Genomic DNA, 144,179 nt, shown 5'->3' on the forward strand with positions numbered 1-144,179 from the left:
TATAAATACCCTGTTCTTCTACGGTTTTTAACCATTTACTTTTTCAGTCTTATACAAACTTTCGCGTCAATTACAACAGTATTGCACATATGCTGAATAGGTCGCTTAGTAAGACATCATCAGCTGGTGAATGAATGACTGTAATATTACAAGTTTTGGGATAACTCAGCATCAGCTATCAGATACATCGAGATTTACACATGAACAGAAGTTCTGTGGTACACACCTAAATGTCAGAGGCAGACGCCGAGGCAGTTATTTACGTAAGAGATAACTTCTGTTCATGTGTACACCTCGATGTATGTAATACCTAGTGACGAATTACCCCGAAACGCGTAATATTAAAGTCATTAATTCATTATCCGATGCCGTTTAACTAAGTGATCTGTTCACTATTTGTGCAGTACTAGTCCAGTTGTATAATATGATTGCATGGTTCTTGTACGATTTTTTGTCTCATCTCAAATTTCTAGTTGTTCATCATTGTGATCAATATTACGTCCTTCCCTTTGCATATGGAAGCCTAATGATGTTTTATTGCTGCTCTAGGTATGCTCGTTAAATTTAAAACAAATAACTTGCCTATCTTACAGCTATAGCTTTTATCGCATTCACGGCATGATATATTACAGATACGCAGATTTCTCATATTTATTATTCTTATGTGGCAGTTTATGACACGCCCGTCTGTACATGTACTTAATTTTTCATCTTTATATTCTTTATAATTTTGTTATGTATAGTGTTCACAAAGTCTGCGTCATATTTACTTGTATTTGCAAGTGCGACTTGTCTTAACATGCCTATCTCACACAATGTTAATGGTCACAAGCAGATGAGAAGTGGACATTTATCACCTGCCAAGAGAACGGGAAACTTATGTGAATAGAAATACATGGGTGATACCCATTTTTAGGCAGGAGTGCATTTGTTAGCTGGGAGGGGGTAAAAGGTGATTTCTAAAGGCTCTTTGGAGCACGACCATCTGTGGTACAAAACAGCGCAGCTGTTTCTTTCTGGAGTATGTACGTATATCTACAGCACAGAAGTGGTACTACTTCGTCAGAACCAGTATCCGAAGAAGTAATAGAAGACGTAACAATAATCATGCTTAAATATAGAATCCGACGAGCAAACGGTACCCATTATAATTTTATAAAATTTTCTTCTCAACCGTCAATAGAGAGTTCACGGAAGTAACCAGGAAGAAGCAGCGTAATGGAAACTTATACAATCTTATCACGGAAAAGTGGGTACTCGAAGAAAATGAGTATAAAGTTATAACAAATAGTACTGGGAGCTGGGTATGATTACAGACAATATCGAATTTTTAATTTAAAGTAATGCAGCCACATTTTATTGTAATTCAGCCACATATTGCATTTTAAAGCGTATTACCTCGTAGCTTATTGTAATATTTACCACTAGTCACCCCTTGTCCTGTTCCTCCCGCAAACAGAGCGAAGAAAATGAGGCTTTTTAAGTGCTTCAATACTAGCCACACTTGCTATCTTACCTTCGCGAAGTGTACGCTAGAATGGAATCATTCCGCAGTCAGCCGCAGTAATTTAAAATCGGTTTTTCGCTACGTGTTACGCGTAAATTACAGCAGGTTACAAGGAAGTTAGCAACCTCATATTAGTTGGTGATAATATCACGTGACTTGATTTGTAATGCTAGAAAGGTACGTGTGATACGCAATTCATTGCTACAAATTTGCAGTGTGTAATCTCTATTTGCCTATAATTTGAAAGTATGTCTAGAAACTACACGAACATTGCTAATACCGACGCCATGGATATTGTATACTGAAGCGCCAAAGAAACTGGTATTGGCATGTGTATTCAAATACAGAGATAAGCAAACAAGCAGAATACGGCGCTGCGGTCTGGAACGCCTATGCAAGACAAGTGTCTGACGCAGTTGTTAGATCGGTTACTGCTGCTAAAATGGTAGATGATCAAAGTTTAAGCGAGTTTAAATGTGGTGTTACAGTCAGCACACGAGTGATGGGACACAGCCTCTCCGACGTAGCAATGATGCGGAGATTTTCACGAGTGTACCGTGAATGTCAGGAATCGGGTAAAGCATCAAATCTCCGACATTGCTGCAGCCGGAAAAATATCCTGCAAGAACAGGACCAACGACGACTCAAGAGAATCCTTCAATGTGACAGAAGTGCAACCTTTGCGCAAATTGCTACATATGTCAATGCTGTGGCGTCAACAAGTATCAGCGTGCGAACCATTCAACGAAACATCATCAATATGGGATTTCGGGGCCGAAATCCTATTGATGACTGCACGACACAAAGCTTTACGCCTCACCTGGGCTCATCAACACGAAACCTGGACAGTTGATAACTGGAAACATGTTGCCTGCTGGGACGAGCCTCGTTTCAAATTGTGTCGAGCGAATGGACGTGAACGGCTATGGAGACAATCTCATGAATCCAAGGGTGCTGCATGTCAGCAGGGGACTGTTGAAGCTGGCTGAGGCTCCTTACTGGTGTGAGGAGTGTACACTTGGATTGATATGGGATCCCTGATGCGTATAGATACGATTCTGACAGGTGACACGTACGTAAGCATCGTGTCTGATCACCTGTATCCATTCATGTCCATTGTGCATTCCGACGGACTTCGGCAATGCGACACCCCACACGTCCAAAGCTACAGAGTGGTTCCACGCGCTCTCTTCTGAGTTTAAACACTCCTGCTGGCCACCAAACTCCCCAGACATGAACATTATTGAGCATATCAGGGATGCGTTGCAATGCGCTGTTCAGAAGAGGTCTCCACCCTCCCGTACTGTAAAGGATTTATGGACAGCACTGCAAGACTCATGGTATCAATTCCCTCCAGCAATATATCAGACATTAGTCGAGTCCATGCCATGTCGTGCTGTGGCACTTCTGCGTGCTCTCGGAAGCCGCACACGACGTTAGGCAGGTGTACTAGTTTCTTTGGCTCTTAAGTGTACATAGGTGCCATATTTCAGTTGGAGAAACATTTTTCCCTCAATTCAGAATCTTATTAAGGTGCAATAACAAAAATCAAAATTTTATATAAAATGGGTAAATATCCCACTTGCTTTTTAGGGGCGATAGATTAAAAAGTCGCAACACTCTTCTGTGGCCAATGCAAAATAGTTCACTTGAAAATGTGTTTGGAGTTTTGAGCATGAATGGCGTATTTCTTTAATTTCGGTGGTAGCAACATCAGGGAAGGTGCTTTTCGTCATCTTCCCAGAACAGAGTCACAGCTATATGTGAGGTCTACCCGACAGTTCGACAACAATACTTACAGATCCCCACAAAGTCGTAGGAATCTTTCATGGGCTAATTGTACTCACCTAAGCTCAAAGCTATAGGGCCGGGCGAGGCCGCTGAGATTGTCTCTACTCCGATAGGTCCTCAGAGACGGGCGGAAACGTCAGGACTTTACTTTTTGGTAGGTCGATGCTGGTGCTTACGTTGAAGACCTGTATCTTCTGCCGTAAATTCCAATTAATGATAATCTGCTGAAGCTATCTAACGTGCGATAACCAATGCAACGATGGAACACCTCGCCAAAGCCGAAACCGGCGGTCAGCACTGCATCCTCAGAATGCTGTGTTCAGAGCGTCCGAATGGAGATTAGAAGAAACACCAACCAACCTACAAATCAAGGAACCTGTCAAAACTACACTCCTTACCGGACAGCAGCGGCAAGACGAGGAAACGTACACTGCCGTTACATACACTAACCTCCAGAGCAGGTCGCTGGGGCGTTAGCGGCCGCCAGGCAGGATAAATACCACTGGTTCAACTTAACAAATAGTAACACATAGAATGCAGCAATTAGTAACAGGAGGTCGAGGAAAGGTAATTAGATCCGCCTTCCCCAAGCACCGCACTCCCTGCTCTTCGTCTCGGCGACACTGCGAGCAACAACACGAACCCAAGTCACTGGAGTATCGAGAGATCACACATGACGGAGGTTTCACTGCTAGGATTAAAATACACTCAATTTAATGCTTGTTCGATTCGGTTGACGACTAGGTCGTGTTCCCTCGCAACCACAGCCCTTCCATCTGGCAGTGCATGTGTGCCACCAGTGGTCCCGGCGTATTCTAGCACTGCCCTCTTGGCTGCTCTGATGCCCCCAACCGAACTGCTCACTCACGCGACCCGGATGAACCACCGTCACACCAAAGATAGGGCCACAGTTACTACATATCGATAACGCCACTGCTGCCACGAGTGGATAGGCAACGCTTGCGGAACCAGTGGTGCCAGTCAACACAAGAAGAATACAAACAACCGCAACCATGTCAACTAAACGATACAGTCTGGCCTCCAACAGAGGACGGAAACCTACAACAGCACCAACGCGACTCTCAGCACGGCTCAATATATATATGTATGTATACAGCGTGGTCCATTGATCGTGACCGGGCCAAATACCTCACGAAATAAGCCTCAAACGAAAAAACTACAAAGAACGAAACTCGTCTAGCTTGAAGGGGGAAACCAGATGCCGCTATGGCTGGCCCGCTATATGGCGCTGCCATAGGTCAAACGGATATCAAATGCGTTTTTAAAATAGGAACCCACATTTTTATTACACATTCGTGTAGTACGTAAAGAAATATGAATGTTTTAGTTGGACCCCTTTTTTTCGCTTTGTAATAGATGGCGCTGTAATAGTCACAAACATATGGCTCACAATTTTAGACGAACAGTTGGTAACAGGTAGGTATTTTAAATTAAAATACAGAACGTAGGTACGTTAGAACATTTTATTTCGATTGTTCCAATGTGATTCACGTACCTTTGTAAACTTACCATTTCTGAGAACGCATGTTGTTACAGCGTGATTACCTGTAAATACCACATTAATGCAATAAATGCTCAAAAAGTGTCCGTCAACCTCAATGCATTTGGCAATAGGTGTAACTACATTCCTCTCAACAGCGAATAGTTCGCCTTCCGTAATGTTCGCACATGCATTGACAATGCGCTGACGCATGTTGTCAGGCGTTGTCGGTGGATCACGATGGCAAATATCCTTCAACTTTCCCCACAGAAAGAAATCCGGTGAAAGTGCGGGGCATGGTATGGTGCTTCGACGACAAATCCACCTGTCATGAAATATGCAATTCAATACCGATTCTACCGCACGCAAGCTATGTGCCGGACATCCATCTTGTCAGAAGTACATCGCCATTCTGTCAAGCACTGAAACATCTTGTAGTAATATCGGTAGAACATTACGTAGGAAATCAGCATACATTGCGCAATTTAGATTGCCATCGATAAAATTGGGGCCCATTATACTTCCTCCCACAACGCTGCACAATATGTTAACCCACCAAGGTCGCTGACGTTCCACTTGTCGCAGCCATCGTGGATTTTCCGTTGCCCAATAGTGCATATTATACCGGTTTACGTTACCGCTGTTGGTGAATGACGCTTCGTCGCTAGATAGATCGCGTGCAAAAAATCTGTCATCGTCCCGTAACTTTTCTTGTGCCCAGTGGCAGAACTGTACACGAAGTTCAAGGTCGTCGTCATGCAACTCCTGGTGCATAGAAATGTGGTACGGGTGCAATCGATGTTGATGTAGCACTCTCAACACCGACGTGTTTGAGATTCCCGATTCTCGCGCAGTTTGTCTGCTACTGATGTGCAGATTAGCCGCGACAGCAGCTAAAACACCTACTTGGGCATCATCATTTGTTGCAGGTCGTGGTTGACGTTTCACATGTGGCTGAACGCTTCCTGTTTCCTTAAACAACGTAACTATCCGGCGAACGTCCGGACACTCGGATGATATCGTCCAGGATAACGAGCAGCATACAAAGCACACGCCCTTTGGGTAATTTGATCACAATAGGCGTACATCAACACGATATCGACCTTTCCCGCAATTGGTAAACGGTCCATTTAAACACGGGCAATGAATGTATCACGAAACAAATACCATCCGCACTGGCGGAATGTTACGTGATACCACGTAATTATACATTTGTGACTACTACAGCGCCATCTATTATAAAGCGAAAAAAGTGGTCCAACTAAAACATTCATATTTCTTTACGTACTACACGAAAATGTAATAAAAAATTGGGGCTCATATTTAAAAAAACGTAGTTGATATCCGTTTGACCTATCGCAGTGCCATCTAGCGGGCCATCCTTAGCGCCATCTGTTTTCCCCTTCAAGCTAGACGAGTTTGTTCTTTGTAGGTTTTTCGTTTGATGCTTATTTCGTGAGATATTTGGCCCGGTCACTATCAATTGACCACCATATATATATATATATATATATATATATATATATATATATATATATATATATATATATATATATATATATATATGCAGGGTGTCAAAAAAACGCCACCAAACCATAGAAACCTTAGGAACAAGTTCCTTACACTAAAACAGGAAAAAAGTCTTGTAAACAAGGGTTTTAAGGAGCTACCTTAAGAGATATGCGCACTCGTTTTTGTGTGATACTACGTAACATACCTCCTCTAAGGCAGCCACTTTGCTTTTCAAATTTTGGAGGAGGTAGTCTGGACTAAAAAAAGAAAAAATGGTCTGGAAATCATGCGCTCTAGAATACATATCTTAAGAGCTAAGAGCATCTGTTTGGCAAAAGAGAGGTATGTCACACGTGACAATTCTAGTGTTCAGTGACAAAAATTTGCGTATGCAGCAGTAATAATGCAGTCTGAATGTATTCACATCTGTTGGACGAATGTTATGAAAACAAGCACTCCTAACCGACATCTCACTTAAGTCACATGCAACGAAAATCTGTAACGCAACCATCTGTGTATGGCGTGCTTATAATTATGTATTACCCAACTCAACAGGTTTACTCCCCGCGCACTCTAACGTTCCACCTAATGAAACTAATGGGGATTGACAGACCTGGAGTGGATGTTTCGGCTGTATGCCTGTCCATGATCGGTAAATGTGCCTTCACCGTTAAAGAAGATTCATGATACATCTGGAGTATCCTGTCTTAATACCCAAGCACGGAAGGTAACACGAATCTCATAAAAGTTTCCATGCAGTTCTTGATGGAGAGATGTGAAAGGGATGGAATCTGTGTCGATGTAGAATGCGAGACACACTAGCCTGAATCAAGCGACGTCATCGTCCGATTGGGCTGGAGCTAACGTGCGATTCAGCTGCAACAGCAGGGACGTTAATTTCCATCTCTTCTGTCGTCGGTTGCTTCCTTCTGCTAGGATGTCTAACAAGGGGAGGCCGCCAATTGTGAAATTCAGATTCGATTCATACTGCGCATAATAAAAGCTCATGGCCAGAGGTGTAATGTGGCAAAGCACCAAGATGCACTTCTCAGCCGTTGTCGAGAAAATCGACAGTTAATAGAAACCGTTGCGGTGAAATGCTCTCTACGATGTATATCTTCCTATAGCGTCGTGGTGCAGCGGGAAGTGCTTGGGCTCGTAAGTCAGAGATCGCCGGATCGAATCTCGCGCCATGCAATTCTTTTTTCAGTATTTGTTTTTTGTAATTCAAATATATATATATATATATATATATATATATATATATATATATATATATATATATAAATTCCCGGCAATCAGTTGCAACAATTATGCATATAATAAGTTGTTGAAAGTCGTTTGTCGTGGAAGAACTGGCGACTTAATATATATATATATATATATATATATATATATATATATATATATATATATATATATTAATTACAAATAACAAATCTTAAAAAAAAGTTGCATGGCGCGAGATTCGATCCGGCGACCTTCGGAATACGAACACGAGCGCTTACCGCTGCGCCACGACGCTGTAGGAAGTTACGAATCGTAGAGAGTATTTCACCTCAACGGTTTCTTTTAACTGTCGATTTTCTCGACAACGGCTGAGAAGTGCATCTTGGTGCTTTGCCACATTACACCTCTGGCTATGAGCTTTTATTATGCGGAATATTAATCGAATCTGAATTTCACAATTGGCGGCCTCCCCTTGTAAGTGTTACGCTACAGCATACACGTAACTGACAGAAGAGATTGATAAATAATTGCAGAGATGGTTGATGTCTATTGGGATATATTGCCGCATACACCGTAAAAGAACGAACTGCACTCTCCATACACCATGTGAGTCGCGGCGGGGTTGCTGGCGTCGCCTTTCGAATCCCTGTCGCCACTAGCTAGATCTATTGTGTGATGTCACCTTGATTAGAGGCCAATAGGATCTTCGCTAGCGTCTTGGGCACGGAGTCCGGCGACTGGTTGCAAGGTATATTTGTGGGCTAATTTGAATCCGTGGCTGACTCATGCGCAGCCTGGCCGGCCGGATGTTAATGGTTGGCGTCCGTTGCCACATCGTTGCTCTGCAGCTTGCCCTTTTTATTCCGCACGATTTGTTGAATTGGTTTGATCGGAGAATATTAAAACAGTGTGCGGAGTCGTTGATGCAAAGACATATACACACTTACTGACTGAAGACCATTCATTTATGTTGAAAAGATTAGTCTGGTGTCGCGCCACAGGTCTGCTGCTGGAATCTGGTTTTCCACGACAGAGCGGATCAGGTTGTGGAAAGAGGTGAAGGTCAATTACTGTTAGTTATACAAGAAGCCACAACTTCAATGCTCGAACCAATGCACAGTTTTCTCTTTAAAACCCATCAATTCACGGCTGAGGGCCCAAGTAACTTGTCCAGATAAAGTTGAATGACTGCTTTTAAAACTCCAGGATTTAAAATTACGGCTGAAGGCTTTCCTTAAGAAAAATTAAAATATCTTCTCGGCTAAAGGCCAAAACAATAATTCACATTAGCTAAGGAATTCTTTAAAAGCCAAGCATTTACATATTCCTGCCAAAGGCCAGATTAAGGGATATTCAAGTTAATTCTTATGCTGAAGGCACAAAAATTTTCTTTACATAATAAAAGAGAGGCTTTAAAGATAAGATTTAACACAGTACAACAGAAAAATATCTTAAGAAAACCTGAGGTATCTTGTCGGCTGAAGGCCCAAACAATTACGCGAGAATAATTAAAGACAATCCTAAGATAAACCTTTACAGACCACGGTTGAAGGTCGTTTCAAGAATTCAAGATAATTAAAGGGAAACCTTACAGACAAGGATATACATATTAAATCCTCAGATTCTGAAACAAATTCGGCTGAAGGACTAAATACAGAGCAACAAGAATTTTAAATGAAACACGGCTGAAGGCCTAATCAGAAAGCTGTTATGAAGATCGGTTGAAGGCCATATACAAAACACGAAACAGACAATATTAATACACGGCTGAAGGCCTGGCACAGTACCTGCGGCCAAACAAAATGACAATCACAAACAACAAACAGTGGTGCTCAGAAGTGTTCCAAGGGTCGGCCTGGGGAGGAAACTCTAACAACAGTTTAGATGAGACAGGCAGCCAACGTAACACTAAACAACCGGGTAGCAACACGACCTAGGGACGGCTGAAGAACCAACCAGCCGCCTAATCAATTCCCTTCCACCCGACACACTTGCTGCTCTATTTCAACCGACTGTCTACTCCAGTACGCAGACAGCATTGATCTGCTCAGTGGAAATCACAGAAGCTGCACACGGTTCTACGTAACAAACTTGCACAAGAACTCGAACAATCGTAAAAGCAGTCGCTGTGGAACAACTAGAACGAATAAGTTCGACACACAGAGAGTTTCCACAAGCGGTCGGCAACCAAATACACGTCGTCCGACGAGACTACCGAGCGAACGACCAACCCACGTCGTTGCCACTCATGTTACGTGTGTCGGAAACGGTCAGGCGAGTCTTGGCTGTCCGAAGCTGATTGCAGCTCCAACCCAACTCAACTCGATGTCCTTTCGGAATTCGGAGACACGGTGACCCGGGCCCACGGCGTTGGACCCAACCGTGCAGAGGTAACTCTTACCTATTAGCCACGACATCTCTGCAGAAGGAAGGAACCGGCCCACGTCGGGCAAGATGACCAACTGACGAGGCCCAAAAACGGCCAAAGCACCAAATACACGTCGCCCAATGAGACAACCAACCGAACGACCAACCAGCGGTCGTTCACTCTCCAATCTCCTCCATCGGACAGTTCATGTGTGTGGCCAGCCGTCGGCAAGTACTGGCTGTGCGCGCCTCACTGGCGCTCCGTCCCCACTTCACTGCAGCTACGTTCCGACTTAACTCCCAACTGAACTCCGGCCAGACGACGACCCGGAAAGACTAGCGGTCGCTCTACAGATAGTACGAGAGTGCACTTACCGATTAGCGCTGCTGCTGCCACTGACGGGCAAGCAAACCAGCAACCCAGTGGCGCAAGTAAATCGAATTAAAGAAGAAAATGGGGTGACAGAACCACCAAAACAAGATGACGATCAATAAACGGCATGAGCGCGAGACGCGCACGGCTCAACTACTAACTGTTTTAGTGCAACGTCATCGCCGTAGTTTGTGGAAGTTTTCGGTAGACGCCCTCCGGTCGGCGAAATTGTGAGTAGTGTGCTGTTTGCATTTGTTGCATCGTTGCTGTTACTGCAGGCTCCTTGGCTTTGCTGTTTTGGAGTGTGTTCACTTTAGAATTGTTGCCGGCCGAAGTGGCCGTGCGGTTAAGGCGCTGCAGTCTGGAACCGCAAGACCGCTACGGTCGCAGGTTCGAATCCTGCCTCGGGCATGGATGTTTGTGATGTCCTTAGGTTAGTTAGGTTTAACTAGTTCTAAGTTCTAGGGGACTAATGACCTCAGCAGTTGAGTCCCATAGTGCTCAGAGCCACTTTAGAATTGAGGTATCGGAAAGAGGTGCTACTGCTTGCGCAGCGATCAAAACGAATTCTGTGGAAGCACATGGGCAGAAGACGCTACAAATTAACTACGAACAGGTGGGGCTTGTGCACATCAGCAGGCGCGGAACATCGTCAATATTGCCTGTGTCTGGTGCCACGTCCTAACACGGAGTGCAGCCCACGACAGTTGTTCCGCCGTTATTCGGAGTCTGGCTTTAGGCTAATAGCAAGCCGTGGCTCGCTCATTCTCTCTCACTCTTGTGTTCATTGCTGTAGATAGTACTTTAGATCCTTGTTCAGACTTTTTTTTTTTTTTTTTTTTGGCGTACGGAGAGAAAAGCGGAGGGTTGCGCCATTACCTTGAGTGCTTGTGATAGAATTACACGCCGTACGTATCCTCTCGAAATATACCAGGAAGTGTGTTTGCCACTGTTTCAGTGTCAGTATGGAATTGATTTGTAATGTCATAAACCCCAGTTGGCGCTGCCTTTCGACACTGTTTGCCACTGTTGTGTTTAAATTAAATTAAAAGTACGAGTGTAAGAAATTTTCTTGCATCCAATAGCACTGCCCCCCAATTCTAAGTTACACTGAGTGTACCAGGCTCCCTTAGGATAGTATACTGATTAGTCGCCTAGCTTAAGTGGTGTCGATGCAGATTTAGCGCTGTTAAGCTGGTTTACCTCAGAATGTATCTATCATAATGCGTGCTAAACTATTTAAGCTCCATCGCACGCGAAGTAACTAGTTTGGGCTGACGATTTGGCATATTGAGAGCATAGCGAGTAGTGGTGTACGTTTGAAGCGGTGCATTGGGCACTAATTGTCATACCAGGAAGTGTGTTTGCCACTGTTTCAGTGTGAGTAAGGAATTGATTTGTAATTTCATAAACCCCAGTTGGCGCTGCCTTTCGACACTGTTTGCCACTGTTGTGTTTAAATTAAATTTGGCATATTGAGAGCATAGCGAGTAATGGTGTACCTTTGAAGCGGTGCATTGGGCAATAATTGTCATGTGTTGTGTTGTCCTGTGGTGATTGGTGACTAGAGGTTCATTACATGTTAGATGCTGTGTAAATTGTGTGCGGTAGTTCTCATCGACGAGAATTAATTGATCAAAATTGAATTCACTTGTCCTTGTGTGTTTTAAGACGAAAACATGTGGGAACAAAAGCCAAGTTCTGATATTAAAAATTAAATTGCTAATGAATTATCACATGAATAACCTTTCGAGCAAGGAGGGCTTGCCTATTTAGCATTTCGTAATTTTGCTCAGCTGAAGCTGCTACCGTTGAAGGCCTGTCTTTTGTCTCTATTTGGTATTTTTACTTAAATTAAGCTGCTATTACTGAAGGTCTTCCTGGTTTGTATTTTGTAATTTTACCTAACTGAAGCTGTTGTTATTGAGGGTCTATCTGTTTTATATTTGGTAATTTTATTTAACTGAAGCTTTGTTATTAAAGGCTGAAATCGTTCAAATGGCTCTGAGTACTATGGGTCTTAACATCTTAGGTCATCAGTCCCCTAGAACTTAGAACTACTTAAACCTAACTAACCTAAGGACATCACACACATCCATGCCCGAGGCAGGATTCGAACCTGCGACCGTAGCAGTCCCGTGGTTCCGGACTGCAGCGCCTAGAACCGCACGGCCACCGCGGCCGGCTGTTATTGAAGGTATATGGTTATTTTGTGTCGTTGAAGTCCTGCCTTTTCCCTTTTTAATTAAATTAAGAGCTGTTTCACAGTTAGCGTTAGCTGAAACTCCTATTAATCAATACCTATCTGTCTGTATTCCCCCGTTATTGAAATCTGATATGTTACTTAGTCTGTGCCTTAATTAACTGAAACTGTGATTCCCAAAGGCTTACCTGTTTCAGAGGTATTATGTCGACAAATATGGCTCTGAGCACTATGGGACTTAACTTCTGAGGTCATCAGTTCCATAGAACTTAGAACTACTTAAACCTAACTAACCTAAGGACATCACACACATCCATGCCCAAGGCAGGATTCGAACCTGCGACCGTAGCGGTCGCGCGATTCCAGACTGTAGCTCCTAGAACCGCTCGGCCACTCCGGCCGGCATTATGTCGACAAAGGTAGTATCACGAAATGACACATGATGGTACATGGGCCCCAACTTTTGGCCTTACATCCCTTTATCTATAATTGTATGTTTCACCATGAGCATGTCTGCTTTCTCTGCACTGATAAATCTCACGTTTATCCACGGTCTAATGCTTGGAGTGTCACACAATGACTGACTACAAAGTTGTAGTGCAATCGAGGAACATACAAGCGCACTGTAAGTAAACATAACAACATCGTACCTAACCACTACGCATGTTGAATGTCACAAACAAGTGTTGGTGTAGTGAAAACTTCTCAAAATACGATATCTTGTACTCAACTCGCACTAGAATCGTTCTACAAACGCCACTGACATTCTGATATACAGTACTCTTAGTTCTTAATATCTTTAGACATTGTTCAATTCAAAAAAAGTGTATGTTCGCATAGAAAATACACTTTTTAAGTATCATTGCAATCTGGTCATTGGCTAACAATACGAGCCCCTGACTATCAGACCTTCTGTGAAAACCACACATCAGTATCACTTTCCATTCCCGCAAATTTTGCGGTACAAATTTTAGGAGATTCACAAAACAATCACAAACGCGCGAAAGCGTAATAGGATATTCACAATAAAGGCAGGTATGCTGCTTGAAGCAGTGCTGGGTGAGTGTAGCGAACTGCAGATGATCGGTGATGTATGGTTGACTAAGCATGTAAATATTTGTTGAATAATGTGCAAAGTCGAAACAGTTTATTTTTAAGATAAATCACCGTTTTCATTTCTTACATTAATGAGGAGACCAGCAGATTCCCTGATACAGAAGAACGTCACTAGGGACATTATGTCAGGGTGACAACGTGTCATCCCTATTGCACTGATTTTCGCCTAATGTGCAGAGATAGGCCTTACCTGGAGCCCAGTGTAGTGTCCGACCTTTGTTCTAGTTAATTAGTGAAATAATCATCATCATCATCATGATCATCAATGTTCTGCCAAAGGCAGGTTTTCACGTGGTAGTTCCCCAGGCTGTCCGGTCTTCTGCCATCCTCATCAGGTCTGCATAATTTCGTCTTCCCTTTATATCGTCTATTATCTTGTATCTCTTTCCTTTCAGCCGGCCGCGGTGGTCTAGCGGTTCTGGCGCTGCAGTCCGGAACCGCGGGACTGCTACGGTCGCAGGTTCGAATCCTGCCTCGGGCATGGGTGTGTGTGATGTCCTTAGGTTAGTTAGGTTTAAGTAGTTCTAAGTTCTAGGGGACTTATGACCTAAGATGTTGAGTCCCATAGTGCTCAGAGCCATTTGAACCATTTTTTTCTTTCCTCTCAGTCTTCCCAGCCGATGTTGCAGAGCGATTCTAGGCGCTTCAGTCTAGAACATCGCGACCGCTACGGTCGCAGGTTCGAATCCTGCCTCGGGCATGGATGTGTGTGATGTCCTTAGGTTAAGTAGTTCTAAGTTCTAGAGGACTGATGACCTCAGATGTTAAGTCCCATAGTGCTCAGAGCCATTTGAACCTCTCAGTCTTCTCCCAGAAACCAAACCTTCTAAAGCATCTGCTAGCAAGTACTCTCTTTGAAACGTCCCCTTTGAACAATTATACATGACTGTGTTTGAACTGAAACACAATAATTTTAGCGCAACGCAATCTGACTTTCAAAAATCCGTACAAAAGATTGGCCCTCACTAACATTAACTTATACGTTTCACAAATCACTTACCTCACAAAAATCTTCGTTACTCGAACTACTGCAATACGGCGAGCGCCACTACTGCCAGCTAAATAAAAGATTCAAACTACTGAAGGCACTAACTACTGATAGGCATAGTTAGCAAATGAAAGATTTTGATAGAGAACAAACAATGTATTTACCTTAATAGTGTTCAAAAGTCATAATATATATATCAGTCCATGAATGCAATGTTACAAATTTAACTTTTTCTGCTGGACACACGTTCAGATCGTCCACTTTCAAAATTCCGCCATCTGTCTCCCCACATCTACCACTGCTGGCGGCTCACCTCCAACTGCGCAACGCCACGCGCTGTTAACATCCAGCTGCCCAACACTACAATGGCAGACAACAATGCAAACTAGCCACAGACTGCACACAGCACAGTCAGTGATTTTCGTACAGAGCGCTACGTGGCGTTACCAATAAGAAAACCTAAACAGCCTACTTACACCTTCTCAATGAATTTCCCAACCAGTTCTTCCCCAGGCGTATCAAGGCCGTTATAACGGCCAGAGGTGGTTGTTGTGGGTACTGATTTCTCAGGATCTATGCACCCAAATTGCGTGAAAATGTAATCACATGTCAGTTCTTGTATAATATATCTGTCCAATGAATATTCGTTTATCATCTGCACTTCTTCTTGGTGTAGCAATTTTAATGGCCAGTAGTGTGCCACAGCACAGCTATCACCCGAAAGGGGGTTGGATTGGAAATCCTATACAGGAAAAAGCGTAAAGGAATGAAGCAGGTAACAGGAAGAGCCAATGATAATATCGCATAGTCATCTTTTCCGCTTATGAACAGAGCGTCATTGTATCTTTCCGGGTCGCGTAGGCGGGCGTCTGAGCAGAGGAACGCGACATTGCCCGTTCGCGAACGCCGGCTGTGGGCGGCAGCGACTGAGCCACTCGAGGGGAAACGAACGACGTAGCGGCGCCCATCTGCGAGCCCAGAGGCGAGCGAGCGAGATTTGATGGCGGCGGGGGTGGGGGTGGGGGACTACGAGCGGGGAAATATGCGCGCGCGAATACGCCGCGAGGAAGTCGTACGGCGGCCGATACCTCCAGCTGCGCCGCCGCGCTCGCAGAGGTCTCAGTGATGGGGCGGAAGAGATCAGACGGCGCGGGGGAGGCGCCGCACGTCCCCTAGGCGGGCGGCGGGGGGCGGCATCAGACGCCGAGAGAGCTGCCTCCTGAGGCACGAGTCGCCGACGCGGACGCTCGCAGCACGCAAGCACGGAGGCGGTGTCGACACACCGCTACCCACAACCACTGCAGCTCACTTCCCAAATGAAACTGCCGAGGCGATCTAACAACAAATTGACGGCAAAGAATGAATGGAACAGAAATTAGCAGTTCAGGATGAAACAGTCTCTCATATGATACTGTGATTTATGAGGTAACACAACTGAAGAGTTTTAACGAATTTTTTTTATTGATTTGAAAGGTGCTTTGAACCGCCTAAAATACACTACTGGCCATTAAAATTGCTACACCAAGAAGAAATGCAAATGATAAACGGGTATTCATTAGCCAAATATATTATACTAGAACAGACATGTGATTAAATTTTCACGCAATTTGGGTGCATAGATCCTGAGAAATCAGTACCCAGAACAACCACCTCTGGCCGTAATAACGGCCTTGACACGCCTGGGCATTGAGTCAAACAGAGCTTGCATAGCGTGTACAGGTACAGCTGCCCATGCAGCTTCAACACCATACCACAGTTCATCAAGATTAGTGACTGACATACTGTGACGAGCCAGTTACTCGGCCACCATCGACCAGACGTTTTCAATTGGAGAGATAACGGGGCAATGTGGTGGCCAGGGCAGCAGTCGAACATTTTCTGCATCCAGAAAGGCTCGTACAGGACCTGCAACATGCGGTAGTGCATTATCCTGCTGAAATGTAGGGTCTAACAGGGATCGAATGAAGGGTAGAGCCACGGGTCGTAACACATCTGAAATGTAACGTCCACTGTTCGAAGCGCGGCCAATGCGAACCAGAGGTGACCGAGACGTGTAACCAATGGCACCCCATACCATCACGCCGGGTGATACGACAGTATGCCGATGACGAATACACGCTTCCAATGTGCGCTCACCACGATGTCGCCAAACACGGATGCGACCATTATGATGCTGTAAACAGAAACATCCGAAAAAATGATGTTTTGCCATTCGTGCACCCAGGTTCGTCGTTGAGTACACCTTCGCTGGCGCTCCTGTCTGTGATGCAGCGTCAAGGGTAACCGCAGTCATGGTCACCGAGCTGACAGTCCATGCTGCTGCAAACGTCGTCCAACTGTTCGTGCAGATGGTTGTTGTCATGCAAACGTCACCATCTGTTGACTCAGGCATCGAGACGTGGCTGCACGATCCGTTACAGCCATGCGGATAAGATGTCTGTCATCTCGACTGCTAGTGATACGAGACCGTTGGGATCCAGCACGGCGTTCCGTATTATCCTCCTGAACCCACCAGTTCCATATTCTGCTAACAGTCACTGGATCTCGACGAACGCGAGCAGCAATGTCGCGATACAATAAACCGCAATCGCGATAGTCTACCATCCGACCTCTATCAAAGTCGGAAACGTGATGGCACGCATTTTTCCTCCTTACACGAGGCATCACAATAACGTTTCACCAGGCAACGCCGGTCAACTGCTGTTTGTGTACGAGAAATCGGTTGGAAACTTTCCTCATGTCAGCACGTTGTAGGTGTCGCCACCGGCGACAACCTTGTGTGAATGGTCTGAAAAGCTAATCATTTGCCTATCACAGCATCTTCTTCCTGCCGATTAAATTTCGCGTCTGTAGCACATCATCTTCGTGGTGTAGCAATTTTAATGGCCAGTAGTGTACAAAGCAAAAAATGAAAGTTGTTCTATGGATGAACCACGTAATCTTACCCTCCAACACATCACTATTAAATTTTTCTTAGTGTCTTCATTAGTTCCAAAGGCTTTCAGAGGCCTATGACAGTGCTGGTAAACGTCTACGTTATTTGATTTTCAAACTCTCTTTACTTATTCTGATGAACAGTAAACTGACACACAATATATTTTTTCAGCGCAACGCAGTCTCACTTTCAATAATCCCTACAACAGAATGCCCCTGACTAACATTAACCTGTATCTTTCATCAATCACTTACCTCACAAAAATCTTCGTTACTCGAACTACTGCAATACAGCGAGCGCCAATACTGCCAGCTAAATAAAAGATTCTGACTGCTGAAGGCACTAACTACTGACAGGCATAGCTAGCGAATGAAAGATTTTGAAAGAGAACCAACAATGTACTTACCTTAATAATGTTCAAAAGTCCAGTTCATGATATAGAATATTACAAATTTACTCTTTCTGATGGACACCCGTCCAGATCGTCCGCTCTCAAAATTCTGCCACCTCTCTCCCCACATCCACTACTGCTGGCGGCTCATCTACAACTGCACAACGCTACGCGCTGTTCACATCAAAATGCCCAACACAGCAATAGCAAATATTCCAACAATGCAAACCAGCCGCAGACTGTACACGGCACAGTCAGTGACATTCATACAGAGCGCTACGTGGCGTTACCAACATAAAAACCTTAACAGCCTACTTACAGATATACAAAGAAAAAAGTAATCTTCATTTTCTCTTGTTGTTGATGGCTCCAGCTCTTCCGCCTAGGGGTACATTCTTGCGTCTCAAATTTTGACTTACTGGCTTCCAGATGACTTAATATCTGATGGAGTACAATTTGTTATTATGATTTTCTTTTATTTTATCCCATTCTTCTATATCACACTGACTTCAGAATTTCCATTTTAAAATAAAAGAAATTTAAATAAAAAAATAAAAAAATGTCACTGTCGTAGACAATTTTCGAAAAAATCGTGTTTTTCCATCAGAGGCATGCTCACTACTGCTACATTCTACGGTACTCACAGTATTCCAAAGAGTTTACAAAGCAAAAGACTTTACAAACGTTCTTGTCGAAAGAAGAATCTTCGCTAAAGTAAATCACTATTTTATAAATGATCCCAGAAATAAATTTAATAATTTGCGTCAGATTTTGTAACTACTAATATTAGTTTTAAGTACGCCAGACATTTAGAAATTTCAAATATTTCTAAAAGAAGAGTAAATTTGACTATACATATGGAGTACTAAAAAATTAATTTCTTTTTATACATTTTAGACTGAAATATAGTAAATCGTAAACAAAATCAAATGAAATTCTTTTAGTGAAACAAATGGTTCAACTGACTCTGAGCACTATGGGACTTAACAGCTGAAGTCATCAGCCCCCTAGAACTTAGAACTACTTACACCTAACTAACGTAAGCACATTACACACATCCATGCCCGAGGCAGGATTCGAACCTGCGGCCGTAGTGGTCTCGCGGTTCCAGACCAAAGCGCCTAGAGCCGCTCGGCCATACCGGCCGGCTTTAGTGAAACATCTGAGATAAATTTAACCTATACAAGATTCAAAATACTTTTTGGTATCGCATTTTTCTATAAAACTTATCGATTCGAGAACGGTAACGATGCTATTTAAATACGAGATCTGTTCAAAAACTTCCGTAACATTATCCACAAAATTTTTTGCGCTTACGTTTCACTTATTGCACGTGGTCTCCTTCGAAATACTCTCCTCCACAATGGCTACATCTCTCCCAGCGCCGTTTCCACTTCAGAAAGCAGTCTGGTACGCCTCGTGCTGGATAGTGCGAAGCGCCATCTGTGAATTTTCTTTCATCTCGTCTATGGTTGCAGATCTTATCCTTTCGACGAGGTTTTCCAATTTCGAAGTAAAACAATAGTCCGCAGGGGTCAGGTCTAGAGAGTACGCAGGATGAAGCAGCAGAGGTGATTTTTTTGTGCAATAGTCACGCAGCAACAGGGATGAATGTGCGAGTTCGATATCACGATGCAAGAGCCATGAATTGTCTCGCCACATTTCAGGACGTTTCCTTCTCACATTTTCTCGCAGGCGTCGCAACACACCCCGATAGTACCATCGCTTAATAGTTTGTCCCTGTGGCCCTAATTCGTGATGAAATTCAGTCAAATGAAACTCTCAGCATGGTTTTGACATTTGACCTGACCCGACGAGCTTTTTTTGGTCTCGCAGAAACTTTCCCAACCAAGACGGGATGGTGGTCTCAAGATTATAACCATAGACCCATGTCTCATGACCATTTATGATTGTCTTCATGAACGTCTCGTTTTTACCTGCGCGATCCGAAAGCTCTTCACTGATTGCGAGACGAAAGTCTTTCTGGTTTTGCCTCATGAGTCGTGAGACTAACTTGGCGGCCACACGATGCATTCCAAGACGCTGTTTCAGGAATTCGTGATATGATCCAACTGGAATGATGAATAACTCTGCAATCTCTCGGAATTTCAGTTTTGGATTGGCATGGTCGATTTCGTTGACCTTCCTGACATGAGCATTATTGGTAGACGCCGAAGGGCGTCCTTAACGAGGGTCACCTTTAACTTCCGTCAAGCTGTTTTTAAACCATGTGACCATTCGTACAAGGACTACGGCTTCTTGCCTCATTTGGTACGTCTCTGCAACGGTTTTATTGAGTTTTACGCAAAATTTAATGCAGACACGTTGCCATCTCGAAATCCACAAACTGTAGGATACAACTAGACATTCGTCAATGAAATTTCTGGCACTTACACGTTAAACTCAGGAGTGTGCACGGATGCCAAACGCATTTCGCTCCGACGCAACATTGGCGCCAAATTACGTATGTTCCGGAATTTTTTGGACACACCTTCTGCGTAAGAGTCACCCAGTATGTTCTATGGAGTTCTGAGCTCCTCCTCAAGCGCCTCGCATGACCTGAAGCGGTCTACCTGCGGCATCTCGATACCCCGTGTATTGTCCGCGTATAGTGAGAAACTTCTTCTTTTTTCAGTCATCAGCCTTTAACTGGTTTCATGCGGCCCGTCACGAATTCTTCTCCTGTGCCAACCACTTCATCTCAGAGTAGCACTTGCGACCTAGTTCTCAATTATTTGCTGGATGTATTCCAGTTTCTGCCTTCCTCTACAGTTGTTGCCCTCTGCAGCTCCGTCTACTAATATGGAAGACAATCCCTTATGGATCAACAGGTCCTATCATCCTGTCCCTTCTCCTTATCATTGTTGTCCACATATGCTTTCCCACTCTCATTCTGCTTAGAACCTCCTCATCCCTTGCCTTATATGTCCACCTAATTTTCAGCCTTCGTCTGTACCACCACATCTCCAATGCTACGATTTCTTCTGTCAGGATTTTCCCAAGGTCCATGTCTCACTACCATACAATGCTGTGCTCCAAACGTAAATTATCAGGAAGTTGTTCCTAAAATTAAGGCCCATGTTTGATACTAGCAGACTACTCTTGACCATCGTACAATATGCGTTAGATGAGTATGTGCCAAGCAAAATCGTAAGAGATGAAAAAGAGCCACCGTGGTGCAACAACCGAGTTAGAAAACTGCTGCGGAAGCAAAGGGAACTTCACAGCAAACATAAACATAGCCAAAGCCTTGCAGACAAACAAAAATTACGCGAAGCGAAATGTAGTGTGAGGAGGGCTATGGAGAGGCGCTCAGTGGATTCGAAAGTAAAGTTCTATGTACTGACTTGGCAGAAAATCCTAAGAAATTTTGAACTTATGTCAAAGCGGTAGGTGGATAAAAACAAAATGTCCAGACACTCTGTGACCAAAATGGTACTGAAACAGATGATGACAGACTAAAGGCCGAAATACTAAATGTCTTTTTCCAAAGCTGTTTCACAGAGGAAGACTGCACTGTAGTTCCTTCTCTAGATTGTCGCACAGATGACAAAATGGTAGATATCGAAATAGACGACAGAGGGATAAAGAAACAATTAAAATCACTCAAAAGAGGAAAGGCTGCTTGACTTGATGGGATACCAGTTCGATTTTACACAGAGTACGAGAAGGAACTGCCCCCCTTCTTGCAGCGGCGTACCGTAGGTCTCTAGATGAGCGTAGCCTTCCAAAGGATTGAAAAAGGGCACAGGTCATCCCCGTTCTCAAGAAGGGGCGTCAAACAAATGTGCAGAACTATAGACCTATATCTCTAACGTCTCGCAGAACCTTTCCCAACCCATTGTGAAGACGGGATGGTGGTCTCAAGATTATAACCATAGACCCATGTCTCATGACCAGTTATGATTGTCTGTAGGAATCAGCATGGGTTTCGAAAAAGACGGTCGTGTGAAACACAGCTTGCGCTATTCGTCCACGAGACTCAGAGGGCCATAGACACGGGTTCACAGGTAGATGCGGTGTTTCTTTACTTCCGCAAGGCGTTCGATACAGTTCCCCACAGTCGTTTAATGAACAAAGTAAGGGCATATGGACTATTAGACCAATTGTGTGATTGGATTGAAGAGTTCCTACATAACAGAATGCAGCATGTCATTCTCAATGGAGAGAAGTCTTCCGAAGTAAGAGTGATTTCAGGTGTGCCGGAGGGGAGTGTCATAGGACCGTTGCTATTCACAATATACATAAATGACCTTGTGGATGACATCGGAAGTTCACTGAGGCTTTTTGCAGATGATGCTGTGGTGTATAGAGAGGTTGTAACAATGGAAAATTGTACCGAAATGCAGGAGGATCTGCAGCGAATTGACGCATGGTGCACGGAATGGCAATTCAATCTCAAAGTAGACAAGTGTAAAGTGCTGCGAATACATAGAAAGAAAGATCCCTTATCATTTAGCTACAAAATAGCAGGTCAGCAACTGGAAGCAGATAATTCCATAAATTATCTGCGAGTACGCATTAGGAGTGATTTAAAATGGAATGATAATATAAAGTTGATCGTCGGTGAAGCAGTTGCCAGACTGAGATACATTGGAAGAATCCTAAGGAAATGCAATCCGAAAACAAAGGAAGTAGGTTATGTTGTGTCTAGACCATACAGCCTAGACACAATGCTGTAGCCGATAGGGCACGCAATGCTAACGCAGACGGGCGTGAAGTCTGGAACATGAGACTTATAAATGAATAAGAAGAAAAGTACGTAGATGCTTGTTACTTAACTTTTAATTAGTCCTTGGAATACATCTCTCTTGAATATTAGTAAGTTATAGGCACTGATACAAATGGCGCCTTGCTAGGTGGCCGCCAGTTAACTTAGCAGAGGGCTATTCTACTGTCTATCTCTCGGCAAATGAGAGCAAGGCTTAGCACGTCCAATCGCTAGCTATGTTGTCCGTACAACTGGGACGAGGTCTCCTCAGTCTCTCGAGACCTGCCATGTGGTGGCGCTAGGTTTGCGATCACACAGTGGCGACACGCGGGTCCGACATGTACTACAGGACCGCGGCCGATTTAAGTTACCACCTAGTAAGTGTGGTGTCTAGCGGTGACACCACATTCCTCCCCCGCAAATCGGCGAACGGTCGTGAGATAAGGCTTCCGCCCGCCGTGGGGAGGACCGCAAGTTGACGTATGCGATGAGGTGGGGAGCCTAACAACAGGCGAGGCCGTGCCACCCGCACCCGGCCATTCGGTCCGAGGGGAGCTAGGAAACGCCTGAAAACCTAGTCCAGGGTGCACGTCAACATGCGGTGTATGCGCACGTAATGAGACAGGAGGGGCCGACGGGTCGACCTCCACTGCGTCGGGGAATCCGACGCGCGATGACGACATCTGGTCCGGAGCGGGCAAGAGGTCCATGGCGGAGGACGGCTGGTCACGGGAAGCGAGCGGCGGCGCGTGACCCTGGGAGGCGCCGGGCGGTTGCAGCGAAGCGTCCACTGCGGGCGGCGCCGGCGGCGGCTGCGGCGGCGGCGCGACGCCATGAGGCAAAAGGGAAGGCAGCGTCGGTAACACCTGGGGATGAGACGAGCCAGTAGATGGGTCCCCAAGGCGCTGACCGGACGGCTCCGTCGCTGAAAGCAGACGGGGAGCGGCAGAACCCAGGCGACGACAGAGGCGCAGCTGATTGAGATGCCGACGCACCTCACCAGAGGCCCCCAAAACCAAATACATCGCGCGGCCGAGGCAGCGAAGAATGCGCCCTGCGAGCCAACGCCGTGAACCGCGATAGGTGCGATAATAGACAACGTCGCCAGGAGCAAAAGCAGGAGTCTGCCGCTGCACAGGAACCTGATGTGGCGGATGCAGCAAAGACATCAAGGTGCGATGAGAACGACCATGGAGCAATTCAGCCGGCGAGCGACCATCGCGGGGCTGAGAGCGATACGAAGACAAAAAGAGCAACAAAGCGTCCTCCCGAGAATGCGACTCTTTCAATTTCAACATCTGTGACTTGAAAGTACGGACCAATCGTTCAACGGCACCGTTTGACTGAGGCGAAAACGGCGCGGATGTCAGATGTTGAATACCATTGGCCTCGCAGAAGGACTGAAATTCTGCGGACATGAATTGTGGGCCATTGTCGGAAACAATAGTCTGCGGAAGACCTTCAATGCAAAAGATAGCAGACAAGGCTTGGATTGTGGCAGAAGACGTCGTGGAAGACATCCGGACAACAAAAGGAAAATTACTGAAAGCATCGACCACAACCAACCATCGAGCAGTCCAGAATGGACCAGCAAAATCGATGTGCAAGCGTTGCCAAGGGGAAGTGGCTTTCGGCCATGCAAAGAATTTCCGCGGCGGTGCGGATTGTTGTTCGGCACATGCCACGCAAGAAGAGCACATATTCGTAATCGCCGCATCGATTCCGAACCAAGTACAGTGCTGACGAGCAAGTTGTTTCGTACGCACTATACCCCAATGTCCTTGGTGAAGAAGCTTTAAGACAGAGGACTGTAACGAACGTGGGACCACGACTCTGGACTGATCATTATCGGAACGCAACAACAAAACACCACGTCGGACAAAAAGTCTCTCCTTGTGAGCAAAAAAACGACGAACCAAAGGATCCTGGATCCGTGACTTTGACAAGGGCCATTGCGTAGCAACAAAACGCAAAACAGTAGCAAGGACAGGGTCAGCAGCTGTGGCTGTAGCTACACGACGAAAATCAATCGGAAACGATTCGACCACGTCATCGGTTTCCGAATCAATGAACATGCAAGCAAGTTCGGAAGAATCGAATGCTTTATCCTCAGCAACAGGCAAACGGGACAACGCATCAGCGTTTCCGTGCTTAGCAGTGGACCGATACAAGATATCGTAGCGGTACTGCGAGAGAAAAAGTGACCAGCGAATGAATTTCTGCGCTGTACGTGGAGGTACAGGATTGGTCGGATGAAAAAGCGATGTCAACGGTTTGTGGTCCGTGATGATTGTAAAGTGACGATCATACAAGAAATCGTGAAACTTTGTAACACCAAACACGAGAGCTAAAGCTTCTTTCTCTATCTGGGAATAATTTCTTTGCGCAGATGAGAGCAATTTGGACGCAAAGGCAATAGGGCGATCATGCGAGCCATCCTTGTGCGCAAGCACAGCACCGATCCCGAAATCCGATGCATCCACCATCAACAAAAGGGGTTTCTGGGGATCGAATGGCGTAAGGCACGTATTTGAAAGTAACGCCGATTTCAACTGGCGAAAGGCGCGTTCGCATTCCGTCGTCCAGACGAACGGAACACCTTTACGGCGTAAGCGATGAAGCGGAGCTGAAATGGAAGAAGCATTGCGCACAAACTTTGCATAATAATTAATTTTACCCAGCACACTCTGTAGTTGTTTAACATCCCGTGGCGAAGGCAACTCCTGTATGGCACGGAGGTGCTCTGGACTCGGATGTATACCTTGGGCATTTATGACATGCCCCAGGTAGGGTAAGTCCCGAGCAAAAAACACACATTTGTCCTTCCTCAAGCGAAGACCATTCTGACGCAAGACCTGAAATAATGTTCGGAGATTTTGCAAATGTTCGGCTTCTGTCTTTCCTGAGATCACAATATCGTCCAGATAGTTCGCAGCAGTAGGGACCGACGCACAAACAGTTTGTAAATATTGCTGAAACAAAGCAGGGGCGGATGCACACCCGAATGGCAGTCTTTTGAAGCGATACAAGCCAAGATGCGTGTTTACCACCAAGACGCGCTGGGATTCTGCGTCCACAGGTATTTGCAAGTACGCATCTGCTAGGTCCAATTTTGAAAAATATTTTCCCGGGCACAGTTTGTCAAAAAGATCTTCCGGGCGGGGCAAAGGAAAAGTGGCAGTCACAAGTTGTGGATTCACTGTTGCCTTGAAGTCCACACAAAGTCTCAGTTTACCGGAAGGTTTTGGCAAAATTACTAAGGGTGAGGCCCAGAGAGAAGCCTGCACACGTTCAATTACACCTTGAGATTCTAAATCGGCTAATGTTCTGGCGACCTCATCACGCAATGCGCGGGGAACATTGCGCGCTCTGAAAAAATTCGGTTGCGCGTTTTCTTGCAGTTCCAAATGCGCTTCATAGTTCTTAGCGCAACCAAGGCCCGGTGCAAAAATGTCTGCAAATTCTTCACAAAGACTAGAAACACTGGCGGAAGGCACAGTCTGATTCACTGATAGGACCTGATTTACTATAGACATATTAAACAATTGAAATAAATCTAAACCAAACAAGTTCACTGCAGAAGTAGAACGAAGAACGTAAAATGATACAAGTTTTGTCTGTCCCATGTATGTGGCAAGAAGGCTGCACTGTCCTAACACAGGTATATGCTGTCCAGAGTAACTATGTAACTTAACATTTGCGGCACGCAATGGCGGTTTGCCCAGTTGTTGGTACGTGTCGTGATTGAGCAATGAAACTGCAGCTCCGGTATCGAGCTGGAATGGTATCACTTTGCCGTCAAAGTTTAAGTCCACAAAAAGTTTATTGTCCTGCTGACGACAAGAGCGACTGTCACGTGCAATTTGAACTGATACAGGTACAGAAGCACTTGCGACTTCACGGGATTTTCGGCGACGTCGACGCACACTGTTTGTGGGACGAACACAGTCACCGTTAGCTAAAGTGTCACTGGACGGGTGGGAATGAACTACATGAACGTCCATGGGCGAAGGTCCACGAGCCTGATTGTCCTGGGTTCGATTCCGGCGCGAAGCAAAGGGCCTGGAAGTATTGTGATTGTCGGATCTTAACTTTGTCTGGCAAACACTTTGAACATGTCCTTTCTTTTGACAGTAAAAGCAAATAGCTTGGCGTGACGGGCAATTTTCACGCGAATGTCTAGTTGCACACCGCGGGCATGATTTCACTGCAGTTGCTTGCTTACGCGGCGCACGTGTTGGCAAGGTAGGCTGCCGCTGCTGTGACGGGCGCGAGGGCCGCGTAGCGTCCCGTGCAGCGGGCCCGGCGGGCCGGTTAATGTGACACACTGCTGGCGAAGTTTCAAATGAGTCCTGAGCAGAGTCAAGTGTGTCTTGCCTATCCAATATGTCTATCACTTGTTGAAGGGAGGGATTTACTAGTTTCAAAATCTGTTCCCGTATGCGAACATCAGAAACGTTCTGTGCAATTGCATCACGCACCATAGTATCTGAATAAGGGAGGCCACATTCACATTCAAACGCACACTCCCTAGTAAGTCCTTGCAATGTCGCAACCCACTCCCTATAAGTCTGACCGGCCGTACGTTTTGTACGAAAGAACGTATACCGTTTTGCAATGACATTCACTGTTTCTTTGAAATAGGCATCTAAAGCAGACAAAATTTCTTCGTAGGTCAGAGTTGCTACGTCGCGTCGGGGAAACAATTTCACTATCACACGGTAGGTAGACACACCGACACAAGAAAGCAAAAACGGCTGCCGCTCGTTACCTTGAATTCTGTAGGCTGTTAGATGAAACTGGAACTGGCGGGACCATTCTTGCCATGTTTCTTCGGCCGCCACGTATGGCCTAAAGGGAGGTGCAGCAGCGTTTTGTGGCAGCGGTAGCGAAGAAGCGGCGGCTGCCGCATCGGGTTGCAGCGCACGTTGACCCTGGACGAGCTGTCCAAGTGCATCCAATAACGCCTGCGTCTGCTGATTCTGCAAGCGATAAAATTCGGACAGTACATCCGGAGAATGTGGCGAAGCCATGACACAAACGAATTAATACAAACTCTTTTTTTCTCGTCGCCAATAATGTTGTGTCTAGACCATACAGCCTAGACACAATGCTGTAGCCGATAGGGCACGCAATGCTAACGCAGACGGGCGTGAAGTCTGGAACATGAGACTTATAAATGAATAAGAAGAAAAGTACGTAGATGCTTGTTACTTAACTTTTAATTAGTCCTTGGAATACATCTCTCTTGAATATTAGTAAGTTATAGGCACTGATACAAATGGCGCCTTGCTAGGTGGCCGCCAGTTAACTTAGCAGAGGGCTATTCTACTGTCTATCTCTCGGCAAATGAGAGCAAGGCTTAGCACGTCCAATCGCTAGCTATGTTGTCCGTACAACTGGGACGAGGTCTCCTCAGTCTCTCGAGACCTGCCATGTGGTGGCGCTAGGTTTGCGATCACACAGTGGCGACACGCGGGTCCGACATGTACTACAGGACCGCGGCCGATTTAAGTTACCACCTAGTAAGTGTAGTGTCTAGCGGTGACGCCACAGGTTACAGTACGCTTGTTCGCCCACTGCTTCAATACTGCTCAGCAGTGTGGGTCCGTACCAGATAGGGTTGATAGAAGAGATAGAGAAGATCCAACGGAGAGCAGCGCGCTTCGTTACAGTATCATTTAGTATTCGCGAAAGCCTTACGGAGATGATAGATAAACTTCAGTGGAGGACTCTGCAGGAGAGACGCTCAGTAGCTCGGTACGGGCTTTTGTTAAAGTTTCGAGAACATACCTTCACCAAAGAGTCAAGCAGTATATTGCTCCCTCCTACCTATATCTCGCGAAGAGACCATGAGGATAAAATCAGAGAGATTAGAGCCCACACAGAAGCATACCGACAATCCTTCTTTCCACGAATAATACGAGACTGGAATAGAAGGGAGAACCGATAGAGGTACTCAGGGTACCCTCCGCCACACACCGTCAGGTGGCTTGCGGAGTATGGATGTAGATGTAGATGTAGAATGTCCATTTTTCCAGTGCTAGTCTGCTCTTGATGTCCTCCTGGCTCCGACCCTCATAGGTTATTTTACTGCCTACGTAGCACAATTCCTTAACTTTATCTACTTTGTGACTTGCTATCCTGCCGTTAAGTTTCTTGTTGTTACCATTTCTGCTATATCTCATTACTTTCGTCTTTCTTCAAATTACTCTGAATCCATATTCTGTACTCAGTAGACAGCTTACTCCATTCAGGCGATCCTGTAATTCTTTTTCACTTTCACTGAGAATACCAAAGTCATCAGCGAATCGTATCATTGATGTCCTTATACCTTGAATTTTAATTCCATCATTGTTTCTTCGATGTATAGATTGAGCAGTAAGGGTGAAAGATCACGTCCCTGTCTTACACCTCTTTTAATCAGATCACTTAGTTCATGGTCGTCCACTCATATTATTCCGTCTTGGCTCTTGTACATATTGTCTCTCCCTATAGCTTACCCCTGTTTTTTTCAGAATTTCGAACGTCTTGCACCATATGAGATTGTCGACCGCTTTGTCCAGGTCGATAAATCCTGTGAACGTACTTTGATTTTTCTTTAGTCTTGCTTCCATTTTCAGTCGCAACGCCAGAATTGCCTCTCTGGTGCCTTTACCTTTCGTAAGGCCAAAGTGATCGTCTTCTAACACATTGTCAATTTTCTTTTCCATTCATCTGTATATTATTCTTATCAGTAACTTTGATGCATGAGCTGTTAAGCCGATTGAACGAAAATTCTTTCACTTGTCAACTCTTGCAGTCTTCGGAATCATGTGGATGATATTTTTCCGAAAGTTAGATGACATGTCGTCAGACTTATACATTCTACACAGCAATATGATAGTCGTTTTATACTATTTATCCCAACGATTGTAGAAATTCTGATTGAGTGTTGTCTATCCCATCTGTCATAAGCTCTCTTAAATTCTACTACTGGGTCCCCTATCTTTTCTAAATCGACTCCCGTTCCTTGTTTTATCACATCAGACAAACTTTCCCCATCATAGAGGCTTTCAGTGTACTCTTTCCACCTAAACGCTCACTTCTCTGCATTTAGCAGTGGAATTCCCGTTGCACTGTTAATGTTACCACCCTAGCTTTTAATTTCACCGAAGGTTTCTTTGACTTTCGTGTATGCTGAATCAGTCTTTCCGACAATCATTTCTTTTTCGATTTCTTCACATTTATCATGCAGCCATTCCGTCTTAGCTTCCTTGCACTTCCTATTTATTTCTTTCCTCAGAGACTTGTATTTCTGTATTCCTGAATTTCCCTGAACATTTTTGTACTTTCTTCTTTCATCGACCAGCTGAAGTATTTCTTCTATTACCCATGGTTTCTTCGCATTTATCTTCTTTGTATCTATGTTTTTCTTTCTAACGTCTGTGATTACCCTTTTCAGAGACGTCCATTCCTCTTCAACTGTACTGCCTATTGAGCTGTTCCTCATTGCCGTGTCTATAGCCTTAGAGAACTTCAAGCGTATCTCGTTCTTTCTTAGTTGTTCCGCATCCCAATTTTTTGCATATTGATTCTTCCTGACTAATATCTTAAACGTCAGCATACTCTTATAGCTACTACACTGCGATCTGAGTCTCTATCCGCTCATGGGTACGCTTTACAATCAAGTACCTTATTTCGGAATCTCTGTCTGACCTTGATGTAATCTAACTCAAGTCTTCCCGTATCACCCAGCCTTTTCCCTTACCTCCTCCTCTGGTGATTCTCGAACAGAGTATTCACTATTAGCAGCTGAAATTTATTGCCGAAGTCAATTAGCCTTTCTCCTTTCTCATTCTTTGTCCTAAGCCCATATCCTCCCGTAACTTTTTAATCTGCTACCGCCCCAATAACTGGATTCCAGTCTCTCTTGACTATTAGTTTTCATCTCCTTTTACGTACTGTTTTACCCTTTCAATATCCTCATATACTTTCTCTATCTCTTCATATTCAGCATGCGCCGTCTGCATGAATACGTCAATACGTGAACCATCGTTGTGGGCGTGTTTGCTGTGGATTCTGATAAAAACATTACTTTTCACAGTAACACCCTCTACTCTATTTTCGAATTCATAACGAATCTTACTCTCGTTATACCATTTCCTGATACTGTTGATATTACCTTATTGTGTATTGTGTAATGGTGCACAACCCCACAACAGGCCACAGCAGTCCACCCACCCCATCGCGGCCCCACACCGAACCCAGGGTTATTGTGCGGTTCGGCCCCCAGTGGATCCCCCCCACCACCTTCCTGCAATGTCTCATACCAGACGAGTGTACCCCAAAAGAAGTTTGCGAGGTAGAGTAATTATGTGTAAGCAATCATGGAGACAGTATTTGTGCAGCAATCACCGACATCGTGCAACTGAGGCGGAAGAGGGGGAACAAACCGTCATTCACCAGATGGAGAGCCGCCTTAAAAACAATCCACAGGCTGGCCGGCACACCGGACCTCGACACAAATCAACTTGGCTGATTCGGGCCGGGGTCCATCACGCCTTCCCGCTCGGGAAGCAGCGTGCTAGACATCGCGGCTAGCTGGGCTGGCATACTACCCTATACTCACCCGACCATAAATCCTTGTCTTCTTTCCATTTCACTTCACTGACCTCGTACTGTATCTAGATTGAGCTTTGCATTTCCCTTTTCAGATTTTCTAGCTTCCCAACCACGTTCAAGCTACTGATAGTCCATGCCCCAACTCGTACCACCTTATCCTTTCGGTAGTAATTAAGTCTTCTTCTCATGGTCCCCTCCCGGAGACCCGAATGGGGGAGTATTCCAGAAACATTTCACAAGAATAATACGTTAACTTGTCGTCAGCAAGCCTCAGTTTGTGTACTAGAAAAACAATTCTTTCGCTTCGAACCTTGATTTTTCTTGTTCAGTTTTGACTTTTGACATATGTTTGTGATCTTATACTACCCAGGTTTGGTTCTCAAGTTAAAATGACTAGTACGAAAGTGTACTCGGATAGAAAAGGTACGAAAACATAGTATGCAACGCGGCGTCGAAGCAGAATGTCATCAAACGTCCAAAGGATAGATATGAAGCTGAGTGGAGATCAGGAAATCTCGATTTTTCTCCTACGAAACGAGTCAGTGGCCACCATTTTGATGTGAATTACGAACTTATCTATAGGATTATAAATTTCTTGCCGTTTTCTCCGTTATTTCTCAACACGACAAATGTGAAAGATGCAATGCAGTCATCAAGTCGCAAGAAAGACGTCCACATGGTTTAGGCTTCACAATATTGCTTGCCCAAACCGCCCAGAATTTGTTACACCAAGTCCAAAGCTTCAGTGGAAGGCACATGAAATCAATCCTCGAATCGTCTGAGGAATGCGCCTGCTTGGAGTAGGGATAAACGGAATAGCAAAGTTTTTTGCTTTCATGGAATTGCCACGACCAATATTTCAGTCATTCTATAATCAGCGGATATGATTTCGATCGCAACGACAGCTGTACGACACGCCAATCCTGGGATAGCAGATTAATGGTAAGAGTTTTCTAAAGTAGAATTTTTTCATTTGATCATGTCTACCACACATTTCTAAACTTCAGTACGTTTTTCGAGGAATATGATGTTTCTCTATTTGTATTATTTGAAAATTTATCCTTTACTTCGAAATAAGATTTAAAAGTGAACCAAGTAGGGAATTTTGGCTTAGCTAATTTAAACAGTAGCTGTTAACAAATGACTTCTTTTTTGATGAAAATTGAACGACTTAATTCAAAGACACGGAAATTACACGGAAATCGATATGTCAAAAATCCCCTTCGTGGTCCACTGGCGACCCTCATTTATATTACGGAGACTTAGTTTTCTTTTTTCCAGATTCAAATTGGCAACAATTATAGTGCGTGCCACAGTTCGCCTCCAATTCAACCTGCTGCAGTGTCGCCGATTTAAAATATTTTTAATAATATGCTTCAGTATATGCTCAATAGCTACTAAAAGTATTTCTGCCTAAAGAAAATTATCAAGGAAATGCTTTTTTGGCGCCGTTACAGTGGTTTTACCACATAACACGAAGTAAGTATAGGCATTAAGAATGATTTCTTTATGTCTCCTGAAGTAGACTTGTACCAGAGATTGGACCCTAGGTGTAGAGCCGTAGTAAGTTAGTTTAAGTTAGATTAAGTAGTGTGCAAGCTTAGGGACCGATGACCTCAGCAGTTGGGTCCTATAAGACCTCACCACAAATTTCCAATTTATATGCCAGATTAAAAGCAAAAGGTAAATGAAATGGAGGAAAAAGTTCTTCGGTTGTCTTGGGAGCTCCGCCAGCCCAGTCTTCCAGGCCGAAGTAGAGTTACCGTCTAATCATATCGGAAGGGCTAGTAATGGGAGACTGACGTGTGTCTGACGCGGACTGTTATGTTTCAACTCTATAAAGTTTTAGTCAGATCGGAAGGGGTAGTCATGGGGTAAAGACGTGTTGCCTGACGAGACAGTTATAGCACCATTTTTTTATTTATTCAGTAAAATGCTAATCACAGAGGAAGTGGTAGCAAAGAGTCAGATGTGATGTCGAAAATAGACATTTATGTATACAAATGCACCCAAGTGATAACCAGTTTTGAAGAGATAATCATGATGGACAGATGTGTTGTCTGGTATAGTCGGTCAAATCTTAATTATGTGCAGGAATAATGAATTAGAACATTTTAGGAATCCGTAAGGTGTAATCAGTTACTGGTGTCGCAAGAAAAAGTATGTGAATATTTTAATAAAGTCAGACATGTTCAAAAGGCAATGGGTGAAGTTTTTAACTTGCAGTTTCTCGTGTTCTGCTTAAATGAATACGAGTGGCAACCCTAAAGAAAACAGCGAACGAATCAGATATTAAAACGACATACGTTCCTTGTTAGTAGTTCATTATGGCCTCAAGACAACGGTTCTACGACCTACGTGCTGCTGTCTGCTCAGGGTACATCTTCACAAGGCTGCAGGTTGATCAAAATTAGCAGAACTCTAAGCATTTCACACAGGGTGGTGAAAGGAGGTCGACACCTCTCGTGTAGTACATTCGCAGAAGAAATAAGATTGCGCGGGGTGGCACAGTGATTAGCACACTGGACTCGCATTCGGGAGGACGATGGTTCAAACCAGCGTCCGACCATCCTGATTTAGGTTTTCGGTGATTTTCTAAATCGCTTCAGGCAATTGCCGAGATTGTTCCTTCGAAAGGGCACGGCCGCCTTCCTTTCACATCCTTTACTAATCCGACGGGACCGATGATTTCGCTGTTTGGTCCCCTTCCCGTAAGCAACCGTCCAACCAGATCAAATGTGTTGATTAACACGTAATCTCTGGTAACATAGAGGAGGTTGTGATTTCAGTAATTCAACTGATCAAACTACTATTTTTACGCCATACCGTGCAGATTTGGCCAGCCTGATAGGGATGCAGGTCGATGACAGCTCAGAGAAACAACGTAAAGAGGCATACATTTTATTAGAACTACTGTATACGTAGCAGTTCTGCGAGATATCTTTACTCCCACTCAGCATGTCCCAAGGTCAGTGCGTGCTATAGTGAGGCGGTCCTCTGGCAGCCAGTAGGTCTATCGTGACGTCCGTGCTCAGGATTACTGACACACTGGAGCCTACTCAGAAACGAATGCCCCAGCTGGCGTGGCGTCCCAGCTCATCGTGCACTGCGTAGAAGACTGCCAGAATACTAGCAGGGAATGACGGTCTCCGAAAGTGGGACTCGCTCCTCCGATTTCTGCACTTGGCACCAGCGTCCCCACACCAATACAGGAGGGCGAGCATCTGTACTGCCTTGGTCCTGATTTTCTAGCCCTGAAGGCTGTAAGCAGGTGACTGCTGCAGTGCACCTTGAGTGGTCGGACAGCATGGAACACCAATTCCGGGAAGGTGGATTTGGTGTTAGAGGCTGGTGTGGTGGGAGTGAAATGTCCAAGCCCGTGACCACTGCTTGATGTACCTAGCGTAGCCCCCTGTTAGTTGTAGATGCTGACGAACTGCTGATGCCTCAGATTAAGTAGACAGTTATTTATACAGGTCGGCCACATTGGGAATAGTAAATCGGTGGGCCGTTGACGTAGTAACTGCGTATTCAATCCCGCAAGAGCCGATTCTTTCGGCAATGATGCAGATTTGCGGATCTTGGCCTGGCCCATCTTGCAATGTATAGATAGCCCTGTTGCTTCAGTTGGAATTCCGATACCTTGGCACCTACCAGCTGTGTGTGGTTTATGCAACTGAGCCGCCATTTCTGTAGTAAACCACAAATTTGCGGTGACGCTACACTATTATACACGAAAGTGGCGCTCGTGTGGAAAGTCTTAGTATTCTAACAGGTGATAATGCTTGCGATATTTAGCCTGCACCAGTGCTCGTTGCTACAAAAATTTAGTTTTTCTTTAGGCTGCAACATTCTTTCGGCTATCGGGTTTGGTTTCAGATACGTATTGAGTAAAATTCAAATTTATAACATCTCTGTGTTCGAGGCAAAAGATATTGACGACAGAAACAGTCAGTTGGCACATTTTGTTCATGGTGGACTGTAATGGTAAAAACAATACATGAAAGTCCTTGCCTCTAAAACAGACTGGCCAGCTACTTCATTCAATTTCACTTTATACGAGCCTCCCAAACTCTTCTTCAGAATGGTTCAAAACACCCTGAGCACTATGCACCTTAACAGCTGAGGTGATCAGTACCCTAGAACTTAGAACTACTTAAACCTAACTGACCTAAGGACATCACACACATCCATGCCCGAGGCAGGACTCGAACCTGCGACCGTAGGGAACTCTTCTGCACATTTGGTCAAAGCAGCCTCAGTGCAAGGTAAAAACTTACTACAGTGTCCAATAACCTTAACGTGATCACCTGTCAAAAGCCTGAATAGCCATCTTTCACGAAGCGGACCTCTGCGAGACTTGCAGGAAGGGAGTCACCGAGGATCTGGCAGGTGCCGGCAAGGAAGTGGAGACCTGCTGACACCAGTTCCCTGGCCACATGCGACAGATTTCTCGGTTGGGGATGCTTGGCACGAACCAGCCTGATCGAAGTGGCCACTGATTGTGTTTAACTCCATAGTTTGGTGGCCAGGGGAATGAGGTAAACTCAAGCCAGAGCACGTATATGGACGTGTACTGCACGGTATGTAACGCAATGCACAGTCCTTCTGGCAGGCGCCATCGAACTGAGGAAAAACAAGCTGTATGTAGGGTGTACACGATCCCCGAGGACCGACGAACTATCGTTCCATTTTGCCTCCCAGAATTATGAGATCATCAAGGGAACACCGTGAAAACATTCATGAGTCCATAATGCTCCCTCCTTAGCTTTCAGACGTTCACGCCGTACGCACTAACCATTTGTCCGATGAAACGTAAGACGGAAATCATCTGAAAAGGCCACCTGTCTCCACTCAGTGGACGTTAAGTGGCTGTAACGATGGGCAAGGTTCTGGATACAAGCAGAAGTCCGCATGGGTGCGCAAACGAGACGCCTCTTGTGAAGGCTCATACACAGCAACGTTTACTGATTGGTCGTTGAGGAGACACTGGTTACAGCCCTTTGTTACATTTGAGCGGTCAGTTCCTCAACTGTTGCACGTCTGTTCGCCCATACACATCTTCGCAGTCGACGTTCAGCACTGTCATCCATGGCCTGTAGTGCACCACACAACTGCATCTACGTCAGTTTTGGATAGCGCCATTTGTCCATGAGTGGTATGCTTTAATCATGGCAGCAAATGAACCATTTATAGTCTCAGCCGTCTCGGAAAGTCTTCCACCCATGGCCTAAAAGCCAATAACCATGCCCCTTTGGACATCAAGAGCTCCTTTAGCGCATTACAGCGACTGCACTGTTTTTCGCGTTCCCCCGACGCGTGTTATATACTTTCCACTGCTCGTGCTGCCACCTGCCGTCTCTAAGATGTTATTACACAATGACTACGAACATAGGCGGTGGTCACATAAATGCAACTGGGCTGTGTACATTGATACAGGGTGTTTCAAAAATGACCGGTATATTTGAAACGGCAATAAAAACGAAACGAGCAGCGATAGAAATACACCGTTTGTTGCAATATGCTTGGGACAACAGTACATTTACAGGCAGACAAACTTTCGAAATTACAGTAGTTACAATTTTCAACAACAGATGGCGCTGCAAGTGATGTGAAAGATATAGAAGACAACTCAGTCTGTCGGTGCGCCATTCTGTACGTCGTCTTTCTGCTGTAAGCGTGTGCTGTTCACAACGTGCAAGTGTGCTGTAGACAACATGGTTTATTCCTTAGAACAGAGGATTTTTCTGGTGTTGGAATTCCACCGCCTAGAACACAGTGTTGTTCTAACAAGACGAAGTTTTCAACGGAGGTTTAATGTAACCAAAGGACCGAAAAGCGATACAATAAAGGATCTGTTTGAAAAATTTCAACGGACTGGGAACGTGACGGATAAACGTGTTGGAAAGGTAGGGCGACCGCATACGGCAACCACAGAGGGCAACGCGCAGCTAGTGCAGCAGGTGATCCAACAGCGGCCTCGGGTTTCCGTTCGCCGTGTTGCAGCTGCGGTCCAAATGACGCCGACGTCCACGTATCGTGTCAGGCGCCAGAGTTTACACCTCTATCCATACAAAATTCAAACGCAGCAACCCCTCAGCGCCGCTACCATTGCTGCACGAGAGACATTCGCTAACGATATAGTGCACATGATTGATGACGGCGATATGCATGTGGGCAGCATTTGGTTTACTGACGAAGCTTATTTTTACCTGGACGGCTTCGTCAATAAACAGAACTGGCGCATATGGGGAACCGAAAAGCCCCATGTTGCAGTCCCATCGTCCCTGCATCCTCAAAAAGTACTGGTCTGGGCCGCCATTTCTTCCAAAGGAATCATTGGCCCATTTTTCAGATCCGAAACGATTACTGCATCACGCTATCTGGACATTCTTCGTGAATTTGTGGCGGTACAAACTGCCTTAGACGACACTGCGAACACCTCGTGGTTTATGCAAGATGGTGCCCGGCCGCATCGCATGGCCGACGTCTTTAATTTCCTGAATGAATATTTCGATGATCGTGTGATTGCTTTGGGCTATCCGAAACATACAGGAGGCGACGTGGATTGGCCTCCCTATTCGCCAGTCATGAACCCCTGTGACTTCTTTCTGTGGGGATACTTGAAAGACCAGGTGTACCGCCAGAATCCAGAAACAATTGAACAGCTGAAGCAGTACATCTCATCTGCATGTGAAGCCATTCAGCCAGACACGTTGTCAAAGGTTTCGGGTAATGTCATTCAGAGACTACGCCATATTATTGCTACGCATGGTAGATATGTGGAAAATATCGTACTATAGAGTTTCCCACACCGCAGCGCCATCTGTTGTTGACAATTGTAACTACTGTAATTTCGAAAGTTTGTCTGCCTGAAAATGTACTGTTGTCCCAAGCATATTGGAACAAACGGTGTATTTCTATCGCTGCACGTTTAATTTTTATTGCCGTTTCAAATATACCGGTCATTTTTGAAACACCCTGTATGACCGCACACGGCAATGTGCGATCTCAAAATTCCATGAAGCTGAGGTGTCTCTTATCTGCAAGTGGTAAGACTGGCGAGTGCTTACAACATCTTTCAAAAACGAAGCCTCTTTAATGTACATTATCTGCCACAAGAAGTGAAGCCCCCAGAACGTGCCGAAGAAACGAAATGAAACCTCACGGGTTGAGAGGGTGTGTGAAGTTATTCAATGATTGAAATATTGAGTCAAATGTACGGAAGCTTAGCAGTGGGAGCCCATTTATCAGTATGATATCGCACACCCTCTCTCCTGGTCGAATGCACTGTTTCGATAGAGAAGGATGTCAAAAACCGGGAGTATCCCGTCATGAACTGACCCACAACTGTCTTAACTGGCCATTGACATACTGGATGCTGGCACTGGGATGGAATAGACATGGTCAGTGATGTGGGACGGCGCAGAATGTTGCAGGGAGTCCATTACTTGTTCTCGGTTGGCAGGTGCTGAACTGAAGAGGTAACAAAGTGCTTGGTACAAATCACAGTCATCCTCGCCTGCAGTTATCAGACATGTTCGACCAGAAACTTGAACATGAGCGTGCCTGCCCTAATGTTTGCATACAGTCCACCACCTGCCTAGTGTCACAGCCGAACGCCCAACATCAGAAAGTTAATATCTGTCATTTTAATGTGGTAATTGTCGAGATCTTTGAGTACATAAGCGACTTATTAATATCAGACTTCATTTGAATCTCAGAACCATACAACTGATCCTGCTTAGGTGTTCCTCTAAAACGAAATACAGCCAGTTTTTCTGCATTTCCCATTGGTTACTTTCATGTGACGTTGTCGTACACGCAAACACTGTGTTCAATTGGCTAACTGCTGCATAACGAACATTGTACTTGCTCATCTAGTATGCTTTTCATGGTCTTTTAGTTAAAGTCAGATTGCATTCCACTTGCATCATACAGTAACAAATGATGCTTACATTTCGTGGTAACCCTGCCAGGAAGCTTGCTTACATTTCATGTACTACCCGGCGGTGTGGACGTGTACGAAGATACGTTGACATCTAACCATGTCTTCTGCCTAGTCTACGTTATTTTAAGCATGCGCCGTAATTTGTGACTTGTTTTTCTGCTTCTGGGTATGCCTTATAATCCATTCTCTTGTTTTAGAATCTCTGTACCAACATGACGGAATCAAGTTGGAGTACTCCTAAGCGTCTTGAGATTTTTTAATTTTGTATTCTCATTTACCGGGTACTAGATAAAAATTTATTGGAACTCAGTATTTCTCCTCGCCTATTTCTATCGCCACTCCCATTTTCCCCCTAACTCTTTCTTTAGTTAGTTTCCCTACATTACTGTTTGAATCACCCATTGTTGTATCGCTTCACATATCGAATTACTAACTTAATATCTTCATTTTTTTATTTTATGCTGGCGATGTGGTAATGTATATCTGCATTACTGTAGTTAGCGTTGATCTGATGTCATTTACAATGGGAATAATCCCTTAAAGGAACTCACCGCATTGTCCTTCTGTTCATGGCGATTCATAGACCGAGCGAGATGGCACAGTTGTTGGCACACTGGACTCGCATTCGGGAGGACGATGGTTCAAACCTGCGTCCACACTTCCTGATTCAAGTTTTCTGTGATTTCACTAAATCGCTTCAGGCAAATGCCAGGATGGTTTCTTTGAAAGGGAACGGCTAACTTTCTTACGCATCCTTCCCTCATCTAATGGGACCGATGACCTCTCTGTTTGGTTCCCCCCACCAAATCAACCAACCAACCGACGAATCATAGCTCGTTGCATCATTTTTTGCCATTGTTGAGACTGCTGCATACTCATCTAACCGGAAATCCTTATTTTATTTCCAGTTAACTTCATTGATCAATACAGTATCCAAACTGAGCCCTTGCATCTTCCTTCAAACTCTTTCCAGCTTCTCTACCACACTTAAACTTCTAACGTTTTCACTCTTTTTCTCATGATCACCTCCCCATTGCGACTCACCTCCAGAAAATACGATGGGGGCTGATCTAGAATCTTTTGTCAATGGAGTGACCATCATGATATTTTTCCAGTTATAGTCCGTATGTGCTGTGGATACATATTACTTCCTTAATTAAATAGTTTTCAGGGCCTTCTGCATCCTCTCACGGCTCTTTTTTCCGTCTTTTACGGGCAGTTTCACTAACCTTACACCACGGTGACCTTACGAAGATTCTAGGATAATTAAACAGGAGCTTTCAATGAAAACCCATTCAAAACTTAAGGGCATCTCACCAAAGATTGGAAAGCGTCAGAAATCGAACATTGGAGTGGAGCGAGCTGAAAATGAAATGGCTATACCCGGAGAAGAATGGATGGTAGACGGACGAAGTAAATACTTTACTGGAAATCAAGGGATAAAAGATTAAAAACGAGATCTAACAGGTTGTGGTTAGATGACACTGAAAATCTGTAGCAGGAACATGGAAGGGTGCATCGTAAAATAATGCATGGATTGGTCTGTAGTAGATTTTTATCCAACAGTGGGTTTTAAAATGGCTTCCGCTTTATTTCTTCTTTGGGCACCTTTAGGCGGCAGGAGGGGAAGGTTCTTATTAAGCACCCTACCCTTGCCACTGAAGTGGAATAGAAGAGTCCATATCGCCAGGGCAGAGAAGAACAGCCCTCCAATATATTTTATTTACTTATGACAATCGTACTCGAGGATAGTGATAGCTAACGTACATAACAGTATGTAAGGATGAAACAAAAGTTAATTTTTGATTTCCATCCGTTAGGAGCGAAATGAAATCGTTCTTTATTATGGTGAGCGAATCCTAGGCAGGATTCCTTTTTCAGCAACTTCAGTACTGTACATATTTATTCGTTGTTTGTAGTTTTCCCCGTTTTACCGCCGTGTTACTATGTGGCTTATAGATAACTACATAATGCGTTACTATCACAATATTGGGCGAACAAAGCTTTCTATAATTTCGAAGCTATATTAGAGAGATTAAATTAGTAACTTTTGTACAAATATTTAGGAAGCATCTTTTGTTTTTAATTTCAATGTTCTCGAAATGAAACTAAATGTATTATGTTATTATTCGCTGCTTTGGCATGACTAACAAAAGTTTGCGACAGCAGAAGTATTTATTATGATACAGGAAACAGACTTTTAGCTACAGCACGCTCTTATTCCGTTCCGATAGACAACTTTAAGTAGCTAACAATGTTCATTGTGGCGAATAAGCTGAAGATATATCTTGGGTTTTTGAGTTTCAATGGTAAAAATCAGGGTGGAAGAATGACTCCTATCGAAAGAACCAGAGGCTTAACGTTCACATCTGTGAAATGGTTGGTAATTAGTTTTCTGTTGCTTCATTACCTCACAATATGCTGCCATCAGACAGCATCGCAGCTCACTAACACGCAATCTGGCGATCTGGAATTAAGGAGGCCGCTACTTCGACCCGGTTGAATTCCAGCGAACTACATTCCTTAAGCCTCAGCGTCTCAGAATTTAGTAGCCTTAGTCACGGACCTCGGCCGTTACGTCGTTTTACGATATTGCATACTGTCTTCTATGTGTTTTGTCTGTCACGATTCACACTGTTTATGGCCGAGATTAGTGCATATTAGTTATGTAAGACTAAGTGTCATTAGCAATCAGTTTTTTTTAGTAATAATGTGTTTTTTAAACTTCCAGTAGGGTAATCTTGTTTCAGTGCTTCTAGCACTGTCTAAGAGCGAAAAACAATTTAATTTATCTATCCAGTAACTCTAATTATTATGCACGTTTTAATATTTAATTATAGATATTTACTTTAGGAATTATAAATCATATAATTTGTTTTGTCTTATTCTCTCAGAACATTTTATCAGAACATTACATCGGCATTTACGATTGGTCCTCCTAACATTATTTTCATTATCTAAGAATTGCTGGGATCTTTTGATGTTGATTACAAAATTTAGATTTTTTTTTAAAAAAGGAAAACTGGTCTTTTATGGGTTAGGCTGTTGCGTAGCTTGATCCTCGATAGTAAGACAAGGAAGAGAGGAGTGGAGAAGGGAGGGGAGGGGGAGGGTGGAGAGTTGGGAAGGAAGGAGAGGGCAGGGGATGGGAGGGAAAGTACGAGAGACGAGGGATGGTTAATGGAGGGTAGAGGAGGCGAGGAGATATAATGGATAATGTTTCGTCACTTCATGCCAGGAAGATTAAGTGAATCATTTGTGTCCGCAGAAATCTTACAGTTAAATATACCTATAGTATTGGATTCATATTTAAGTAGGTTCCAAAATTTAAATTTTCGCTGTTTTCCATAAATCATTTGAAGTGAATACCAGTACAGTTCATTTCTATAAACCGCAGCCGATTTCGTTCAATTTCTTACTGTCCTAAAACATCAGTACTTATGTTAACAGATAACCTTCGTTCCACCTTGTAGTTTAGACACCTGGCTTCCATTCATCAAACTTTCTTCCAGTCACGTAATTAATTCGGTTCCGAGACACATAGCATAAATAACGACTTCTAGTATTTCAGCTGCGGACATTACAACTGTTCCGGGTTGATTATTTATGACGACATTCACTAACGAATATACATATTGGAAGGTGTATTTGAAAATGCACTTTCAAGACGTCTCAAAGCGATCGATACATACCAATTCCCGCTGATTGCTTTTGTCCACTTAATTATTTACAGCTAAGGGAGGAGCTAGCCCGTACAATTAAGCCTTGAGATCTTAATGAGTGAAATTTGTCAAAATACCTTGATGTGTTCATCTGATTGTTTTCCAAACGAAAACTTATTGGAGGAGAGAAAGTGACCAGATGTAGGTATTCGCCAAGCTCTAATTTCCTTAGTAGTTAGACGATGCAAACAATTGTTTTCTTGTACCAAGTCATTCCAGAAAGTTTCTCTAGACATCATTATTATGAATCCTTAACTGACAATCATATTTCACTCTTTCACTGTTATATTTGACATCTTTAATTACTTATGTTTAGAGGTTGAAGCAATATTATCAAGAGCTCATCATCATCACAAATTTAACAACTGTAAAGAGGCTATAAATAAGGAAATGAAGGCCAAAAAATGACATTTGGTGTGGCACATTCTCCATAAAATTCATACGTCATTTTTACAAAGATAATTACTGAATGTCTGTGATCGATAAGTCTTTCAGAAAATAAATATCTTACATCTACAACTCACTTACTTATTTATCTACTATCATTATCGAACACTCATCATCCCCGTCATGACACAGGCACAAAAATTGTAAGAATGGCGAAAGTTGTATTAAAACCGTAATGACATACGTCGACAAGTTCGTCTTTAGTTTGTGCTGTACAATTTGATAAAGTATGCTTTTGTATATACCACCAAAATACTGATATACAAGTTTATTTTGATTCAATCAGGTACGATTTTCTTTTCTCTTTTGGTGCACTTTGAATCTTAAAAAATTTTACAGTATAATAGTAACATGTGGTTAATACTGTTTTACGCAGTTGAGTCTGTCTTGCGATGACGAAAATGTAGAAACTACCTACAGAAAACTAAAGGGTAATATCAGGTTTTGCTAGTATGTATAAAAATTTCTGATACGTTGTGGGAAACAGCTGCATTAGTTCGACTGCCACAGATGCAAGATAACAGATACACTAACTTGCTTCCATCCGTATATTGATCAGTATTCTTTTTCCCAAAAGTAAACACAGAGTTATGCGGGGAAGCAATCTAATTTGCTCGATTACGACAGGTGCAATCTAACACCGATCGTCAGACTGAGTGTGAACGCCCGTTCCCCCATTCTGTGTGCCAAACGCGTTAACTGACAGATGTTGCGTGCAGAGAGACAGCACAACAACATAACGAAAAATCGTAAAAAATTAATTTGATTCAACTTGTGCCTTAAATTATTCAATGATATATTAAGCAAGCACATCCTGAATTTGCCAGCGATTAATGTAAAAATCAACGTTTTTGGTAATTTTTAGACACGCAGGATATTAACCAATAGACTTGAAAATTTCATGGTAGATGTATTTTTTTGTAAAATATCGCCCTAAATTTGCTGTTGTGCAGCATTCATTAATGTTTGAGTTCTTCATGAAAATATGAAATATAACCCGTAATAATCAAATGTGTTGTACATTATCTAACACTTAGAGATAAGGTAGCAAGTAGAAACTTCACCTTAATTTTTCAATTGCACATTAATGAAGTTGCACCGGTTTTTAAGATAATGAGTTTCATACTGCTTAGTTCACAGGCGGAAGGAACCAATAGGTCCATTAACAAACCAAACAAAAAAGGACACAATACGAAGAAAATATCCGAAAGTGACGGAAATCCATTTCATGATATGAAGGAGACAAGCAAATGATTACAATTTCAAGTTAATTGGATGAATCACTCAACAGAAAGAGTTCCACCAATTGGGCAAATAATTAATGACTTGGTCCTTCTCTGTCTCTTATGGAAGCAGTTATTTGGCACAACATTGACTGATGCAGTTGTTGGAAGTCGGGGATATCGTGCCAGGTCCTGTCCAATTGACGGCCTAAATGGCCTAAATTGCCAATCCCGAGTTGGTTGAAAGGCTCTGCTTATGACGCTCCAAACGTTCTCAATTGATCCGGAGCTCTTGCTGCCCCAGTTAGTGTTTGGTAAGTACGAAAACCAGCAAAAGAAACTCTCTCTGTGTGTTATATTGCGGAAATGTAAGCCCCGTATGGATTGCCATGAAACCACCAAAATCAGGCGTAGAAGATCGTAAATGTGCCGTCGACCGGAGCGTCTCAAGTCTTCGCTGGTCGTCGACTCTCATTTCTAAACAGGGCTCATCACTGAAGACAGTTATACCCCAGTCAATGAGATTACAGGTCGAAGAAGTGTCTGGAGACGCTCTGGACTGATGTGGAAAACAAACCCGACTATCACCCACCATACGACCCGACAACTAGTTGTTATGGTCTCGGACGTCATTTCCTTTCGTAGCTTGATCCCTTTGGTTGTCATCCACAGCACACTTACAGCACAGCGATTTGCCGGCGATATTCTACACCCCATTTTCCTGCCCTTCATGGCAAGCCATACTGGGCCTACATTTCAGCAAGATAGAGTGCGCCCGCACACTGAGAGAGTATCAGCTGTTTGCTTCGGGCTTTCGAAGCTCTACCTTGGTCAGCAAGGTCACCGAATCTCTTCCCAACTGAGTGTCTGGAGTCCCTCCCATTACTTCGCCATTCTGACAATCTAACGATCCAGCTGGACAGAATTTGTCATCGTATGCCTCAGGAGGACACCCAAAAACTCATTCAGCGCCAAGCCGAATAACTGCTTGCATAATGGGCAGAGTTGAAACAGCGCGTTATTGATATGCTCGATTCGAGAAACTCTTTCTCTTGAATCCATCACATTTTTCTTAACTTGTAATCATTTGTTTGTCTGTACACGTTCATGACATTTACCGATTTCGGTTCCATTCGGATAATTGCTTCGTGGCGCGTTGTTTCTTTGTCTTAAAGTGTATTTGTAGAGACGGTATGTATTTAAATAGACGTCAAATTTCATCAGGTTATTGTTGTAATCGTCATCTAATAGAGGATAGATAGGTATTGCAACAGAATTCAAATCGGGAAGACTGAGATTTTGATGTTCCGCGAGTGTGCTTTTTGAGCTGACAGCTGCTCTAGCAGTGGGAACTACACTCCTGGAAATCGAAATAAGAACACCGTGAATTCATTGTCCCAGGAAGGGGAAACTTTATTGACACATTCCTGGGGTCAGATACATCACATGATCACACTGACAGAACCACAGGCACATAGACACAGGCAACAGAGCATGCACAATGTCGGCACTAGTACAGTGTATATCCACCTTTCGCAGCAATGCAGGCTGCTATTCTCCCATGGAGACGATCGTAGAGATGCTGGATGTAGTCCTGTGGAACGGATTGCCATGCCATTTCCACCTGGCGCCTCAGTTGGACCAGCGTTCGTGCTTGACGTGCAGACCGCGTGAGACGACGCTTCATCCAGTCCCAAACATGCTCAATGGGGGACAGATCCGGAGATCTTGCTGGCCAGGGTAGTTGACTTACACATTCTAGAGCACGTTGGGTGGCACGGGATACATGCGGACATGCATTGTCCTATTGGAGCAGCAAGTTCCCTTGCCGGTCTAGGAATGGTAGAACGATGGGTTCGATGACGGTTTGGATGTACCGTGCACAATTCAGTGTCCCCTCGACGATCACCAGTGGTGCACGGCCAGTGTAGGAGATCGCTCCCCACACCATGATGCCGGGTGTTGGCCCTGTGTGCCTCGGTCGTATGCAGTCCTGATTGTGGCGCTCACCTGCACGGCGCCAAACACGCATACGACCATCATTGGCACCAAGGCAGAAGCGACTCTCATCGCTGAAGACGACACGTCTCCATTCGTTCCTCCATTCACGCCTGTCGCGACACCACTGGAGGCGGGCTGCACGATGTTGGGGCGTGAGCGGAAGACGGCCTAACGGTGTGCGGGACCGTAGCCCAGCTTCATGGAGACGGTTGCGAATGGTCCTCGCCGATACCCCAGGAGCAACAGTGTCCCTAATTTGCTGGGAAGTGGCGGTGCGGTCCCCTACGGCACTGCGTAGGATCCTACGGTCTTGGCGTGCATCCGTGCGTCGCTGCGGTCCGGTCCCAGGTCGACGGGCACGTGCACCTTCCGCCGACCACTGGCGACAACATCGATGTACTGTGGAGACCTAACGCCCCACGTGTTGAGCAATTCGGCGGTACGTCCTCCCGGCCTCCCGCATGCCCACTATACGCCCTCGCTCAAAGTCCGTCAACTGCACATACGGTTCACGTCCACGCTGTCGCGGCATGCTACCAGTGTTAAAGACTGCGATGGAGCTCCGTATGCCACGGCAAACTGGCTGACACTGACGGCGGCGGTGCACAAATGCTGCGCAGCTAGCGCCATTCGACGGCCAACACCGCGGTTCCTGGTGTGTCCGTTGTGCCGTGCGTGTGATCATTGCTTGTACAGCCCTCTCGCAGTGTCCGGAGCAAGTATGGTGGGTCTGACACACCGGTGTCAATGTGTTCTTTTTTCCATTTCCAGGAGTGTAGAATGAAGCAGCGCCCGCACCGAATCACAAAGCCATCAACGGTGTAGGCAGAAGGACCAGACTGCCGTAGTCGGTCGATGTGTGCAGCTCTTAATGGAATGTATTAGGGGGTAACTGTCACATAGCAGGCCGTGGGCTTAGAAAGACTCTATAGGGCAAAAGCCACAAATCACGAGTGAGTCTACGTGAGCATTTCATTTCCATTTTATGAATATACTCTTTGTGTTGTGATTATGAAAAGCTGAAGACATAAAACGTGTTACTGCTTCAGAATTTTCGGTACTGAACAGTTTCTGTATGCCACGTTTATCACAAATCAGCGAGGCGTGTGGACTATTAGTCTTTCAATCTTAAGGGAGAGCAAAGCTGTCACTGATTAAACAGGCCTATGTCTCATATAAACAGAACTGTTTTAAAATTTAAAAATTTTCCGGTGAGTTATATGTTCGAAGATACATCGGGATTACAGCCGGCCGTCGTAAACTTGACTCCACGGTGTTTCGACTGGAAGCCTGCCTGTCATCTTCAGGTGAACTTCGGAAGACTGGCGAAGGTGTTCGAACGTCATAGTCACGGTGGTAGATGGACCACACCGATCGGCGGCAGCGGCCTCTTTGGTGGAAAGGCGAAGATCAGCTTTCTCGGCGTTGCCGTTCTCCACAGTCATCAGAGTATTCCAGCGGCTTCGTCTGGAGCAAACCTCGGAGATGTAGGGATTCCCCGCCTTATCCAGCCGTTACATTTTCCGAGATGGACTATGGTTCTGTGGCCAGAGTTCATGTTTTGTCATGCTCCATTGAATGGCCTTTGCAGACACAATGTTCCACAATTGGATATCTGCTGACTGCAAAAAGGCAAGGAAATATTGATGTTTCGTGCAGCATTCTTCCACTATGCCTGTTGTTTGTCCTATATAGGCCATATCACACTGGTAAGGTGTTCTGTAGATTTCTGCCTTCCGCAATGATATATTATCCTTCATTGACATCAGCAAATCAAAAATCGTAGACTGTGGGTGGAAAATCGGTTTCAACTGAAAATTACTAACGATTCCTGCTATTTTGCAGGGGACACTTCGAACGAGGGTAAGAAAAGCGGGGGGCTTCGTTGGCTGCGGCTGGTCCCGGCGGGAGGTTCGAGTCTTCCCTCGGGCATGGGTGTGTGTGCTTGTCCTTAGGATAATTTAGGTTAAGCAGTGTGTAAGCTTAGGGACTGATGACCTTAGCAGTTAAGTCCTATAAGATTTCACACACTTTTGAACAGCTTCGTTGGCGCTTCTCCTCTTTATTTACTTTCCGTTTCTTCGTTTCATCTGAGAATGCCCTGTTAATTTGTTATTGCGGAAGGGTTGAAATGACAATGTGGTATGGCTTCTACAGAACAGACATCACGCACAGTGGAAGAACGCTCCACAGAATACACATGTTGCAGTTGCCTTTTGCAGCCCAGCAAGTCTGAAATTGCGGAAAATAGTCTCCAACGGGAATTCAACGGAGTATATAAAAAAAAACATGTGTTTTGGCCAAATCAATATCTTTTTGGGACTCCATTATAAAATAATCCCTTTAAATATGCATCACGGAAATCTGACGAACCGTGACAGCGGCTAACAGCTGGCTAAGGCGTGGAATCCCGTCATGTCCGAGATTTGTTGCCGACGAAGCCGCCAGACTACTCCGTTGACTCGGCGATCTCTTCAGTTCCGCCAGTGAGGGCGCTCCCACGGTCGGTGTGGTCCATCTGTCACCGTGACACCTCATGCGCGGCAACAGTCTCAGCGCAGTGTATAGGACGGAGAGGAGAACGTCTTCGTCATTCTTCGATGGCTCATCTGAAGATGACTGGCAGGTGTCCAGTCGAAATAACGTGGAGTGGAGTCTACGACGGCGGGCTGCATCCCGAAATCTCTTCGAATACATTGTTGTTGATGAAACTTCAGTAGGATATTAGAGTCTCACCAGTGCCACGTGCTGAGGGTTGATTAACGTGTATATGAAAATTTTTTTGCGTGTTTGTCGAAAGTAATTTAAATTACATGGACGTTTTAAAAGAACAGTGTTTACGTAAGTTCTGTTAAGAATTTGCAAATTGTAACATGCCGTCATTTACGAATTTTTCGGCTTGCGCAAGCTGAGAAGTTCTCGTGCAGAATGAAAATTACAGGTAATTCTTCACGTCTAACCTGAAGTTCACCTTATGGGTCGTTTTCAAGCCTTTATTGTGTGGGTGAAATAAACACTGGAGTTACCTTTTATTACTAATTTTCATTCTTGCTCGGAGAATTTATAGATCTGCGTCCAAGAATGGTAGGAAATAAAACCCTCCGCCCCACAGTATGTTCGCTGAAATGCATACGATAGTTAACGTGACACCTGTTACGGTTTAATTTCAAATAGATTTGTAATTTTGGTTCTAATTTCAATATTTTATGATCTCTTTACAGTTAGCAAGGCTGTGTGATGGTTTTCAGTATTTCGTACTAAGTCATTAACCTCGAAACTGATAATGATAGAAAAAGTGGTCAAGGTCTATATGTCAACTGTAACACAGGAAGAGCTCTCCCTTCAAATGTCTATAAAGAATAGCAATATTCATAAAATGCATATATCATATAATACACAGCTACACTGATTTTAATTTTGACAACCTACTTCGGTTACAATTTGACTATCATCGCGCCATCTGTGCCAAAGGAGAATAAATGCGTATTAGTGCGTAGAGGTAACGGTTCATACTGCCCAACAGATATTTTTTCAGCAAGTATACATGCACTGCACTCAGTGTATCACTTGAAAAGAATATACTTGTAAAGTACATATCTAGCCGAGAATTTCACAACTACGTTACTTATCAAACTCTTGAAACTGCTTTTTGGCGTACCGCGTTTTACAGTCCGTCATGTAATTCACTTTATTAGGAATAGCAGAGTAACCACGCAAATGTAGGTGAACGTGCCTGAACAGTGTAGAACCATAAGAAGCTGTATAGTGTTGTTCCGAGCTCGCTGATCGTTTATGATTGTTTGAAGACAGAAATACGCGATAGGTTGTAACAAAAGTTATACCGAAATTGATGATTTAAGATTTTGATTAATTACTGCAGTTGTGAAGTGGACGGTTGTGCACAACTTTTGTAAGTATATTCTTCCTTTAGTTATGTGTCACTCAACGTATAATGGAAGAGTTCTTGATGAAAACGTTTCATGAATTCCTGTATACTGTTAGTGTACGCACTGGATGGCCCGAGGACTGTCGGTTCATGACCGAAATCGATTGTCAAAATACATATATCTCAGTATTGGTTGATGACCTTCCTGTCTTTCATTCTGTCTGTTCAACACCGCCTATATAAAACGCCTTCAGTGCTGTGAGTGGATCGGGAGTTTGAGCGAAACGCTAGCAAGGCGCGGTCCATCCCGTTCAGGGGCTCCCAGAGGAAGACAGCGCCGGCGGTCTGTTGGCTGAGAAGTTTCCTATCACCTGGAATTAGATTTATGCCACGCGCCAGTAAAAAGTTTCCTTCCGCCAGAAACATGAGCCTCTCTCCTCCACCGCGGTGGATCACCGAGGTGTGGAGCAGGTATTGTTGCCTCAGAGGTCGTCCAATATTGATACTGGGAAGTTAGTCCGCGGCGAAAACTCGAGAAAGTCAACGCCAGCTTCTGGCCCAGTCGAAGCGGGTGCCAACCAACTTCCTGCCGCCGGCTCTACTCCTGTCGACAAGGATCCTGTTCGTAATACCACCTGCGACGGCAAAGTTTGTTCCTTTACAGTATTGAACGGTACTTCAGGACTTAAAAATAAAACTGCTAACTTTCCACATACTGCATTTGATAATTACGTTACCTTCAGCGATAAATAGGTTAACAGTTCCACTCTTCCCTCTAAGAAAGGCAATGGTGATGAAGTAATATTCTTACAGAAGTGTAAGGAAGACAGAAATTTGCTTTCACTTCGAAGCCCATTCGTATCAACATTCGTATTCACGCAGATGCTAAGTTATATCTGTGGTATAACGCAGGTGGCGAAGTGAAAGAATTCAGCCACCTCAGAAGCAAAACAATGCATGTCGAAGGATGCAAAGAAGTCACAGGGAGGATGTGTAATATAATCCAGGGTATCAAATAGTGTACTAAAGTTTGTTAAGACGTGTGATATATTGCTGATGATGATGATTAATGTTTTAGGGGGCACAACAGCGACGTTATCAGCGCCCGTTCCCAAAAGAAATGTGGACGCGTGCAGCCAAGATCTGTTAAACAAGGATCAATGCAGAGCCGATCTTTGCGAGAGCTGTAAATGCTCAAATTTCAAGATTGGACACAGAACATCAAAACAGGTAGACAAAACTAAAAATAAAATACCAGTACAAAACAGCTAAAAATAATTAGCTGTGGCTGCGTGACCACTTACACATAATGGGTGACCAAACCACTGTACAGGACATTAAGATCTCAATCTCAATATTTTGGGAAGAAGTCCAGACATCACACAAAAACGTAAAACTCTACCCACACTCGCCTTATTATTAGTTAAAATAGAGGGCATAGAACACACTCAGTTAAAATATGTCGTATCGACAGCTGTGTCCCACATGTCTGACATGTTGGTGGCTCCTTACGACGTAACACAAAACCATGTGTCAATAGACGATGTCCTATTCAAAGCCGTGGAAAGGGTACTTCCTCAGCTCGTCACTGTCGGGGATATATTGCCAGTCACTAACGGATGCCTATGTTGTGACGACCTGTATGGTGATTTTTATCAGTGACTCAAGTCATGCATCTAAAACTTAATCTAATGAAAGTAATGCACACTATGGAAAAGCTGCACACACTTTTTTTAAGAATGAAACCACGTTCCTTAAAGAGTGGCAGTGAGAGATTTGCTATATTCATTAATCAACAAGAATTAACTGATTTCCAAAAATCAAATATTTAACTAGGACTCTTGCAATGATTATTCGTAAACTCAGAATGATAGGTTAGACATTAGAATCACAATGACTCGTGAAAACTGAACCATAAATGTTTGTCATAAGATAATAAGTTGAAAATGAACGCTTTAATCCGGTCAAAGTGAGCAACCTCTACACAGAAAAGGAAATGTACTAACTAATTCTAGGACTGATCATCGCCCAGCCCAAACCGCCAAAGAGAGGAAGTGGAAATTAGAGACAGTGTTGATATTATACTGCAAACATCATTTAAGAAGGGACTTTTCGAAATTCCAAGAGTATCAAATAGGGGATTAAATAGGGCATGAAAATTTTCACAAAAATATTTCATTGTTTTAATAAACTTTTAATGCTAAATTTATTAAAATTTGTGTTTGACTTCTCAGTTATAAGTAAAGAAATATGTGTTAGTGAATGAAAATTTGTATGGAAATATCACCACAAAACTCAAGTGACAGGTTCAGCAAAAGTGTCTGACGCCAGTTACCAGAATTGGGTTTGTTCAAAAGTACATTCGGAGAAGATCATGCTTCTGTATCCTTAATTAGCGTGAATGTTTGCAACGGTATTGCACTTTGTGAAATGAATCAAAGAAATCTATTTTTCAATCACCACGATAAATCGGCTTTGTCAGAATTGCATAGAAAATTAAACGTCTCTTTAACAGATTAATTTTGTGTACTGCCCTAATAGAATTTTTCAAATTTATTTTTATTCTGAATATTATGCAAACACGTGAAAAGCAGCGAGCATTAAGCTAGTTTACAATAAATACGGAAGAATAATGTGCAGAAGAATTGTATAGATAACTGAGGATCTATTGAATGTCAATCACTTTGACTTTAGGAGTGGTAAACGATTAGAAAGGGTGTTGTGACGTTGCACTTAACGCTTGAAGTAAGACTTGAGAAAAATCAACAAACGATCATATGGTTCGACGGCCTCGTAAATGCGCAAAATGGAGAAAATGTTCCAAATTCTCAGCAAAATAGATGTGATCTGTAGGTAAATATGAGTAATGTAGAATTTGTACGAGATCCAAGAGGGAAAAATACCAATGCAAGACGACGAATTACGTGTTTGGATTTCGAAACTGGATTTGTGATAAGCTTAATACCGAAACTGGGACTACGAAGAAGAAATGAAGGAATTCTATTATCTTGGAAGCGGAATAAAACGGTGCCGAAGCAAGGAAGACATAAAATGGATACCAGTCGGGCAAAGTGGCCATTCCTGTCCAAAATCAGACTACTAGCATCGCCTTAATTTGACGAAGAAATTTCTAACAATTACTAAGGAGGCAGCGTTGTGTGGAAGTGCCTTATGAACTGTGGCAAAACTGAAAGGAAGAGGATCGAAGCATTTGAGATGTGATGCTACAGAGCGGTGGTGAAAGTTAGATGGATTGATGACTTACGAAATGAGGTTCTTTGCCCAATCGGTGAGAAAAGAACATGTGGGAAATATAGACAGGATAAGGGTAAAGACATCAAGGAGTATTTTCCATAGTACTTGAGGGTGCTACAGCCGAATACAGTGATTATGAAAGAAATCTATCCCTTCCACCTTGTTTGAACGCAAATATTCGAAAGATTTTTCAAGTTTTGTCTATAATTCTGGATCATATATGTCATCCACTTATTCTTCTATCATGTCATCAAATAATTTCGTCCACTCTTACAGCCCTTCGACATGCTCTATCCTCAGCGGTTAGTAGTGGAATTACTCTTGTAGTCTTAATGTTGACGACATTGCTTTTAATTTCACCGAATGTTGTTTTGACTTATCTGTATGATGAATTTGTCCTTTCGACGACCACTTCTTTTTCGATTTCTTACCATTTCTCCTCAAGCCAATTCACCTTAGCTATCCTGCATTTCCTATTTAATTTATTCATAAGTGAAATTGTCGCTCTATTCCAAAGTATTTTGATCATTTTTGTGCTTCCTTCTTTCGTCGATCAACCGAAGTGTTTCTTGTGTTACCCAAGGTTTATTCGCAGTTACCTTCCTTGTATCTATATTTGTCTATCCAAAATCTTTGATTGTCCTTTTTAGAGATGTACATTCCTCTTGAAATAAATTGCATACATTAATATCCGTTATTGCAGTACCTACAGCTTCAGAAAAGTTCAAATGCAGCTCATCATTTCTGAATATTTCTGTGCTCACTTCTTTCTCTTAAACTGTCTGCAGAGTAGCGATACGCGGCGCCTGTAATTCTTTATTGTGTTGAAGAAATTTGTAACGTCGTGGGAGGTGGCGCGTTAGATGGTCTGCAATTACTCTCTAATGGAGCCCTGAAATCTGGGTAGATTCCAACGTAAGACACTCCCGTTCGCCACTCATACCAAGGATCAGTTAGACCCACTTTTACGGCAGCTCGAACAAAGAGAGCAAACGCCAAGATGGCAGACCTGATACGAATAAGACTGTCTTCGGCACAGCGAGTTCTAAACTGTCGGTACAGCTAACACTTCATCACTGGCTCCTCCCTCAATACCAGTCCAAAGTACAATCCACTTATAAAAAGAGTCAAGATCAGAAACTCCTTCATACCGAAGCCTGAATCAGAAGACCTGTTTCTCCGCTCGTCCCCATCCATCAAAACTTAGTGAACATCAAAAGTGCACAAATGCAACTGCTCCCATATATGTTTCCTGCCAATCACAAGTCCACGAGTGCCACGCCTCTCCTCCAGCTTGTCTGCTCTACCTCCTGACCAATCCTAACCAGAATTAATAATATTCTTTTCCCTGCTGGATGAGCGGCCAACCACTGACCGTTAAATTTACGTGCATTGAGGAGAAGGCGTTATGCTTTGGAATTGTGTTTCCCACAGCCACTTTAGGCAGCACATTTTGAGAGTTTTCGTCCAGGCCTCAAGGTGAACAACACATTTATCAGAGAGATCATTGTCTTGACGATCCAAAAGTTGCAGAATGTCCGAACAGGGGCCTCTGCTAAACAAAGAGAAGTGCATTTGTATCCCAACAAAGACCAACACAGAATCACCGCAAATGTTTCATTCTATCCTAAAATTCTCCCGAAGGCCCGAGGCTTCCAAAAAACTCTGCAGCAGAGGGATGACATCACCTTATAGCTCCACCTACAGTGTCCAGACCAAGACGAGTATGGAACACAAAACTCTTTGGCCAGGCGACCAACTTTTTCTCCTGCACACCTATCTGTGCCGGGCCAGAAACGCCTAACAGGTAGATCCAGGTCGGCAGTTTCTCACCTCTTTGGCTGAAACCATTGGCTGCCCTGTGTCCGAGGTAAGTGCTTTGAAATGTTCCTCTCTGTAACAGCAGCACATGGTTTCCAAAGCCCCATATGTCCACTGCAAGAATTGCTGTTACGTGAGCAAACGCTCTACTTGTTCTCAATTCCAGAAAATACTATTTGAGAAGAGCTACCATAAAGATCCCGCATACATTAACAATGTACATGTCCAATCATTGCCTACTCATGTTGATAACTTCCTGTCAGTTCACAAAAAATGTCTAGGGTGATGAAACAATATTAAAGTATAGTCTAGAATATGAAAATAAGTGAAAGAGTGACTTGTCCTCTCATAGTTTGCAACACGTAATGTGAATCAACTGATATGTTAGTTTCACGAACGTGTCCAGGGAAAGAAGAGACAGGTAAGTATACCATTTTACAAATACCTGTAGTTGACATCTTTTACATTAAAATAAAGTTATTAAGAGAACATGGGTTTAACAAACTCGCTATTCTAGATGGATTGCAGGAACAAATTATGCTACCAGAAAAGAAGATACAACACTCCCCAAAATACGTATACATGAATGAAATATAGTCCCTATTTTGAGAAAGCAGTTTAAAAATTAATTTTTGCAGTACAGCAGCGTCCAGAAAATAATCGTAGACTATGGAACAGCCGTGAAAGTAAAGCATGAAATGCATCGGACAATGTGACACAGAAGGATTCCGAATATTCAGTGGTTTGATAATTTTAAAAACGGAGGACATTGTCTGTGCAATCAGGGAAGAAAACGATATGAGGAAGATCAACAAATGAGATGTGTTACAAGATTACATCTTACAGTGAAACGTCCCCTTAGAAAAATTAATGAGTTACTGTGCTGATAAACCTCTTACGATATTTGATTTTCAAACAGCTGAGCAGAACTGAACGCAATCAGACATTTCGCTCTTTACTTATTCTGATGAACAGTAAACTGACACACAATATATTTTTTAGCGCAACGCAGTCTCACTTTCAATAATCCATACAAAAGAATGGCCCTGACTAACAATAACCTATAGCTTTCATGAATCACTTACCTCACAAAAATCTTCGTTACTCGAACTACTGCAATACAGCGAGCGCCAATACTGCCAGCTATATAAAATATTCTAACTACTGAAGGCACTAACTACTGTTAGGCATAGTTGGCAAATGAAAGATTTTGATAGAGAGCAAACAATGTATTTACCTTAATAATATTCAAAAGTCATCATATATATATATATATACCAGTTAATGACATCCAGTCTTACAAATTTACTGTCTCTGATGGACACCCGTCCAGATCATCTGCTCTCAAAATTCCGCCGTCTCTCTCCCCACATCCACCACTGCTGGCGGCTCACCTCCAACTGCCCAACACTACGCGCTGTTCACATCCAACTGCCCAACACTACAATGGCGAATACTCCAACAATGACAACCAGCCACAGACTGCACACAGCAAACCAGTGATTTTCATACAGACCGCTAGGTGACGTTACCAACATAGAAACCTAAACAGCCTACTTACAACAGGAGAGGAGGAACTGCAGTTTTGAGAAAGTGTTACTCTGGTTTTACGTCGGGTATATAAAAATTCTTAAATCAAAAGAGCGGATTCAACGAGGGCAGAGAAATTTACTGACACGGAATGTTATCATTGTAATCTGTTCCGAAATTCAGTCGAATAAAAGTGTCAAGACAAACTTGGATTTGTGACTGACCTGCATTCGAACCTCAGTTTCCTGATAATCACGAATCAGACACCAAACCTTTAGTTAGTCTTTGGATGATCATTATTTAAATATGCACAATCATTTTCTAGTAATCAAATTTCTTATAACAAATTAGGCATAGTTTAGAATAATATTATTTATCAAGAATTACATTTCATTGTTTTCATTTCAATGCTTGTTGGTTTATGTGAAAGGTACATATGTGTACCTCATTACTGTGTTATATAATAGACACGATTTTATGAAACTGTTTATGGGTTTACTTTATAATTAGATAAGGGATATGAAAATTCTATAATTGTTATCCTCAAGTACAAAAGAATGTCAATAGGCAAAGTGAAAACTAATTACGTGTATATTAACTGAGCGGGCTTGCATTGTCCAATATGAAAGATATGACCTACTACTCAGCTTGCAAAGGGGTACAACCTGGGAGAAAGTAAGAGCATAGTTTCTTTGCGAGAAAACCCCCTGGGAAATTCAAGCCCACTTGGTGTCCAGAAATAGTGTTACATACATCTCTTTATTGCTACTTGATCACACTGAAAAGTGGGAGTACTGCTTGGGCTGTAAAAGGTAGCCTCTGCAAGAAGAGCGTTTTGAACACTTTAGTAAACGTGTTGTAGACAGGAATATAAACAGGACAATTCTCGAAGAGGCAATGTAAGCCATATCCACGTGGCTGGAAGAGAGAATCAAGCTGACAATCGAGTAAAGGAGTCGTGGGTGTCAAGGTGGCGACGCAAACGTCACTGATAAAACGAGAGAGAAGCTGCATTTGTTTCGGCATTCTTTATATGTGACTCTTTCGTCAGTAGTGTAATAGTCGAGTAAATTAGAAGACCGAAACGCCTGTGTAAGTTGGTGTAGACTGGCAAAAAATTACATTGCTGACGAAGTTTTCCTGACAGGAGTTTCATAAAAATCCATTTGGCAGAAATTTAACGAGAGCGTGAGTCGTTACAGGTCTACCTTTAGATAAACAGTGGCATGAACGTTCTTTTTAATATTTACTGTACAAATAACTGGCAGCCCGCTGTCCCCTGTAGGTACAATCAGGTAGTGTACTTAAATGTCCAAATCAGGAGATTGCATAAACTGTGCTTTTTGGGAAGATTAATCATGTTGTTGTTTGAGAAAAGTAATTAGACTGACCTTTATTTATAAAAGTTTTTATTTTTTCAAATAACAATATTGCCCCTTTCAAAGCAATTCGCTTCGGCGGCTATAAACCAGAGGCATTATTCTCAGTCTTGATGACAGCACCGAAATGCTACAGCTGGTAGCGCCTTCAACATGTCGATCACATTCTTTTATATGCTCTTCAGATACCCAAAATGACGTTCATTAAGAATTTTCCTATTACTTGAAAAGAAAAAAGTCACAAGGACTCAGATGAGGTAGATAGGAAGGCTGTGAATTAACAGGAATGCCTTTTGATGCCAAAAACTCCGTGATAGAAGTAGCCGTGTGACGTGGGGTGTTGTCTTGATGCAGCATCCACTTGCCTACAACGTCCGGTCTTACCTCGATTCACCCTTTTCCTGATCCTTTCAAGGATCCCTTCCTGTAAAACACTTGGTTGTCACCTCGTCCTGGAGGAACAGTCTCACAAGAGCACGCACCCGTTCGACGCTTTTGTCGATCTTCGAAGTTTGGAGATCTCCATGAGCGAGGTTCATCTTCAGCGTCTTCTCTGCCTTCATAACTGGTGGAAGCGAAAAACTTGTGCTCTTGATAAGGAATGTTTCCCATACGCCTGTTTCAACTTTAGAAGGGCTCTGGCTCTGAGCACTATGGGACTTTACATCTGTGGTCATCAGTCCCCTAGAACATAGAACTGCTTAAACCTAACTAACCTAAGGACATCACACACACCCAGGCCCTCGGCAGTATTCGAAGCTGCGACCGTAGCGGTCATGCAGTTCCAGACTGAAGCGCCTAGAACCGCACGGCCACACCGGCCGTCTTTAGAAGGGCCGCACTCGCGAATTCCCCAAGTTAAACTCAAAACTTGATGGAATAAGGTTGCTTTAAATTCCGCAGTTCCATTTAAGTAACACACGACATAAACACAGCTTCACTGATTGCACTCTGAAAAATCACAAGATCGTTGTACGGAACTGAAACTCGGCCTGAACACCTGGAAGGAATGAACACACCGGTCTACACAAGTAGAACAACACAGTGTTCCCAGATCGCATGCAGTTTTGTCAGTATCACTGCTTTTCTCACATGGTTTGACTTCAATGACATTTCGCAAATAGTATGCCAATTACATAGACCACCCTAAACAGAGGCCGCCATTGCCATTTGCGCCAGTCCCCTGAAATTCATGAAACGTAATGTTTGTGGCATTGACAAGCATGTACGAAATATGGCATCCATTCCAGCTTTGAAGTAGCACAGTCGGGGACCTAAGGCTTACCAGAGATCGTAAAAGGGCGTGTACTACCTAAGTGATTAAAATAATACTATCACCCGCTATATCTTTTGGACATATGCTTACAACTTCTCAATAGATTCCGGATTGTAAGGAAGAATAAGGGGTCTGATGACAGTGTCGATACTAGTTATATGGCTTGTAGAAAAAGATTATTCTTGAAATTTAAAACCACTTTATATTCTTCAGTTGTTAACTATTTCTAAATTAATGCTTTTCGTTCATTTGCTAATTAACCACTGGGGTTTGGCCACATCGCCTTTATTATGTACTTCACAGATCAGACCCCTCATCATTTTACCTTTGTGGGTTCGCACTGGATGGAGGTCTGATTTGAGTACTACTTACTAATGGCCACTTGGCGAAATCGGTTAATACGTCAGAGATGAGAAATGAAATATAGGAAAATTCACTTTAAAAATTTTATATTGTTCATGGTGGCAAAATTCCTTTATCCTTTACAAAACTTCACTGCATCTGTAAAATATGCACAAGGAAATCAATGATTTAAAAATCTACCTGTGATATAGTCTGTCAAAAGTTCATGATATAGTCAGATTTACTCTGTAAGTGATTTCAAAAATTAAGGAAAGTATTAAGGAAGAAACGACAATTATAGAGGTTTTGAATAACTTAAAAGTGTAATTTAATATGATAAGTACGAGTTGAAGGGTCGATATAAATGCAGTGTAGAGATTACGTATGTGTATAGTGTACGTTGCCCTTATGCAAGTAGTTCCGGTACTGCAGACCCGAAATTAATTGTAACAAGCTCAACAGTATTTTAATATTATTTAATTTTACAGTTCGGTGCGGTATACGATATTTGTCAGTAGTTGAAGTAAGTGTAACTCGCTGTAGGAGAGCGAGCTACGAAGTCTCTTAAAATAAAATAAATAAAATAAAAATAAAAAAGTCAGACAACCTGACTTTGAAAGATTTAAGGCCACTTTAAGCCTTACCTCCATTTAAACTCAAGTGAAAATTTCGTTGGGCAAGGGCCGAACTCGAGGCATATATACAGATAGTGGGTCAGGAGTGATGCGTTGGCTTTTCTCGATGCCAGACGTGGGTCCCGCGTTAACAAGCGGATCGAGAGACCGTGCTGAGCTCTGTTGTAATAAATCTCTCGCAGAGGGCGCGTACGAATATTCTGCTGACCCTCATTTCTGTCCGAGGCCGGAGAGATAGCACCGGCCACCGCCGTACACCCGCACACAACTGCGCCTCTTTGCGGGCAGATCTGTTTTTGTAATACGTCATTGCACCCGGCTGCCCCGCGGGGCTATCGGTTATTCAAGCGAACGCAATCGATGGGAACTCCTGAATTACGGGTCGCACCGAGGGCTCGGCTGATGAATGTGGCGTCGCTGGCGGCCGGTATAGCCCGGATCGGCTCACACCCGCTCGCGACAAGTGAGCGCCTATTCTCCGATTAGCCAATCCGTTTCCGTCGTCTCTCCACTCTACCGCTGCGAGGGAAGTCCGCCAGCGTCGGGCAGTGCTTTGCGTGTCGTAGTGTGAGGCTGAGGGAAGGAGGGTTTGAGTGGAAGAGGGTGAGTAAGCAATAGAGGGAGCTAGAGAGAGAGAGAGAGAGAGAGAGAGAGAGAGAGAGAGAGAGGGAGAGAGTAAGAGAGTGTGAAAGGGAGGGGGACGGTGGACACACAAGCGTCGTCGCCGGCACCGCCTTTTCTGGTGATTGCGTCTATTGAGTCCAATTGAATAGAAAGCTTCGTACGCTGAATCAGTTGTCTGAGAATTCCCAGATAACGATTCGTCCACAGTCTTTCGCAGCCGGCTTTCGTACTTTTCTACACAGTTGTGGTTAGCAATGATAGAGCATACGTTGCAATCTATGAAGGAAACACTGACGCGAACGACTTGTTAATTTTCTACCTAATGCTTTCCGTACTTCGGCATGTAACGAATAAAAAAATCTGAAACTGACAGATGAGCGAAAGACAACAGATTTTTAGTCCAAAAAAGCAACTTATTTGGATAAATATTACTAGCAATGAAGAATATTAAGCAGCAGTTTAGAAGTTCTAATGTGACCGATTCGTTCTATTTTAAATCATTCTGTCTTAGCTCTTTTCAGCACGATGCCATTACCAAGTGATTAAAAAATCAAAATTCAATGTACACTTCAAATGGTTCAAATGGCTCTGAGCACTATGGGACTTAACATCTTAGGTCATCAGTCCCCTAGAACTTAGAACTACTTAAACCTAACTAACCTAAGGACATCACACACATCCATGCCCGAGACAGGATTCGAACCTGCGACCGTAGCAGTCTCACGGTTCCGGACTGCAGCGCCTAGAACCGCAAGACCACCGCGGCCGGCAAATGTACACTTCAATTTTTGAAGTAAATTATATTCTGAAGTAAGTTGTCTTGTGCCAGTTAAGCTCGAAAATTCACACAGGTAAAAATACCAACTGAGAGACGATGTTCGTGTGGAGAAAGTTTTCATGGTTTCTGTGTAATAACATGTAAATATGACAACGGAATTATTACAAAAATTATGTAACTTCAGTCCATTGAATTGTTCACCGGTGTCCCATCAGGGGCACCACATATATCTGACGTCACATTTTCTTCCTATTCAACCATCTGAGTAATAAGCTCAGTTCATGTTAATGTCCTATATAAACCTATATTATTTACAACATGACACTTTGTACTACCGTCACCTGCTGTTACATGGAATGTAACTGTGTGGTAGTAACGTTCGTACTTACGATTTTATGTTATCTGTATTCTGTTGCTGCCTTATTCTGCTGTTTTGCAATTTTTAGTTCTGAAGAGGGCCATGTAATAGTCGAAATCTAGATCCGCTGCAGTAACACGACGGATTTCGGGATCAACGGCTGTTCTTTTCTCCATTGTCGACGAGAATATTGTTAAAAATTACAGTTACTACCAGTTATATTACGTATTAAACAAGATTTCAAAAATGTTCACTATCTAAACATGTGCTGTAGTTAAACAGAAAGGCCCACATTTCAAATGTTGTTGTTGCTGAGGTTCTCAGTGCAGAGACTGGTTTGATGCATCTCTCCATGCTCCTCTATCCTTCTTCATCTCCCAATACCTACTGCAGCCTACATCCTTCTGAATCTGTTTAGTGTATTCATCTCTTGGTCTCCTTCTACGACTTTTACCTTCCACGCTGCCTTCCAATACTAAATTGGTGATCCCTTGATGCCTCAGAACATGTCCTACTAACCGATCACTTATTATAGTCAAGTTGTGCCACAAAGTTCATTTCTCCCCAATCCTATTCAATACCTCCTCATTAGTTACGTGATCTACCCACCTTATCTTCAGCATTCTTCTGTAGCACCACATTTCGAAAGCTTCTATTCTCTTCTTGTCCAAACTAGTTATCGTCCATGTTTCACTTCCATACATTACACTCCATACAAATACTTTCAGAAACGCCTTCCTGACACTTAAATCAATACTCGATGTTAACAAATTTCTCTTCTTCAGAAACGCTTTCCTTGCCAATCCCATTCTACATTTTATATCCTCTCTACTTCGACCATCATCAGTTATTTTGATCCTCAAGTAGCAATACTCATTAACTACTTTAAGCATCTCAATTCCTAATATAACTCCCGCTGCATCACCCGATTTAATTCGACTACATTCCGTTATCCTCGTTTTGATTTTGTCGATGTTCTTCATATATACTACTTTCAAGACACTTTACATTAAATTCAGCTGCTCTTCCAGGTCCTTTTCTGTCTCTGACAGAATTACAATGTCATCGGCGAACCTCAAAGTTTTTATTTCTGCTCCATGGATTTTAATTCCGAATTTTTCTTTTGTTTCCTTTACTGCTTGCTCAATACACAAATTGAATTACATCGGGGTTAGGCTACAGCCCTGTCTCACTCCCTTCCCAACCACTGCTTCCCTCTCAAGCCCCTCCGCTGTTATAACTGCCATCTGGTCTCTGTACAAATTGTAAATAGCCTTTCGCTCCCTGTATTTTACCCCTGCCACCTTCAGAATTTGAAAGAGAGTATTCCAGTCAACATTGTCAAAAGGTTTCTGTAAGTCTACAAATTCGTTAAACGTAGGTTTGCCTTTCCTTAATCTATTTCCTAAGATAAGTCGTTGGGTCAGTATTGCCCCACGTGTTCCAACATTTCTACGGAATCCAAACTGATCTTCCCCGAGGTCGTCTGCTACCAGTTTTTCCATTCGTCTGTAAAGAATTCGCGTTAGTATTTTGCTGCAGTGGCTTATTAAACTGTCATGTATGTCAACACCTGCTTTCTTTGGCACTGGAATTATTATATTCATCTTGAAGTTTGAGGGTATTTCGCCTGTCTCATACATCTTCCTCACCAGATGGTAGAGTTTTGTTAGGCCTGGCTCTCCCAAGGCTGTCAGTAGTTCTAATTGAATGTTGTCTACTCCCCGGGCCTTGTTTCGACTTAGGTCTTTCAGTGCTCTGTCAATTTCTTCACGCAGTATCTTATCTCCTATTTCATCTTCATCTACATTCTCTTCCATTTCATGATTTTAAACATTTTATATGTATTACATAATATTGTCCTCAAGAATATCACCCTTGTATAGACCCTCGATATACTTCTTCCACCTTTCTGCTTTCCCTTCTTAGCTTAGAACTGGGTTTCCATCTGAGCTCTTGATATTCATGAAAGTTGTTTTCTTTTCTCCAAATGTCTCTTTAATTTTCCTGTAGGCAGTATCTGTCTTACCCCTAGTGAGATAAGCCTCTACATCCTTACATTTGTCCTCTAGCCATCCCTGCTTAGCCATTTTGCACTTCCTGTCGATGTCATTTTTGAGACGTTTGTATTCCTTTTTGTCTGCTTCATTTACTGCATTTTTATATGTTCTCCTTTCATCAATTGCATTCAATATATCTTCTGTTACCCAAGGATTTCTATTAGCCCTCGTCTTTTTATCTACTTGATCCTCTGCTACCTTCACTATTTCGTCTCTCAAAGCTACCCATTCTTGTTCTACAGTATTTCTTTCCCCAGTTCTTGTCAATCGTTCCCTAATGCTCTCCCTGAAGCTCTCTACAACCTCTGGTTCTTTCAGTTTATCCAGGTTCCATCTCCTCAAATTCCCATATTTCAAATAACTGCCACAATTACTTCCTCTTATTTATACGCGGGTCCACAGCTTCCAGAAGTTCGAAAAATAATAGACTACAAGAACAACATTTTCTTTTATAAGTACATATGATGTGTAACTAATGGGGTAGTTCAGCAAGTTTGTTTCAAGATCAGATGTCATTCATATCCGCTGAACATCAAGTTTGCCTTACCTTAGTACTGTGATTATTTCAGTAGTAAATACATTTGCGACATGCACGTACAATGACACATAGGTGTTGAAATTTAGTTGAACAAGGTACAAAAATACTTGTAGAGTGAATCAGTGGCTAAGTGGATGAGTGTTACACAACAAATGGATGAGGTCGAGTTTCGATCCTCTGTTAATAATCGGATCGTTGCTGTTACGTATCGTGGCCATGATTTGTGCATGACAAAAATACAAAGTAACAGTGTGTGTCGAATTCCGCGAAGAGCCGTATATCCGCCTATTAATATATAGGTGAATTAATTCAGATAAGAACAAGGAAATGGAAATGCTATCATGCAGACACACAATAATTTAGACTCTTGGACATATCTACCTTACTACTGAGGGTGTATGGTTACTCAGAATGCAAAGTGCGAGCGAGACATGCTCAGATAGTAAGTGTACTGTGACCATAACAGCCTGTGTTTCTTTGTTTCTTCTTTGAGGGTGGGGGTTGGGTGAACTGGTAACACTGAGTGGTAGAGGAGGATCTCCTGACCAGAGCGAGCATCGAAGCAACACGCTAATAAGTGTATACTCATGTTGTAATGTCCAGCTGTACGTCGGTAAGAAATCCTGCCAAGTGCGAGCCACGTCGTGTGATCAGCTACCTACTTGCTGAAGGATTAATACCTACCGAAACTTGTTCGCGAATCAAAACGGTTCAGGGCGAAAGCGTTACAAACAAAACGAATGTGTTTTTTGTAGGGATCTTGGTGGAGGCAGAACAAATGTCCATGACGAATAGATAAGTGGAAGTCCTCCCATTTTGACATGAGTTGAAACAAAATACTGACGAAACCGTTCGTGAAGATCGCCGGTTGATAGCGGCTGAATATTCTGCAATGTTTCCACTACTTTCCAGAACTGTATTATACAAAACAGGGAAGCACTGAGATACCGGAAAATGTGCGCAAGACGCGTCCAGAAACAGCTGACAGAGTATGCCAAGAAATATGGGGTCAACAGCGCCCGCGATGCTCTTGAGCGACGTGAATTGGTAAGTGAGGATTTTCCGAGCTATGTTGTGATTTGAGATGAAACGTGGGTGTCTCATTGCACTCCCGAGACAGAAAGAGAGTCGTCACTGTGGCGTCACACCGATTTCCGAAATACCAAAAAATTCAGAACCACAATTTCTGGCAAATAGTAATGGCTTAGTGTTTTGGAACCGAAATGACATTACTTCGTTCGAGATTCTGCCTCAGGAGACAATCAATGCACAACGAAATTGTGAGACCTCAAAAAAATCAAAAGGAGCATTAAAAACAAAAGCAGGGGAATGACGGAGAGAGGAGTGTGCTTGTTGCACGACAACGCCCGTCCTCACACAGCCTTCTGGCAGTTATTTCGTTGGAATATTTCCAATCAACCCCCGTATTCTCCTTAGTTGTCACTTTCATATTACCATCTTTCCAGCTGCCTGAAGGCAGACGATGGTAGAGTTCTTCAAGGAGGGCACGAAGAACCTTGTGCGACGCGAAATGAAAGTGATGGCGAATGATTGTAAATGTAGTTAGTAAATGTCAACAATATCCTGTACTTTTTTTTGAAATACACTTTTTCTCTAAAAAAATATAAGAATTTTGTACACTTACGCTCTTAACATGATTGTTAAGGCTTTCGTGGCCACTTGTTGACAAACTGCCTATTGGCTTCTGTCTCGGGTTCTTCGGCCGACGTTCATCTAATGATTTTTCTGACGTTTCGCCAGCACGAGTGGCTGGCATTGTCAAAGCTTCACCCTCCATTGCCGGTGGTGAACTGGAGGCGAGCTCGCGGCCGCAGACAATATGTACCTGGCGCGCCAACGTCCGAGGGCTTCTCCGCGGTCATTTCCGGTGCGGTTCTCCTCTTGCTACCTGCGACGGTCGTTCGCTGCAGTACGGGAAGCCAGGATCCGTTTACCTTAAGGCTTTCCTCTTTCTTGTTGAAACTGTTCGCGTGTTTTTGGATTTCTACAGCTTCTCTGAACAAGCGCGTGTGATAGTGCTTCTCTACAGCCAGAACTTCCGTGTCGGCGAATTTTATTACGTGGTCGGTCTCATTCAGTGCGTGTTCTGCCACGGCCGATTTCTCCACCTGCCCCAACCTGCAATGTCGCTTATGCTCTTTGATCCTGGTGTTAATGGATCGTCCAGTCATTCCGACATAAACTTTTCCGCATGTGCAAGGTATACGGTATATTCCCGACATTGCAAGTGGGTCTCTTTTCTCCTTCGCCGATCTAAGACACTCTTTGATCTTCCTTGTCGGTTTGAAAATCGTCTTTACGCCGTGTTTGCGCAATATACGGCCGATTCTGTCCGTCACTCTGGGAATGTATGGCAGAAAGGCCGTACCCGACATTTCTTTTTCTGGTTCCTTACTTCGCCGAGTGTTTGGCTCTGTTACACTTCTAATGTAATTTGTGGAGTACCCATTGCTCCTCAGAACAGTTTCCAGGTGTTGCATTTCTCGTTTGAGGTGTTGAGGCTCACATATTCGTCCTGCTCTCGTTACGAGCGTACTAATCATGCCTCTTTTCTGGCTCGGGTGGTGGTTTGACAGTTTGTGGAGGTATCGGTCCGTGTGTGTCGGTTTTCGATACACGCTGTGTCCCAGGTTTTCGCCGTCCCTTGTGACCAGCACATCTAGAAATGGCAGTTTCCTGTCCTTTTCTACCTCCATGGTAAATGTTATGTTGGCATGGAGGCTATTCAAGTGTCTCAGGAATTCACCGAGCTGTTCTTCACCATGGCTCCACACCACGAAAGTATCATCGACGTACCTGTACCACACCTTAGGTTTGCAAGTCGCCGAGTCCAGTGCCTGTGCTTCGAATTGTTCCATGAAGAAGTTGGCCACCACTGGACTGAGAGGACTACCCATGGCGACGCCTTCCAGCTGTTCGTAGAAATCGCCATTCCACGTGAAATAGCTCGTGGTGAGACATGCATGGAAGAGCTTTTTGATGTCTTGCGGGAACATGGAACCGATGTGCTCCAGAGCGTCGCTGAGTGGCACTTTCGTAAATAACGAAACAACATCAAAACTGACCAGGATGTCGTTTGGCGCAAGTTTCAGTTTCTTCAGCTTCTCAATGAAATGTCCTGAGTCCTTAATGTATGTGTCGGTCTTTCCCACGTGTGGCTGTAGCAGAGAGGCCAAGTGTTTCGCCAGTTTATACGTTGGTGAGCCAGGAGCGCTAACGATCGGTCTCAGTGGAACGTTGTTCTTATGGATCTTGGGTAATCCATACAGCCGAGGTGGTAGGGCTTCTGTGTTGCGCAGGTTTCTCTGTATGTCCGCCGGCAGAGAAGACGCCTTGATTAATCGATTCGTATTCCGAGTGATACGCTGCGTCGGATCTGCGCTTAGTTTTCGGTACGTCGTCGGATCTAATGGGTCTCGGATCTTTTGCTCATAATCTTCGGTCTTCATTACGACGGTCGCATTCCCCTTATCAGCAGGCAGTACCAATATACTCTTGTCGGCGTTGAGATTCTTAATGGCTTGTTCCTCTTCTTTCTTCAGGTTGCAAGCTGGTGGTTTTGCTCGGCGCAGTATCCTGGCTGTTTCAGTGCGTATTTCCTCTGCCCTTTCACAAGGAAGGGTCCGAATGGCTGCTTCGGTGTTGGCAATGATGTCCTCCATAGGTATAGTTCTCGGGATGATAGCGAAATTCCCTCCTTTTTGAAGGACTGACACTTCCTCTTCGGTCAATTGTCGTTCAGTGAGGTTGACCACTGTGTGTGACATGTCGGGAATCGCCTTGTCGGTCTGCTTCCGGCATCTTTCAAACTTTTTCTTTTGCCGCTCGGTGCAGCGCTCGAGTTCGTTCTGCATGCTCCTGTGAGTGATGCTGTCGATCTTGTCCCAGTCGTCTCGATGCATTCTGCTACTTAGTTGATAGAAAATGTCCAGAAGTTCCTGATCCGTTCTTGCCAAGTCTCTCCGTGTTGTATGTATTCGCTCACGAAGAAAAGCGTGTATCGAAAACCGACACACACGGACCGATACCTCCACAAACTGTCAAACCACCACCCGAGCCAGAAAAGAGGCATGATTAGTACGCTCGTAACGAGAGCAGGACGAATATGTGAGCCTCAACACCTCAAACGAGAAATGCAACACCTGGAAACTGTTCTGAGGAGCAATGGGTACTCCACAAATTACATTAGAAGTGTAACAGAGCCAAACACTCGGCGAAGTAAGGAACCAGAAAAAGAAATGTCGGGTACGGCCTTTCTGCCATACATTCCCAGAGTGACGGACAGAATCGGCCGTATATTGCGCAAACACGGCGTAAAGACGATTTTCAAACCGACAAGGAAGATCAAAGAGTGTCTTAGATCGGCGAAGGAGAAAAGAGACCCACTTGCAATGTCGGGAATATACCGTATACCTTGCACATGCGGAAAAGTTTATGTCGGAATGACTGGACGATCCATTAACACCAGGATCAAAGAGCATAAGCGACATTGCAGGTTGGGGCAGGTGGAGAAATCGGCCGTGGCAGAACACGCACTGAATGAGACCGACCACGTAATAAAATTCGCCGACACGGAAGTTCTGGCTGTAGAGAAGCACTATCACACGCGCTTGTTCAGAGAAGCTGTAGAAATCCAAAAACACGCGAACAGTTTCAACAAGAAAGAGGAAAGCCTTAAGGTAAACGGATCCTGGCTTCCCGTACTGCAGCGAACGACCGTCGCAGGTAGCAAGAGGAGAACCGCACCGGAAATGACCGCGGAGAAGCCCTCGGACGTTGGCGCGCCAGGTACATATTGTCTGCGGCCGCGAGCTCGCCTCCAGTTCACCACCGGCAATGGAGGGTGAAGCTTTGACAATGCCAGCCACTCGTGCTGGCGAAACGTCAGAAAAATCATTAGATGAACGTCGGCTGAAGAACCCGAGACAGAAGCCAATAGGCAGTTTGTCGCTCTTAACATGCTTCGTATGTAGTGCGTCTAGTAAATATGGATCAGTATACAAGTGCCCGGAAACTAACCGTCTGGAAGATAACGTTACTAAGCTGATGCTGTATTCTTTGTCTTTAAATGTTCTCCTACCTAGGAAAATGAAAATATATGTGAATAACCCATGAACGATGGATTTTGCCGTTGGTGGTGAGGCTTCCGCGCCTCAGCGATACAGATAGCCATATTGTGGGTGCAACCACAACGAAAGGGTATCTGTTGAGAGGCCAGACAAACATGTGCTTCCTGAAGAGGGTAGAAGCTCTTCCAGTAGTTGCAGTGGCAACAGTCTCGATGATTGACTGATCTGGCCTTGTAACATCAACCAAAACAGCCTTGCTGCGCTGGTACTGCGAACGGCTGAAAGCAAGAAGAAACTGCAGCCGTAATTTTTCCCGAGTTCATATACCAACTAGCTCCGCAGATGATCAAGAGATTGAAGAAATATATGATGCGACAAAATAAATTACTCAGATAGTGAAGGGAGACAAAAATGATGATGGAGTCCACTTGGGTAAAATATTCCGGAGGTAAATTAGTCTCCCATTCGCATCTGCGGAAGATGTCTACTCAGGAGGACATCACTATCAGGAGAAATAAAAGTGGCGATCTACGTATCGAAGAGTGGAATGTCAGATCCCTTAATCGGGCTGATAGGATAGAAACTTTAAACAGGAAAATGGCCCGCATCTCGTGGTCGTGCGGTAGCGTTCTCGCTTCCCACGCCCGGGTTCCCGGGTTCGATTCCCGGCGGGGTCAGGGATTTTCTCTGCCTCGTGATGGCTGGGTGTTGTGTGATGTCCTTAGGTTAGTTAGGTTTAAGTAGTTCTAAGTTCTAGGGGACTGATGACCATAGCTGTTAAGTCCCATAGTGCTCAGAACCATTTGAACCATTTGAACCAGGAAAATGGATAGGTTACAGCTACGTATAGCGGGAATTAGTGAAGTTCTGTGGCAGGAGGAACAAGACATTTGAATGCAAGGTTATAAATAAAAAATCAAATAGGTGTAATGCAGGAGTAGGTTTAAGAATGAATAAAAAAATAGGAGCGCGGGCGAGCTACTACGAACAGCATACTGAACGCATTATTGTAGCCAAGATAGGAACGAAATCAACGCCTACCGCAGAAGTACTAGTTCATATACCAACTAGCTCCGCAGATGATCAAGAGATTGAAGAAATATATGATGCGATAAAATAAATTACTCAGATAGTGAAGGGAGACAAAAATTTATTGGTGATCGGAATCTAGAATTCCATAGCAGTAAAAGAGAGAAGGAAAATAGTTGGTGAAAATGGACTTGGAGTAAGGAATGAAGGAGGAAGCCGCATGGTAGGATTTTGCACAGAGCTTTACCTAACCATAGCTGACACTTGGTTTAAGAGTCATGAAAGAAGGTTTTGTACGTGGAAGAGGCCTGGAGACACTGGAAAGTTTCAGATAGTTTATATAACTGTGAGACAGAGGTTTAGGAACCAAGTTTTAAATTGTAAGACATTTCCAGGGGCAGATGTGGACACTGATGACAATTTACTGGTTATGAATTGTAGATGAAAACTGAAGAAACTGCAAATAGGTGGGAATTAAAGGAGGTGGGACCTGGATAAACTGAAATTACCAGAGGTTGTAGACAGTTTCAGAGAGAGCATTAGGAAACGATTGACAAGAACAGACGAAAGAAACACAGCAGAAGAAAATTGGGTGGCTTTGAGAGATGAAATAGTGAAGGCAGCAGAGGATCAAGTAGCTAAAAAGGCGAGGGCTAGTAGAAATCCTTGGGTAACACAAGAGATACTGAATTTCGGTGATGAGAGGAGAAAATATAAAAATGCAGTAAATGAAGCAGGCGAAAAGGAGTACAAAGGTCTCAAAAATGAGATCGACAGGAAGTGCAAAATGGCTAAGCATGGATGGCTAGAGGACACATACCAGGATGCAGAGGCATATATCACTAGGGGTAAGATAGATACTACCCATAGGAAAATTACAGAGACATTACGAGATAAGAGGACTACCTGTATAAATATCAAAAGCTCAGATGGAAAAACAGTTCTGAGCAAAGATGGGAAAGCAGAAAGGTGAAAGGAGTATATAGAGGGCACACACAAGGGCGATGTGCTTGAGGGCAATGTTATGGAAATTGAAGAGGACGTATATGAAGATACGTCCGCAGCTCGTGGTCGTGCGGTAGCGTTCTCGTTTCCCTCGCTCGGGTTCCCGGGTTCGATTCCCAGCGGGGTCAGGGATTTTCTCTGCCTCGTGATGACTGGGTGTTGTGTGATGTCCTTAGGTTAGTTCGGTTTAAGTAGTTCTAAGATCTAGGGGACTGATGACCATAGATGTTAAGTCCCATAGTGCTCAGAGCCATTTGAACCATTTTTGTATATGAAGATGAAATGGGGGATAGGATACTGCGTGAACAGTTTGACAGGGCACTGAAAGACCTAAGTCGAAACAAGGCCCCTGGAGTAGACAACTTTCCATTAGAATTACTGAGAGCCTCGGAAGAGCCAGCCATGACGAAACTCTACCAGCTGGTGAGAAAGATGTATGGGACAGGTGAAATACCCTCACATTTGAAGAAGAATATAATTATTCCAGTCTCAAAGAAAGTAGGTGCTGACAGGTGCTATAATTACCGAACTATCAGTTTAATAAGTCACAGCTGCAAAAAACTAATACGAATTCCTTACACACGAATGGAAAAGCTGCTAGAAGTCGACCTCGGGGAAGATCAGTTTGGATTCCGTAGAAGTCTTGGAACACGTGAGGCAATACTGACCCTACGAATTATCTTAGAAGATAGATTAAGGAAAGCCAAATCTACGTTTAACGCATTTGTAGACTTAGGGAAAGCTTTTGGCTATGTTGACTGGAATACTCTCTTTGAAATTATGAAGGTGTCAGGGGTAAAATACACAGAGCGAAAGGCTATTTACAATTTCTACAGAAACCACATGGCAATTTTAAGAGTTAGAAACGGAGCAGTGATTGAGAAGGGAGTGACACAGGGCTGTAGCCTATCCCCGTTGCTGTTCATTCTATATACTGAGCGAGCAGTAAAGGAAACAAAAGGAAAATTAGGAGTAGTAATTAAAATCAATGGAGAAGTAATAAAAGCTTTAAGGTCTGCCTATGGCATTGTAATTCTGTCAGAGATAGCAAAGGACTTGGAAGATCAGTTGAACGGAATAGACATTGTCTTTAAAGGAGAATAGAAGATGAACATCAACAAGAGTAAAACGAGGATAATGGTATGTAGTGAGATTAAACCAGGTGATGTTGAGAGAATTAAATTACGAAATGAGACACTTAAAGTAGTAGATGCGTTTTGCTATTTGAGGAGCAAAATAATTGATGATGGTCTAAGTAGAGAGAATATAAAATGTAGACTGGCTATAGCAAGGAAAGCGTTTTTGAAGAAGAGAAATTTAACATCGAGTGTACATTTAAATGTGAGAAAGTCATTTGTATGGAGTATAGCCACGTCTGGAAGTTAAACATGGACGATAACTAGTTTAGACAAGAAGAGAATATTAGCTTTCGAAATGTGGTGCTACAGAAGAATGCTGAAGATCAGTAACTAATGAGGAGGTATTAAAAAGAATTGGAGAGAAGAGTACTTTGTGGCACAACTTGACTAGAAGAAGGGCTCAGTTGGTAGGACATGTTCTGAGGCGTGAAGGGATCACTAATTTAGTGTTAGAGGACAGCGTGGAGGATAAAAATCGTAGAGGGAGACCAAGAGATCAATACACTAAGCAGATTCAGAAGGATGTAAGGTGCAGTAGTTACTTGGTGAAGAAGAAGCTTACACAGGATACAGTAGCATGGAGAACTGCATGAAACCAGTCTCTGTATTGACGACCACAACAACAAGAACAACAAACAGTAAAAGAGGATCGTTATAAGGTGATCCGGCAGGCCAATCTAAAAGTCCGCTTCGACATATCTATGAGTATCACCAAGGACATCGGAGCACGGGTACTGGAATACATGATAGGGATACAGAGGAAGTGTACGCTGTTGCAACCTGCAATGCTGACGTCACAGATGACCCAGAGAATAAATGAAGAACAGTACTGCCGTACCCTATATCTTCTCGGCACTGACTTTTTGAGTGAATGCAATGTTGTTAAATGGATTTGGTTGCCTCGAATGATTCTTGTGCAATCGGATAGTAATACAATAATGGTCATTCTATCTATTTATGTACAAGGCGTTACATTTATCTACGTCTGGGGATCAGGTGCCAGCCGTTGCACCAAGCTTTCATGGTCTATAGGCCATCTGGCTTTTAGCTCTAGTTTTGTAGACTGGCGACTTCTCTGCAGCAGTAGTACCCGTAATAGACGATTAAATACAGTGTTGCGCTACATTTATCAGTATAAGAAGTGGTTCTGAGAGTATGTTTTGAATGTTTTTCAGAGAAATGCGAGTGTTCGCTGTGCAATCTGAAGTTATACTAATTACTACAAACCCCGAGAAATTTACGCATTACGTTTCAACTAATTTCTAAGCACAATGAGAGAAAAAAGTGGGTAAATGCTTATAAATGTGCTCGTTAGTTTTCAGTTGCTAACGCGTGTGTCCGATAAATACATTTTGCTGATTCTTCTTATAAAATGGATTTCGAAAGTTTGCTGTTCCATCTTTGTACCTCCGAAAGTTTGGAACTAACTGAGGGGGTAGTTATGAGCTTATTCATGGAACTCGGGCTAGAAACGAAGTTTTCTGTAAACTAATAAAGAAACTACTTGCAGAGAAAATATTAACTAAGAATTCAAATACTTATGTAAATGCGACAATGCGCGTATGTGTATAAGCTTACTATTTCGCATTATAAAATGAAAAGACTTAAAAAATAGGAAGTAGATTCAGAGAACTGCCTCTGTCGGTGTAACGAGGACGTAGCCTAAAGACAGGGTGCAGGGCATCCGGAGCCACCGTATGAGTTAAACAAGACGTAGATGCCGTGTAGCGGAATTGAAAGATACAAGGGACCATAAAAAAGTTTCCGTTCGTAGGCATTGCTGCAGGGTATGTGCTACGTAGCGCGTGTCTGATGCGGGTGTATATGTACCGCAACATGGGCAAGGGTTTACTGCAGCATTCGCAACTGCTTAGATTTGGTTCAGTTTTACCAGAGGACCCAGTCCATTCAATGTAAACACAGCCCACTCCATTATTGAGCCATTATTAGCTTCCACAGTGCCTTATTGACAACTTAGGTCCATGGTTTCGTGTGGTCTGAGCCACACGCGAACCCTACCGTCAGTTGTTACTAACTGGAATCGGGACTCGTCTGACCAGCCTACTGTTTTACAGTAATCTTGGTGTTGTTTCAGCTTCTATATCAGCACGCGAAGCTGTCAATTTTATACAAAATGAAAATTTCAACAAAAATTACTCAAAAACATCTACTGTTGCGAAAATATGCATGTAAACATAACAACTCAGTCTGCACCACAAATACAATACGCAGAAATGTTTGACAGTTATAACATCAACGATGAGATATGGAAGTAAGCAGTCGACACACTGTTACGAAAACGTGAACCATGGCGACGTTATTACCAAACATAACCAACGTGCTGTTATTCTTTTATTGGCTGCGGAATAACAAAGACTAGTAGACGTCCATCGGAGAATGAAAAACTCTATGGGTCAGCGTCTCTGTCGAAAACCACCTTGTAGATGTAGATGTAGATGTGAAATGATGCGGGAGGGGGTGCTTCATGGTAACGCACCTCCCCATATTGCAAATGTCGTAAAGCAGAAGTTACACCAAATCACGTGGGAGACACCCGAGCACCCACTGTATAGCACTGACCTCTCCCCATATCATTTTCATGCCTTCGGTCCTTTTAAAAGACCCTGAGCAGTCGACGACGCCTGTCGGACGAGAATGGGCAGCAGGCAGTTACTGACTACTTGACATAGCAGCACCTGTTGTTTTACCAATGCAATAGCTTAAACCTGGTGCATCGGTGGGATGATAGCCATGGCCATCGATATGTTTAAACTATATGTATAGATACCACTATCGGTTGCCACCTATCCCCACTTTAGGCAAGTTCAGCCACTGTAAGTTGTTATCCTTACTTGAGTTCAGTGTCTGCCTTGTTAGTCAGTTCAAATCTTACTTGCGTTGAATTTAAAGTAAGTGCTGCTGTTAATTGATTTTAGCTATGCGCTTTTCTGATACTTTCTCATCGTGGATAACTTTGTAACAAGAAAGAAGAGGGATTCCGCTTTTGAATCGTCATTTAGCGTTATGATAAGTGAAAAATATGTGAACTGCCTGAGCTAGCCGGACAGAGCTGATTAGGTTGTGGAAAGGGGCCAAAATGAGTTGCTGTCAGATGCACTCAACGTAAAAACTTTATTTCTCAACACGCAGTATTAGCAAAACTTCAATCGACCTCCTTTGATTAACCTTAGATCGGCTGAAGGCCACATTCAAAATCCAAGACACAAGGCCTAAGCAAAATTGAAATACAAGATTCTTCTGGAAGTTTCAACCAAGGATATTTTCTAGATCTTCAATCTAATTGGCTGAAGGCCTTTGCAATTTTGTTTCAATGGAAATAGGCTGGAGGTAGCATATTAAGCAATAAGAGTAGTTTCAATCAAAAGTCAAAAGGGCTTATCTTAAAAAATTTCATATAAAATAAAGAGTAACAATCTCATGCCTTAAGGACAAGACAAGGACATTAAAATAAGAGATATTAATACTCAGCTGAAGACCACACATCAACCAAATAACTAAAACTCAAACAGGGAAGTTACACGGAAAGGCACTCAGTAGTTTCCAAGGGTCAGCCTGGAATTGTAACACTAACGCCCGTTTGGACGAGACAGGCAGCCTGACCAACAATCTCTAAATCGGAAGGCAACCCAACCGACACATATTATCAGTCCATTTAATTTTCAACATTCGTCTACAGCACCACATCTCAAATGCTTCGATTCTCTTCAGTTCCGGTTTTCCCACAGACCATGTTTCACTACCATACAATGCTGTACTCCAGACGTACATCCTCAGAAATTTCTTCCTCAAATTAAGGCCGGTATTTGATATTAGTAGACTTCTCTTGGCCAGAAATGCCTTTTTTTGAAACAGCGAGTCTGCTTTTGATGTCCTCCTTGCTCCGTCCGTCATTGGTTACTTTACTGCCTAGGTAGCAGAATTCCTTAACTTTATTGACTTCGTGACCATCAATCCTGATGTTAAGTTTCTCGCTGTTCTCATTTCTACTACTTCTCATTACCTTCGTCTTTCTCCGATTTACTCTCAAACCATACTGTGTACTCATTAGACTGTTCATTCCGTTCAGCAGATCATTTAATTCTTCTTCACTTTCACTCAGGATAGCAATGTCATCAGTGAATCGTATCATTGATATCCTTTCACCTTGTATTTTAATTCCAGTCCTGAACCTTTCTTTTATTTCCGTAATTGCTTCCTCGATGTACAGATTGAAGATTAGGGGCGAAAGGCTACAGCCTTGTCTTACACCCTTCTTCAATACGAGCACTTCGTTCTTGATCGTCCACTCTTATTATTCCCTCTTGGTTGTTGTACATATTGCATATGACCCGTCTCTCCCTATAGCTTACCCCTACTTTTTTCAGGATCTCGAAAACCCTCACCATTTTATATTGTCGAACGCTTTTTCCAGGTCGACAAATCCTATGAAAGTATCTTGATTTTCCTTTAGCCTTGCTTCCATTATTAGCGGTAACGTCAGAATTGCCTCTCTCGTCCCTTTACCTTTCCTAAAGCCAAACTGATCGTCACCTAGCGCATTCTCAATTTTCTTTTCCATTCTTCTGTATATTATTCTTGTAAGCAGCTCCGATGCATGAGCTGTTAAGCTGATTGTGCGATAATTCTCGCACTTCTCAGCTCTTGCCGTCTTCGGAATTGTATGGATGATGCTTTTCCGAAAGTCAGATGGTATATCGCCAGACTCATATATTCTACGCACCAACGTGAATAGTCGTTTTGCTGCCACTTCCCCCAATGATTTTAGAAATTCTAATGGACTGTTATCCATCCCTTCTGCCTTATTTGACCGTAAGTCCTTCGAAGATCTTTTAAATTCTTATTCTAATACTGGATCCCCTATCTCTTCTAAATCGACTCCAGTTTCTTCTTCTATCACATCAGACAATCTTCACCCTCACAGAGGCTTTCAATGTATTCTTTCCACCTATCTGCTCTCTCCTCTGTATTTAGCAGTGGAATTCCCGTTGCACTCTTAATGTTAACACCGTTGCTTTTAATGTCACCAAAGGTTGTTTTGACTTTCCTGTATGCTGAGTCTGTCCTTCCGACAATCATATCTTTTTCGATGTCTTCACATTTTTCCTGCAGCCATTTCGTCTTAGCTTCCCTGCACTTCCTATTTATATCATTCCTCAGCGACTTGTATTTCTGTATTCCTGATTATCCCGGAACATGTTTGTACTTCCTCCTTTCATCAATCAACTGAAGTATCTCTTCTGTTACCCATGGTTTCTTCGCAGCTACCTTCTTTCTACCTATGTTTTCCTTCCCAAATTCTGTGATGGCCCTTTTTAGAGATGTCCATTCCTCTTCAACTGTACTGCCTACTGCGCTATTCCTTATTGCTGTATCTATAGCGTTAGAGAACTTCAAACGTATCTCGTCATTCCTTAGTACTTCCGTATCCCACTTCTTTGCGTATTGATTCTTCCTGACTAATGTCTTGAACTTCAGCCTACTCTTCATCACTACTATATTGTGATCTGAGTCTATATCTGCTCCTGGGTACCCCTTACAATCCAGTATCGGATTTCGGAATCTCTGTCTGACCATGATGTAATCTAATTGAAATCTTCCCGTATCTCCCGGCCTTTTCCAAGTATACCTTCTCCTCTTGTGATTCTTGAACAAGTTATTCGCTATTACCAGCTGAAACTTGTTACAGAACTCAATTAGTCTTTCTCCTCTTTCGTTCCTTGTCCCAAGTCCATATTCTCCTGTAACCTTTTCTTCTACTCCTTCCCCTACAACTGCATTCCAGTCGCCCATGACTATTAGATTTTCGTCCCCCTTTACATACTGCATTACCCTTTCAATATCCTCATACACTTTCTCTATCTGTTCATCTTCAGCTTGCGACGTCGGCATGTATACCTGAACTATCGTTGTCGGTGTTGGTCTGCTGTCGATTCTGATTAGAACAACCCGGTCACTGAACAGTTCACAGTAACACACCCTCTGCCCGACCTTCCTATTCATAACGAATCCTACACCTGTTATACCATTTTATGCTGCTGTTGATATTACCCGATACTCATCTGACCAGAAATCTTTTTCTTCCTTCCACTTCACTTCACTGACTGCTACTATATCTAGATTGAGCCTTTGCATTTCCCTTTTCAGATTTTCTAGTTTCCCTACCACGTTCAAGCTTCTGACATTCCACGCCCCGACTCGTAGAACGTTATCCTTTCGTTGATTATTCAATCTTTTTCTCATGGTAACCTCCCCCTGGGCAGTCCCCTCCAGGAGATCCGAATGGGGGATTATTCCGGAATCTTTTGCCAACGGAGAGATCATCATGACACTTCTTCAATTACAGGCCACATGTCCTGTGGATACACGTTACGTGTCTTTAATGCAGTGGTTTCCATTGCCTTCTGCATCCTCATGTCGTTGATCATTGCTGATTCTTCCGGCTTTAGGGGCAATTTCCCACCCCTAGGACATGAGAGTGCCCTGAACCTCTATCCGCTCCTCCGCCCTCTTTGACAAGGCCGTTGGCAGAATGAGGCTGACTTCTTATGCCGGAAGCCTTCGGCCGCCAATGCTGATTATTTATCAAAATTTAGGCAGTGGCGGGGATCGAACCCGGGACCGAAGACGTTTTGATACTGAATCAAAGACGCAACCCCTAGACCACGGGTATTCGATAACAGGGAATAAATTAAGTAAAATTCCGCAGTAAGGCGGCTGGAATCTTAGCCGACTCAAATACAGAAAAATGGTTAAAATGGCTCTGAGCACTATGGGACTTAACTTCTGAGGTCATCAGTCCCCTAGAACTTTGGCCTACTTGAACCTAACTAACCTAAGGACATCAGACACATCCATGCCCGAGGCAGGATTCGAACCTGCGACCGTAGCGGTTCCAGACTGTAGCGCCTAGAACCGCTCGGCCACCCTAGCCGGCTCAAATACAGACACGTTGTTGCTCGCCGCAATGTCCCAAAAGCGACAACCAGTATCAAACGAAGAAATGTAGAAAGTTGAGGCTCGATAGTAAGTTAAGTGAAGACTCAACTTTCATGTCCAAGATCGATGGGCGACGACGTTGGTACCACTCGCAAGCAGCACCTCACACTCCAACCGCGCGTGCGCGCTGGCAGCGGCTCCAGTCCGACACCGCGCGATGGGGCCTTGCTTGCTGCTCCACGCCAACCGACCGACTGGAGTGCTGGTCCGTCCGCGACTGCTGCTCCGTCGCGACTTCACTGCTGGGGTCTCTGCCACTAATTGACTTCCTTCGGACGGACGACGTCCTGGGGACTCTGGCTCGGACCCAGCCTTGCAGAGGGAACACAAGTGACATCTCTGCATAGGAAGGAACCGACCCAAATACAGGTCGTCGATGAGGCGACCGACCGAACGGCCAACCAGCGGTAGTCCCCACTGGTACTGGCTGCGCGGGCTCCGTGCCCGACTGCACTGTTGCTGCGTCCCAACTGCCCTGCTGGTCATTCTCCAACCAACCGACTGCCAGACACACGACGACCCCGCAAAAAAAAAAAAAAAAAAAAAAAAAAAAGGTTAAATTGGCTCTGAGCCCTATGCGACTTAACTTCTGAGCTCATCAGTCGCCTAGAACTTAGAACTAATTAAACCTAACTAACCTAAGGACATCACACACATGCATGCCCGAGGCAAGATTCGAACCTCTTACCGTAGCGGTCGCTCGGCCCCAGACTGTAGCGCCTAGAACCGCACGGTCACTTCGGCCGGCCCCGGAAATACAGTCGGTCCCCAGAGATAGTACGACAGTACACTTATCGATAGGCGCTGCTGCTGCCGGTCACGGGCAGGCAAGACAGCGATTCAGTGACACCAGTAAATGGAATAAGGAAACTAGGCGGCAGTACCGTAATAGAAGATTACGAACAATAAATGGCATGAACACGAGCTGTGCGCGGCTCAATATGTATGTCCTACTATAACAGTCCAATTACCTGCCTATAGCAACTTAATATTAACACTATAGTCCGCATTTGGAGACGTGAATAATTTTGGGATTGCCATACTTCAGTATTTCACAACGCCACGGAGGTGTAAACATCATTATAAATAATATTATATTAAAATAAATGCATAAAAGTACGCTTGGATTTGCCACTGTTGCCCAAAAAATAGCGTTGTTCAACAAAAACATTACCCACACGGCGATAGATGCATTTCTTTAAAAAAACTACTAAAAATTCTAACATTATTAACCCAAATGACAAAATATCGCCCTATATGGTCACCCGGGCGGTAATCACTAGTGAAAACCGGTTCCGATACGGAACGAAGGGCAGAAGGGGTAAGTGATGACAGCGCATTCTATAGTTAGTTCGTTTCTAAAAGATTTGTATGCGGGCTGCTAAGCTAGCAGCCGTAAGATTCGGTAGGCGAGGTGATCGGAATTCATCCTCCGGATGATTTGAAAATGGGTTTCTGTTTCTGTGGCTGGCCCCTTACTACAGGCTCCAGCCAATTTATTCTGCTTTCTTTCCGTAGAGGTTCCAGTTCCCTTAATGATAGGACCCCTCTGCTTAAATGAAAAGAACTGTATGGAAGGAAAACCGAACATCTCTTCGGAGAATTCCGGTACTAAAAGCCGTATTTATATTGGAGGGCTGCTGGCTATCGTCATTCTGTACTACGTATCTATACGTAAAGTTGGTTTACTTGTGGAGCTGCGATATATCATGACCTCAAATTTTACTACAAGCACTATGTTCTACTGTGAAATGTCTTATTCATAATAATGTTGGAATAGTGAGATTAACCGTCACAACCCTAACGTACATTGAAATAAACCTCTTATGTTCGACAATGTATACTGTGCGAAGAGTTTATTGGCATCAAAGGCAGCATATTTGATAAATACAAATTCCTATATAAAGACGCACACCTTAGAAGTCTAGTTGAAATTAATGAGTGAATCAGAGTTAAAACCCCGAAACAGTATATCATAAAAAGCGTTAGGTTTCTAAGTAAAGAAAAAATATTTATTTAACTAAGAAACAAATTAATGAGAACAATAATCTGCTATAAAATTAAAAAATCCTTTTTTATCGCCAACTGTATAAGGGATAAGTATGCGAGTAGGGAGTATAATTATATGCGTGGAGAGAGATACTGCAGTGACGTAACGCTAGCACTTCTATGCGCGATATGCCGTTTATTCTGGTGGCCAAGCATCGGAGCATTAGATTTCGTCTTACAGAAGCAGCAAATTGTTCTTGTGCACCATCATGCATTTGCATAAATGATCGGGTAGCCACTGCGCACAACTGAGTTATTTATTTCAGGAACCCGCTAAGCGCACTTTGTGAAATTTTCTGGAAACACAAACAAAACATTGTATTGTTGATAGTTAGACGTCGTTGGCTTGAAAACATTTGGAGAAGTAATTAACAAGCTTTCGAAGTAGATGTTGCCTGTAACTAGATGACAATCATTATACCTTGATTTTTAAAAGAAAGTATCTAATTACTTCAGTTAAAGGGCTCCTGCCGTAAAAACTGCTTCTCTTAAAAAAAAAAAAAAATTCTGTGAGTGTAAAGTTTCAGTTGCAGTAGGATCAAAGTGACCTTGGCCATTGTTTGTTTTAATCATGCGATACGTTTCCTTTACTTCTGAGATAAAACATGTATCTTGACTACTTTTAGTACCTAATCAATAAAAATAAATCTAAGTCTTATTTTTTGGTTCATTATCAAATGATAAACTGAATTTAGATGGATAGTAGCACATAATTTCATTGGGAACATATTTCATTATCACCAGTTTATCTTTGCGTGTCTTATAACATTTCGTTTGCAATTGCCTTCCTTAATAGTACCATGTTTCCTATTAGCCCGGTTTCATTCTCACAGCTGCCACTAGTCACTATAAACAAAATGTGAAACAGTACAGAACTAGAACTAAATTGGTTATTATAACAGCACTGGTTTAATCTGCGCACAACATCTCAGCGATGACTGCTGAGAAATTACGGCAAAATTGGCAGGTGGTGCAAATGGGAAAGCAGAAACAACCAAAGTCGCGTAGCAGTGCAGTGTTGGCAACAGACGTAAAACTATGCTACAGAAGCAGGCTATGTGGTATCACATGACAGATTTTCGCACTAAACTCAATATTTGATTTGTACGAGGTGTGGCTAGAAAAAAACCGGACTAGTACTGGTGAAACAATAAAACGAATGCAATAAGGCTGAAAGTCGCGTGGCCTGTCACGTGACTCTCGCTCCGCCTACTGCTCGAGTTTCATCTGCCTCCTGCACTCAGTCTGCCCGTGGCGTCTGTTTTAAGTAGTTGACGTTTTGTCTGTGCGTCGGAAAATGTTGAGTGTACAGAAAGAACAGCGTGTTAACATCAAATTTTGTTTCAAGCTAGGAAAATCTGCAAGTGAAACGTTCGTAATGTTACAACAAGTGTACGGCGATGATTGTTTATCGCGAACACAAGTGTTTGAGTGGTTTAAACGATTTAAAGATGGCCGCAAATGTCAAAATCGAAATTCAAGGCAATGATGATTGTTTTTTTGACATAAAAGGGATTGTGCACATTGTTTGGCTACCAGAGGGACAAATAGTGAATCAGCATTACTACATTAGCGTCATGGCTACCCTACATGAGCGAGTACGGAGAAAACGGAACGATTTGTGGAGAAAAAAGTCATGGATCCTTCACCAAGACAATGCCCCAGCTCACAGTGCGTTGTCAGTGAAGACGTTTTTGGCAAAACACAACATTCCCATCTTAGATCATCCACCCTACTCACCTGATTTAGCTCCCTGTGACTTTTTTCTTTTCCCTAAAGTCAAGTCAGCTTTGAAAGGAACTAGATTTGAGACTGTTGAAGCAGTAAAAGAAAAAGCGACGGAAGTAATGTATGGACTTACCGAAAATGATCTGCAGCATTGCTATGAACAGTGGAAAATTCGTATGGAGCGGTGTAGAGACCGAGGAGGAGAGTACATTGAAGGAGATAACATGAAATTGTAACTAATTGTAAATAAATGTTTTTTCCAGCATCAGTCCGGTTTTTTTCTAGCCGCACCTCGTATAATAACCCACAAGAAGCAATTACATATGACGGGCTTGTGCTCTAAAATGTGTGCTTACATTAGGAGTCATCGATTCCGTAAAATCACCATTTTGTGAAAAAAATAGTAGTTGACTGGTCTCGGTTATCAATTATCTAGGGAGTACGAGGTTTGCGAACAATTAAGTAAGCAGCAGTGTGTATCAACCAGTTTGGATTTACCTCACAGGCAGTTCGTTTGCTAACCTCAGTTTGGTCAGAAAATTTAGTTTCAAGTACTGTGTACGCTGAACAGTGCGATCAGTGCCGCTAATTATGATTCTCATCGCATGCACCTGCTTCCGAATGCCGTCTAAAATACTGCATTCCGTTTTGGCACGAGGGTCTTTAATTTGGTGCCAGGAACGAGGAATTCAATGTTACGCCTAACTGTAACCCGTTACCGCGGTTAAATCTGTTAGCTGGGCGGTCGTACTGCAGAAGCAGTGTTGCGGACGAGAAAGAGTATCTGATCGGTTGTTTCATACACGGAGTTCCACCGCACGGTGCGGTACTTGAATCAGATTTAAACGAGCGCGACGCAACAGCAGCCGCGCAGTTCCGCCCGCCGTGATTGGTTTACATCATAGATATGAAAACGTGACCGAAATTCCGGCGGGGTCCCGCAGGCTTGCATTCCGGGGCCGTTCACCACCCCCTACCCCTCCGCCGTCCACCACCGCCCCCACCATCCCCGCCTCTCTCCGCTGACGGACGACTTTCATTTTGCCATGGCGAGCAGCCCCATGGCTGCCAGAGGGGCCTCGTAGAGTGGAATTTTGTTGCGCGCAGAAGAAATGAACATCACTCGTATATGAGCAGCTGGCGCCTCGTATCGCTTTAGTGAGCAGCATTTGTGATAACACTGAACAGGTAAACCCGTAATACAGTGTAGTGGACGCCAAAGAAGGTAGATATTTTAAATAATTTAATAGCAGGCACCTCAATTAAACTGAAGCTCGATATTTTGTTATTAAGTAACATAAGGCTCTACTGAAAAGAGTGAGATATGGAAATTAAGACTAAATAAACGTAAACATGGTCCGCAGTAGGCTGTAATGCGATGTTTATTTAATCGTGCAATTAGCTAATTTCGACTAACCATCTGGAGGCTGTGGATCCTCACAAACACAAAATTTTAATTACGACTAAGCTATTAAGTAATGTAAAACTCTACAGAAAAGAGTGGGAGATGGAAATTATGTAATTTTATTCGTTAGGCACGAATGTATATACGAAGATTTTAATTTTGGCATACCTCTTTTCTGTTCCTAATTAATAATTTTCACCAAGATGGTTATGTCCTTTAGAATGGGTCTGTTGCTTCGAGATGCCATGAGACTAGACATACCCGCTGCAAAGCGCTTGGCTGATAGGACCAATCGTTTCCACAGAGCTCTTTTGTAAAAGTGACCAAGTTTTGCCCGTGACTTTCATTTACTGTGGCAGTAGGAAAGTAATGCTAACCAGTGCAGTGTGCTGTTCTCTTGCTGTGAAAGTTTAAATATGACCCAGTAGGATGTTTATCTCACGTCGGTCATTATTTGTCTCATATAAAGCGCGGTAGTCACTGTCTACTACAATGGACCTCGTGCTGAATAGCACGTTGGAAAAGGTCTTCTTCCGAAAGCTCAGGCACCCGAACGAGTAGCACAAGCACCCAATATGTATTGGGACGCTTAGGTTCGTAAATTCCCTTCGTAATCAACGCGACGAAAAATCAGCTCACAGTATGGAAATGCTTCCACCTTCGGTTTAGGTTAAACGCTGTAGTGTTCCACGGTCCGGCCGTGGTGGTCTAGCGGTTCTGGTGCTACAGTCTGGAACAGCGCGACCGCCACTGTCGCAGGTTCGAATCCTGCCTCGGGCATGGATATGTGTGATGTCCTTAGATTAGTTAGGTTGAAGTAGTTCTGAGTTCTAGGGGACTGATGACCTCAGAAGTTAAATCCCATAGTGCTCAGAGCCATTTGAACCATTTTTTTTGTTCCACGGTCGCTTATCGCGGTTAGCTATTTTCTCTCCCGCTCATCGCAAGTTAGTAGCACGTTTTCAAATTTCGTAATACTCTGTTGACTGATACCTGTCCTAGCTTGTGAAACCCGATGATCAATAGCAATCAATTCTTTTCTTCTGAATTTAGTGAACATAATTATTGTCCTTAGTAAATGTAAATCTTCTTTCACGTGTTTTGATTATCGAGTCGAATATGAGTTCTTATGAATGTTTTACTTTCTTATGAATGTGTTACTTCCCTTCCTGTTTACTCACGACACCGTGACTGATTTTGATTCATCGATCTAAGATGTACTGGTTAATTAATTAGAACGCAGAACGATATCTGCTTCTTTGTTATTGCTTAATTCGCAATAAGTTACAACACGGAACGAAATCTGTTTCCTTGTGAGTGCTACACTCTCTTTAAAAACGATTACATGTGCTTGTTAATAAGAAACTAGCGACTACTTTGCGCCTGTACAAATGAATGAGAAGACAGACTAAACTGAATATGAACTTCTTAACTTTTAAAATCCCACAGCAGTGAATGCATAGTCACTAATGACACCTGCCTAGTAATCTAAGGAACTGTCATTTAATAGACGAACAAAAGGAACATAAACAAGAAACATGTAACACGTGCACAAATGTAATAATTACACAAGAAACCATAACTACGGCAGTGTTGGATTCATTTCAATCACCTGCAGTGAAACCAAGCAACTCAAAGTAAAGCTCATGGACACGTTTTTCAAATATCACTACTATTACAATCTTCTGCTAACAGGCTTAAATTACTTTATCTCAGAACAGGTCTCAGGTTGTAGCCTCACGGTCACCATGTATTAACATTTAACATTAATACATATAGCTATTACAATATCTGTACTTTTTTCTTCATATGTTCTGCGACTTGTCTGCTGAAAAACATAAATGTAACTCATGTGAGAGAGTATTAGCTTCATTTGTTGGTCTGTTGCGTACACAAAGAAACGTACATAATCACTGTGTTCATTAGGAATATCTGTCTTCTTGTCACGGATTCAGTTTCAGTCTTTGCTGTGTCTAACTGGCTCTTGTAAAGAATACTCACACTAGGTTTTTGATAAAGTTTGACACTCTATCCGTAAAGTGCTTTCCTCTAAACCGGAAGGTAGTGGAATCGAATCCCGGTCGGACCACAAAATACTACAGTCTGTGTTTCAATCTGGTGTCACTTCTCAATGATGTGAAAAATCGGCCGGAACAATACACGTTTCAGATTACTCGTAAGATATAGGTCCCCTTCCGTAATAGGACTATGGGGATAGGTTAGACATACTCAAGTCTCCAAAGTGGCGACCAAGAGAAAGTCTTGTACCCTACGACTGAGTCGCACGGATTCATTATGACACCATATTATCTGTTACAATACAAACAACTAGTGCAACAAAAAGAGTATGGTTTCGTTTGACTTCATTATCAGTGTGTTGATTCTGATGCTATCTCGCACTTCGCAACGTCTTTTGTACACTCTGGCGAACCATCTCTGACGTTAGCAGACAAAACAAATATCAGTAAGAGAGAATGTAAGTATTTCGTGTTAGTGACGCCAAAAATTTCCAAATATTTGAAATATGTAGCTGTGGACATACAATTCTTACACAGTAATGACTACTATGGATTTAGTAATTTAACAGTACTAAGCTACAGTTGATGAAGACGAGTTGTGGGAATTTGTGATTTAATTCAGGATTTAATTTTTCTACTTTTGGCCAGGTATGAACATTTGAAAGTTTTCCAAGATGGCCATTCTTCTGTAATGTACGTAATGCTTGAGGGTTGTTATCTAATAAGCACTGTGTGCTTTCTCGCCCACACGTTTAGCTACTACACTTGCTAAATCCGAAACAGTCAATGCGGTCTTGGTACCGGCTTTCAAAATTTCTGCCCGTTTATTCCAGATACACTGCGCCGGCCGGCGTGGCCGTGCGGTTCTAGGCGCTTCAGTCTGGAACCGCGTGACCGCTACGGTCGCAGGTTCGAATCCTGCCTCGGGCATGGATGTGTGTGACGTCCTTAGGTTAGTTAGGTTTAAGTAGTTCTAAGTTCTAGGGGACTGATGACCACAGACGTTATGTCCCATAGTGCTCAGAGCCATTTTAACCATTTTTCTAGATACGCTGCCTGACTATAGAGTGAAGCACCCGGAAAGGGGGAAGAAACTAAACGAAACTTCACAGTTTGAGAGGGTACGTTATTTAATGATCATCATTAATTACTTAATTGTCCGCCCCCGGTAGCTGAGTGGTCAGCGCGACAGAATGTCAATGCTAAGGGCCATGGTTCGATTCCCGACTGGGTCACAGATTTTTTTCGGCTCAGGGACTGGGTGTTGTGTTGCCATCCTCATCATCATTTCATCCCCATCGACGCGCAAGAAACCGAAGTGGCGTGAAGTCGAAAGACTAGCACCCGGCGAACTGTCTACCCGACGGGAGGCCCTAATCACACGCCATTTTATATTCATCAGTTAACTCATTCGTTTCTTAAGTAACTGAACCTTCTACTAGAAGTCTCCACCCGCAGCGACAGTCGACTCTTCTTAACATAATATGAAGAGGTGGGCTGATAACCTTCTTCTCTTGATCCCAGCATATTCTTCCTGCTCTCGGCTCGCTGAGTGCAGTGATTCGGCTGGGAAGAGTGTCATAACTCATTGTATCCTGTCCTGAAGAACGCTGCGCCGCACCAGTTGACGCCCGATGTGGTCCTACACATATTCTATCCGTGACGTATCTGGGGAACCTGTGTCCAAGAGAGTACCTCAGCATCACGCAGACAGCTCACAGAGACCCGCGACATCCGTCGACGATCTTTGTCCTTTCAAAATACCACCACGGTGCTCTCGCATAACAACTCGTGAGGATGCACGACGCCTGTGACACAAACTTGAGCCGTCGGAGATCCGTCGATCATTACCAACCACGACCTAAAACCATACCCGATTACTCCACACACTATGACGCCAGGACTAACACACCTTCGCCTATCCAAAACACTGAAAGAATGGCATCTCTCCCCAGATCATCACCGTGTTAGCAGACGATGGCCATCCGGCTTAATGCAGGATGGTGATTCATCGCTGAACACAGTGCTACTCCGTTCATCAGCAGACCATGCCGCCTAGTCACAGCACTACCTGACACGCAGTCGCTTGTTTTGTGGTGTTAATGGATGCCTACGCCAGGGACGGTAATTCCCTAGTCAGGCTGCTGCTATACGTCGACCAATTGTGTGAGACGACACATAAAGTTGAAAGGAATCCATTACTTGTTTTTGTGAAGTGGTTACGAAAGCTTGGTGCACAATATGGCGATCCTTCTATACGATGGTCAGAAATTATCTATCAGAACGCGGCCTAGCTTCAGGACAGTGTCACATAAAAATGGGCCACAAATGTGGATACTGCTTGATTTGTCCATTAGCCAACGGAGACGCACAATGATACCATCCTGAAACTAATTCCGTTGTTGATAATGCTCGCTCGAGTTTGCAGTATTTCCCTCCCCGTCACAATGGTCACTCAAAACCTGATGCTGTCCGCGCTACTTTTGTACCCTACCAGACCTGATAACAACAAGTACACACGAAAAACACTAGTGCCATCTGGTGGTCCTTCTACATGTCACAGAGAATTGCAACTCAAGTCATTTACAAACCAGCCTATGCTACCTACGCGAAGAAGTTACATTGTATTCTTACCATGTCTGCTGCATACTTCATTCATTTTCTCAGGCAGTGCACTACTTGTTGCATTGACTGCATACAGCTTTATAAATCCATTACTCTCTAATGCAGGTGTTGACAGATGTCACAGCTGCGAAATACTAACACGAATTCTTTAGAGACGAATGGAAAAACTGGTAGAAGACGCCCTCGGAGAAGATCAGTCTGGATTCCGTAGAAATGTTGGAACACGTGAGGCAGTACCAACCCTACGACTTATTTTAGAAAATATATTAACGTTTATAGCATTTGCAGGCTTAGAGAAAGAAACTACATTAACGTTTCTATCATTTGTAGACGTAGAGAAGGCTTTTGACAATGTTCACTGGAATACTCTCTCTCAAATTCTGAAGGTGCCACGGGTAAAATACAGGGAGCGAACGGCTATTTACAATTTATACAGGAACCAGATGGCAGTTATAAGAGTGGAGGGACATGAAAGGGAAGCAGTGGTTGGGAAGGGAATGAGACAGGGTGGTAGCTTCTCCCCGATGTTATTCAATCTGTATATTGAGCAAGCAGTAAGGGAAACAAAAGAAAAATTCGGAGTAGGTATTAAAATCCATGGAGAAGAAATAAAAGCTTTGAGGTCCGCCGATGACATTGTAATTCTGACAGAGACAGCCAAGGCTTGGAAGATCAGTTGAACGGAATAGACAGTGTCTTGAAAGGAGGATACAAGATGAACATCAACAAAAGCAAAACGAGGATAGTGGAATGTAGTCGAATTAAGTCGGGTGATGCTGAGGGAGCTAGATTAGGAAATGAGACACTTGGCCGGCCGAAGTGGCCGTGCGGTTCTAGGCGCTACAGTCTGGAACCGCGAGACCGCTACGGTCGCAGGTTCGAATCCTGCCTCTGGCATGGATGTGTGTGATGTCCTTAGGTTAGTTAGGTTTAACTAGTTCTAAGTTCTAGGGGACTAATGACCTCAGAAGCTGAGTCCCGTGGTGCTCACAGCCATTTGAACCATTTTTTTGAGACACTTGAAGTAGTAAAGGAATTTTGCTATTTGGGGAGCAAAATAACTGGTGGTGGTCGAAGTAGAGAGGATATAAAATGTAGACTGGAAATGGCGAGGAAAGCGTTTCTGAAGAAGAGAAATTTGTTAACATCGAGTATAGATTTAAGTGTCAGGAAGTCGTTACTGAAAGTATTTGTATGGAGTGTAGCCATGTATGGAAGTGAAACATGGTCAATAACCAGTTTGGACAAGAAGAGAATGGAAGCTTCCGAAATGTGGTGCTACAGAAGAATGCTGAAGATAAGGTGGGTAGATCACGTAACTAATGAGGAGGTATTGAATAGGATTGGGGAGAAGAGAAGTTTGTGGCACAACTTGACTAGAAGAAGGGATCGGTTGGTAGGACGAGTTTTGAGGCATCAAGGGATCACAAATTTAGCATTGGAGGGCAGCGTGGAGGGTAAAAATCGTAGAGGGAGACCAAGAGATCAATACACTAAGCAGATTCAGAAGGATGCAGTTTGCAGTAGGTACTGGGAGATGAAGAAGCTTGCACAGGATAGAGTAGCATGGAGAGCTGCATCAAACCAGTCTCAGGACTGAAGACCACAACAACAACAACATAAGTTGCGCTAGGGACCGCATCTACCTTCTTTACCTGCCACAGCAAATTTATGTTCGTGGGGTCTCTATTCTAATTCGAACGTTTGACTTACGCTATACGTATTCGTTTCGGAATATCGTTTCTACGTCTTCCGTTAACTATACGTGGTTAACATTATGAAGACAATTAATAACATTTGTGAAATACAACTTTGTTTACGGAAAACATAATGATGTTCGAAGTCGCCAGTTTTTCCACGAAAAACGACTTTCAACAACTTATGATATGCATAATTGTTGCAACTGATTGCCGGGAATTATATAGAAAGTTATTAATCGTAGAGAGTATTTCACCGCAACGGTTTCTTTTAACTGTCGATTTTCTCGACAACGGCTGAGAAGCGCATCTTGGTGCTTTGCCACATTACACCTCTGGCCATGAGCTTTTATTATGCGCAGTATGAATCGAATCTGAATTTCACAATTGGCGGCCTCCCCTTGTAAGTGCAAAACCAATAAACCTGAAGAAAGCTATCGAGAATCACAGTACCGCCCTGTGTGCACTATCAAAGTGGGTACAGGATATAGGGTTAAAGCTGAGGCTCCCCAAAACCCAAGCAGATTTGGTTGATTGTCAGTCTCATTAGCCCATAATTTCGGGAAGCCTTATCCCCTTTGATAAATCCTTAAGGCGGAGGGCGTAAACCGATGAGACTTTAATGTTGGCACACAAACTAACAATGAATCAAGAGATTAAATTCCGGCCGTCCTCTTGTGCCAAACAAGTGTTACTCAGAGGACATGAAAATACACTCTGTTTAACATGTAGATAAGAGCCCAATATCCCAAAGAACGTCGAGTATAGATTTAAGTGTCAGGAAGTCGTTTCTGAAAGTATTTGTATGGAGTGTAGTCATGTATGGAAGTCAAACATGGACGATACATAGATTGGACAAGAAGAGAATAGAAGCTTTCGAAATGTGGCGCTACAGAAGAATGCTGAAAATAAGAAGGGTAGATCTCATAACTAATGAGGAGGTACTGAATAGAAGTGGGGAGAAGAGGAGTTTGTGGCACAACTTGACTAGAAGAAGGGATCGGTTGGTAGGATATGTTCTGAGGCATCAAGGGATCACCAATTTAGTATTGGAAGGCAGCGTGGAGGGTAAAAATCGTAGAGAAAGACCAAGAGATGAATACACTAAGCAGATTCAGAGGGATGTAGGTTGCAGTTGGTACTGGGAGATGAAGAACCTTGCACAGGATAGAATAGCATGGAGAGCTGCGTCAAGCCAGTCTCAGGACTGAAGACCACAACAACAACAACTCTCTAAACTCTGTGTATAGACCAGCAGCACGTCAGCGGAAATCAGTGAGCATAGTCGTGTCATCACACGCCTATTCTAGTGCTGTAGTACTATTGTATGTGAAAAACTTCAGTCACTGTCATAAACTGCCGTGGGCCACAACGCGTTAACCGGGAATCCCATAAGTTAAAGCATATGCTGAAAGTGTAGGCTGTACCATAGCGCCACATTTCACTCACTATTTCACTGCCGGACAACAGAAACAGGTGGGTGCTGTATCGCCGAAAGCAAATTCCTCGCACACGCCTATAATAACTCTGCTTCATATGTCACCGAATCTGGAGGTTATTACAGGAGCAGGGACACTGTCGATCGACGAACGAAGATGGAAGGAGATCATATGAATTGATTCACACAAGCTGGACACTATTCAGGTATGCGAATAAGATATTCACGTGTAAGAGAGTTTTACTTATACCTCCGAACTGTAAGGGGCGTTTCACAATTTTCATTACGGGCTTCTACACATTGTAGACTGGACGTAGTTAAGTTCCAATAAGGCAACCATGACCCGAAATGTACCGTTTGGATATAAAATGCGTCAGCAGATCGGATCACTGTCAAATCTCCTACCTCACGATACGGTACGTTACGACAGAGCTGCACAAGGCTTCATGTCGGAGCTCATTGTCCCCGTTATGTGCTGCCCGTGATGCGAAAGATGCGAATGTGACCTGATCTTCAAACTCGATTTACACTTAAACTAATATTTCCGGACATGCATTCCGTATGAACATTTCATGTACTTATTTCTCTCCACAATCCGTAGAACCCCTCTGTAGGAATTGTAAGATACCACATACAGTCTCGTACAGTAGGAACACGCAAATACGTTTTCTCATCTGCAGGAACCGCCGAGTCCATCACAGCCGACTTGTGACAGAATTTCGTGATAAATAATCAACAACCACGATGATATCTATTCTGAGCCATGATCTCAATCCTGTTGGGTGGCCGAGCGGTTCTGGGCGCTCCAGCCTGGAACCGCGCGACCGCTACCGTCTCAGGTTCGAATCCTGCCTCGGGCATGGGTGTGTGTGATGTCCTTAGGTTAGTTAGGTTTAAGCAGTTCTAAGTTCTAGGGGACTGATGACCTCAGATGTTAAGTCCCATAGTGCTCAGAGCCATTTGAACCATTTTATTGAAAAAATACAGTCCCGCATTCTGTGAAATTAGAGTGCCTTGAACTACATTCAAATCTACTTCCGTGAACTGTGGACGATGGTTGGGCAGTTAGAGATCAACATTTGTCGGTGGTCTAGGTGCAACGTGTTTGGTTAGTCGAAACGCGCCATTACTTAATATTGAACAAAAATCATCACCAATGACAGCCGAAGACTTCCGGCATAAGACGACACCCTAATTCTGCCAACGGCGATGTCAAAGAGGACGGAAGATGAGACTGAAGTTCAGGGTACTCTCTTGCCCTCGGGATGGTAAACTGCTCCTAAGGCTAGAACAATCAGCAATGATGAACGGCATGATGATGCAGAAGGCAATGGAAAGCACTAATTAAAGGCACATAGTGTACATCCAAAGGTCACTTGGTCTGTAATTGAAAAAGTGTCATAATGTTCTCTAAATTGGGAAAAGATTCAGTACTAGCCACCATTCGGATCTGTAAGAGGGGACTACCAATGAGGAAGTGACCAAGAGAAACAGAATGAATAACAATCGAAATGATAACGTTCCACGAGTCGCAGAGAGTCAGAAGTTGCAACGTGGTAAGGAAGCTAGAAAATCTGGAAAGGCCCAATCTAGCTGCACGGGGGGGGGGGGGGGGGGGTCAGTGAAGTGGAGAAAGAAGACCAGATGAGTATAGGCTAATATCAATAGCGACAAAGAATGGTGTAGCGGAATAGGATTCGTTATATTAGGAAGGTTCAAAAATGGCTCTGAGCACTATGCGACTTAACTTCTGAGGTCATCAGTCGCCTAGAACTTAGAACTAATTAAACCTAACTAACCGAAGGACATCACACACATCCATGCCCGAGGCAGGATTCGAACCTGCGTCGTGGCGGTCGCTCGGTTCCAGACTGTAGCGCCTAGAACTGCACGGCCACTCCGGCCGGCATAATAGGAAGGTAGGGCAGAGAGTGAGTTACTACGAGCAGTTCAGCGATAGGAATGTTCTCGTCAGAATCGACAACAAACCAACATTGACAACATAGTTCAGGTATATATACAGATTTCACAAGCTGAAGATGAAGAGACGTAGATAGTATATGATGACATTGAATGGGTAATTCAGTACCCAAACGGAAATTAAAATCTAATAAACATGGGGGGGGGGGGGGGGGCTGGAACGTGGTTGAAGTAGAAAGGAGAGAAGAAAGTGTTACAGGAAAATATCGCCATGTACTAGAAGTGATAGAGAAGAAAGACTAATTGTGTGCTGCAATAAATTTCAGCAAGTAACAGTAAATACTCTGTCAGAAAAGGAGGAGGTGTACTTGGAAAAGGCCGGGATGGACGGGAAGATTTCAGTTAGATTGGATCATGGTCAGGCAGAGATTCCGAAATCAGATGCTCGATTGTAAGGCCTATCGAGGAGCATATATAGGTTAGATCACAATTTAATAGTGGTGAAGAAAAGACTGTGGGCTGAAGTGTAAGAGAATTGTCAGAAGAATCAGTGCGCAATGAAGGGGGAAACGGAAGTACAAAGGAATGAAGAAGTACGCTTGTAGCTCTCTCACACTGTAGACACTGGGCGAAGGAATATCTCAGCAGGAATTTCAGTTGAAGAGGATTGGACATCATTAATAAGGGAAATCGTAGAAACTGGAAAAGGAAAATACCGGAACAAAGAAGGTAATTGCGAAGAAACCGCGAGTAACTGATGAAAGACTTCAGCTGATCAATGAAAAAAGCGAGTATAGGAATGTTCAGAGAAATTCAGAAACACAGAAATACAAGCCACTTAGGACAGAGATAAACAGGAAGTCCAGGAAAACTAAAGCGAAATGGCTGCACGAAAAATGTGAAGAAATCGGAAGGGAAACGATTTTCGGAAGGACTGACTCAGTATATGGAAAAGTCGAAACAACCATCGGTGAAATTAAAAGAATGGGCGATAACATTAAGAGTTCAATTCCAATTTCACTGTGAAATGCGCAGAAGAGAACAGATATGTGGAAAGGGTGTACTGATGACATCAAATGAGGCAGAAGGGATAGACAGCACTCAGTCAGATTTTCTAAAATAATTTGGCCAAGTGGTAACAAACCGACTATTCACGTTAGTGTGTGGAATGTATGAGTCTAGCGACAAACCATTTAGCTTTCGGAAAAACATCATGCACAGGATTCCGGGAATTTCAACAGCTGACAGGTGCGACAGTTATCGCACAATCACCTTAACAGCTCACGTACCCATGTTGTTTATTGGAATAATATACAGAAGAATGGGAAACAAATTAGGATGTGTTAGATGATGATCAACTTGGCCTTAGAAAAGGTGAAGATATTTCTGAAGTTGCCGTTGATAAGGAAAACCTGATCGAAAAGAAAACCAAGACATACTCATAGGATTTGTTGACCTGAAAAAAGCTTTCGCCAGTGTAAAATGGTACAAGATGATTGAAATTCTGAGAGAAATACGGGTAAGCTGTAGGGAAAGTCTGATAATATAGAAAATGTACAAGAGCCAAGAAGGAATAGTAAGAGTAGACAACAAAAAACCAAGTGCTCGGATTAAAATGGATGTAAGACAGAGCTCTATCGGTTCTCCGCTACTGTTCTGTCAATAAATCGGAGAAACAATGACGGATAAAAGAAAAGTTGAAAGTGAAATTAAAATCCAAGCTGAAAGGACATCCATGGTACGATGTCACTGATGACATTGCTGTATTCAGTGAGAGTAAACAAGAATTACAGGATCTGCTGAATGAAATGAACAGTGTAAAGACTACATTACATGGATTGAGAGTAAATAGGAGATAGTAATGATCAGTAGTAGAAATGAGAACAACCTGAAACTTTACATCAAGATTTGTGATCATGAAGGAGATAAAGAATTCTGCTATCTCGGTAGCAAAATAACCCATGACGTCGGAGTAAGGAGATAAAAAGCAGACTAGAGCTGGCGATAGGGCATTCCTGGCAAAGAGGAATCTACTAGTATCAGACATAGGCCTCTATTTCAAGCAGAAATTTCTGGAATGTGCGTTTGGAACACAGCATTGAATGATAGTGAGACAAAGACTGGGGGAAAACTGGAACGGAAGAGAATTGAACCATCTGAGACGTTTAATATTAGGTTGACTGTTAAGGTAAGGAATATGTAGGTTTTCCGGAGCATCGGCGAGGAAAGGAATATATGGAAAACACTGAGTGTAAAAAAGGACAAGATGGCAGGGAATCTGTTAAGACAACAGAGACTGGAATATACCCAGTAAATAACTGTGTAGGCTACAAGAGCTACTCTGAGATGAAGAAGATGGCACAGGAGACGAATTTGTGGAGGGCTGCATCAAACCAGTCAGAAGAGTGATAACTCAAATAAATAAATAAATAAATAAATGCAACTACAGGGTGTTTCAAAAATTACCGGTATATTTGAAACGGCAATAAAAACTAAACGAGCAGCGATAGAAATACACCGTTTGTTGCAATATGCTTGGGACAACAGTACATTTTCAGGGAGACAAACTTTCGAAATTACAGTAGTTACAATTTTCAACAACAGATGGCGCTGCGGTCTGGGAAACTCTATAGTACGATATTTTCCACATATCCACCATGCGTAGCAATAATATGGCGTAGTCTCTGAATGAAATTACCCGAAACCTTTGACAACGTGTCTGGCGGAATGGCTTCACATGCAGATGAGATGTACTGCTTCAGCTGTTCAATTGTTTCTGGATTCTGGCGGTACACCTGGTCTTTCAAGTGTCCCCACAGAAAGAAGTCACAGGGGTTCATGTCTGGCGAATAGGGAGGCCAATCCACGCCGCCTCCTGTATGTTTCGGATATCCCAAAGCAATCACACGATCATCGAAATATTCATTCAGGAAATTAAAGACGTCGGCCGTGCGATGTGGCCGGGCACCATCTTGCATAAACCACGAGGTGTTCGCAGTGTCGTCTAAGGCAGTTTGTACCGCCACAAATTCACGAAGAATGTCCAGATAGCGTGATGCAGTAATCGTTTCGGATCTGAAAAATGGGCCAATGATTCCTTTGGAAGAAATGGCGGCCCAGACCAGTACTTTTTGAGGATGCAGGGACGATGGGGCTGCAACATTGGGCTTTTCGGTTCCCCATATGCGCCAGTTCTGTTTATTGACGAAGCTGTCCACGTAAAAATAAGCTTCGTCAGTAAACCAAATGCTGCCCACATGCATATCGCCGTCATCAATCATGTGCACCATATCGTTAGCGAATGTCTCTCGTGCAGCAATGGTAGCAGCGCTGAGGGGTTGCCGCGTTTGAATTTTGTATGGATAGAGGTGTAAACTCTGGCGCATGAGACGATACGTGGACGTTGGCGTCATTTGGACCGCAGCTGCAACACGGCGAACGGAAACCCGAGGCCGCTGTTGGATCACCTGCTGCACTAGCTGTGTGTTGCCCTCTGTGGTTGCCGTACGCGGTCGCCCTACCTTTCCAGCACGTTCATCCGTCACGTTCCCAGTCCGTTGAAATTTTTCAAACAGATCCTTTATTGTATCGCTTTTCGGTCCTTTGGTTACATTAAACCTCCGTTGAAAACTTCGTCTTGTTGCAACAACACTGTGTTCTAGGCGGTGGAATTCCAACACCAGAAAAATCCTCTGTTCTAAGGAATAAACCATGTTGTCTACAGCACACTTGCACGTTGTGCACAGCACACGCTTACAGCAGAAAGACGACGTACAGAATGGCGCACCCACAGACTGCGTTGTCTTCTATATCTTTCACATCACTTGCAGCGCCATCTGTTGTTGAAAATTGTAACTACTGTAATTTCGAAAGTTTGTCCGCCTGAAAATGTACTGTTGTCCCAAGCATATTGCAACAAACGGTGTATTTCTATCGCCGCTCGTTTAGTTGTTATTGCCGTTTCAAATATACCAGTCATTTTTGAAACACCTTGTACATGCCTCCGCCGTTATTGGGTTATTGGTTATCTATTTCTTCATTGGTGTTTTAACAATTACGTTGCCAGATCATATCAGTTTTACATATTCACGTCTTAAAATTTCCGATTCATTGGTCACCTTCGGATGCAAAATGAAAGAAAAGCTATCCGGAACTAAAGAAGCTTCGACTGGAATATCATTTACTTTTTCTGTGTTGGACTCTTTCATAGTTGTAGATGACAGGAAGAAGGATCAGTTACGAAAGATAACCCAAAAACTAATACACTGTTGCGATAGTCCCGTAAGCAATTACGAATATAATGTTGAGATCTGTTATTGAATACGAAAGCAGGAATTGCATTAGAATTGAAAACAACTAAATACAAAGGGTCGAATTTAAAGCCAACAGTCAGTTAACATCGTTGCCACTGAATAAGATCACCGTCGCCTAAGTTAAAACAAGCAACACTTCGGGTAGTACTTCAGGCTGCTTCCTCAGACTGAAAAATATTTGAACTGTTATTGGATTTACATTTGTTTTACTAACGATATGGTTGGAAACGCATGAATTTTAGTTAAAAATGTGTATAAAGTTTGCTAATTATATGAAAAATCACCTGACTAAGCCAGTGAAGGATAACATATGAACTCCTCATGAATCGCGTTACATATGATCAAAACTCGTTATAGTGCAAACTATACAGAACACCAAGAAAAGGTCGTATATTAGATACAAATGGTTCAAATGGCTCTGAGCACTATGGTACTTAACATCTGAGGTCATCAGTGCCCTAGAACTTAGAACTAATTAAACCTAAGGACGCCACACACATCCATGCCCGAGGGAGGATTCGAACCTGCGACCGTAGCGGTCGCGCGGTTCCAGACTGAAGCGCCTAGAACCGCATGGCTATATTAGATACAGGCATAGCTGTGTAATATACACTGATCCGCTGAACAAACTGGTATAGATACGCATGCGTATTCAAATGAAGACATATGTAAAGAGGCAGAATACGGTGCTGCAGTCGGTGACGCCTGTGTATAACAACAAGATGTGGAAAGTTGTTAAATCACTTACTGCTGCTACAGTGGCGGGTCATGAAGATTTTAATGAGTCTGAAAGTGGTGTTACAATAGGCGCACGAGCGATGGGACACAGCGTCTCCGAGGTAGCAGTGAAGTGAGGATTTTCCCGTGCGACCATTTCACGAGTGTACCGTGAATATCAAGAATCGGGTAAAACATAAAGTCTCTGACATCGCTGCAGCCGGAAAAAGATCCAGCAAAATCAGGACCACCCGCGACGGAAACGTTCAACGTGACGGAAGTATAACCCTTCCGCAAATTGCTGCAGATTTCAGTGCTGGGCCACCAACAAGTGTCAGCGTGCGAATCATTCAACGAAACATCATCGATATGAGCTTTCGGTTCCGAAGGCACACTCTTCCGAAGGCCCACTCTTGTACCCTTGATTGCACGACACAAAGCTTTGTGCCTCGCCTGGGCTCGTCAGCACCGACAATGGAAGGTTGATGTCTGTAAACATGTAGCCTGGTCGTACTAGTCTCGTTTCAAATTGTATCGAGCGGATGGACGTGTACGAGTATGGAGACAACCTCATGAATGAATGGACCCTGCCTGTCACCAGCGGACTGTTCAAGCTGGTGGAGGTTTTATAATGATGTGGGGCGTATGCAGTTGCAGTGATATGGCACCACTGATACGTGTAGATACGACTCTGGCGGTTGACACGGACGTAAGCAACCTGTTTGATCACCTGCATCCAATCATGTTGAAACGTCCCCTTTGAACAATTTATAAAAGACTGTGCTTAACCTGATACACAATATTTTTTTTTAGCGCAACGCAATCTGACTTTCAAAATTCCCTACAAAAGAATGGCCCTGACTAACATTAAACTATACCTTTCACAAATCACTTACCTCACAAAAATCTTGGTTACTCCCACTACTGCAATACAGCGAGCGCCACTACTGCCAGCTAAATAAAAGATTCAAACTATGGAAGGCACTAACTACTGATAGGGATAGTTAGCAAATGAAAGATATTAATAGAGAACAAACAATGTATTTACCTTTATATCATCATATATAAATATAGCAGTTCATGACAAATTTCAAAACTCCGTCATCTCTCTCCCCACATCCACCACTGCTGGCGGCTCACCTCCAACTGCGCAACGTTACGCGCTGTTCACAGCCAGCTGCCTAACACTACAATGGCGAGTATTACAACAATGCAAAGCAGCCACAGACTGCACACAGCACAGCCAGAGATTTTTATACAGAGGTGGCGTTACCAATAAAAAAACCTAAACAGCCTACTTACAATGTCCTTTGTGAATTGCAACGGACTTTGGCAATACCAGGAGGACAATGCGACATCTCACCGTCCAAAATTGCTACGAAGTGGCTCTTCCGAGATTACACACTTCCGCTGGCCACCAAACTCTCCAGACATTAACATTACTGAGCATATCTGCGATTACTTGCAAAAGCGCTGTTCAGAATAGATCTCCGCCCCTCGTAGTATTACGGATTTATAGACAGCCCTGCTGGATTCATATTGTTAGTGCCCTTCAGCACTACTTCAGACATTAGTCAAGTCCGTGCCACGTCGTGTTACGGCGCCCTATCCGACAATAGGGAGGTGCTCTAATTTGTTTGGCTCTTCAGTGTAAAAATGTATCAAGACGGAGAAGATCTTTTTCTATTCATGTCAGAAGCATCAGACACTGAAACACAGGGCAGAATTCACAGATCACATGAAACAAGATTTTTAAAATAAACGGGTACAGGTGTAAGAACTTGGAATATTTTTCTATGGACGAGCAATAGTGGAGTTTCTCACGAGTATTTGAAGTTGTCTGAGGCAGGTCCAGGTCACAGAATGCGGGAAACAACCGGCAGCAGAGCAAGTGCTCCACGGTTCGTGGGTTTTCGATATTACATCTCCCTGATCCACAGTTTAGGCGACTGAGAAATCGCCACGTAGTTCTATTGGTGGCTAGCAGTTAGATTTGAAGGTGAGTGAGGTCACTGTGGATCGTTTAAGGCTCTTGTCTTCCTTATTTGCATTCCTTTTTTGAATTGTGTCATTTGCAAGATCCTCGCCTCTCTAGACGGTAGGTGCACAATCATGTCATGGATAGCTATCCTTGGGAACCAGGTTTGTTCATTCCACGCCGGCAGCAACCTCACGACGTATTTCTGGGAGAGCAATATCTGCCGCGTCATACACCCGGACAGGTGATATTGGCCGCAGACATTTAGTGACAGATTTAAATGTCTCAGTTAGTGCCATTTAGACCTCTTTCTCGTGAACAGACAGGGCATGAGTACCGTACCGAAAATTTACAGACTACCTTCTTCCTGTTGTAACTTACGGCTTCGTCTTACAGTCTTGTTTAATGAAAATCCCCCTTTCACGTCAAGATGTGATCAACTGCGACACTTGAATATTGTTTACATGGTGTTGCACCTGATCTTTCCATGTACACAAAATGCAGAGTTTACGTTTTGCCTGTCTGTAATTAATATAGATTGCACATAATTCGGTTTCATACGGTTTCGGTGACGTTTATTGTATCTGCAACGGATATCTACGTTCTCCAACGTATCAGTCAGGTGTACTGAAAAGTAAGTTGCCAAAGCATAAACATTTATATAAATGATACTTCTGGTGTGTCTGGAAGTGGGTGGTCATCAGTATCGATGTCAAAGGGAAGAGAAGCAAATACTCTTCGATGTGTATATTGTTTTTCAGTCGTAGTCATCTGTTGCGTTAACGTTAAAAGTGTTTAAATACCATTTTGTTTGCAACTAATGTTTCGTTGAGTTTAGTGAAGCCGTAATGTTCGGTGAACCCTTAGATGTTTTTTATCAATATGACCGACCATCTAATAAGCAGCGGTTAACTCGATGAAAGCTACACATTCGTTACAGTGTTTCGTATCCGTACATACATGGCTTGATTAAGAATCTGAGTATTTTTCTGACGAGAAACTTATCGATAAATTGAAGCTGGATTCAACCAATGTTCTAGTCAAGTGGTCAACATAATTTCAAAGATTTTATACAAACGTCACAAAGTCCCATACTAGCCTTGGTTAACGGCGCAAATGGGTGTTTATTTCTTGTCTTTCGCTGCTTGTACCTTACAATATTTGAAGTGATAAGGCAAAGACAGATGATAGAAAAATCTGGTATCCTGTAAGCTGCACGCAGAAAAATATACTCCCAACGCCCAGCGCCCAGTGCATATTTCATTGTGTGCAGTTTACAGGGCTCTAAATTATTTCACCATCTATCTTTGTCGCACCACATCAAGTATTGCAAGGTACGTATTTTAGAATCCCATGCTGTTTGGTATGAGGAGATAACGATTTACGTTTGATCTCAGAATATTTTCTAAGATTCTGCAATAAACGGATATCAAGGATATTGGATGTAAGTTATATGGTTCACTTCTGATACGCTTCTTGTATATAGAGGAGACCTATGCTTCCTTCCAACCAGTGGGCAAGGTCTTTTTTTTGTTCGAGGGATTTATTATAAACTGTGGTTAAAAGCGGGCTTACTCAGACGGAAATATGGTATAGACTCTACTAGGGATTCCAGCGGATGCTGAAACTGTTAAATCTTAGGGCTTTCAGCTGTTTCTCAACACCACTGACGCTAATATCTCTATCATTTCTCTTTGCAGTGGTGCGAGAATTACGTAGGGGCAATACCACTGGATAATTCTACATATCTCTGTCGTTATTGTGAAGTGGAAGACAAATAATCATAATAAAGGTATACTAAAAGAACAGAGTATTCATGACAACTTTCGTAACATCACATCTTACATGACACAACAACAAAGAACATTGAAGGTGACAAAGCATAACAATTTTTGATATTAGGACAGAGTATGCACTGTAATGTTACCGATAAAAATGCCACTAAAGGGGATTCACTAACTCCGGTTTTCTGAAATTCCTGCACCAAAGAAGATGAAGTAAATAGTTTAGAATTCGAATCAAGAATTTTTGCTAACATGAGTAACTTACAAGTAGATATCTTCAGTGTAGCGAAACGACTCAAATCACTTAATAAAGCAAGTGTTCCGAAACATTCTGTATACAAATTAGGTTCCTTTCAGAGGATACTGATGTAACAGCTCCATACTTAACTATCATCTGTTCGCTCGACGTAAGATCCGTACCAAAAAACGGGAAAGTTGCACAGCTCACAACAATACTCCAGAAAAGAAATAGGAGTAACCCGCTGAACACAGATGTATGTCGTGGATATAGATACACAGTAGGATACTGGAACATATACTGTGTTCGAACATTATAAATTTGAGTTGGTAGAGCACTTGCCCGCGAAAGGCAAAGGTCCCGAGTTCGAGTCGCGGTCCGGCACACAGCTTCAATCTTTCATTCTAGGATTATAAATTTCCTCGAACATAACGATCTGTTGTTAAATAGTCGAGACGGATTGAGAAAATGTCGTTCATGTGAAACCCAACAAGCTCTATACTTGCACGTTGTAATGAATGCTATCGACAGCCGATCTCAAAGTGATTCCATGTTTCTAAATTTCCAGGAGGCTTTCGACATCGTTTCTCACAAGAAGCTTCTAATCATACCTACGGAGTATCCTCTCAGTTGTGGCAGCTGGGCCGGCCGCGGTGGTCTAGCGGTTCTAGGTGCTCAGTCAGGAACCGCGCGACTGCTACGGTCGCAGGTTCGAATCCTGCCTCGGGCATGGATGTGTGTGATGTCCTTAGGTTAGTTAGGTTTAAGTAGTTCTAAGTTCTAGGGGACTTATGACCACAGATGTTGAGTCCGATAGTGCTCAGAGCCATTTGAACCATTTTTGTGGCAGCTGGATTCGTGGTTTCCTGTCATAGATATCACAGTCTATAGTAACTGCCAGAGGGTTATCAGCTAAAACGTAAGTATATTCTTACTTTTCCCATGGAAGTGAAATAGGCCCTCTGCTGCTAGTAGTCTGTACAAATGATTAAGGAGACAGTCTAAGCAGCCATCTTAGACAGTTTGAAGATGATGCTTTCATTTATTGTTTGGTAAAGTCATCAAAATGCCAAAACCAAATGCAAAATGATTTAGAAGAAATATCAGCACTGAGTGAAAAGTGGCAACTGACTCTAAATAAAGTGTGTGGTGGTCCACATGATTACTGAAAGGAATCCATTAAATTTCGGTTACACGATAAACTACACAATTCCAAAGGCTGTCAATTCAGCTAATTATCTATGGATAAGAGTTTAGAAATATTTTAACTGGACCGACCACATAGGTAATGTTGCGGGTAAGGAGAACCAAAGACTGTGTTTTGTCCTCAGAACAGTAGATGCAACAGTTCTACTGCAGAGATAACCTACACTACGCTTGTTCGTCCTCTTCTACAGTACTGCTATGCGGTATGGGATCCTTACCAGGCAGGACTGACGGAGGACATCGAAAAAGTCCAAAGAAAGGCGGCTAGTTATGTGTCATAGCGAAATACTGGAGAGAGTGTCACGGATATGATAACGCGAGTTGGGGTAGCAATCATGAAATCAGAGGAGTTCTTCACTGCGGCGAGTTCTCTTCAATAAATTCCAATCTCCAACTTCATCCCTCTATTGCGAAAATGTTTCGATGACGCCCGCTTACATGGGGAGAAACGATCAGCGTAATAAGAGAAATTAGAGATCGTATGTAAAGACTTAGGTTGTAACCTCCCCCTTACTAGTCGGCCTGTCCTGCTTGCGATGTAAAATACACTCCTGGAAATGGAAAAAAGAACACATTGACACCGGTGTGTCAGACCCACCATACTTGCTCCGGACACTGCGAGAGGGCTGTACAAGCAATGGTCACACGCACGGCACAGCGGACACACCAGGAACCGCGGTGTTCGCCGTCGAATGGCGCTAGCTGCGCAGCATTTGTGCACCGCCGCCGTCAGTGTCAGCCAGTTTGCCGTGCCATACGGAGCTCCATCGCAGTCTTTAACACTGGTAGCATGCCGCGACAGCGTGGACGTGAACCGTATGTGCAGTTGACGGACTTTGAGCGAGGGCGTATAGTGGGCATGCGGGAGGCCGGGTGGACGTACCGCCGAATTGCTCAACACGTGGGGCGTGAGGTCTCCACAGTACATCGATGTTGTCGCCAGTGGTCGGCGGAAGGTGCACGTGCCCGTCGACCTGGGACCGGACCGCAGCGACGCACGGATGCACGCCAAGACCGTAGGATCCTACGAAGTGCCGTAGGGGACCGCACCGCCACTTCCCAGCAAATTAGGGACACTGTTGCTCCTGGGGTATCGGCGAGGACCATTCGCAACCGTCTCCATGAAGCTGGGCTACGGTCCCGCACATGGTTAGGCCGTCTTCCGCTCACGCCCCAACATCGTGCAGCCCGCCTCCAGTGGTGTCGCGACAGGCGTGAATGGAGGGACGAATGGAGACGTGTCGTCTTCAGCGATGAGAGTCGCTTCTGCCTTGGTGCCAATGATGGTCGTATGCGTGTTTGGCGCCGTGCAGGTGAGCGCCACAATCAGGACTGCATACGACCGAGGCACACAGGGCCAACACCCGGCATCATGGTGTGGGGAGCGATCTCCTACACAGGCCGTACACCACTGGTGATCGTCGAGGGGACACTGAATAGTGCACGGTACATCCAAACCGTCATCGAACCCATCGTTCTACCATTCCTAGACCGGCAAGGGAACTTGCTGTTCCAACAGGACAATGCACGTCCGCATGTATCCCGTGCCACCCAACGTGCTCTAGAAGGTGTAAGTCAACTACCCTGGCCAGCAAGATCTCCGGATCTGTCCCCCATTGAGCATGTTTGGGACTGGATGAAGCGTCGTCTCACGCGGTCTGCACGTCCAGCACGAACGCTGGTCCATCTGAGGCGCCAGGTGGGAATGGCATGGCAAGCCGTTCCACAGGACTACATCCAGCATCTCTACGATCGTCTCCATGGGAGAATAGCAGCCTGCATTGCTGCGAAAGGTGGATATACACTGTACTAGTGCCGTGATTGTACATGCTCTGTTGCCTGTGTCTATGTGCCTGTGGTTCTGTCAGTGTGATCATGTGATGTATCTCACCCCAGGAATGTGTCAATAAAGTTTCCCCTTCCTGGGACAATGAATTCACGGTGTTCTTATTTCAATTTCCAGGAGTGTATGACCGTGGGTCGCATGTATGCCTAATGGATTATTAGCAATTGGATAAAGCTATCTTTCCCGAAGAAATAATACCGATAAGTAGGAGGAAAGTGTTCAACAGACCCTTCAGATGGAAAAGTCTACTAAAAATGAAAAGTAATTAAACCGAACAGGGTTATAAGAGGGAAGAAAGAAAGTTATTTTTTGCATTCACTCACGATCAACTCTGGACAGAAAAGGGGTACCACTGATCATGTATCCAAAAGTTACACTAATGAACGAAAAGGGAATAATTAACGGTCGCCAGCCCACTAGGGTAATTTATATCCAAAATCCTGTACAAGATGATGGGAAAGAAAAACATATATTATTAAACACTGACGAGCCAACTGAAGGTTGTCACGTTTTTGACACTAATCTTAAGTATGTAATGATAAAGAAAACTGGGAAGTAACTCTTAGGTTATGTTTGTCATTAAATTTTGAAAAAAAAAACAATCGAGTAATGATTTGAAAATATGTAATTAAACTGTATGTTAGTATTGAACTTCGTTACGTGAACAAAGACTTTCTGTGTCCTCTACGTAACGTTATCAAAGCAATTTAGAAAAAAAAAACAATGCTGTTACATTGCAGTCACTTATTTTGCAAATTTTATTTCAAATTATGGTCTAAACATCTGAGCTAATTGATGCAAGTAACAAATCCTTCTCTTTTTCCCGGAGCGTATATGTTTCACAGTAAGAGATAGATAAATACAATGAAATGCCAACCGACTTCTGCCTGAATTTCAACATACAGTGAAGCAATGTCCTTACGTATTAAAAGAAAGCATTTAAATTACAAATATTTACATACAATTAAGCAAAAAATTATATATCGGTAGCAGGCGCCATGCATCCTGCATTTTCGGTGTTACAAGATGTTCTCCCTTCCCTCCCGTTGTTTAAGAGTGGAACGGTACAGAACCAGAGTGAAAGTGGTTTGCTGAAACTTCTGCCAGCCACTTAATTGTGACCTGCAGAGTATCATGTAGATGTAGATATGCATCGTAAATGAAGGAAATGTGGGATATAAACGTTAAAATAAGTACAGTGTCACATGCGTATGTAAGGGGGAATATCGTAGGGCGTTACGTAGACAATTGGTGGGGTTCTTTCTCTTCTTCCTACAGTAGGATATTTGGTTCACGTTGGTATCTTGCATGGCAGTGTCTATGCGGCTCGGTTAGGCCTACAATGAACCCACAAGGCAGAGAGTACTTCTATTCTCTGTGGTAGTCCGTATTGCTTCCCGAGCTAGCGGGCGAGCGACAAGTCGTGTCGCCGGTAGGCCGTGACGTAGTGAGCAGAAATTTCCAGGTACACTGGGTGGAAATTCCATGTGTTGGGTTTGAGTTTAAATTTCACTCTTTGAAGTATTGGTACATCCGAAACATGTAGATACTTCCAAATTTTGATGGTAAATTTTACGCCACAATGCTACCCAAATATTGTTGTTCCACTGCATTAATGACTATGTATACGACAGACAGATAATAAAAACTTCTGTTCCTATATTTACCAATAAAATATTTACGTTCTATGTTATTGTTGATAGGTTCAAATGGCTCTGAGCACTATGGGACTCAACTGCTGTGGTCATAAGTCCCCTAGAACGTAGAACTACTTAAACCTAACTAACCTAAGGACATCACAAACATCCATGCCCGAGGCAGGATTCGAATCTGCGACCGTAGCAGTCGCACGGTTCCGGACTGCGCGCCCAGAACCGCGAGACCACAGCGGCCGGCTGTTGATAGGTCAGCGGAATTTAGGGTAATGGGTTATCCACATTCAAAGGGGACTTAGTATGTTACTGTTATATTTGCATATAAGTTAGGTCCACAAATGCACTTGCCTATATTACTCTTTAACTCTTTCCCAGGTAGCCTTTTGGTTCGATTACTTTCCCAAAATTAAAATAAATAATAGTTATTTGGTCAATATCGACAGAAACCTCCACAACTGCATTTCAAGTACGGTTAATAGGCCACGGACGGTTTCTTCCTAAACGAACATGCCTGATACTGAAAGTGCACTAACAGTCGTCGTAATTAATTCCCACAAAGCTCCAGAATTATTTTGTTCCCTTTTTTCGCTACGCGTATTTTTGATGACCTACTGTTTGTTAGTGCACTGTAATGAGTTTATATTCACCACTGACATATATTTTGCTTCTGCACGTCTAAAAATGGAATGGCATAATTTCGTAATCGATCATGTGTATAAAAAGCCACCAATAAAATGGATGGATAATTCAGTGAAAGAATGTTAATGGTAAAGGGAACAGCACAAAGGGACAGCGAAAAAGCAATTTCTAGTCTTGCCTAAACTTTCATGAGAAGATAATGCAGTTGTCAGTTTAAACCTGCCTGCTGGCAAACAGATAGCGGTAGTATTTATTGGTAGCGGCCAGGCCCGTTGCCCCCACCTACATCAGCCCTCATCCGCTCCCCTACCGCTCCCCTGTGCTCTTACTGAACTATGGCCGACGCGATTATTTCACCGGCGGCCGGTGGCTATCAGGTTATAATTATTCCGAAATCCTCGCAGAAGATTTGAGTTCCGGCTGGCATTAATTCATTATTCGCTCCCCTCCCCTTCCCTCCTCGCCCCCCGACAGCCGCAATGTTGTGTGTTGCCAATTTCACAGTTTAGCACGGGGGAATACTTTATTAGAGGAGGGAAAATTCAATATCGATAATTGTGTTTGTCGGGATGTATTTAACGACTTGCAGCGTCAGCGGGAAGAGGCACGGTGCACCAGTTTTGAAGGGGTAGCCGGAGGTGCGGGTGGGGGTGGGGGTGGGGGTTGGCGAGGGGGTGGCGCCGGGCCGTGCATTCTCTCCCCCCCCCCCCACCCTCACCCCGCCTAGCCGGCCTTTCTATTGATTTATTGGCGGACGGCGCACTGGGAGTCCCGTCTACCTGCCGGATCCGTAGACAGTCGTTTTGCCACCGCGTAAGAAAGCCCCGGCCTTGTGATCCAAAGGCCTTTTTTGCTCCAAGCATAAACTGGTTGGAAGCTCTACTCTCATGTGCAGTCTACCGCACTGCCGAAGAGTATTTCCATTGCTTCCTACGGTAACGTCAAGGGAAGATCCTGGTGGAGACCGATGAAAAACGATTTTTTAACATAATCATTTCTTAATTGCAAAATTCTTTTATAAGTTACAACGTGTCGAACGGAACCGTGTGCCGACCGAATTATAGGCAGCTACAGACACTCGATGAATTCGACCAGTATACGATTTTCTATCCAACATAGATTTACTTCGACGCTGCGCCGGTGCCAACACGCAAAATGGAAACGAGTGCTTCAAAGTGTGCATTTGGAGACTAGTAGCGATACATATTCAACGCAGGGCTCAAACTATTGAAATAGAAGCGTATATAGCTTTAAGTGTATCCAAAAAGTGATTCATCTATTCTGAAGACCTCGAAAGTGACAGGAACCGTCATACGGCCGACCAACGAAAACTGTCTAGAAATGCGTGCCCACAGCGCCGCAAGAAATATGTCACTTTGTTGAAACAGCACGAACTGAAAAGTAACAGCACCAAATTGAGAATCCGAAATTGTGTGAGGAAGAAGAAGGATGCCTCCACGGTCCTGAAATTGCGGATTACTTATAAGTTTTGAAACAAAGTTTTTCTGTTACTCCAAACTTTAAACACGTTTTTCTGGACCAAGTATTTTTCAGCGCACGTAGCTCTATGCGGTCTCGAACGTTTGAGCGCTTCATTTGAAGTTTTTTGAAATGAAAGACAATTAAAATTAGGTGGCATTATAGAGCGCATTTTTCTTGTGCTCGAATTTTGAATAATTTTTTAAAAACTGGAACTTATAAAAACAGGCCAAGAAATAGACTTGTTATTCAAACAGCTCGAAATTTGTAACTTCCTGGCAAACTGTGTGCCGGACCGAGACTCGAACTCTGGACGTTTGCGATTCGCAGCCAAGTGCTCTACCAACTGAGCTACCCAAGCACGACTCACGCCCCACCCACACAGCTTTACTTCTGCCAGTACCTCGTCTTCTACTTTCCAAACTTTACAGAAGAAAAAAAAGTTCTTAGGGCACGTGCCCGCGAGAGGCAAAGGTCCCGAGTTCGAGTCTCGGTCCAGCACACACTTTTGATCTGCCAGCAAGTTTCATATCAGCGCACACTCCACTGCAGAGTGAAAATCTCATTCAACTCCCAATTTTTCTTTCGATGTATTTTCCAAAAGCAATCGTGATATTTGCCCAAATTCATTCTAGTTTAAGAATTTTCAGTTTTCCATGGTTTTATCAATAACCTCGATTTTGTACAACGCATCTTGCAAACCAGGAAGTGCCATGTGGTGCATACTTTGACAGAAGCTGCATACACCTTTTGAAATTTGTTATAATCATCTAAAAAAACGTAAACATACATAAATTCTTGTACACACATAAAAAAAAGTTTTCCATCACCTCAGTTGTACAGAAGATTGAAATAGAGATCAACATAAACATCATTTCTGCCCTTTTTATTGCTCATCAAAACCACACATTGCATGTTGTACCACCATACAGCGAGATCTTCAGAGGCGGTGGGCCACATTGCTGTACACACCGGTACCTCTAATACCCGGTAGCACGTCCTCTTTCACTGATGCATGCCTGTATTCTTCGTAGCATACTACTCCAAAGTTCATCAAGGCACTGTTGGTCCAGATTGTCCCACTCCTCAACAGCGAATCGGCGAAGATCCCTCAGAGTTGTTGGTGGGTAATGTCGTCCATAAACAGCCCATTTCAATCTAACGCAGGAATTCTCGATAGGGTTCATGTCAGGAGAACATGCTGGCCAGTCTATTCGAGCGATGTCATTATCCTGAAGGAAGTCATTCACAAGATGTGCACGATGGGGGAGCGAATTGTCGTCCATGAAGAAGAGTGCCTCGACAATATGCTGCCGATATGGTTTCAGTATCAGTCGAAGGGTGGCATTCTCGTATCGTACAGCTGTTACGGCGCCTTCTATACCCACCAGCGGCATACGTCGGCCCCACATAATGCCACCCCAAAATAGCAGGGAAACTCCACCTTGTTACACTCGCTGGACAGTGTGTCTAAGGCCTTCAGCCTGATCGGGTTGCCACGGAACACGTCTCCGACGATTGTCTGGTTCAAGGGATATGCGACACTAATTGGTGAAGAAAACGTGATGCCAATCCTGAGTGGTACATTCGGCATTTTGTTGGGTCCATATGTACCGCACTGCATGGTGTCATGGTTGCCAAGATGGACCTCGCCATGGACGTTGGGGGTGAAGTTGCGCATCATGCAGCCTATTGCGCATAGTTTGAGTCGCAACACGACGTCCTGTAGCTGCACGTAAAGCATTATACAACATTGTGGCCTTGCTGTCAGTGTCCCTTCGAGCCATAATCCGTAGTTAGCGGTCATCCACTGCAGTAGTATTCCTTGGGCGGTCTGTGAGAGGCATGTCATCGACTGTTCCTGCCTCGTTCATGTCCGAAGAACATCCTTTTGGGTCACCCCGAGACACCTGGACACTTCCCTTGTTGAGAGCCCTTCCTGCCACAAAGTAACAATGCGAACGGGATCGAGCCGCGGTATTGACCGTCTAGGCACGGTTGAACTACAGACAACACGAACCGTGTACATCCTTCTTGGTGGAATGACTGGAACTGATGGGCTGTCGGACCCACTCCGTCTAATAGGCGCTGTTCATGCATGGTTATTTACATCTTTGGGCGGGTTTAGTGACATCGCTAAACAGTCAAAGGGACTGTGTCTGTGGTACAATATCCACAGTCAACATCTATCCTAAGGAGTTCTGGGAATCGGGGTGATGCAAAACATTTTCTGATGCGTGTATAATAAAGCGCGAAAACGGTTATTCTAATAAACGCAACCCGTACTTGAAAAAATATTCTGAACCTCATCCACTTCATGGTAGCATCAGTTCGACAGTGAATGCAGAGTGCGCTAGCCCAGTTGAAGATAGAGTGCACTACTCCAGATGAATAGAGTGTCAGCTACTCCAGATGAATAGAGAGAGAGCACTACCCAAGAAGAATACAAATTGCACTGTTCCATATAAATCGAGAGTTTACTACTGAGGATAAATAGAGTGTGCGTTATTCAGATGAATAGAGAATGTACTACTCCAAATGAACAGACAGTGCGCTGTCCAGATGAATAGAGTGTGCGCTACTGTAGACGATTAGAGAGTGCACTACACGAAACTGCATGAGAACTTTCAAGTTTGCTACATTTTGCTTACATATATTTGAAGTACTTTTAAACTAATATTTACATTAGATCACCATTTATGTTGAACAACTGTATTATTAATCATTTCATTGGCTGATACTGGTTAGCACCACTTACTAACAATTCCTGTAGTATTGCATGTTTGGGAGTTAATTAGAGCTGGGAGCTGATGAAACGGGTAAAATGGGCCACACATTCCTCTGAAGCCGCTGCCAGCTAAACAGGACCTGGGAAGAGACGTGTCGGGTTCTCCAGGGATAGACGTTTTTCTGCTCTGAAAGAGAGAAGGGCTTGGAAGCGGCAGTTTACAGTGCTGGAGGCTGCAGAACCCCCACTGCGTGGGCAGAGTTGGTGGGGGATTGCTCTCTGGTGGAACAGAAAAGAATTTCAGAATAACATACCTCGAGGAGGAGCGCCAGGGCGGAACAAGGAGAGAAGACGGCCTTTTAATGCTAAGGAATGCGAGAGATCACAGACGATGACTGTGAGCTACTCTCCAAAGGGATCTTCTCATGGAAAGCAATGGGACATGCTTCCTGCTGAAAAAGAGAGACACGATTTTGATTGGTGGAGATATAGGAAGGGAAATGAAAACTCTTATAAAATCTTCAAAAGAGTACGAGCTTTAGATGACTGGCTGGCAGATTCATGGCCCTTGTAGTGGGATGTGATGTTCGATCGAGGGCACTTCCCTGCCAGGTTCGATTGAAGACAGTTCCCTCCAGGGATCGACCCAGAGACTCTGCTGGCAAGAGCCACAATGGAGAATCTAGCAGTTAAATTTTGCCAGTTGTTGCTTGGACACAGGGAGCTCGTGAAGCTATTTCTCTGTTGATTGTTTACTCGAGCGATGATTCTTTAGTTCTCTGTAGAACCTGACACATATTGCAGAATTTTTGTATTGGAGAATACTTGAGTCGAGTTCCTGTTCCTCGTTAGTGACAAGCAGAAACCTTGATCTGAGCATTTTCAGCCGTAGTAATTTGTGGATTGCATATTGCGTCCACTGTGTAGGCAGAGAGTATGTCATCTCCACAGCGGCGAACGTCCCAACGAGCGGATTACAGGCGGAGTACCACAAAGATCCTTAAACCAAAAGGTGTGATGCGCACTTTGGTTTAGAAGCAGGGGCGGTGGCATGGGGGGGGGGGGGGAGCATGGGGGCTTATGCTACCCCCTGCCCCCCCCCCCCAATGGAGCATCATATTACAATGGATGAAATGACGTCATAAATCAGCGAATACATTACTCTAACAGATTCGTTCATTTTTTTATAATTATGTTGTAATATAGGTTGCAATGGATTTCAGACACATTTTAACACAAGAGCAGCAAATAGCTTACTATCTAAACCAATAAATATCATTTAACTTAAAATGGGCGTCTTATTATTTATTAAAACACATTTTTTACCCTGAACTCCAAAACAGTTACCAGAAACTTCTTTAAGCAAATGCAAAGTTTACCAATCGGTGGAGGACCCCCAACTCTCCTTTTGTTAATCGATATTCCATTCCCACAAACCCCCTCCCCCCACATTAGCTCCCCCCTCTCCCCTTGACCGACTTCTAGAATCGCCCCTGTTTAGCATACAGGGAAACACTCACAGTAAATGCGATAAGTTCCATCAGCTTGTCCCCTGAGCATTTTCCGAAAGTCAGCATGTAGGACTTGTGTTTCTCTCCGATAATCAGTATCTTCAAACTTTTGTCCATCTAGAAATTGGGCCGGTGGGGGGGGGGGGGGGTGATTGGGTCTAAAGGAAGTCCAACATATGTTCTACTAGCCTCATGATTAAATGTGGAGTAGGAATCTGACATTGCGCATTTAATATTTGTATACAGTATTATGCACTCTATATCTTTTAGAAAATGAATAATTTACGGATTCCCTTTATTGTTAGTTTTATTTAGGGTTCAAGATTTTTATAATACTTTATATTTTCCTTTGTTGTTTGTGTTTTTATGATTTGGGCTTTTTTCATTCTAGTAGCATCCCGATAGGAATGATTGGTTTGATGTGCTAAACTGAAGTAAAACCACAACACGATACTTCGTTTTATAGTAGTCCCTGTGTGTACGTTAATAATTGGCAACCATTGCTGTACAACCGCAATAAAGTCATGAGACGTTCAATTGACTGTTTTATTAGACCATGTTACGCGTTTCGGGGTTACACCCATCTTCAGACATCTGTTACAAAAAAGTACAAAACATAGGTGAACAGCACACTCAACACGTCTCAGCGTTACAAAATATGAGATCGGGTCATATGAGTTACTTACCACAAAATTCAACTCCTTCCTAACCAACCAGGCGTACAGCCTTGAATACTCAAAGAAACAGTCCCATAATATAAGGCTATAACTGCGACACAAGCAGACTTGAAGCAGAGCGTACACTGACGCTAAACAAGTCAACTAGCAGCGAAGCGTCCTCGGTAGGGGGCGAAGCATGGTTTTGTGCTCCATGCGTTCACAAGTAATTTAATAATATCATACTCAGCATATAACATATAACAGGGTGTAATTACAACTAACAACCGGAATGGTATTTCCGTGTATGTTAACACCAAAGGATTTTTTAAAAAAATTTTAAAAACTCGAAAAAACTTTTTCTTTCATTGCCACACTATACCTATAGCCAGTAGCGGCACTAAGCACAACTCAAACCATATGTAAATATAAAATAAATAATAGGGGCGGAGTTGCTTCATGAATAAACCTTTGAACCTCCCAAATCTCTAAAATAATACCACCAAATTAAATATAACCAACATTATCCATCATAAACTAAAACCCTGTGATCAGTTCGCGTACGCAAACGTCTTAGGCGCCGTCGGGTAAAGCCAACGGCAACTACGTCGCCGGAAGCCATCTGCCTATCGAATTACTGCCAAGTGATATTCATGGGCCATGACTGCCCAAATAGAAGCCTTCAAAGAACAACTTACACCCCTCTACCACATGGAAAAAAGTTTAAAGGTGAGAGGAAGAACATTTTCATAAAATCTCAAAACACACACGTGTGTTATGCCTCATGCATTCTTTATATAAAGTAGTGGCACGACAATTGCCCAAGTCCGGCACTATCCGGATACTGGGGAGCTCTAGATTTTTAAAAAACAAAAAACAAAACATTAAAAGTGTTGAAACTTTAAAGTCTAAAATCAACAGAATAAACCACTGTGTCACCAAGGACCACCCAAAGGGTACGGTGGTGAACAATCCGTATATGCCAACCTATTTACCCATCTAACTTTACCCATATGACGTTAAACTAGCCAAACACTCAGCAAAAAACCTAGCCTATCATAAGGGTACGGTTTTTAAAACAAAAAAATCCTTTAGTGTTAACGTGTACGGAAGTTCCATTCCGGTTGCCAGTCGTAATTACATCCTGTTAGATGTTATATGCTAAGTATATTATTATTAAATTACATGTGAACGCATAGAGCACATGACCAAGCAGCGCGCCCTACCGAGGGCGGTTCGCTGCTAGTTGACTTGTTTAGCGTCAGTATACGCTCTGCTTCAAGACTGCTTGTGTCGCAGTTATAGTCACATGTTATTGGACACTTTCTTTGAGATGTCAAGGCTGTACGCCTGGTTGACTAGGAAGGAGTTGAGGTTTATGGTATGTAACTCATATGACCCGATCTCATATTCTATAACGTTGATACGTGTTGAGTGTGCTTTTCACTCATATTTTGTACTTTTTTGTATCAGATATCTGAAGATGGGTGTACTCCCGAAACGCGTAACATGTTCTAATAAAAGAGTCAATTGAACATCTCAGACTTTATTGCGATTGTACAGCATTGGTTGCCAATTATTAACATAAAATGATCGTAGGCCTCAGACGGGATTTTACGTCCTGTATATCATATGTGTACGTTGTCAATGGCAGGGTCATCTTACTCGTCTGCAGGCGGAGAATTCCATTGCGAAAACAACATTAGGCAACCACACATAGACACGCCATATGTTACAAACACCACGACGGTTTCAAAGCTCATCGCTACGTCTCACTTGATCTCCCTAACAGCTCCAGGCATTTTCAGCGGGAATGAGAGGGATTGATTGAGCAGACTGTCTGAGATGCTTGAGTTTTTGTGAAATCAGGGTTGTGTGCCTGCCACACTGCCAACACACCCGTTACTCGAAATGAAACTGTAGGAGAAATTCAACACTCGGTCACAGATAATTTCCATATAAACTTTGTGTCTGATGTTTACGATTATCCGAATGAGTGAGCCCGACAACGACAAACACACCCAAAACATTAAAATCTAATTACGGTTCTAACTACCCCCCCCCCTCCCCCCCTACACACACACTGCTGGTTATACAGCTATTGGAACATCAATGCACTAGATCCCTTCCATTATTTGAAAGTGAGAAGTGTGCTGATCGGCCCAAAACACACCTCTCCAGTCACGTACAGTGTAGCAATGGCCATTTGCGAGGAACCCATCTTACTGTGCTGGCTCAATATCGCCGATTACCACATTCAGACCACTTCATTGCAATGACTTACGTCATTGGTGAAGGCTCACCTGACAGTTTGGCACCAATTCTACGTCATCTATAACGCTACAAACCTACCAGCGTGCTCTTTTAAGGGGGATTAATATATCTGTCTATGAGCAAAGCATCACTCGTGCCACATATTTTAATGGTGGTCTTGCCACGCCTAACCTAAATATTTACAATACGTGCCGTCAAAATTATAAATACGGCATGGGATTCCCTCAACAAAACAGAGACAAAGATTCTGAAAAGTATTGGAAAGTAAACCTCATGGAGATTGAAACTGTTGCGGACCGAGGCTCCAAACAGGGACATGGTCTTCCGAACTACATACTCTTATTGACGTATCAGAAGTCAAGCCTCACGACCCGCCCTCATAGTCTTAATTCTGCTAGTACCTATCTCCCAGTTTCAAGAGTAGACAGAAGTTCTGCTGCTTACATTGAGGATTCTGCGGACAAGTGGCAAGGTTCGGATTAGAATAGCAGTCTAGCACACAATCTGCCAGTTGGTGTAATAACAGCGCGCACCTGTCTGCAGGGCTAAAGATTACTCTGGAACAAATACTCTATGCTGCCACGAAGTCATTTCTTCTCATTATCTGTCCTCATAAGAGTGTTTATGCCATAAGGTAAGTAGGACTGTGTATGTTGGAAACTACATGAGAGATACTGGTAGAAATAAGACTGCGAGAGTTAGTAGTCCCCGAAAGCTCGGTCGACAAGATCATTTTCCACGAAAGGCAAGGTTCTGGATTAGCGTCCCGTTGTAGCACACGGCTTTAATCTGCTAGGAAATACAGGTCCTAGGTAAAACTGCCAAGCGGGCTGAAGGCTGCTGTTGAGCCACTTGTCGACCAGTTTGGTGTAGTAATGCAATATAGCAAAAGAAGAGCTGAAGTTTTACATTACACATTTGAAAACATCATTTCCGCAGGAGGATCGTACACATATACCACCGTTCCGCTGTCACACAGACTCTTTTGCGGGACCTTCCGAGAGGAGACAGTGGTTCGCGCAATGAACTCGCATTCCAGGTCGGCGGTTTAAATCTACGTTCGGCCAATCCGATTTAGGTTTTCCACAATTTCCCTAAATCTCTCCAGTCAAATGTCGGAATACTTCCTTAAAAGAGTGTGGGTGAGTTTCTTCTCCATCTTTGAAACAATTCGTGCTTGTGCTCCATCGCTAACTACTTCGATGCTGACGGGTTACTAAACCTAATGTTCTATCCTTTCCTATATGAAGAACATAGATACACTCCCGGAAATGGAAAACAGAACACATTGACACCGGTGTGTCAGACCCACCATACTTGCTCCGGACACTGCGAGAGGGCTGTACAAGCAATGATCACACGCACGGCACAGCGGACACACCAGGAACCGCGGTGTTGGCCGTCGAATGGCGCTAGCTGCGCAGCATTTGTGCACCGCCGCCGTCAGTGTCAGCCAGTTTGCCGTGGCATACGGAGCTCCATCGCAGTCTTTAACACTGGTAGCATGCCGCGACAGCGTGGACGTGAACCGTATGTGCAGTTGACGGACTTTGAGCGAGGGCGTATAGTGGGCATGCGGGAGGCCGGGTGGACGTACCGCCGAATTGCTCAACACGTGGGGCGTGAGGTCTCCACAGTACATCGATGTTGTCGCCAGTGGTCGGCGGAAGGTGCACGTGCCCGTCGACCTGGGACCGGACCGCAGCGACGCACGGATGCACGCCAAGACCGTAGGATCCTACGCAGTGCCGTAGGGGACCGCACCGCCACTTCCCAGCAAATTAGGGACACTGTTGCTCCTGGGGTATCGGCGAGGACCATTCGCAACCGTCTCCATGAAGCTGGGCTACGGTCCCGCACACCGTTAGGCCGTCTTCCGCTCACGCCCCAACATCGTGCAGCCCGCCTCCAGTGGTGTCGCGACAGGCGTGAATGGAGGGACGAATGGAGACGTGTCGTCTTCAGCGATGAGAGTCGCTTCTGCCTTGGTGCCAATGATGGTCGTATGCGTGTTTGGCGCCGTGCAGGTGAGCGCCACAATCAGGACTGCATACGACCGAGGCACACAGGGCCAACACCCGGCACCATGGTGTGGGGAGCGATCTCCTACACTGGCCGTACACCACTGGTGATCGTCGAGGGGACACTGAATAGTGCACGGTACATCCAAACCGTCATCGAACCCATCGTTCTACCATTCCTAGACCGGCAAGGGAACTTGCTGTTCCAACAGGACAATGCACGTCCGCATGTATCCCGTGCCACCCAACGTGCTCTAGAAGGTGTAAGTCAACTACGCTGCCAGCAAGATCTCCGGATCTGTCCCCCATTGAGCATGTTTGGGACTGGATGAAGCGTCGTCTCACGCGGTCTGCACGTCCAGCACGAACGCTGGTCCAACTGAGGCGCCAGGTGGAAATGGCATGGCAAGCCGTTCCACAGGACTACATCCAGCATCTCTACGATCGTCTCCATGGGAGAATAGCAGCCTGCATTGCTGCGAAAGGTGGATATACACTGTACTAGTGCCGACATTGTGCATGCTCTGTTGCCTGTGTCTATGTGCCTGTGGTTCTGTCAGTGTGATCATGTGATGTATCTGACCCCAGGAATGTGTCAATAAAGTTTCCCCTTCCTGGGACAATGAATTCACGGTGTTCTTATTTCAATTTCCAGGAGTGTATAAGCACAGCCCGCGTACAGAAGCAGGGACGAAATAAATGTAAGTCTCTTGGTCTGGATGGAATTGCAGTTCAGTTTTGCTCAGTGGCATTGGCTCCGCAGTTATTAGCTTGCATTGATCTACATCTATGTGAATACAGTGCAATTCACTCTTGTGTGTCTGGCAAAGAGTTCACAGACCACTTTCACTCTGTTTCTCTACAGCTCCATTATCGAATATCGCACTGGAAAATACGCACTCTTAAATCATTCGGTGCGAGTTGTGGTTTCTATTATTTTATCATTTCTTCCTATGTAGGGTGGTGTTAACAAAATATTTTCGCATTCGGTAAAGGGCAATAGAGATTTAAAAGGCGTGAAATGATCTCACCGTAACGGAAAACAACATCGTTTAATGATTTCCACTCCAACTCGCGTATCGTATCCGTGACACTCTCTCCCTTATTTCACGGTAGTACAAAACGAATTGCCAATATTTGAATTTTTTTTATGTCCCCCGTCAGTCGTATCTAGCAGTGATCCCATATCGCACAATAATGCTTAAATAGAGGATGGAGAAGGGTAGTGTAGGCAGACTCTTTAGTAGACCTGCTCCACCTTGTAAGTGTTCTGGCGGTAAAGCGCTCTCTTATTTTTTCCTTCTCCACAACATTATGTCAATTGTCACCTGGTAGTCAGGGAGAGGCAGCATAAGGCAACGATTGTGGATGGAGCCGTAATCAGTTATCGTTGGCTACAGTAAACACATAAACTTTGTTTGAGGAAATAATTTTCAACAGTTATTTTAAAAGATTTTACTACACTGACGGCTGAAAGCCTTACTAAGAAAGAATTCAAAATTATTCGTCGGCTGACGGCCACAAGCAATTTCAGAATACTCAACGGCTTTAAAGCCTGAATTACAAGTAAGGAAAGCAATTACATGTTAAAAGTAATAAAACCTTTTTAAATAATGTTAACAAACTGTAAGAGGCTATAGTGTCGGCTGAAGGACTTATTAAGACAGAATTGAAAATTATTTGTCGGTTGAAGGGCACAAGCAATGTTGGAAACAATTAATGGCTGAACGCCTAAATTACGAGTGAGGAAGGCAATTACGTGTTAAAACATTAGGGTAAATTTTAAACAGTTATAATAACTTGACCAAGTAAGATGGAGTGATCTGCAGATCGACCTGAGGAAGGTCACGACAACTGTGTAAGCGGTCGTCGGCTACAGCCCCTCGATCCGATGGTGCCTGCACGCCACCAGCGGTCCCGGCCTGCCCTCACACTGTTGACCTCCTCGCTGCTCCGTCCGAAGCTGAACTGCCTCACACACACGACGACCTGTAAATACAAGCAGTCGTAACAAAGATAGTACCACAGTACTGGCTATCGATAACCACTGCTGCTGCCACTCGTGGACAAACAATATTAGCAAACTCAGTGGCGCCACTAACACAAGAGGCAATTGAGGCACCACTACTGCTATTACAAGACACCAAGTTATGAACAGCAAGAACGTGAGCCGCACACGGCTCAGTAATTTAAGTTATTCGTAATTGTAATTACTAAGTATTTAGGTAATTGACAGGCTTTAGATATGTGTTATTTAACGTATAGAGGTAAAGGTGGATAAATGGGCCCCCACTCTGTTTTTTTTTATATAACACCTTTTATTTTTAGTATAATCACCTAAAATTAACGTAAAACATTTCTCTAGTATGTCCTGCAATAGTTACGACACGTTTTGGTACAACTTTTTAATATTTAAAACAAAATTTTATTTTTTTCCTGATACTCTGCATTTTGTTGCGTCAAGAATTTGTGCTGGTAATATGGGCCCCAAGGTAGTTTGAAATAAAAAGAAACAAAAATTTGAAAAATATAATTTTATTTAATTTTTCTGTATAATGAAAGAAAGATTCACTCTGAACATTGTTAATTAGTCTACTGGTGGGATGATTTTCACAGCCTACGCCTAGCCTATTTACAATAGTCACACACATAAGCATCTTTTTCGCATCCAGCGCATTCGTTTTGTGCCCACATCTCACAGGCTATACACTGGACCCAAAGTTCACCTTTTGTGTCCTTTGAAAAAAATCCCTTCACAAAACAGACATACAGCGTCATCAACATCAGGGATAGAAACACCAACTTTTTACTTCTTGTGCAAAGCTGGTAGGCCATGCGCCTGACGTCATTTCTGGTAAGGCCGTAGAATTTGGATTCCATAATGAGAAGATATTTAACCAGTTCGTCCTCAAGTCCCTGTGGTAAAACCGGTGGAAAGCCTTTGGAGCGTAGAACGAGGGACAGAGTACACTTTAACCACTTTTTTCAACCCCTTTTTTTTCTCTTTAATAGCTACAATAGCATTTGCCATATTTGCTTTGTCCCACGATTGCCGTTTAGATTTTTTGGGGGGTACAAGATGTGTTCGAGGCATCTGAAACATAAAGAGTAGCAATATCTGATTGATTTTACGGGGCCCATAATACCAGCAGCAAAAGGGGCCCATATATCCACCCTCGCCATCTTCGGAAAAACGATCTTGCGTACGGTTAGTTTGGTTCGCAACCGACGTTAATTAACGTGAAACGGTATCCCAACAGCAACAACTGTGTAAGCGGTCGTCGGCTACAGCCCCTCGATCCGATGCTGCCTGCACGCCACCAGCGATCCCGGCATGCCCTCACACTGTTGACCTCCTCGCTGCTCCGTCCGAAGCTGAACTGCCTCACACACACGACTACCTGTAAATACAAGCGGTCGTAACAAAGATAGTACCACAGTACTGGCTATCGATAACCACTGCTGCTGCCACTCGTGGACAAACAATATTAGCAAACTCAGTGGCGCCACTAACACAAGAGGCAATTGAGGCACCACCTTAGTTCTACTAATAACATGTTAGAAATATGAGTTTTATTCAAGTAAACACTATCCTTTCAAACTTTTGATGACAGCGAAAAAATTCACAGCACAACTACTCACAAACCATGACAGCTACTACGTCTGCGCACTGTACAGTGAAGTTTGGCAACTAGTTCTAGTAGTTCATGTGCTCTCCGCTAGAATTCGTGGCCTGTACTTCCAAATATGTAGGGGGCCCACAATACCAGCAGGGGCCCATTTTTCCACCTTTGCCTCTAACTGAAACTTAACGGATTCCTTTGAGTACTTATGTGGAGAACATACAGTTTTCTTTATTTAGAGTCATTTGCCACTTTTCATGCCACGTAGATATTTCGTCTAGCTTCTTTTGCAATTTATTTCAATCTGATATAACTTTAAAAGACGGCAAATGATAACAGTATCCGTAAACAATCTGACTAGTAAGGCTTTCTCCTAAATCATTTATAATGATTAGAAGCAGCTGAAGGCGTATAACTGCCTTGAGGAAAGCTAGATATCATTTCTGTTTTGCTCGTCAGTTACTACGAAATGTGACTTTTCCGACAGGAAATCACAAATTCAGTCACGCAACTGAGACGATACTCGATAAGCACTCAACCTCATTGCATGTCGCGTATGAGGAATGGCATCAAAAGCCTTTTTGAAGTCTGGAAATACAGAATCAGTTTGTCATCCACAGTCTATAGCGCTCATTATTTAGTGATAATAAAAAGCTAGATGTGTTTCATGTGAACGATATTTCCTAAGTCAGTGCTGACTACGTTACAACACATTGTTTACGTCTATGTCATTCATAATGTTCGAACACAGTATATGATAGAGAATGCTACTGCCAATGGACATCACTTGACACGGGCCTGTAATTCAGGAGATTACTCCTACGTCAGTTCTTGGCTGTTCGAAGTCCACACCTCGTTGGCCTCGTTGAGTGCTGGTGTCATGTATGGAACATTACAGTCTTTAGGTAAGGTTTCTTAATATTTTAGAATACGAAGTTATTGTATTAGCTTATTCTGAAAGTAATCTAATTGGTATGCAGTCTAGACCGAAGGACTTACCTGTGTTAAGTGATTTCAGCTGCTTTTCTACGCCAGGATTATCTAGTCCTAGATTCGATTTCTGGAATATTTACTTTGATTTCTGTGGTGGAGGAATTGCGGAAAACCGTGTTTTGTAACTTCGCTTTAGTGGAACTGTCATCTGCAACATTAGCGCCGCTATCCCACGGTGATGATACTGTTTGCGCCTAGTCGCTGGTGTACTTCACATAGGACCAGATTATATTTGAATTTTATGCCATGTTTCTAGACTGATTTGCTCCCGCACACACAAGAATCATTTTAAACACTGACTGAAGAGTACCAAGATTTTATGTGTGCAGTAGCAACAAACTTAGTGGACGCCATACAAATGATTCTTGACACAGTCAGTTATTTCAGATTTCTTGGTTTGACACATCGATAGTTCCACAAGTTTTTAGTTATAGCACATGAACGTGACCTACCACATCACAGCGAAGACCGCAGAATTAGCCTCGACGATTTACTGGAATGATTTTTTGAATTGGATATGCCAAAAAATTATTTCTTAAAGAACAAACGAAGGCATTACCGTAAATTACAACATCCAAGGTGGGTTGTCGACCTTGCGCTTTTAGTGGATGTCATGGGACATATGAATGCTTTAAACACTCTCTTGCAAGGTGAAAAATCAATTGCTTTGTGGAAATAATGACACAGTAAATGCTTTCACGAGAAAGCTTCTTCTTTCCATTAAATGAGTTACAAGTGGTACGTTTCCCCATTTAGTATAATACAAGAGGAATGTTTCAAGCGATTTGGACATATATTAAATCAGTCCCAAGGTTTCGAATAGTTTTCGAAACCATTTGCAACTTCAGTAGTTGATACCCCTCACAATTTGTAAATGAAATTAATAGGTCTAGAATGTAATTCTCTTCTGACAGACATGTTAGTTTTGGCAAGTTGTTTGTAGTATTTTATCAGAACTGTCCCCAGCAAGAGTTTCCTCGCCTTCATCGAAAAGCCGCGAAAATAATGTCAATTTTTGGCTCTACATATGTATGTGAGTGATTAAGATCAAATGTCGATGGTGAAAATTTATACTACAATTGGAGTTTGTATGTACTTAGAACTCTACCGTACATTAACCTCGCTGTAAATTCGACTTGCCATAACCACACTCATTATTACTTCATGGGGGTGAACGATTGTAGTCACAAAAATTCTGTCTATAGCATGTTACCGGCAATACCATCAATGAAGCCATCATGCGTGTCAGCCCTACATCTACTGGACTTTATAGCATCACAGTCCAAATGATGAAACTTATTTTTGACCCACTACTGCCCAGTATAAGAGATATCTTCAACCAGTCGTTAAGCTCAAGTGTTCTGCTTGAGTCTTGGAAATAGAGATTAGTTAAGCCACTTCCTAAAAACGGACCTTGCCTAAGCACCCTCTGATTACGAACATATTGACATTCTTCCTGCTCTGTCAATAGCCTTAGAAAATATAGATCACGGCCAGCTAACAAACTACGCAGTCATAAACAACTCACTATACGAATCCCAATCAGATTTCCGTGAACATCGCAGCACAGTATCCGCTTTAGAAAGGTAGCAGATGACCTGAAGCTTCCCACAAATTCACAAGAGGCAGCTATCATTTGCTTGTTAGACTTCTGCGAAGCCTTTGACACCGTCGACTTCGACATTATACTTGTCAAACTTAGCAGCCTGAATTTGACACTATGTGCAGCTCAATGGTTTCGCTCGTACCTGATGTCCCGGCAGTAATGCGTCATGTCCGGCACCATAGTCGCAATGATGGCTGGTAGTATCAGGCGACGCCCAGGGTTCGCTATTAGATCCTATACTTTTTCATTGTACGTAGATCATGTTTCAACAATTTTGTACTGTTGCAAATACCACAGTTACGCTGATGATGTCCAACTCTAAATGGTTCAAATCGCTTAGAGCACTATGGGACGTAACATCTGAGGTCATCAGTCCCCTAGAACTTAGAACTACTTAAACCTAACCAACCGAAGGACATCACACACATCCATACCCGAGACAGGATTCGAACCTGCGACCGTAGCAGTCGCGCCGTCTAATTATATCTAACAAGGGGAGGCCGCCAATTGTGAAATTCAGATTCGATTCATACTGCGCATAATAAAAGCTCCTGGCCAGAGGTGTAATGTGGCAAAGCACCAAGATGCACTTCTCAGCCGTTGTCGAGAAAATCGACAGTTAAAAGAAACCGTTGCGGTGAAATACTCTCTACGATTAATAATTTTCTCCAGCGTCGTGGCGCAGCGGTAAGCGCTCGGGTTCCTAATCCAAAGATCGCCGGATCGAATATCGCGCCATGCAATTTTTTTTATAATTAGTTTTTTGTAATATATATATATATATATACTATTAATGAATTGCTTATGCATGTTGGTGAAGGCGGATCGCTCTCCAGTTGTACACCCTCCATTTTTCCGTTTGTTTAACAGGGTGTACCAAAGCTCTCCCGTCCGCACTGACTTTCGACGATGTTAAAAGTTGCGCTAGGGACCGCATCTACCTTCTTTCGAAGTTAGCAGGCAACTACGCTAGTTATGCGGCGGCTCGTTTCGGCCCATTCAACGTCTGTTCTTCAAGTGTAACGAGCGAGTAACGGAGTTTATACGTATTTCATACCTGCCACGGCAAATTTATGGTCGTGGGGTCTCTATTCTAATTCGAACGTTTGACTTACGCTATACGTATTCGTTTCGGAATATCGTTTCTACGTCTTCCGTTAACTATACGTGGTAAACATTATGAAGACAATTAATAACATTTGTGAAATACAACTTTGTTTACGGAAAACATAATGATGTTCGAAGTCGCCAGTTTTTCCAAGACAAACGACTTTCAACAACTTATGATACGCATAATTGTTGCAACTGATTGCCGGGAATTATATAGAAAGTTATTAATCGTAGAGAGTATTTCACCGCAACGGTTTCTTTTAACTGTCGATTTTCTCGACAACGGCTGAGAAGTGCATCTTGGTGCTTTGCCACATTACACCTCTGGCCATGAGCTTTTATTATGCACAGTATGAATCGAATCTGAATTTCACAATTGGCGGCCTCCCCTTGTAAGTGCAAAACCAATAAACCTGAAGAAAGCTATCGAGAATCACAGTACCGCCCTGTGTGCACTATCAAAGTGGGTACAGGATATACGGTTAAAGCTGAGGCTTCCCAAAACCCAAGCAGATTTGGTTGATTGTCAGTCTCATTAGCCCATAATTTGGGGAAGCCTTATCCCCTTTAACCTTATGTAGGGTGTCAGGCAAATCCAACACATTCCATGAAAACCCTGACATGATAGCAAATCCGGCAGTATGGCACATAGCTCCGAATAAATCGTGACATTAAATTAACCAAGGTAATACGATCAACGAGTGAGCAATGGAATACCACAGACTAACTCAAGAGCGCCTAAATGCATGTCATACATTCCCACCATGAAACAGACGCAGTTCCGAGGGGAGAAACGAGAACAGAAGCCGAGAGCAGAGTCGTGTAAGCGAGAAGGCCCTACGATAAGGGACGGACACCCACATCGCCAGCCGACTGCCATGACCAACCCCCAGCCCATGTTAAAAGATAGAGCCCTCCAGAAGAACGATATAGATCTTACGATAACACTAAAGGGGCCACACCAGCTGAAAGTTTTAGCGTGAGACTATACGCGTCTCTGTAAGGTTGCAAACATTAAAAACATAAACCCACCACAAAAAGTATAACGTTTCTCATTGGATAGTCAGAATTTTTGTAGGCGGAGCTTAAGGTTAATATTGAGACCCTGATTGGTCAGTTGAAAACACAGCCAGATACCTTTTTCTAAAACAACTTCGGGAAATTGTAGTAAGGAGAAGTTAGAAAGAGTTGCATCTGAGACGGCCAGGTGTGTGGAGCTGCGCCACCAGCCGCCACCTGACGCTGCCTAACCAACGACAAGGTAATGAACGCACACATTACCGCATAAGAGCACATAAGGCTTCACTCAGAACTGCCGAAGTCTCATTTGTTACACCCCATTTTTACGTAATAATAGTGTCGATCGACAATTAAACTTCATGGTATTCCCCTTTTTCTATTAGAAGTTAAAATCTGAAACGCGATGATTTTTCTGTTATATACTTACTGAGAAGCCACACCAGCCAATGTAATGTACAACAAGTTAAATAAGTAATTAAAGACAATTGAGGTTCACTGAAGACCATTTTGATACTTTTCTCTTTCATGAAACTTAACTTAAACCTGGATTATAGATGTGATATGGCATAGGTCATCCTTCGATCCATTATATAACTTGGAAACCCATTCAGGGAATATTTGTTCACATTTTTGTTGAACGCAGTTGGTTTTTATCATCCTGTATTTATAAACAATGTATTGTGAGTAGAATTAAAATTCCAGTGGTAAACTTAACTAATTTCTCGACGTTATTTTACCAGCTAACTAAAAGTAGGAAAGCCTTTAACCCCTTCCACTAAATTTAGTTAGTATTAAGATTCTTTTACAGGCAGTGCAGTGGAGCTGACGCTGAAATCATTAAGTATTTGATTATATCATCGCTAGTCTCACTGAACTCTTCTGAATTCTACATTTCATGTTTGGTCTGGCGTCTCCTTACCAGCAACAGGTCCCTGGTTCAATTTAGTCAATTCCCTAAATAACGCGCTCAGAGCGTTGTTGCGTGAAAGTGGTAGGGAGACACGACTTAGAACAAACAGACACCACGCAGAATGTTAGACTTATATTGGAGAATTGTCAACTTCTCTCCCTAAACAATAATAAATGAAAATCTTAATCTGAATGCAGTGTTCAACAAGGCATCATAATCTCCGATGCCTAAGGAAAATAGAAAAATCTCGTCCCTCTTGATATGGAAAAGGAACCTGTATAAATATTTATATTTTCAATTACTGAATGAAGCGATGTTATCGTACAAGGACCCTCACAGGAAATTTCACGGCACCAGGAACTGGTTATGACTGCCTGTGTTCACGTTATACTTGTAAAGTTCGATTCTTTGATCGTAGTTCAACATCATATGCACAGCTAACCTGGCTGGGTGCAGACAAGCGCCGAGACTTCCATCCCCTCTCTCTTCTCTACTGTCTACTGTCTCCCATATATCCCCTCGATCTTAACACTCTTGTGAGAACAATATAGCAGAAGCACCCGTTCCCATAAGAGCAAAACTCTTTCTGTTCAATTCCAGCGTTCTGCCCCGTTCTCGAAGTCCTTCTCAGTGGCAGAAATATGACTCTGGAATAACCTACCGCATTGTACTAGAAGGCTTAATATCATATCCAGCCTCAAAAGACAGTTAATGACGTATCTAGTAAAGCAACAACGGTGATCATCATTTTACCCCTGTATTCCTACATCCTTCCTTCCAACTAGATCAGGGCTTCACAACACACGTGCTCGCGGAGCAAGCTGTGAGCAGCAAGGCGGGAGCACGGAGCAGCGCGAGCACGCAACCCCCACTACCGGCCCAGAGCGGAGAATGGGGAAAGTCACGTGGGGCACACAACAGCTGCATTTTAGGCTCAGCGTGCAGTTTAAATTTCGATCAGACAATGCGTTTCTCAGGCGCGTCTTGTTACATTTCATTGCAGAGAACAGTTGTTCACAAACATACGTGGAACCGAACATTGATATTATTGTAGCCGCCAGTTTGTACAAACGAGGAAATCTATCCTGAGGGAAGTGTCTGTAGAATTCCAAAATGTTTTTCTTGTTCTGAAATTTGTCTCTGTATTTTCTGTCACACTGCAGGTCAATAATTTCTTGCTGCAGCTCAGGACGAATCTCTTAAATATTCGCTGATTATAGAGAGAACAGATCGAAATCACTGTCTAGTGCTGTCAGATCTTGAAAGCGCTGATCAACTAAACTGTGTAAATAACGTTCACAGTCTTTGTGAACATCTTGCACGGATGATAATTTAGGAAAATGAGCTACGTTTCCTGTTTCCAGCTGACTCACCCAAAGTGTCAATTTCATTTTAAAAGCTCGTATTCGATCTATGAAATAAGTAATTAGCAGATCTTTACCTTGTAGTAAAATGTTCAAAGCATTCAGATGGCTAGTTAAATCTGCTAAGAACGCGAGATCACATTCAAACGTGCGCGCGCATTTCCCTCCCTCCCCTCCCTCGCTACTCCGCGACCTTGCACCTGCTCGCGAGCACGTGCCTGAGCAGACGCGAGTACTCGCGCTCAAAACCGGCCAGTTGTTAAGCCCTGAACTAGATCTTCCTTGTTTTCTAGTATTATTAGCTGGTGCAGTCTTAGTTTCTCCTGAGTTCGCTATATCAGAAAACGTCGGTTTTGTACACCTATAAATTATTTTTATATCTGCCAATATCATTATTATTACTACTACCGTTATTATTATTACTATTATCATTATTAGTGTCTGCAGCAGCAATAGTAGAAGTACTGCCAGTATTAAATTTATTAGTTCGTAGTCAGTGTTATTTACTCACATTGGCACTAGAGGCACTCAAATTGTTTTAAAACTATTTTTCATACGAAAGTCGTTATTTCTTAGGTGTCTGTGATGTAAAACTATACTGTGTGCATCAAACTCTGGTTTGATGTAAGATAGGGCCTGATGGCCCTAATCAGGTCTGGTTAAATAAATAAACTCTTTGAAACAATTATATATTTCCATTTGTCTCACTCATTCTATAATGCAAGCTAAAAAATAGAAAATACATTTAACTCATCGCAGAGGAACAGATTGTGGAGATGGTCTAGAAAGAGTATGGAGGCGAGGCGAGAAATGCGAACGGCTCGTCTGACCCTGTGCGCATGCCTCATACACTTCCCTGTTCATATGCAAGCACAATTCGCACGAGCAGGATTCCTGCCCGCCCCTGGTTTAGCCTGTCCAGCAGTGTCCGGCGAGGCCGCTGCCTTAACATCACCTTCTGGCAGCCTGGATCCCGGAAGCCTGGAGCCATCTCCTCTGTTGACATTGTCAGGCCTCTCTCTTGTTTTTCATACTGAAATTCTGAGGAACTTCATATCCTCTGACTCCTGCTGTAACGCATGCCATCAGAATTTCAACAGTAAACTTCATCGCGATGCGTAACTCCTTCCTTGCATTGCTGGTTTGACGCAACAGCCATATTAAACGCTGACGAGAGGCCTTGCTCTTGTTTGGAACTTCTGTGTCCTATATTAATCCTCAGTGGTGAATTCAAAGACCGATAAGAAACATTCGGAAATAAACCAAGCAACGTCTCTGTAAGCTACGTCTATCCTGGGGAAATATACATGGTGTTAAAAAGGTTTTCTTTGTTATGAAAGATGGTAATATGGACCAAAACAACACAAAAGTGTCCAGTAAACAACGGCTCCAAATGGTTCAAATGGCTCTGAGCACTATGGGACTCAACTTCAAAGGTCATTAGTCCCCTAGAACTTAGAACTAGTTAAACCTAACTAACCTAAGGACATCACACACATCCATGCCCGAGGCAGGATTCGAACCTGCGACCGTAGCGGTCTCGCGGTTCCAGACTGCAGCGGCTAGAACCGCACGGCCACTTCGGCCGGCAAAGGCTCCAAAATGCCTACCTTATGAACCATGAGCACTTGTTCATCTACGCTACTGTTTCTGTCAGACATGACACTCTGTTATCTACATCTACATCTACATCTACATCCATACTCCGCAAGCCACCTGGCGGAGTGTGGCGGAGGGTACCTTGAGTACCTCTATCGGTGCTCCCTTCTATTCCAGTCTTGTATTGTTCGTGGAAAGAAGGATTATCGGTATGACTCTATGTGGGCTCTAATCTCTCTAATTTTATCTTCACGGTCTCTTCGCGAGATATACGTAGGAGGGAGCAATATACTGCTTGACTCTTCGGTGAAGGTATGTTCTCGAAACTTCAACAAAAGCCCGTACCGAGCTACTGAGCGTCTCTCTTGCAGAGTCTTCCACTGGAGTTTATCTATCATCTCCGTAACACTTTCGCGATTACTAAATGATCCTGTAACGAATCGCGCTGCTCTCCGCTAGATCCTCTCTATCTCCTCTATCGCCGGCCGCGGTGGTCTCGCGGTTCTAGGCGCGCAGTCCGGAACCGTGCGACTGCTACGGTCGCAGGTTCGAATCCTGCCTCGGGCATGGATGTGTGTGATGTCCTTAGGTTAGTTAGGTTTAAGTAGTTCTAAGTTCTAGGGGACTGATGACCACAGCAGTTGAGTCCCATAGTGCTCAGAGCCATTTGAACCATTTTTATCTCCTCTATCAACCCTATCTGCTACGATCCCACACTGCTGAGCAGTATTCAAGCAGCTGGCGAACAAGCGTACTGTAACCTACTTCCTTTGTTTTTGGATTGCATTTCCTTAGGATTCTTCCAATGAATCTCAGTCTGGCAACTGCTTTACCAACGATCAACTTTATATGATTATTCCATTTTAAATCACTCCTAATGCGTACTCCCAGATAATTTATGGCATTAACTGCTTCCAGTTGCTGACATGCAATTTTGTAGCTAAATGATAAGGGATCTTTCTTTCTATGTATTCGCAGCACATTACATTGAGGTTCAATTGCCATTCCCTGCACCATGCGTCAATTCGCTGCAGATCCTCCTGCATTTCAGTAGAATTTTCCATTGTTACAACCTCTCGATATACCACAGCATCATCCGCAAAAAGCCTCAGTGAACTTCTGATGTCATCCACGAGGTCATTTATGTATGTTGTGAATAGCAACGTTCCTACGACACTCCCCTGCGGCACACCTGAAATCACTCGTACTTCGGAAGACTTCTCTCCATTGAGAATGACATGCTGCGTTCTGTTATGTAGGAACTGTTCAATCCAATCTCACAATTGGTCTGATAGTCCATATGTTCTTCCTTGGTTCATTAAACGACTGTGGGGAACTGTATCGAACGCCTTGCGGAAGTCAAGAAACACGGCATCTACCTGTGAACCCGTGTCTATGGCCCTCTGAGTCTCGTGGACGAATAGCGCGAGCTGGGTTTCACACGACCGTCTTTTTGGAAACCCATGCTGATTCCTACAGAGTAGATTTCTAGTCTCCAGATGATCTAGCAACCGAAAACAATCGTCGAGCCTGCGTCCTGTATGCTGAAAAAAAATTGAAATAATAAAGAAAGCCAGAACGAAGTGTCCCATCTGAAGAACTAAGCAGCCGTGTTTTTTAGCGACTAGCAGACTCTGGTTCCGTAGCGCCAACAATAGTGCATTATGGCAGACCTCACACATTCTTACTTCTGTTGTGGAAGAGACTGGAGTCGGTGGTAGGCATAAAACGTCGTCCGCCATCGTACTACATGCTTTGAAGGAAAGTAATTTTCAACAGTTAGTTCAGGAGCCCACTCAAACTGTAAATGTCTGCGAAAGCATACGCGACCTCTTAGCGGCCAACAATCCCGAGAAAATATGGAGCATCACGACGGATGTAGTGAGTACTGACCTTATACTGAGACTGAATACAGTACATTACAAATGCACCTAGTATAAACCCATAATATACCTATTCAAAAAAAGCAGATGAAAATTCCCTGAACCCCTTCCTAAGAATGCATGAAAAGTTTTCACAGTTGCGAATACGGACAACCATCAGCTGTATAATGAAATGACGGCAATGAAAATTTCTACCCGACCAGGACTCGGACCGGTATTTACCGTTTATCGCGAACCGTCGCCTTACCGTTTTTTTTCCGTTAAGCTACCCGAGCGCGACTAACAATCACACTCAAACTTCCGTATGTTGTCAACCATGAGTCTACAACCTGTACTCGTACATCCATTATGCACATTCCCGAACAGGGGAGACATTTTACTTGAATGCCATTTGACCGGTGTCGGATGATATTGCAGTAAGAAAAGAATAGCTCTAAGCACTATGGGGCTCAACATCTGAGGTCATCAGTACCCTACACATAGGACTACTTAAATCTAACTAACCTAAGGACATCACACACATACGTGTCCGAAGTAGGATTCGAACCTGCGACGGTAGCAGCAACGCGGTTCCCGAGTGAAGCGCCTAGAATCGCTCTGCGACAGTGGCCGGCTATTGCAGTACCTGTGTTATTCCGAACTACGATGCAATATTCCTTAGAGACGTATGCATATGCGAAGAAACATTGCATCTAAATTCAGAATAACAAAGACACTGTAATACATGATTTATACACAGTAAATAACATACATCAAAAAAAGTTTTGCATCACCTCGGTACCGAGAGTTCCGGAACCTGTACAGAAAATTGGAATAGAGATGAAAGTAAACAACATTTCCGCTCTTTTTATGGCTCATGAAAACCACACATTACACGTTATACCACCATACAGCGAGACTTTCAAAGGTGGTGGTACAGATTACTGCACACACCGGTACATCTATTACCAGGAAGCATGTCCTCTTGCATTGCTGCATCATGTATTCGTCGTGGCACACTATCAACAAGTTCTTCAAGGCACTGTTGGTCCAGATTGTCCCACTCCTCAACGGCGATTCGGCGTAGATCCCTCAGAGTGGTTGGTGGGTTAGGTCGTTCATAAACAGCCTTTTCAATCTGTCCCAGCCACGTTTGATAGGGTTCATGTCTGTAGAACTTGCTGGCCACTCTGGTCGAGCGATGTCGTTATCCTCAAAAAAGTCATGCACAAGATGTGCACGACGGGGGCGCGAATTGTAGTCCATGTAGACGAATGCCTCGATATAGTTGCGGCATCGTTCCACTGTTGGTCGGAGGATGACATTCTCGTATCGTACAGCCGATACTGCACCTTCCATGACCACCAGCGGCGTACGTCGGCCCCACATACTGCAACCCCAAAACAGCAGGGAACCTCCACCTTGCTGACTCGCATTGAAATAGTGTGTGTCTAAGGAGTTCAGCCCGATCAGGTTGCCTCCAAACACGTCTCCGACGATTGTCTGGTTGAAGCCATATGCGACACTTAATCGGTGAAGAGAACTCGACGCCAATCCTGAGCGGTCCATTCGGCATGTTGATGGACCCGTCTTGTACCGCGCTGCATGGTGACGTGGTTGCCAAGATCGACCTCGCTATGGACGTCGGGAGTGAAGTTGGGCATCATGCAGCCTACTGTGCACAGTTTGAGTCGTAACACGACACCCCGTGTCTGCATGAAAAGTATTTTTAAATGTGGTGGCGTTGCTGTCAGGGTTCCTCTGAGCCATAATCCATAGCTAGCGGTCATCTGCTGCAGTAGTAGCACTTGGGCGGCCTGAGCGAGGCATGTCATCGACAGTTCCTGTCTCTCTGTATCTCCTCCATGCTTTGGTTCAATCTGAAAATTAGCTCAATTGGCTCTAAGCACTATGGGACTTAACATCTGAGGTCATCAGTCCCCTAGACTTAGAACTACTTAAATCTAACTAACCTAAGGTCATCACACACATCCACGCCCGAGGCAGGATTCGTGCCTGTGACCGTAGCAGCAGCGCTGTTCCGGAGTGAAGCACCTAGAACCGGGTTCACTTCGTGACCCCTGGATACTTGCTTTTGAGAGCCCTTCCAGGTAGAAAGTAACAACGCGGACGCGATCGAACCGCGGTATTGACCGTCTAGGCATGGTTGAACTACAGGCAACACGAACCGTGTACCAGACAACACTAGCCGTGTGCCTCATTCATGGTGTAATGACTTCAACTTTTCGGCTGTCGGAGTCCCTCCGTCTAATAGGCGCTACTCATGCATGGTTGTTTACATATGTGGGCGGGTTTAGTGACATCTTTGAACAGTCAAATGGACTGTGCCTGTGATAGAATATCCACAGTCTACGTCTTTCTTCTTGAGTTCTGTGAACCGGGGTGACGCAAAACATTTTTTGATTTATGTAATAAGATACGGAACTGACACCCCAGGTACACAAAACCTGTCCAAGGACTGTTGCATATGCAGAATCTCCAAGACTAGTTTTACAGAAGCTCGAAATTTAACCGAAACTGCATGTGACATGCTTCTCCAATTGCGCTGTATCTGATATATTTGAAGAGTCATCAAGTGCGATGGAAAATGCAAGAAAGTAGTGAACTTTACTTCGAAATTTCCGATAAACGTCTCCACCCATCGCTCTTATGCGCCATAGTACATCCGCCGAATAAGGTTGACTACTCGAAACCGATTGACATTGAATGGGTACAAAAGGTCAGCAGCATCACTGATGTACTCTTTTAAGAACCCAGCATCAACGAACTGTTTACCAGCTATTAGTATGTCAGGTGCAGTCTTATAACTTGAACGATCCGCCGTGCTGTCATTGGTTTCATAGTGAAAAACTGGAAGTCGTGCTCTATTAAATAATACATCACTTACGGTAGGCGTTCAGTAGGGCAACGCTTTTCTTTCTGAAGGCCGGTTCGTTTTAGTCGAGAGTCCAGGATACCATAACATTTCCCACTCTTTCGGCTACAAAATTCTGTTTTTCATCATAACCCCTTCAGAGTGCCAGACGAACGAACGTCAGCCGTCAACATAACCTTATCGGCTAAGCATGAGGCTCTGGACTTTTACTTCGACCGGAATTGGTGTGATGCTATTCCGTGGATTGCCGCTTTGTTTCCGATTAGAAATAATGAGCGCATATTTCAACTCCTTGGCAATGTTAGAGTAAAAAATGTCACTATCAGTCTCTTAACGTTCAAGCAATTACGCTCATTATGATGTTCTGTCAGACAGCGATGAACCCAGTGGACACACATTTCTGAGAACCCTACCGTCAGCACTATCAAAAGAGACCTCCAGCTGAGCAGCGAGGTGTTTGTGATCCATTGACCACCTCTAATGACAGTGTCCGCATGTTCCAATTTTGCCCTAGCCACAGCTGTGTGCTACCGGCCTACACGGGAGAGATCGGACGGGTTTGAGCGACATTTCTGCTATGATGACAGAGGCGTCGCGCAACGACTAACCGTACCTCTGTTCACTTCCAGGTCTGCTAGAGATTCTGCAAGCGACTGTTAATATCTGCGGCGCCCCGGTTTTCTCCCAAAAGAAAACTGAATCACAGGTGTCTGCTTGGAACGCACCTCCCTTGCAGACGCCACTTTGGAGGTTATGTATTCTGCAGCCACTTATCGGAATTTCATGAAAGTACAGGGGCTGAAGCGGGATTACTTCACTATGCTTCACAACAAATTCTGCATTGTTCAACCGAAACTGGAGGAGAACACTTTTTTTCTGTTATTTACTGAACGCCCCTCGTATGTTCCATGCAAAGGAGCCTACGAGGTGCCACAATAAAGTAATGAGACTGATTTTCATTGCATGATGTGTCAACCCTGCAGGCTTGCGCAGTCACAATATCTTCGACCTTTGTCTATAAGCTGCTTCTAGTGCAAGCGGCACATAGATGCAGCTGCTCTGTCGTCAGTTGAGCTGCAATAAGTTAACACGTCTTTGTGTCTCTCGTCACGGAAATGGAACCTCACAATACTGCGCAAAGATATGCCATTTCTTTTTGCGTTAAATTGGGTGAAAACGCGACGACAGCTTACGGTAAGCTTCAGAAGGCTTTTGGAGTGGAGTTTATGTCAAGAGCTCAAGTTTTTCGTTGGCATAAACTGTATAGTGAAAGTCAAAAGTGAAATGCATGCTTGTGTGCTTCTTTGATTCCAAGGGAATTGTTCATAAAGAGTGGGAGCCTCCTGGACAAACAGTTAAACAATATTACTATAAATAAATTTTAGAAAGACTTCGTGTCCGTACCAACACTGCTGATAATTGGAGTCTGCATCACGATAATGCGCCATACCAGACTGCTCTGTCAGTACAGCAATTTTAACCTCAAAACAAATTTCAGTACTACCACAGCCACCTAATTCACCAGATATCACTCCGAGTGACTTTTTCCTATTTCCAAAAGTCAAAACGGCGGTCAAGGGACACCATTTTCAAACAACACAAGATGTCCAAAAAGCTGTGACGAGGGTCTTGGAGGATATTACAGGAGGTGAGTTCCAGAAATGTTACCATCGATGGCAGAAGCGCTGGAAAAAGTGTGTGCAATCAGAAGGGAACTACTTTGAAGGAGACAACACTAAACTTGCCTAAAACTGTAAGCAACATTGTTTTTTCACATCAGTCTCAGTACTTTATTGTCGCACCTCGTATACGACAGTTTGCAGGAGGCGGGGGTATAGAATTTTGGGTACGGAGTATTTTTAATATTTTGGAAGACGACTGGCGAATAGTACGTAGCCATAAAGTTCCAGTTCTGACTGTTAAAACCTGCATAATACTGACATTTAAATCATATCCGATGGAAAAATGCCGGTCTGCAGTATATTCTTTTTCTTTTCCCTGAGAGCTGTTGCGGAGAGGGGGCGGCCTCTCCTGCCCCCGCTTTCGATAGTTCACTGGCGTTGCGAGCGACCTTTGAAGGTAATGATGTGAGCTACGAGCTTGACAGTTACGGAGGTGGCGGTATGTGACGGGAAAATCAGTAAACAGCTGCATCATCTTCAGAGAGCAGAATATCTAATATATGATAAAGTGTTAACTTGACCACAGTTGTCACGTTGTCATATAACGTAAAATGGAAAGTATTGTTGTAATGGTTTCGAACCGCTATTCAATTTGGCCTAGTTGAAGTTGAGAAATTTGTCTAAAAAGTAACGTTTAGGGAAGTTGCATAGTCAGTAAAGGTGACACATCCGTAGCATTTTGCGGTAACGTACGGCAAACTACGTACGAAGCTTCGTCTATTGCAAGTTTGAGTCGGCAGCATGTTTAATTAATTTGTGTATTTGATCTCTGTAATGAGACCGGAGTAGAGAGATCACCCACGAAGTGGGAAAGTAAAATTTTGTTTGGTACATGAAAAGTGGCACCTCCGATTACGAATATCTTTTATTTTACAGGGTCTCTGCATGTCATACGCAAATGGTGAAAGTGGGAATAGAATTATTTTATCGCACAAAGTACTACACATCGGTTGTACTTGAGACAAGCATTAGGTTTTTTTAAGGTTACAAAGGTGAATTTTTAATAAGTAGATAACGAATGTGAGTGTATCTTAATTCTGATTTCTTAAGTAACCTCGGTTGGTGGTTATCGTTTCACCTCAGTCCGAAAGTCTGATTGCTGATAAATAGAGAGCCGATAGTGACATCATTATGAGGCTTTACAGGACCAAATATTAAATATTTGTTCGTGTAATTCAGTTAATATTTGGCACAGAACCTGCCAACATATTTTACGTTCTAACAGCAGAATCACTTTCATTTAGATATGAGTAACTTGCTCTGCAATAGATCAGACTGGGTGTATTCATCCAAGATATTTTAATTCCGACTTTGCAACTACAAAAAATAAAAGAAAGCATTTCGCTATACTGAAATAAAACATCATGCGTGTTGGTACTTCATGCGTAATTCTTCACTCACATCAACAAACGCCGTCTTCTCGTAAGTTTTTGGTTTATTTCTTTGTTCCACACTGTTGACCCTGGCCTAATCCCATACTGGTTTATAGCTTTGCATACTGCTTTACATTTTTTTATGCTAAACATCATGTAATGTGAAATCGTAATGAAATCTAGACCTTCAGCTGCTTACAGGCGTTGATAAATATCAACGGGGACAGCTGAAAAATGTGTGCCCCGACCAGGATTCAAACCTTTTTTTTAACTATATATATTTATTTAAATTATTAACAACGATACATTTTAAACATTTCTTTCTATTGAGCTATTATATTGCTACAGTTAGTTAACATTACTGTCGTTTTGTAGGTTTTCATTTGTATATTCTTTTATTTTGCATTTTTCTCTTGTTGTTGTTGTTGTTCAAAAAATGGCTCTGAGCACTATGGGACGTAACATCTATGGTCATCAGTCCCCTAGAACTTAGAACTACTTAAACCTAACTAACCTAAAGACATCACACAACACCCAGTCATCACGAGGCAGAGAAAATCCCTGACTCCGCCGGGAATCGAACCCGGGAACCCGGGCGTGGGAAGCGAGAACGCTACCGCACGACCACGAGCTGCGGACTCTTGTTGTTGTTCCTCGACTCGTTTTCCTTGGCTATTTGTCGTCTTTTTTGTGGATAAACCATTGCAGGACAGGCATGATAATTTATATCTAGCCTCAACACATTGATTATGATCTATGTGATGCACTTTGTGGTGCCACAGGCACATTTTGCATGCTGGTTTGGTATCTTCCTCTAGTTATCACTGTTATGTAGGACAGTATGAGAGATAACATCAGCATGACAGAGGGAGCAGAAGTGGAAGAAATTTTTACATGTACTACAAATTATAGTAAACTGAAGAAGGAAGAAAAATTATGTCATATTATGTAAGGGAAGGAGAGAGGAAATTATGAGTAAACAACATAAATTTTATAGAGCACATAGTAAAGCAAGACATTCAAAAAAATTATAAGTAGTTGGCACTTTTCACTGAGTAATTCTTGTATCCTAGACAATGTAGTACAAGTAATGAGAAACCATGGTATTACTATTGGGCATACTTTTGACTCTGATTTGGCTGTGAGTTTGACAGATGTTTAGTGAGAAGCACTTAGTAGCACTGGTTTCACTAAGAAGAAACACGCTAGAATACCATACTTCACTAGTTGAGGCGAGAGGAGAAACACTTTATCTTTTTGTTGCACTTACTCACTTTCACTGCACACATTTTTCTTGTGGTGAGTGTGGTGAGGTGGATGGTGGCGGTGCTGAGGGTCACAGGCTGGGGAGAACTCTGGTGATTGCTGTCTGCACTGGAATCTGCAGGAAGTTTTTGAAGTTCTCGCGGTAGTGCCTGTGCTGCTGGGCCATCTTGTTCTCATCCTGGAGGTCCATTAGGAAGGTCGGTCCTCACTACGATGGCGTGTGCCGTCATGGCGAGAATCCAGAGAGTCTCCAGTAGCTTGGGTCGTGGAGATGGGTTGGAGTCTGGGGCGTTGATTGCTTCCACTGTGATGCTTCCCGGCGCCGTTCTTGTTTATGTGGGCGACCATCTGCAGGCACACTTCCCATATGTTGGTGACATTCCCGCAGGTGAAACGGTGCTCGAGGGTGTCGGTCTTGTCACATACGTCACACTTGTCGCTTGCCACGAGTCTTATCTCTGCCAGTCTACGGTTGGTTGGTACCGTTCTGCTTACTATTTTGTACCATGTTTCCTTCGCATCTTTAGGCAACACGTTTTCCGATACATTTTCCCATATTTGTTTCCGATTGTTCTGCAGGAGTTTGTTTTCAATTTAGTTTTTTGCCCGCTTCCCCCTGAGGGCCCAGTATATTCTCTTATCCGTTCTGTGGCCGGAGTTTGCCACGGTGTCCGGGGCGAACCCGGGACCTCCTGCTTACATGGCAGACGCTCTAACCGACTGAGCTGCCGTGGACACAGACGATAGTCGGACTGCAGGGCTTACCTCTGGTACGCTCCCCGTGAGACCCACACTTTCCAAGTTTCTGTCCACACACTACATTTAGCAGCTAAAGGTCTAGACTTCATTGTAATTTCATTCTTCTAGAGTTGAAAGATCACCAATGATGTCTGTACAGATACCATCTTCATATCATTTAATGTGGTATGTGTTTATCTGTACGAAACTCGTATTTTTTGTTGCTGAAAACATGGACATCAAATACTCGCAATAACTGTGAAGTAGTTACAGCCAATATGGACACACAAATGAATTTAATTGGGTTGTAACGGTTTTTAAAACCTTTTTTGTACAGAGAAGCGAAGTCAGATGAGGATAGTTGGCAGCATTTTAATAAAAAGAGAGCAGCGAATTGGAGTGTTGTTACTGAATAACTCAGTTATGTTTATGACGTGTGTGACACGAGTGAAACTGATACATCTACACTGACAATTAAGAAGATAAGTAGCAATAAATATGTAATAATAACCAACATTTAGATCACGTGACCTGTTTATGTAACATACCAACGAAATATTTACAGTTGTAGTGGTATGTAACTTAAGTAAATCCACAAAGCTGAGCCCCGTCACGTGTTAAGTTAAAGTCGCACGTTAAAAAATCCAAGTAATAAAGAGAGAAATCCCCACATGCACTCACTTCCCATCTAATTAGTCTGTGTGCTGCGAAAGTCAGCCACAACACGGGCGAAATGTCGGTTGTGTTAGTATTTTAGGATTTCAAGTATTTCATAAGAACACGCGGCATTACACCCAGAAGGATTTAATGAGAATAACTCCGGCTGCGGAAACCTACTATAACACCACATGCTATTATTATGATAGTAAGCCCTCTGCTATGTTACCACTTCGACACGATTTCTGTTTGGCCGTGATCGTGTGCTTATGAAAGTGAGAGTTTCGTCACCAGAACAGTTCTATTTTGAAGTGGAGCTGCAGTTATTTTAACGGGAATCGGATCAACGGCATTAGAATTGGAAAGTAAACTGTAGTCTTGTAAATGAATACGCTCGTCAGCCTAATTAGGCTAAGTAGTTCCTAGTATATGTACTGCTAATAAAACAAGCTAAAAGCGGCTTTATCTTTACCTGGAACTGAAATCTGTTTGGTAAATACACTGCTGGCCACCGTAAATGCAACACCCTGAAGGAAGCATCCGAATCAAGTGAAATTTACACCATGGGTTTGCAGCGATGAGATATGCAACTGATTAGAATTTCAGCGCAGACGCACATCACGCGCGCCTGTGGCGCCACCTCATAGCGCCATTTAAGGCTTGGCGATTTCGACGAGTGTACGTTCGGCATGTGTGTTTACCTTGTGGTTGTTTCACAGGACGGTCCGTTATGCCTCGTAGACAACAGCGAACATATTTTGATCAAATATCCGAGTTCGACAGAGGAAGGATAGTGGCTTACCGAGATTGTGGATTATCACACAGAGAAATCGCTAGTCGTGTTGGACGAAACCAAACAACTGGAATGCGGATATGTGACCGTTGGATGCAGGATGGTACGACGGACCGACGTGGTCGATCGCATTCACCTCGGTGCACCACTGCACGTGCTGATAGGCAAATTGTGTGCATGGCAGTGACGGATCGCTCAGTGACATCCCGAACCATAGCACAGCACATTGCGTCTGTAACGCATCATCCAGTGTCTGCGCGTACCATTCGAAGCCGTTTACAGCAGAGTGGTCTGTCCGCAAGACGTCCATTGCTTCGTCTACCATTGACGCAGAACCACAGACGTCTCCGTCGCCAATGGTGTGATGACAGACGGATGTGGACGGCAGAATGGAATGACGTTTTCTTTACTGACTAGGCACGCTTCT

The sequence above is a fragment of the Schistocerca nitens genome, chromosome 5 (assembly GCF_023898315.1).
Source record: "Schistocerca nitens isolate TAMUIC-IGC-003100 chromosome 5, iqSchNite1.1, whole genome shotgun sequence".
NCBI classification, from domain to species: domain Eukaryota; kingdom Metazoa; phylum Arthropoda; class Insecta; order Orthoptera; family Acrididae; genus Schistocerca; species Schistocerca nitens.